Genomic DNA, 110029 nt, shown 5'->3' on the forward strand with positions numbered 1-110029 from the left:
TAGGCAAAAATGTGCTGAATTTTGCTCCAAGGTTGTCACGCCCTCGTCCTGTCATGTCTGTTTCCCGGTCATGTGCTCTATCAGCACATGGCTCTGTTTGTAGTTGCCCTAGTCCTGCCTTTGTTCCGCCTCCTCGTCTGTGTCTCATTTGTTACCCTGCCCTCTTATTATCTGTTCCAGGTGTTTCTTGTCTGTGGTGAGCATTTAAGTTCCCTGGTCTCTGTGTCTGTTTGTTGGACATTCCATGTTTGCATGTCTGTCTTGGTTCTTTGATTGTTTCACCTCCATGTGTATCTGTCTGGTCTATCTGTTTCTCTGATGTACTTTGTGTTTCCATTAGATTTGTCTGTTTTAGCTTTCTGTCTAGGTTTGTCTGTTTAGCTCTGTCCAGTTTTTGTCTGTTTAGCTCTCTCTGTTCAGGTCTCTGTATAAGCTCTCATTATCAAGGTTTGTCTCTTTAGCTGTCTGTCTAGTTCCCTCTGTTTAGGTTTAGTCTGTATCTGTCTGCCTGTCTAAGTCACCCTGTCTAGGTCCTTCTTTGTCTAAGTACGCTGTTGTGTCATCCAAGTCTCTGTCTCTGTTTTGGTATCTTTTGTTTAAATAAACATCACTGTGTTTTAGCAAGTGCGTCCTCCCTGATTCCTGACAAAGGTTGGTAAATGCGATATTCTGTTTTGATCTTTTCCAATTATTCAGTGAAAGTTGCTGAAGGAAACTGTATTATCCTATATATTAACAATGTACATACTCATGTCAATGTATTACAGTACAGCCTCTAACTCCAGCATCTTTAATCAGGTCAAGTTGCTTGGCCTAAACAACAGGAACATGGAACAGAGCTTTGGCATAAATACATGATGATGAATGGAGCTCAGGGTTTTGGAGAGGAGTCCAGGTCCAGCTGACCCTAGCAACACAGATTAGTGAAAGACAGTGGCTAGAAGTCAGGGAATGAAAAGTGGGGATAGGTTCCAGATGTCTGGTGTTTGGATGCTTTTGCCAGCTGGAGTTAACATAAATATTTAATCAGGTTCTTAAGAACACACAAGTAAAGTATTATTTAAAACGAGAGCAGAAAAATAAATAAATAAAAAATAATCAAAACAAGCATAAGTTTCAGTCTGAGGGAGGGAATAAATGTAGTGTCAGAGGAGTTACAAACAGCAACTTGGAAGACGGGTGGGTGACCCAGGTCACAGAGAAAGTTGATACATTTTCAAAACTACAAAAATAGCTGTATTTAATCCCAAATGATTACCAAAGTTGATTAAAGAAAACATGATATAACACAATGATAACACAATGATTACATTTTTACATGCTAAAGGTATCAAACTTGTAATGAGCATTTGAGCATTTAGTTACAAAAAAATAAAAAACAAACCAAAAAGAAGTTCATGAGGAAAAGAAAGATCAAATGTCATGTGTTTGTAGTGAAAAAAATAATTGTTTTTAACTAAAAAGCCAAAAATTCTGCAGCGCAGTGAGATTATGACTGAATTTGGCCATCAGGACATCAGTGAGGACGGGAACTGGTTGGAAGATTAGTTCTGAATATTAAATATGCTTGATGGATAATTATGGAAATTCCTGAGGAAACAGTTCCACAACCAAATTGTGAAGGCATTATACCCTTTTAAATAATGAACGGCACTGCTCATTGAGTCTTACAGCTCACAGGCGGCTCCTCAAGAGAGTAACACTGGCAGTGCACTTTCCACAGAGATTACACAAGCTCTGTGTGAGCAACTAGAAACCGGTTTTAGCATTAGATTCATTTAAAGTAGCAAATTCACTAATTAGAAGAAGTGTCTTTAAACTGGTATAAACAGTATTTAATAAAATTGAAAGAACAAAACTATTAAAAAAAACTTCAAGCATCAAATATTCCTTTCAAGATAAAATATACAAGTTCTCACGGTTCACCTAGACATGTCCTGACAATGTTGTTCTTTGGCAACGCTGTGCTCACTCATGCCAATAAGGCTACTTTGAACTGAACTGAAATTAAAATGAGCAGACCCATGTTTTCACCTGTAATCATGTGCCATGCTGAAACTGTGCCCTATTCACTAAATAGTGTATTCGCCATATTGTAGTGGCGTCTGCAAGCAGTGCCAACTAATGCACTGCAAAAACCTATGTGGCCTAACAGCAAATACCCAAAATACAAGGCCTGTTCAAGATTAAGTGCACCTTGCATTGCAAGGTCATTTCAAAGACAGCTCCAGAGTAGGATTATATCTTTCTTACACATGAACTTATCAGCCACAAGATTAAAACCACTGACAGGCAACATGAATTACATTGATTATCTCAGTACCTGGTCAAAGGTCAATAAGTGGGCTATAGGTATAAATGTCCCCTAAATATTCACTTTTGCCTAAATTACTCATTATACAGTGCATAATTATAGGGAAATTAATTCAGGAGAGTAGTGAACAATTTCAGACCCTATACCTTGTGTGTTTCCTCCGTACTGTATAGCCTATGTATCCTAGCTGATAGCATAAAACCATAATAAACTACAATGTTTGGTAAAAACTCACAAGGTAGTGTCCAAAATGGCTCACGACCCTCCTGATTTCAGTTCCATATAATACTGCACTATACAGTCCCTGTGTCTGAAATGGCTCTCCATTCACTATTCCCTATATCATTCATTAAATAGTGCACTATAATAGGGAACTGAATCCAGGAGGGTCGTGAATGATTTCGGACACTACCTCATGCGGGTTTTTTACCAAACAACGCAGTGGATTATGGATTATGTGATATTTGTTAGTGTGCATGGGTTGTACACTACTCTTTGCAGTGCATTGTGGGATTGTTTGAGTGCAATGAAAATTGTCCACTATGTTTTGCGGACACTACTTCAAGATGGCGGAACCCCAAAGTAGTGCACTATATAGTGAATAGGGCACAGTTTTAGACACAGTCCAAGTGAAAGGTCGGCTTCTGAAGTTCATGATGGAGCAGGAAAGTTTGACAAGGATTATGTTTAAGGTATTTACAATATACAATATATCAGAGGATCGCCAGAACAGGTGTTGTGGGGTTATCCCAGTGAGCAGTGATTAATATCTACCCAAAGTTGTCGAAGGAATGACAGCCTGCAAACTGGCAACAAGGCTGCGGTGTACAGCGTGTGTTTTAACAACTTTTTTTTGCCAGCATTAATTATTTCCACCATGTTTCGTGTACTTGTTCAGCGTAACACATATGTAGCTACAGATATCTGTGTGTAATTTAAAGCTGTGTTTGATTCACATACTCCGAGTGTATTCTCCTTTTCTAGGCTGCTACTCGAATGATTGGAGATGGCTGCTGTGACGTAAGGTAAGTAATTATTTTTTATTTTATTTTATTTTATTTTATTTTATTTTTTGTGATTGGAAAAAAGTATATTAGGGAGTTTGACCCCCCATTTTCTGCAGTAGCAGACTACTTTTGATTACATCAACACTACTGCCAGGTTGTTTATGTGGTGACACTGTGAGGGCATGTCGTGAGATGTGGGAGCATTTAATCATAATAATAATAATAATAATAATAATGTTGCATTTATATAGTGCCTGTCTTATATCCAAGGTCACTTTACACTATAAAAAAAGAGAGAAAGAGGGACGAAATACCTGTGGAAAAGTGCAGAAGCACCGAGAGAAGAGGTAGGTATAGCTGAGATTTAAAAGAAGAAAATGAAGAGGAGAGGCAAAGACTTTTCGGTAAAGAATTCCAGAGCTTGGGTGCCATAACGCTGAATGATCTACCACCAGCGGTAACTAATCTGAATTTAGCTACTGACAGAAGACCGCTCTCGGAGGACCTCAGTGATCTTGCAGGACAGTAGGGGTGTAAAGTTCAGAAAGGTAGGCTGGCTGGAGATTTATATGTGTGCAGAACTTTAAACTGAATATGTTCAAGGGCATTATAACTGGTGATAGCTTAAATTATATTTTTATATTAAAGTCTTGGTAAATGTTTGCTTGCTGGATTCTCTGGATTCTTGTTGTGGCATTTAGTTTTTTTTGTCTTGATGCTTACAGATACAATAAGTTAATGGTAAGAGCACTGTGTAATGTACATTTCTGTAAATAAATAAATAAATAAAATACTTTAGGGTCACATGTTAAAAATAATCTATTGACATTGTCATTCATTGCTTATTTCATAAACACTTGTGTTTACCTTTCCAGTCCTGGTATGATGGAACAACCCGCATAGCCTGCAAATGGAGGCTGGGGAAGGGCTATTGTTGCAAATGCTGTGGGCTTTGAAAACTTTACTGTTGTGTATGTATGTTTAACCATTTATAAGGTCACTTTTTACCCAAGATTGTATGTTAAACATCCAACTAACATAGTTTGTTCATCATACATTAAATGAGCTAACGGTAAAGCCAGCTCCAGATGTTTCTTACTAGAAAAAGTGTGGAGGTTCACTGTCCCAAAGAAGGGAGAAGGGAGGCCAGAGGTAGCTCCAAAGCGGCAGGGGGACTGTGGAGTACAGTTTCAAGTGGGAGGTACACCCAACCTAAACTTATTCCTAGCCCTAACATCCCACTTACTCTAAATAAATGTTGCTTGTATGTTGCAGTACTGGCTCTGTCTAGTTACCCCACCTCTGGTGACATCACAATATTTCAAAAAAGTTGATTGCCATTTTTTAGAATGATCTCTTGAGTGCTTACTTGGTTCTACATTCTCCAGTTTATTAATTTATCCAGTATGTTGGCTTGCGATCTTGTTTAGTTTATACTAGCAGCTGGGGATAGTTCCTGTTTCACATTTTATCATAACAATGAAAAAGGAAGGCAGTATTTTGTTTTCAAAACAGAATAATAATCTGAGGAGAAACGGGAATCACTAGGCTCCAGGCAGAGTTGATGAGCATGTTGATGTGCATTTTGTAAGAGCTGTGTTAGAGGAAAGTAAGAAGGGAGCATATGATGCAAGCTCAAAAACAGTGATGTTAGAAAATGTTTACTTCACCACAATGTTAAGTACACTCACAGGGTGAAAGGTTTATTTACAGTAACTGTACTCTGTGTTTTGAATTGTACTGTTTGTGTGCTCCCTGACAATAACGCTTGGTTTTGCCGTTCAAAAGTATGTACATTCTGCTTTTTATTTCTAAAATTGAGCAGCAGTAGTAGCACTGCTTTGTCTGAATTCCCCCTTCAGCGCTTGTAGTTGATGTAAGATGCACTGAGAATGATGCTCTGTCACAATCTGTCACTCTGCCTTGCTCCCATCCTCCCTCGCTTCCTCAAGTATTTACTTGCTTTTATTTACACTTGCGTTATGCTCTCTTCTCCCCCCAAATCCACACACAGACACAAGTCCCGACATTTCCCATAGGGCCAGTTTACAACAACTAACAGTGTTTTAGTGCAGACTGTGACCTGTTTGCATTCTAGATTTTCTCATATTGTTTCAGAGCTTTGTGGCAAACAGATAAGAATATAATAATTATATGAAATTATAATTAGAGCACAGTAGCCAGGGGCACTAGACTTACTGGAGAAAAGTAAGTGCACTGCAGGAGAATTACAAATATGGAAATACACTGCAGCAGAGGCAGTGAGCACAGGCCAGACTCAGCAAAAACAACACATTAATCAAACAGGCACAGTGTTTTAAGACTAGTTTAGAAGCATAGACTTCTAAATAATCAGGTTGTGTTTGTACATTCTTAATGTGTGACTACCCAAACACTTCTTATGGACTGCAATTCACGCATTAGTTTCAGAATGGCTGGGAAGTCAATGAGAGCTGTATTTAAGAGTGTGTTTTAAGGCACCTGGGTAGACTCTGATTGAGTACAGAGCGTCAATTTGTAGTGCTTACTAAAGTGCCCACAGTCCTGCTCTTCAGCCCCAGTGACTCAGCAGACGCTTCCCGCTGAGGCAGCAGGCGGTCAGAACAGACACTGTGACGGCAAAATTAAGGGCTGCCATAAATCTGGGCTGAGCCGGCCGCTGCATGATTTACCGACCGCAGCGAGAGGCGAATGAAACCGCGGGTTAGAACTTTCCCTCTGACACGTACTCTGTCAGTGTGTTTATCCCCAGTGGACAACCACAGCACTGTGTTTGTTCATTCATTTGAGATTAGGAGAAGAGGATGAAAGAGAAGCTCCTCTGGACAAAATCACATCGCATACTGTGAAAAGCTAGACATCTGTTAAAATGGCCGTAGTGTAAAATATATACATTTTTAAACATTAGGAAAGGGGTAGCATGGTGATGCAACTGATATACTGACTGTCACACAGCTCAAGACAGTGAGGAGTTTAGTGGATCCTCCCTGTGTCTACATGGGTTACCTCCTACAGTCACATCCTGGTATTTTAGCTGGCCATGTAAAGTAGTCAATAGGTTTGAGTGAGTGATGGATTAGTGTCCCGTTCAGGGTGTGCTCCTATTTTGCATTCATTATTTCCAGGTAAGCTCCAGTCCCACCTCGACCCTGAACTGAATGAAGTGGATATAGAAGATGAATGAATGAAAGAACACTAGAAAAAAGAGGATAAACATCGGTCATAATATTACACAGACGCTTCAGTGATGTTTCAGTGATCAGTGCATACAACATATGTTTAATTTTAGTGGTGTATTGTATTTCCTGCTTCTCACAATGAATTTTAATCTTATTTACTAACAGGTTCTTGAGAGACACACACCCTTTCAGAAACAGATTTGCTGTCTTTTCACATTGGAAAAATGGACAAACACATAGCAAGTGTGGAACACCCCCACCACACACACAAACACACACACCTATAGCTCTCTGTAGCTTTATTCATTGGTGTATATTGTATTGTCTCAGAAAAAAAAATCAGAAAAGTGTGATTTCTGGTGTTTTACACATCACAGTATGATTGAACACATAATTTAGCACAGGATTTTTTTTTCTCTTTCTTCTCTTCAGGCTTAATAATATAGAAAGTATACAGTCTAGTGCCCTGTAGCAGAATAGCTGTTATTGGTATTTGCAAATATCATTCATTCGTTCATCTTCTATAACTGCTTCAATGTATTCAGGGTCACTGCAGGTCAAAATCACTGGGCGCAAGGCAGGAACACACCCAGCCACTTACAGATGTGTTTGGAATATGGGAGGAAACAGAAGCACCCAGAGGAAACACAGGACCCCGGTCCCCTGCAGCTGTGTGGCAGTGACATTACCTGTAGCCCCACTGTGCTGCCCAGGTCTGTTTACTGCATGGTTAATAACTGCCTTTGAGACTTGCTGTGGCACCTAATCCTTACAGTAGTTCTGTTCTCCCACATAGGCCTTCTGTGATGGGTTGAACAGATGGATTTTTCATTAAACTTGAATCATCTGTGTGGTTTATTTATATTTTTATTTAGTTAGTTTTTAAATAAACTACTTTTTTTCGTTTGAATGTGATTAGACATTTTTAAAGTGTTTAAACTTTATTAAAAATTATTGAAAAATCAAATCACCCCAATCGGGGTCTGCTGTCATAGAGGATGATGGTGTTGGGGCTGTGGAGGTACTAGATGCAGGTGATGCAGTCTAGTTATTTTTGAGGCACCAAATATGGGGTAGATATTTTGTATCAACAACAACTCTTTTATCTCACTTCTGCAGGTGACTGGCCTGGTTTTGAGGGAGGCTGGGGACTTCAGGTGCAGTTCCCTTTTATATGCCAGCTGTGTAACATTCAGAAACCCCATCCTCTGTCTGTGTTGCTATTTAAAGTCCAAAACAGAGGCATGAGCTCTAAAAAGCTATTTATTTCAGCAGTACGTGTTTATTTGCTAAAAAAAACAAATAAACTCACTCACATCTACTACTTTATAGATAAAAAACTTCTTATATTTCTTATTTATTTATGTTGTATTTACTGTGATTATATATAACATTATACAAATACCACACTTACTGGGAAGGCATTCATTTATATATATATATATATATATATATATGATTATCTTAGGTGCCTACCCCTTCTGCACTGTACTGTATATGCAATATGTGTTCTCAAAATATGTTCTATACAGGACATCTGCATCAGTTAGTATTGCTGTACTCACTGAGAAGTCACAACAGGTTCCAGACCAAGGGATTTAGATGTCCCTGGTGATTTCTTTATAAATTTAATCTACTTTTGTAGCGTTAAAGCAATATTACATTCTTATTCAGTAATGAGTTTAATAAATTGTCTTGGCATTTCAATACTGCCATCTGCTCTAATCAACTCCCTACACAAATATGGTCACAGAACAAACCAAATGAAGGCTAGTGCCCAAATGTCATATTAAACAAATATCACAACTGATACATAATTCTGCAAATGAGTGTCAGATTTGCTGTGGGGCTTGTAGAAACGCAATGTAAGAGCTTAATGTGTAAGATGGGAGCACTTTTCTGTGAGACATGTACATAGGATAGGACATGTACATAAGGGTTGTTTTTGCTACAAAAATAGTACATTTTTACAACTGTTAAAAATCTATTAACAGCCATAATGGCTCACTGTGGCTTAGTGTTTGCCCAGCTAGAAGGGCTACCCTGGGTTACACTTATTCTGTATTGTTCTGATTATCTAACACTGTGCTTTACTATGACGTTGTGGTTGTATTAAGCATGTGCTGAAGAAAAAAAGTCCAGGATGCATTAGTACAAGAAAACAGCTGAAGATGAGCAGGACTAAGTCATTCACGCAGCACATAAACAAATCAGGAATTCGGCTTTTATTATGAAGGTTTCAATTTTTTTTTCATAATTTATAAAATAATTCAACAAGAAATAGTCCTGTAATGATTCCTTTCGCCATGTATCCACAGTGTGCTCTTTCATTCTGTGACTCAACAGCGCCCCGTTCAGTAAATCTGCATCAATATAATCATGTAAAGTTTTATAAACTATTGGGACGCTCTGGCGTGATTTAAACCCTAAATAAATGAACAAGGCATTTCTTTGAGGCGATGGACACACCCTCTGCTACTCCCGTGCCTCACTTGCTCCTGACCAACACATGATATAATTTTTTTTATCGATTATAGAGTATGAAGTAAATAACAGTGGATTAAAATGAACTCAGCCATTGCTGCCGTACGTCTTTGTGACGTAAATATAAATCACAATGAATACGACTGACTGACTGCTGTAAGGTGGGTGAATATTTTTTCAATAATTCTATCATTTTGGGGCTTCTTTCTTCATGCGGTGATGAACTATGGAACCACCTGAGTGACTGAGAGGTCACGAGGAAAATTAAATAATGAAACTTACTTAACAACACTTAACACTTACTAAATAATACATTAAAAGAGCAGCAGCAGGCAAATTATGCTGGAGTTTAAATATGTTTTGGGATTTGTAAAATATATGAAATATGGACGTGGGCTGTTTAAAAAAATACAGTAGAAGACCTAAAAAATAATGAATATTTATTTACAGTTTTATTTTTGTTTATTTTGATATTTGTAACGCGAAACATCATCAATAACATTGAGTAAAGTGGGAGAGTTACCAGGAAAATAATGGTTGAGTGAGTATTGATTTGATGTGTTTATTTACAAGAAGGCCATACAGTTTTGATTTGAAAACGCCTTCCACAGACTGCCATATCATTCAAAAATATAGCTTTTATGCACATTAAAAATGCCATATTGAAAATACTGGTTCAGGCAAAAACTTATTTATATATGTATTTATTTATTTAAAACGATTTAAACTATTTGAAGCTACTGTGTTTTAACCTTTTAATCTTTCCTGTGGTTCACGGTTAATGATATAAAAATCATTATACAGAAATCAACCAATCAATAAAACAATCAATCTGACCCTGTCCTGCTTCAGTGCACCGTTGTGATGTTTTATCTGCTCTGCTGCTGGTCCTCGCGCTGTGTCGCTGTTGCGCATGAGCGCAAAGCGGCAGGCGGTTGCTAGGAAACGGGCAGAGCAGCCGGAGCCCAGCTGAACTCTTCCTTTAGGACAAGTACCAAAACAACCGTGTTTATGCTTTGTGAAATCGTTTTATTTGTAATTATTGCTATAGTTTGGACAAGGAAATGGGTTGGTGTTCACCAGCAGTGTTTCTGAAAGCTGAAAAGTGCTATTATTAGTTCATTAGTGCTCACTAGAGCATGTCCGTACTGTTTTATTTGTGCGGTGTTGGCCTGTAGTGACGGTTGGCCACTCTCTCTGAAGCGGGTTTGTAATTTATTAACTATATTAGGATTTGTTCAATTTTATTAAAATTATAACATATCACAGAAAATTACCTTCTGTTGTACTCAAGCCGCTCAGTTCGTGTTTGCTTATTTATTTATTTATGTATTTATTTGCCTTTTCACACAGTTTTACCCCAGCAGCAGCAGAGTGAGAGACATCACAGATTGTGTTTCTGAACGCTGCATAAACCTCCAATTCTGCCGTTTCCCGCTTTTTTTCGTTTATTATTATGGCCTTCACTAAAAAAGAAAAAAAAAATCGGTCAGTTGTTGATAAATTCAGGCGAACGTAATTGTGGCATTATTTTATTTTAACTGCAGTTTTTTTTTTAAGTTCATTTCATTAATTTCATAAATCAATATAACCTCCGTTTATTTTATTTATTCTTTTTTTTATTTAAGTACTTTAAAATTATTTAATGAAGAAAATGGTTCTATAAAGAACCCTGAAGAACACTTGAAGAACTTTTTGCAAAATCAAAGGTTTCTTTGCAACGTGAAAGAGTTCTTCAGATTGATGGAGAATGTAGGTGGTTCTATATATCACCTTTAAAAAAAGTTCTGTATGGCACCAAAAAGGGTTCTACTATTGTTACAAGGTCAAGCTTAAAATAGAAGTACAGTTTTATTGTGCCATATACAATTATTTTAATGAAGGTACTACATAGAACCATTTAGAGTACATTCTTCATCAGTCTAAAGAACCCATTTACAATGCATTAAACACTTAAATCATTCAAAGGGTTCTTCGATTTTTTCAGGGTTCTTTATAGAACAAATTTCTTTACTAAAAGAAATCCCTTGCAGAACCATCATTTTGAAGTGTGTATATAAGAATACTTGAAAATATACATTTTTGTCTATAAAACACAATGTAATGTGCCATGTGATGTAAGATTGACCACTGTTGTACATTTAAAGCTGCAAATACTCTGTCTCTACCTTCTGTCATCTAAACTAAACCTTTTTTTCTTTTTGGACAGTGTAGACAAAGACAAAGACACCGTTTTTGGGTGTGTCTCCATGGTAACTACAATCCAGTGTTCAGTGTGAAAGAAGGTACGAAATGCTACAGTATAAGTACAAAACACTTTCTTTTATTCAGCAGCCTTCAACACTGTCTTTGAGGAATGAATGTCATTGTTGGTATATATATATATATATATATATATATATATATATATATTGATATATTAGGGATGAACGTGATTGGTAAACACCCACTGAAGAAATTCAAACACATATATAGCGCACTATTGTGGAGTTTTGTCATCCTGTAGTGGTGTCTAAAACTATAGTGAACAACTTTCTGTAAAATAGCATATAGAGGACACCCATATTACCCATGTTGGGTAAAAACTTTACCCCAAAATTGTTCCCTGCTCTACTGAATTCTGTTCCCTAGTGAACTATACAGTGAGTGGGAATAGTGAGGGTATTTTAATTAAAGCTCAAAACTGTGTCTGAGTCAGATCCCAGAATGTTCAACAATACCATTTCCATGGCAACTTACACTCTAAAAAATGCTGGGTTGAGTGAGTTGGGTAGTTTTGTTGGGTTATTTATTTATCTCTGAATATATATATATAAACCCGTGTTTGGGTTAAAGTGACCCAGATGCTGGATCACTGTGTGTTCAACCCAGCATTGGGTCGGTCCGTGATTCCCGCCCTTTTCTCAGTTTGACTGTGAGCACCGGAGGACTACAGACAGAGCGGCTGTGTTACATTTTTAAGGTGAGTGCTTCTAAGTAACTATCATACATGATCGTTTATTGAGGTATGTTCGACTAAAAACACTACTTTTGGGTTTGTCTTGGCGCTGTAACGTAGCCGAACCGTTAGTTAAATTACAGTTTAAGTGCTAACAAGTGTTAGCTCGCTAACAGAACCAAAGTTTTAACTGAAATAAATAGGGCGAGGGGAGTAAACAAAAGCATTTATAGAGATAACAATACATATAGCGTTGTTCTCTGCAAATTCATATATGTTTAAAGTGTTTAAAGCACTTTGTTGGAGTATATTGTTGAAGAATTAGCCGTTACCTCACAGCCAACAGACAGCGAGTGCGTCCCAATTCACTCTATGTTCCCTCCGAAGTGCACTGTTTCAGAGCAAAAATGTTGGGGTTTACACGCAAACAGTGCAGTTTATATCAATAATGTGCGCTATGAGCATGTGTTTGAGTCCCAAACCGAAATATTTTACACAGTTTGAGCGAGTAATGCGTGTTTCAAACCGTAGGGGACTAGTGTAGGGAGAAGTGAGCGGTTTGATATTCAGCCACATGTGCGCACGAGCGAGCGAGAGAAACGGAGCCCAAACCAGTGCACACGTTTTTGTAACAAAGAATTATATTAATAAATAATCACAATTTATGTGATGTTATTTGTATCTATTTATTATAAATAGCTGATACATTTTGAGAGTAGAGTTCACAGCTCGAAAAATGTTATACACACATATATATAGATTTTTTTTTTTTTTTTAAATCATCCCCTAATTATTATTTGCTCTTAAGGTTATCACTGGACTGAAGACACTGCTGCAGCTTCACACACCCTGTGCTTATCCATCAGCTGTGGAAACATATTGAACTGTTTTTTCTGGTGTAAACTGGTGAGTAAAATAATAAACTAACTCTAACGTTAGCCATATCAGTTTCTAATTTCAGAAGTAAAGTCTTTATAGAGATTAACTGCACAGTAGCCATAACACAACTGCTATTCTCTGATCTCTGATCTTTTTTTTTTCTTGAAGCAGTGTCTGAGTCCATAAGGAAACAGAAGAAGCTCTTCATCTTGGTACAGGAGCGTGGCACAGTGAACTGAAGGAGTTTTCTTGCTGTGAATCAGCCTGTTTTGGGGAAAGCCAACTAAGCTTACTAAATGTAATTCCTCCAAATTATTGTTTTAAAAACTGAACTGGTCACACTTTGCAAATTGAAGTGCAGAAATATATTTTGTTTGCTAATTGATCATTCCATGTAAAAATGGACTGCCAAACTTTTTAACGGAATAGTTATTTTTCTTCCATCATGTTAAATTGAGTAGATTAACAACAATAATTCTGCACTAAAAATATGCAGACCTGTAGATTTGTAGAGGATATTATTGTTATTATTATTTAATGTTGTTATACATTTTCTCTTGTTTTAATAAAGGTTGTAAGCTACTTTAAAGGAAATAAAATTAATGTCATTTATATTTCTATAGTTGAGTTTGTTTTTGTGTGTGTGTGTGTGTGGGGGGGGGGGGGGGGGGGGCATTACATGAACAAGAGTAGTACATTTATAATATATATAACCCAACTTGGGATGTTGTAACCCAACCATGGAGTTGCTTTTACTCAGCAGTTGGGTAAAGGCCCAACAACCCAGTTCCCTGGGTCAAGCCCCTTAACCCAATACACTTGGCTTAAAACAACTAATGCTGGGTTTGTCCCTATTGGACCCAGTGTTGGGTTGCCAGATTGACCCAACTTGGGTTATTTAACCCCAGTCATTTTTTAGAGTGTAGGTGTTTGTTATATTTTTCTAACAAAAGGTTAGACAACGGAAAGTCGAGATGAATAACGATAAGTATTTATTTTATATTAGACTGCAAACTATATCTGATGTTTTCTAGTATGCTTAAGTTGATTTTTGAGAAGTTTATGAAGAATTTGTACTACAGGGCAGGAGACAACATGTATTGCTTTAAACTGAAAGCAACTATTATTTCACTCAAAATTATTTTACGTAAATCAAGCTACGCTTGTAGATGTAAAAATTTTCTCCAAGGTTTCATTCCAGCTGCCTGACCTTGTGTGCGAGGGCAGTAAACGCACAATGATGGGAAGGATCTTTATTTTCTCAACCTGAATTCCGTCTATGATGTCTGAATGACAGATACCACGTGAGGTTTGCATTATTGAACACATTTGATTTTCAGTTCAGTGACTTTTTCTCACAGCGACTCTTGTGCGTTAGGAGAGTGCAGTTCCTATTCAGAACACACTGTGACGCTCTTAATCAGCTTTAGGAGTCTGAGTGCACGAGTTCCTCCCATCTTTGTAGGGGGACGAACATTACGTGTGTGCTGATTCCTTTTATTTGGTGGACTGGAGAACACAGAGAACCCTCTTCAGTATTAATTGATTTACCCTGTTCTTTGCCGAGAACCTCGGAGGTCCTTTTGTCGCTCTCATTAGACGTGCGATGGGCTGGAAAGAGACGTACTGGTTCTTAAAACCGACTGCAGTATGCTTTGGTTTCGTGTGCATTATCAGCGTCCGTCTTTGTTCCGGAGACCTCCGTTATTCCATTCCGGAGGAGATGCGTCGAGGAGCGGTGGTCGGAAAAATCACTCAGGATTTAGGAATCGACTCCAAATCCCTCTCTGCGCGAAAACCTCGTTTGGATTTTGAGGGAAGTAAGCGGTATTGCGACGTTAACCCGCAGAGCGGAGAGCTCACTGTTAACGAGAGGATTGACCGAGAGGCTTTATGCGGACAAAAACTGTCCTGCGCCATTCACTTCGATTTCTTTCTCGAGAGTCCTTTGGAATTACTCCGCATTACGCTGGAAATACAGGACATAAACGACAACGCCCCGAAATTCAGGAATGAGGCTATTAACTTGGAGATTCAGGAGTCAGCACATAAAGGTTCTCGCTTTTCCATAGACGAAGCGCATGATCCTGACGTTGGAATCAATGCTGTACAAAGTTACACTCTCTCATCCAGTGAGAATTTTGTTTTGGCTGTGCACACCAGCGCTGACCAGGGCAAATATGCAGAAATCGTATTGGAAAATGAGCTGGATCGTGAGAAACAGGATCGTTTATCTTTGGTCTTGTCTGCCTATGATGGTGGCTCTCCACGGAGAACTGGTACCGTTGTAATTAATGTTCGGGTATTGGATACTAACGACAATATGCCTATTTTTACGCATGCGCTTTATGAGGTGAGTGTACCTGAAAACACAGCCTTGCATTCCGTGCTTGTTCAAGTCAGCGCAAACGATGCTGACGAAGGTGCGAACGGGGAGGTGGCATATGAGTTCAGTTACATCCCCCCTGACGCTGAAAGCCTGTTCAGTATAGATCAGAAAACAGGGGAGATTAAGGTACAGGGGGAAATAGATTTTGAAGAATCGTCTTCATACGAGCTCAGAGTTAAAGCCAAAGACGGCGCAGGACAAGCAGCTACTTGTAAAGTTATCATTAAAATTTTGGATATGAACGACAACAGTCCAGTGATTATAATCAAATCTCTGAACACACCTGTCCCAGAAGATCTGCCTCCAGGCTCTGAAGTAGGAATCATATATGTACAAGATAAAGACTCCACTGCTAATGGCAAGATCAGATGCTCCACAGGACAAAACTCACCTTTAAAACTAGTACCATCTGTGAAGAATCATTTCACTCTAGTTACTGTGACCCACCTGGATAGGGAAAGCCAGTCAGAATACAACATCACAATCACTGCTAGCGATGAAGGCTCTCCACCTTTGTCCTCCTCTAAAACTCTTCACCTGTCAGTAGCTGATGTGAACGACAACCCACCTGTGTTTGAGGAGCAGTCCTACAGCGCTCATGTGAAAGAAAATAACAAAGCAGGCTCCTCTGTTTGTAGAGTAGCAGCAAGAGACCCGGACTGGAGACAGAACGGTACTGTAGTTTATTCTCTTTCTCCTTCTGATGTGAGCGGCGCCCCGGTGTCGTCCTTTGTGTCCATTAATGGAGACACGGGGGTCCTCCATGCAGTGAGGTCTTTTGATTACGAGCAGCTGAAGAGTTTCAAAGTGCTGGTCTTAGCCAGAGACAACGGCTCTCCTCCACTCAGCAGTAACGTGAGCGTGAGCGTGTGGATCAGTGACGAGAACGATAACAGCCCCCAGATATTATACCCCTCTCCGGAAGGACACTCCTTCATGACCGAGATGGTGCCCAAAGCCGCCCAGTCCGGCTCTCTGGTGTCCAAGGTGATCGCGGTGGACGCGGACTCTGGTCAGAACGCGTGGCTCTCTTATCACATGGTGAAGGCCACCGAGCCAGGACTTTTCACTATTGGTGAACACAGTGGAGAGATCAGGACGCAGCGGGACATTTCTGAATCTGACCACATGAAGCAGAACCTTGTGCTTTCTGTGAGAGATAACGGTCAGCCCTCTCTGTCTGTGACCTGCACGGTGTATTTACTCATTTCTGATAACTTGGCTGAGCTTCCAGAACTGAAGGACATGTCTTATGAGGAGAGCAGCTCCAAACTGACTTTTTATTTGATCATCGCGCTGGTGTCCGTGTCCACTTTCTTCCTCACCTTCATCATCATCGTCCTGGCCGTGAGGTTCTGTCACAGGAGGAAGTCCAGACTGTTGTTTGATGGAGCTGTGGCCATTCCCAGCGCGTACCTCCCTCCAAATTACGCAGAGGTGGAGGGAGCGGGAACTCTGCGCAGCTCCTACAATTACGATGCCTATCTGACCACAGGGTCAAGAACCAGTGATTTCAAGTTCATCACGTCTTACAGTGACAGAACTCTGCCTGCTGACCTCACCCTGAAGAAGACTCACGCTTCTGTGGAGGATATGGAGGGGTTTGATGGTGCAGGAAATGACTCTCAGGTATGGCATTTTACTTCATAAATAAATACATTCATTATTAGTAGTGGTAGTAGTTGTAGTAGAAATAGTATGTGGCAGTAGTATCAATATATTTCACTTATGCCACGACACACACACAAACATACACCAAAATAAAAGTAAATGTAATATTCATCAAGATGTTATAATTTAGTCTCTCATTCTCTGTGTTGTGTATTCTTTATTTATTTATGTATTTAACATTCATGTGTTATCTTGGTTTTCTAAATATGTAAACTTCTGGTGTTAGACACATTTTAAATCTTACATTCTTACTACTTTCTTTAACAATGCTTTAGTTTCATAAAACATTATTTTAGAATTCATAGTCCTGAGATCATGTGGCATATGTTTTTGGAAATACAGATTAAAACAGTTTCATGCTTCGAATCTCAGCAAGTGATTTATTCAATTTTAATGGAATACAAGTATTTATTTTCCAACTGTTAGGGTTAAAATAAGCCTATTAACCGATATAGCAATGGAATGGTGCTTGTGTGTGAGAAGACATACTGTTGGGCTTCCGTGAGTTTGAAGATTTGCTGATGTCTGCTAAGTGGCGCTGTCCATGGTCCTGCTCCATGTTATACTGGTTATAATCAGAACAGTTCTGATGCTTGTGTAAGGACTTAATGTGTTTTATTCCTATTATATGATGAAGTGTACTGTTCGACCTTTGCTTAGTTTCTGCTTTTGATATTGACAACATCTGCATTAAATCCATCCAATACATTTATTACAATAAGAAGTAATCTCCAAAAAATCACGAATTTTAAATACAAAATGATGATTTGAGAGGGGAATTTTCGTACAAATAAATAAATAAATAAATCTTATGATTGATCAGACTTTTCACCTTATCATTTTAATTAAACTCATTTACTGATTAAAAAAACTTTAAAATGAGCAACGTCTTTTACATTTTAAACGATTTCGGTTTAATAAACTTAAGCCAAACCAATTTAGAAATTTCAGGGTTTTTATTTTAATATGCATCTTATCATGAAGTTTTGCAGTTCCTTCTTGAGACTCGTGGAGTCGCTGTCTACCTATAAAGCTTTAATAGCGACACGGTCTCTCCACCCTCTGCTTGTAATACGACATTCAACGCCCCTGGACTCTTTTGTGATAACCATCGACGATCCTGCATATATCTCTTATTATTCTTCAGGATTAAATCTGCTTCTTCTGGATCACACACTGTGGAATATTGTGTTGTGTGGATGAGGAGATCATCATCAGTGGACTGCTGTGTGTAATTGTAGAGAATGGAGGACAAACGCTTCTCTGCTGCTGCTCTGACTCTGGGCTTTTGTTTGTTCGTCGTTGCGGCTCGTAGCGCATTTGGAGATGTGAGCTACTCTTTTCCGGAGGAGATGAAACGCGGATCTGTGATTGGAAATGTAGCCAAAGATCTGGGCCTGGATGTGAACAGACTGTCAGCTCGTAAAGCTCGTATTGATACTGAAGGGAACCGAAAACGCTACTGCGACATTAATGTGAACACTGGAGAACTGACCGTAGCGGAGAGGATCGACAGAGAGGCGCTGTGTGGGAAGAAAACCGTTTGCGTTTTAAAACAGGAATTAGTGCTGGAGAATCCACTGGAGTCTCACAGAATTAATATAAACATACAGGATGTGAACGACAACACTCCCGCATTCAAAAAGGATGTTATTAAATTTGAAATTAATGAAATCGCTATTAAAGGCACTCGTTTTCTATTGGAGGAGGCTCACGACGCAGACATAGGAACCAACGCAGTTCAGAGCTACTCAATCGATCAGAACGAGCATTTTACATTAGCTGTCAGCTCTAAAGCAGGTGGGAGGATTTACTGTGAGCTGGTGTTGGATAAAGAACTGGACCGTGAGCAGCAGCAGGAGCTCACCCTGACTCTGACTGCAGTGGATGGAGGGACTCCACCTAGATCAGGGACTGTAGTCATACACGTCACTGTACTGGATGCTAATGATAACGCTCCAGTGTTTAGTCAGTCTGTTTATAAAGTCAGTCTGCCTGAAAACTCTCCTCTAAACACTGTAGTGCTCACTGTCAGCGCCACTGACGCAGATGAGGGAGTGAATGGAGAGGTGCTGTTTGAGTTTAGTCATGTTTCAGAAAGCGACTCATCAACTTTCTCTCTGAATCCTAATTCCGGACAGATAGGTTTAACAGGACCACTTGATTATGAAGAGGAGTCCACTTATGAATTACAGATTCAAGCTACTGATGGTTTAGGGCTGGTGTCCTTTGCTACTGTAATTATAGAGATTTTAGACATTAATGACAATGCTCCTGTTATAGTCATTAAAACCCTTCACAGCCCAGTCCCTGAGAACGCTGCACCTGGCACAGAGGTGGGCATCATTAATGTACAGGACAGAGACTCTGAGAATAACCAGAAAGTTCACTGCTCCATTCAGCAGAGCGTTCCCTTTAAACTGGTTCCCTCCATCAAGAATTATTATTCTCTGGTGACAACAGGTGAATTAGACCGTGAGCTGGTGTCTGATTATAACATCACAATCACTGCTAGCGATGAAGGCTCTCCACCTTTGTCCTCCTCTAAAACTCTTCACCTGTCAGTAGCTGATGTGAACGACAACCCACCTGTATTTGAGGAGCAGTCCTACAGCGCTCATGTGAAAGAAAATAACAAAGCAGGCTCCTCTGTTTGTAGAGTAGCAGCAAGAGACCCGGACTGGAGACAGAACGGTACTGTAGTTTATTTTCTTTCTCCTTCTGATGTGAGCGGCGCCCCGGTGTCGTCCTTTGTGTCCATTAATGGAGACACGGGGGTCCTCCATGCAGTGAGGTCTTTTGATTACGAGCAGCTGAAGAGTTTCAAAGTGCTGGTCTTAGCCAGAGACAACGGCTCTCCTCCACTCAGCAGTAACGTGAGCGTGAGCGTGTGGATCAGTGACGAGAACGATAACAGCCCCCAGATATTATACCCCTCTCCGGAAGGACACTCCTTCATGACCGAGATGGTGCCCAAAGCCGCCCAGTCCGGCTCTCTGGTGTCCAAGGTGATCGCGGTGGACGCGGACTCTGGTCAGAACGCGTGGCTCTCTTATCACATGGTGAAGGCCACCGAGCCAGGACTTTTCACTATTGGTGAACACAGTGGAGAGATCAGGATGCAGCGGGACATTTCTGAATCTGACCACATGAAGCAGAACCTTGTGCTTTCTGTGAGAGATAACGGTCAGCCCTCTCTGTCTGTGACCTGCACGGTGTATTTACTCATTTCTGATAACTTGGCTGAGCTTCCAGAACTGAAGGACATGTCTTATGAGGAGAGCAGCTCCAAACTGACTTTTTATTTGATCATCGCGCTGGTGTCCGTGTCCACTTTCTTCCTCACCTTCATCATCATCGTCCTGGCCGTGAGGTTCTGTCACAGGAGGAAGTCCAGACTGTTGTTTGATGGAGCTGTGGCCATTCCCAGCGCGTACCTCCCTCCAAATTACGCAGAGGTGGAGGGAGCGGGAACTCTGCGCAGCTCCTACAATTACGATGCCTATCTGACCACAGGGTCAAGAACCAGTGATTTCAATTTCATCACGTCTTACAGTGACAGAACTCTGCCTGCTGACCTCACCCTGAAGAAGACTCACGCCTCTGTGGAGGATCTGGAGGGGTTTGACGGTGCAGGAAATGACTCTCAGGTATGGCCTTTAGGTTTTTTCAGTTGATATGTCTGCTATATGCGGGTGGTTTTTACTGAGATCACAGAGATGGACTTCATTTTTTAAATTAGCATCAACTTGACACACACCACTGATTATTATCGCTACTCACTTTGCTTTTTAACTTCATCTGACCAGAGAACATTCCTTTTTTAAAGTCCACAGCTTTATACCTTTAATGGTGACTGTAGACATTTCGTCATCAGTTGTGTCCAGTTCCTTCAACAATTCCCTTGTTGTTGTGTTTGGTCTCATTTGAACCTTTTGAAGAAAAATGTATTCGCCATTGGACTTACTCTACATGTGTTTCCTGAAGAATGTAGTATGGCACCTGTATCAGTTTTTAAATTGTTCATAAGGAGTAGCCAGGATTTTGTTGGTTCATGATATTGTTTGTGAGGTCTTGACTGAGTTACTTGGATACTGTCATTGCATCAGTAATGAAAATGTTACTGGGTGTACACACACTGATTTACAAGTAAACAGATCACAGGTGAGAAGGGTTACCTTCAGTAGCCACATAAACCAGTGTGTGTAAACTTTTTTCAGTGTGTATGTTATGTCATGCCAAAACTTCCACGGTATGTAAACTTTTGAGCAGGGTCATTTGGGTACTTTCTGTTGTCATTACAATTTTAAAAGAACAGACACAATAGTTTAATAATAAATGGCTTCACTCAACCACTAATCATAAATAAAAGAAACATTGTTTGAATTATCATTCATCTTCTCTGAAAAACAAAGGCCAGAAAATCACAAATTCTGCCAGTGTTTGTAAAATTATGAGCAGAACTGCAGCTTGTTTTCTTCTGTAAAATACAGTAACATTTTTCATTAGTATTTTTCTTTGTCATGTACCCTCAAGCATGGCCATCACTAGAGATGAATGATCAGGTGAGCTAAGGTTCAACCAGGGGAATCTGTGGTAATTGCCTCATAGCAGCACATTTCTTTGATGAGGTATAAAATACACAAAGCAAGGAGCTGCTGTATTTACTAAAAAAAAAGAAAGAAAATACCCATCTAAAGTAGAAAAGCAAAACTGAGTTATGAACAACTATTAACTTGTTATATACAGGTATCTGTAAAATATACAGTCATGAGTTCAGGAAAGAACACAAACATCAGATCAGTCTGCCCTAAATACTTCTACTATTTTGAAGAATTCCCTAAATATGATAGAACTGGAATAAACTCCCCACCATTTGTTAAATATTGCAGTAATCGTATTATTCAATTAGTGGAAGTTTTGAGAAGTGAAAAGTTAATAATAAGAATGTGTGAAGTGCCATGATTCTCTTTAGCATTCTTCGCTTTCAATTAGTTAAACTTCATGTGAATTTTATTGTCATTTCTGCCATATACAGTGTGAACAGTAAACAGTGAAACAAAACAGTGTTCCTCCAGGACTGATGTAATACACAAAGCACTCACAAAAGATCTACATAGTGCACAACTGCAAACATGTTCAACAAGTATAATAACATACACAATGCACAATAAACACTAGAGAGGGCAGACAGTGCAGTTTTGACCAGTCACAGTGTAATTAATGTGAGTAAAATAAAATGCAGTATAATGTAGTGATATTGTTAAAGAGAACAGAAATGTAAACACTGTACATTAGTGTATTAGATTAAGATATTTAAAATGATTATTGAGCTGCAATAGCATTGCATCGCGGGCGCTGTCCACGGTGCTGCAGACATCTCCCGGTAAGTAAGGTTTGGATAGAATACTGAATACTGAACAATCTGTCGATCTTAAGACATGGTTTATCTTAAACCAAGCAATGATCAGAGCTTTTACTCCACGGTGGACAAAGCCTCAGTTCTTCACTAATGTATTTTGGTGAGTCTTACTTTAAACGGAATTAAATTAATAAACTGATGGACTAAATGTTATTAACTTTTTTAAGAATATTTAAATTCAACATTAATTCTGCTCTGTGCAGTTCCTGGTTGTGACTCGTGGGGTCGCTGTTCACCTGTAAAGCCTTTGCAGAGACAAAGATATAGCTTTCTCCACCCTCCGCTGATTACGTCTGTCTCTCCTCTGTCTGTCCGCCTTGTTGTAAAAAGCGGCGACGCTCCTGGATCAGTCTCTTCGTGTTCTTCTGTTTAGTTTTTCCTACACTGTGGAATATTGTGTTGTGTGGATGAGGAGATCATCATCAGTGGACTGCTGTGTGTAATTGTAGAGAATGGAGGACAAACGCTTCTCTGCTGCTGCTCTGACTCTGGGCTTTTGTTTGTTCGTCGTTGCGGCTCGTAGCGCATTTGGAGATGTGAGCTACTCTTTTCCGGAGGAGATGAAACGCGGATCTGTGATTGGAAATGTAGCCAAAGATCTGGGCCTGGATGTGAACAGACTGTCAGCTCGTAAAGCTCGTATTGATACTGAAGGGAACCGAAAACGCTACTGCGACATTAATGTGAACACTGGAGAACTGACCGTAGCGGAGAGGATCGACAGAGAGGCGCTGTGTGGAAGCAAGGCTTCGTGCGTTTTAAAACAGGAGCTGGTGCTGGAAAATCCAATGGAGTTACACCGTGTTATTCTGAATATTCAAGACATCAACGATAACTCGCCTGTATTTACAAATGAGATCATTACATTAGAGATAAGAGAGTCTGCGTACAAAGGGGCTTCGTTTCCGTTAGATCCGGCTCACGACGCAGACATTGCGCAAAATGCAGTTCAGAGCTACGCGCTTCAGAGGAACGAACATTTTGTTCTGAATGTTGATTCTAATTCCTACGGACTGAAGTACAGCGAGTTAGTTCTAGACAAAGAGTTAGATCGAGAGCAGCAGCAGGAGCTCACCCTGACTCTGACTGCAGTGGATGGAGGGACTCCACCTAGATCAGGGACTGTAGTCATACACGTCACTGTACTGGATGCTAATGATAACGCTCCAGTGTTTAGTCAGTCTGTTTATAAAGTCAGTCTGCCTGAAAACTCTCCTCTAAACACTGTAGTGCTCACTGTCAGCGCCACTGACGCAGATATTGGTGTTAATTGTGAAGTGATATATGCTTTCGATCACATTTCACAGATAAATAAAGAGCTATTCTCCCTAGATTCTAAGTCTGGAGAGATCCGTTTGACTGGTCCGATCGATTTTGAAGATGAAACGTCATATGAGCTTCAGATACAGGCTAAAGACGGCCCAGGATTAGCAACATATTCTAAAGTGATTATAGACATTACTGATGTTAATGACAACGCTCCTGTTATTGTCATTAAAACCCTTCACAGCCCAGTCCCTGAGAACGCTGCACCTGGCACAGAGGTGGGCATCATTAATGTACAGGACAGAGACTCTGAGAATAACCAGAAAGTTCACTGCTCCATTCAGCAGAGCGTTCCCTTTAAACTGGTGCCCTCCATCAAGAATTATTATTCTCTGGTGACAACAGGTGAATTAGACCGTGAGCTGGTGTCTGATTATAACATCACAATCACTGCTAGCGATGAAGGCTCTCCACCTTTGTCCTCCTCTAAAACTCTTCACCTGTCAGTAGCTGATGTGAACGACAACCCACCTGTGTTTGAGGAGCAGTCCTACAGCGCTCATGTGAAAGAAAATAACAAAGCAGGCTCCTCTGTTTGTAGAGTAGCAGCAAGAGACCCGGACTGGAGACAGAACGGTACTGTAGTTTATTCTCTTTCTCCTTCTGATGTGAGCGGCGCCCCGGTGTCGTCCTTTGTGTCCATTAATGGAGACACGGGGGTCCTCCATGCAGTGAGGTCTTTTGATTACGAGCAGCTGAAGAGTTTCAAAGTGCTGGTCTTAGCCAGAGACAACGGCTCTCCTCCACTCAGCAGTAACGTGAGCGTGAGCGTGTGGATCAGTGACGAGAACGATAACAGCCCCCAGATATTATACCCCTCTCCGGAAGGACACTCCTTCATGACCGAGATGGTGCCCAAAGCCGCCCAGTCCGGCTCTCTGGTGTCCAAGGTGATCGCGGTGGACGCGGACTCTGGTCAGAACGCGTGGCTCTCTTATCACATGGTGAAGGCCACCGAGCCAGGACTTTTCACTATTGGTGAACACAGTGGAGAGATCAGGACGCAGCGGGACATTTCTGAATCTGACCACATGAAGCAGAACCTTGTGCTTTCTGTGAGAGATAACGGTCAGCCCTCTCTGTCTGTGACCTGCACGGTGTATTTACTCATTTCTGATAACTTGGCTGAGCTTCCAGAACTGAAGGACATGTCTTATGAGGAGAGCAGCTCCAAACTGACTTTTTATTTGATCATCGCGCTGGTGTCCGTGTCCACTTTCTTCCTCACCTTCATCATCATCGTCCTGGCCGTGAGGTTCTGTCACAGGAGGAAGTCCAGACTGTTGTTTGATGGAGCTGTGGCCATTCCCAGCGCGTACCTCCCTCCAAATTACGCAGAGGTGGAGGGAGCGGGAACTCTGCGCAGCTCCTACAATTACGATGCCTATCTGACCACAGGGTCAAGAACCAGTGATTTCAAGTTCATCACGTCTTACAGTGACAGAACTCTGCCTGCTGACCTCACCCTGAAGAAGACTCACGCCTCTGTGGAGGATCTGGAGGGGTTTGACGGTGCAGGAAATGACTCTCAGGTATGATCTCTTCTCATGAATTGCATTTTCTTTTTCTTCTTCGCTGTTACGTTTTGAGGGAAGGTAAAAGGCACCTTGTTTGTTTTTGTTTACTAATGTTTTTGAAATTTGTACATGTTTTTCGTCATTAAACCAAGGTTGGAATCATTGGGTACAAGGCACGAACCCACACACTAACATTCAATAACACAGCCTCTCTAATGTACACGTTTGTTGAGCTAATTGTCTTATCAACATGTATTTATGGATTTTGTGAGGAAACCCACACAGACACTGTGAGAACACAGTAAACTCCTCACAATCAGTGACACAAGTGGATTTTGAACTCAGAACCCCACCAGCTGTGTGGCAGTGTTTCTACCTGCTGCAACACTGTGCTGCTCCTACAGTTTTCAGCTGCAGTTCATTTCCACTTTTAGGTAAATTTACTTTTCTGTTCCAACTTTAAGAGCTCATCATTTCAAAATGAAACAAAGAAGAGAAAAGGCCTCTCTGTGCTTCAACTTTGAAGTTGTATATTTTGCCAAAATATAATTTGTAGATTTGAAATAATGATGTTTGAATGTTTCTGAACCTTTTATAATCGTTTGTTTCTGTATGAATTACAGTATCATCAGAGTGTCACACAGGTCCTAAAAGTAAAGAGAATTAATGAAATAAGTCCAAGACACTTGGTCCTTCATTTATTACAGGTTTAGAAGCTGAGAATTTATGTGAAGCTTTGCTTTTAGTATCTGATGTGACCCATAGTTCAGCAACAGCTGCATCTACACATTTCCAGTAATGGTTGATTTGTTCTTCTCATTGGGAGGATGTCTTTCCCTCATCTTCTGTATAGAACAACTTCAACTCTGGGATGATGTGTGTCCACGTGAATTACTCGGTCCAGGTCCTTCTACAATATTTCTGTAGGATTGGATTGGGTTTACTATTGTATATACATTCAGCATTGCCTTGGCTTTTCCAGGACATTACATTTATTCTTTAATCCTTCTCTGGTAGTGAATTGTGTGCTTATTGTGTGGTTGTTGTCTCACTCGGTATGTCTCTTATACCGAGAATATTCCGTAACATTCATGCAATGGACAACACTGTGACTTTTACATTTGTTTATTGTGAAAAATGCCTATTGTCACTGTTAAAAACATATCACTATGAACGGTAGAGGACTGGGTGGAGCTGGGGATTATAGGGGAACTCCCAGCATGCCTAGCAGCTCCACATTATCAGTGTTATTTAAAGTTTTTTTTTAATTATTATGTGCTGGGAGCTTTTAGAGTTCAGGTTGCCTTTGGTTATTGAGTGTATTTGTGTGTGATTATGTTTATGTTTGGTGTTGTTGCTGTGTGACTGTGAATTGGTGGGACTCTAAACTCTCCTGAGATAGTTTTGTAAACTTTTCCAGCTGCATCAACAACCTTTACTCAACTCCTCACAAATCGTCCTTGTCCAAGCCACGATACACTTCCACAAACATGCCTTGTGTAAATCCAACTTTGATACATCTTTATGTTTAAATAAGTGTTGACTTTCATTGTTTGTTAGGATTTTTTCTGTTTTATTATTATTATTATTACTATTTTATCTGCGAACAGTTTTAATATTCTTTTTTATATTCATAAAATATCTCGGCTGATTTTTCTTTTTCTCAGAGTTCCCTGAATTATATTTTCTCTGTGCATTTGACAGTTGTGTTATGCTAGATCACAAAAGAGGGTCAGAGGGAGGTGTATATTCTCAGTGTAAGTTGAATCATAGATATGAAATATGTAGTAATCTGTAAATAAAATGCTAATTAACTTACAAAGCTTGAGGAAAGTAGATAGCAGTAAGCATAACATTCTCTGACATTCTCTGTAGTGAAGGATATTTAAGGATTATCATTAACGTTTAGAAATAACATTTTCATCGCTGTTTTTAACCCAGTGCAAAGATGTGAAATAATATCCAAATTCAACAAGAAACATTTTAAATGATTCAAATTTTGCAGTGAAGCCAACACTTTTTATGTAAGAAATTCTGAGAATCGGAGCGCCTGCTATGAACGTGTACTATTTTTAGGAATTCCTGAAATATAATGAGACCGACGTACGCACTCTTCCACTGACTAAACGGGGTCGTCAGTCGTGCACAGTGTAAATCTAAGACGCCATTTTGCATCAACAGTTTGGAAATCTTTATTCTACAAGTATTATTATAGAAGAGTATTTTAAATGATCATCTTTCTTTGAAAATTCCTAATGAATGTTTGTTGATGGTAGCGCGGTGTTTATATTTCTGAGCCGATCTGCTGTTTTTCTGACGCGGTTAGAAAACTGATGAAAACACCAGACACAACCTCCCCACTCCATCCATCCTTTAATACACCATCAGGACAGTGTCAGAACTGACCCCGACCACTGCTCTTTAAACAAATGCCGTGTATGACCTCTCTGTGTGTGCTGATGTGTTAACTCTGTTCATGCCATAGTCGTGTTGTATGACTTTGGATTAACTCGTGAACACTTAATTTTCGGTGATGTAAAGGTTTGTGGTGTTTCTACGGCATTCACTGCGCTCTGTGGTGGTGAGTGGATGCTTGCGTTTTCTCTAATGACAAAATAACTTCTGTCTTTAATCTGATGAATGGATGTACAGCGCGTTAACGGTGGCGCTGTCCGTGGTGCTGCAACGCTTTTTCCTTAAGAACCTGTGGTTTAATGCATTGAAAAATAAACAGTGTGTTCTAAGCAAGTGGAAATATATTTTTTGACAAGAAACAGTCAGAGCTTTTACTCTGCGGTGTGTAATCTCCGAGTTTCTTCATTGATTCCGCTATGTGTTGTTTTGTTGAATAAAATTTTAAATTAACTGCAGTCCGTTGGTTTGATACTTTGATTAATATCAATTATTTAAGAAAAATTATTTTCAATATCATTCTGCTCTGTGCAGTTCCTGGTTGTGACTCGTGGGGTCGCTGTTCACCTGTAAAGCCTTTGCAGAGACAAAGATATAGCTTTCTCCACCCTCAGCTGATTACGTCTGTCTCTCCTCTGTCTGTCCGCCTTGTTGTAAAAAGCGTCGACGCTCCTGGATCAGTCTCTTCGTGTTCTTCTGTTTAGTTTTTCCTACACTGTGGAATATTGTGTTGTGTGGATGAGGAGATCATCAGCAGTGGACTGCTGTGTGTAATTGTAGAGAATGGAGGACAAACGCTACTCTGCTGCTGCTCTGACTCTGGGCTTTTGTTTGTTCGTCGTTGCGGCTCGTAGCGCATTTGGAGATGTGAGCTACTCTTTTCCGGAGGAGATGAAACGCGGATCTGTGATTGGAAATGTAGCCAAAGATCTGGGCCTGGATGTGAACAGACTGTCAGCTCGTAAAGCTCGTATTGATACTGAAGGGAACCGAAAACGCTACTGCGACATTAATGTGAACACTGGAGAACTGACCGTAGCGGAGAGGATCGACAGAGAGGAAATATGCAGCGACGCGGTTTCGTGCGTGCTCCATTGTGAGTTGGTGCTTGAAGGTCCTTTAGTGCTCCACAGGATCACGCTAAATATTGACGACGTTAACGACAACTTTCCCAGTTTCCAACGGGATGTGATTAAGATTGAATTGAGTGAATCGGTGGTTAAAGGTACCCGGTTTCGTTTGGATGAAGCACATGATGCAGATATCGGAATAAATACTGTTCAAAACTACCATTTACAGCGAAATGAGTATTTTATTGTGTCTGTCCACTCAAATACTGACGGAGGAGTTTACTGTGAGTTGGTGTTGGATAAAGAACTGGATCGTGAACAGCAGCAGGAGCTCACCCTGACTCTGACTGCAGTGGATGGAGGGACTCCACCTAGATCAGGGACTGTAGTCATACACGTCACTGTACTGGATGCTAATGATAACGCTCCAGTGTTTAGTCAGTCTGTTTATAAAGTCAGTCTGCCTGAAAACTCTCCTCTAAACACTGTAGTGCTCACTGTCAGCGCCACTGACGCAGACGAAGGTGCAAACGGAGAAATAACATATGATTTTAGTCGTATTTCAGACAAGGCCAGAAGTATTTTCTCATTGGATCATAAAACAGGACGAGTGAAGATAATAAAATCTCTTGATTATGAGGAGGACTCTAAATTTGAAATACGTATACAGGCAATGGATTCATTCGGTCTTAAATCTGATACAAAACTTTCTGTGAGCGTTACCGATGTCAACGACAATGCACCCGTTATAATTATGAAATCTATACATAGTCCCATCCCTGAAGATGCTTTAATCGGTGCAGAGGTGGGCATCATTAATGTACAGGACAGAGATTCAGAGAAAAATGGCCAGGTTCATTGTTCAGTTCAGCAGAGCGTTCCCTTTAAACTGGTGCCCTCCATCAAGAATTATTATTCTCTGGTGACAACAGGTGAATTAGACCGTGAGCTGGTGTCTGATTATAACATCACAATCACTGCTAGCGATGAAGGCTCTCCACCTTTGTCCTCCTCTAAAACTCTCCACCTGTCAGTAGCTGATGTGAACGACAACCCACCTGTATTTGAGGAGCAGTCCTACAGCGCTCATGTGAAAGAAAATAACAAAGCAGGCTCCTCTGTTTGTAGAGTAGCAGCAAGAGACCCGGACTGGAGACAGAACGGTACTGTAGTTTATTCTCTTTCTCCTTCTGATGTGAGCGGCGCCCCGGTGTCGTCCTTTGTGTCCATTAATGGAGACACGGGGGTCCTCCATGCAGTGAGGTCTTTTGATTACGAGCAGCTGAAGAGTTTCAAAGTGCTGGTCTTAGCCAGAGACAACGGCTCTCCTCCACTCAGCAGTAACGTGAGCGTGAGCGTGTGGATCGGTGACGAGAACGATAACAGCCCCCAGATATTATACCCCTCTCCGGAAGGACACTCCTTCATGACCGAGATGGTGCCCAAAGCCGCCCAGTCCGGCTCTCTGGTGTCCAAGGTGATCGCGGTGGACGCGGACTCTGGTCAGAACGCGTGGCTCTCTTATCACATGGTGAAGGCCACCGAGCCAGGACTTTTCACTATTGGTGAACACAGTGGAGAGATCAGGACGCAGCGGGACATTTCTGAATCTGACCACATGAAGCAGAACCTTGTGCTTTCTGTGAGAGATAACGGTCAGCCCTCTCTGTCTGTGACCTGCACGGTGTATTTACTCATTTCTGATAACTTGGCTGAGCTTCCAGAACTGAAGGACATGTCTTATGAGGAGAGCAGCTCCAAACTGACTTTTTATTTGATCATCGCGCTGGTGTCCGTGTCCACTTTCTTCCTCACCTTCATCATCATCGTCCTGGCCGTGAGGTTCTGTCACAGGAGGAAGTCCAGACTGTTGTTTGATGGAGCTGTGGCCATTCCCAGCGCGTACCTCCCTCCAAATTACGCAGAGGTGGAGGGAGCGGGAACTCTGCGCAGCTCCTACAATTACGATGCCTATCTGACCACAGGGTCAAGAACCAGTGATTTCAAGTTCATCACGTCTTACAGTGACAGAACTCTGCCTGCTGACCCCACCCTGAAGAAGACTCACGCCTCTGTGGAGGATCTGGAGGGGTTTGACGGTGCAGGAAATGACTCTCAGGTATGGTCTTTAGGTTTTTTCAGTTGATATGTCTGCTATATGTGGGTGGTTTTTACTGAGATCACAGAGATGGACTTCATTTTTTAAATTAGCATCAACTTGACACACAGCACTAATTATTATCGCTAATCAGTTCACTTTTTAACTTCATCTGACCAGGAACATTCCTGTTTTAAAGCCCACAGCTTTATACCTTTAATAATGACTGTAGACACTTTGTCATCAGTTGCGTCCAGTTCCTTCACCAATTCCTTTGTTGTTGGGTTTGGTCTCATTTGAACCTTTTGGACAAAAATGTATTCGCCATTGGACTTACTCTACACGTGTTTCCTGAAGAATGTAGTATGGCCCCTGTATCGGTTTTGAAATTGTTCATAAGGAGTAGCCAGGATTTTGTTGGTTCATGATATTGTTTGTGAGGTCTTGACAGAGTTACTTGGATTCTGTCATTGCATCAGTAGTGAAAATGTTACTGGGTGTACAGGCAGACCTTTAAAGGAGCAATCTGTAGGATATTTACTGTACTTAGTCACAAAATGTCCAGGGTGAGTGATCATAGATTAAAGAAACAGTCAAAGCTAAAACACTGCTGCCTCTCACAGCATTGCTAAAGTAGTATATTCTCCTTGAGAACTGCTCAGTCTCATGTGGAGCTCCTATAATCCTGCCCTCTGAGGTCCTGCCTGTGATCCCACCCTCTGTCCAATCACTTTACAGTAAATTTGTGGCCAGGTCTACAGTGTCTCACAGCCATGAAATAACCAAATGACCAGAGTTAATGTCATATTTTTCTGGACCCAAAAAGCCCCATTGCCGTTATAAAAATCTCTATGACCAGAGACGAAGTAAAATGAGAGTAAATATTGGCCTTGAGTTCAAAAACTGGAGGCAGCAACAGAGGCAGAGCTGGCTAATGTCCTCCTGAACTCGTAGCAGAAAATAATTTCTGAAAATACATTGAAGTACAGATTTCTATACATAGAATAAAATGAATAAAAGCCATAGGTTTTGTGTTTTATATAAAGAAAGTGAGGCATAGCGATGCTTGAATGGCGTCAGGACAGGGTTTTGTGTGTTTTATACGAAGAAGGTTAATAGCAACACGATTTAAAGGTGTAAATACCATTGTTTGTTTGTTTTAAAGATTTTGATGCAGATCCATGTGTGTTGGTAGTACACAGCAAATATAAACATTTCACTAGTAGTTAGATATTTTAGTGACATGATGTACACTTGGTCGTGTGTTTTAAATGGATAAGGTGGGAAATAAGAGGTGTTTCAAAATGAGTTTTGTTTATAAACCTAGCACTAGCTTTAGCTTCACATAGCTTTTTAAGGTGGAAATGAGTATTCAATAAGTAGCTGGAGACTCTTGAACTGACCCAATTAAGGTGGAACCAGATGCTTGAATAGAGAATTGTGAATAGGAAGCAAGGACATTTTTGGTTGAAGGGACAATAACACCACCCTTATCTAGTCTAAATTCGAATGTGGTTTAGAAATTACATTCTTCTAAGTGCAGGGAAAACGGCGGTGGCTCTTTATATCTTTGCCCTCTACTTAAGTAGGTAAATGTTTAGTGACATCACATACAATTAGTTAGATAAAGTGGAATAACTGTTGCTTCAAAAAGCTTCAAAAGCTATAGCTCTAGCCTCAGCTCTTAAGGTGGAACAGGGAATTCAAGAACCTGGTGAATATCGCCATTAGGACTCGTAATAGAGTCATTCATTCATTCATTGTCTGTAAGCGCTTATCAGGGTCAGGATCGTGGTGGGTCCAGGGCCTACCCAAAATCCCTGGGTGCAAGGCAGGAACACACCCTGGAGGGGGCACCAGTCCTTTACAGGGTAACACACACATACACACACACAGTCACGACTATGGACACCTTTGAATCACAAATCCACCTACCAACTTGTGTTTTATGACTGTCGGAGGAAACCCATGCAGACACAGGGAGAACACACCAAACTGCTCACAGACAATCACATGGAGCGTGACTTGAACCCACAACCACCAGGTCCCTGGAGCTGTGTGACTGCGACACCACCTGCTGCAACATTGTGCCGCCCTAAATACAGTCACTGATCTAATAATTTACTCCTAATTTGGCCAATCAGAAGCTTGGAGTTCTTCCAGAATTTCAGGGATGGTTTCCCAGGGATTAAGCCTAGTCCTGGACTACACAGCATTTTGAACTGTGATCTTCTATTGACAGGAGTTTATAGTCCTGGACTAGGCTTAATCCCTGTATGTGAAACCCCTCAGAGTCAGAAAAGAGTATGTAATCTTTTCACTGACTGAAACTCTGATGTAGTGAATCAAAGCCACACAGTGAGGTGCTTTAATGTTTTGCTGAATCCAATGTCTTTTCAATAAAACAGGAATTCAGATCATGGAGGGTCTTATAACATCAGTGATTTCAATAATGACTGGTTTATTTAACAAAGAAAAATAAACCACTCCTAATTATTGAAACTCAGGCTTTACCAAGCCAAGCATTTTAAGAGGTACATACAATGTTTAAGATCTTTACCTACTGTCCATATTTCCTACAGCTACTTAAATAATAATAATAATGAATTAATAAATAAATTAAGACAATTCATCTTTCTCCTAATTTCAATAACCTCTGCATTATTTCCTGTGTCATACATGTGATATTTTCATACATTACATATGTGAAACATTCACAAGATTAGATTCCACTGCGCTTGCTGAGATCAAAAATATTGTGGAGAAAATTGTTAAAATAAAAGGATGTGTAGAAATTAATTTTATTTCAGTGTTCTAACGTAAAAATCAATCAAATCTTTGAGAGATCTGTTAATAAACAAAGTGTGAAAAGCCTTGATGCTATTTACCTTCCCTTTGAAAGCATTAGACGAAGTTATTTAAACTCCTTTAAATCAGAAAGTTTTTTAAATTAATTAGGACACTAATAGGACAATTTCTCCCCACCGCATCCGCCCTGAATCTCGTTACAGCTTTTCAGAAGCATAATCGTAACTAACAGAATGTTTTGATAAGTGTGTGATTTAGTTGTGTGTGTTTGCAGTTTGCGGGGGTTCATGGTTTTACCACTTTATTCATCCCTCCATGTCTTCTGCCTTTGATCTACCCATTCATTCAGATAATCAATGAAGTAATTCCTGAAAAAGAGTGAATATTGTTCGGATTTGGACAGAATTACTGTGCGTTTTTTTTGTTTGTTTGTTTTTGCCTGTTTATTCTGCAGTGTGCGCGCGCTGCTCTTATGGTGAATGGATGAATCGATGCGTGCGTTAATGTAAGCAAATGACTGTTGGACAAAAGGCACGGCAGTACATTATCACTGGCGCTGTCCACGGTGCTACAGTTGTGTCGCGGTTATTAAGTTGTGGGCGGGTTCATGCGGCCAATAATAAACAGCCTGTGGATGATAAGAGTTTCTCTTCAAGGAGCAGAGCTTTTACTCGATTGTGGCCAACGTCTCGTGTCTTCATTAATGCATTCACTATTTCGTTTGTTTGTCTTATTTTAACTGTAGTTTACTGAGTGAACTGATGTATTAAGTCGTACTCAGGAATATTTAAACTCAGCATTAATTCTGTTCTGTGCAGTTCCTGGTTGTGACTCGTGGGGTCGCTGTTCACTTGTAAAGCCTTTGCAGAGACAAAGATATAGCTTTCTCCACCCTCAGCTGATTACGTCTGTCTCTCCTCTGTCTGTCCGCCTTGTTGTAAAAAGCGTCGACGCTCCTGGATCAGTCTCTTCGTGTTCTTCTGTTTAGTTTTTCCTACACTGTGGAATATTGTGTTGTGTGGATGAGGAGATCATCATCAGTGGACTGCTGTGTGTAATTGTAGAGAATGGAGGACAGACGCTTCTCTGCTGCTGCTCTGACTCTGGGCTTTTGTTTGTTCGTCGTTGCGGCTCGTAGCGCATTTGGAGATGTGAGCTACTCTTTTCCGGAGGAGATGAAACGCGGATCTGTGATTGGAAATGTGGCCAAAGATCTGGGCCTGGATGTGAACAGACTGTCAGCTCGTAAAGCTCGTATTGATACTGAAGGGAACCGAAAACGCTACTGCGACATTAATGTGAACACTGGAGAACTGACCGTAGCGGAGAGGATCGACAGAGAGGAAATATGTGGGGACGAGCTCCAGTGTGTTTTGAAATTTGATGTAATGTTAGAGCAGCCTTTAGAGCTCCATCGTGTTTCGCTTCAGATCGAGGACATCAACGACAACGCCCCTGTGTTTTCCAAGGATTTGATCACGTTTGAAATTCATGAATCGGCTGTTAAAGGCGCTCGATATCGTTTAAACGAGGCTCACGACGCTGACATAAGGCAGAATTCCGTGCACGGGTATGTGCTGCAGAGGAACGAGCATTTTTCTCTAGCTGTGAACTCCAACACCTACGGAAGGAAGTACGTTGAGTTAGTGTTGGACACAGAGCTGGACCGAGAACAAGAGCAAGAGGTTAAATTAATTCTGACTGCGGTGGACGGTGGGACTCCTCCAAAGTCAGGTACTGTACAGATACTCATCACTGTGCTGGACGCTAATGATAATGCTCCAGTGTTCAGTCAGTCGGTTTATGAGGTCAGTCTGCCTGAGAATTCACCACTAGGCTCTGCACTGCTCACTGTGAGCGCCGCTGATGCAGATGAGGGAGCAAATGGAAAAGTGACGTATGAATTTGGCCGCATATCTGTTAAAGCCAAGAAATTGTTTTCACTGGATGAAGGTAACGGCCAGATGACGGTGACTGGACACATAGACTTTGAGGAGGCATCGGTTCATGAAATGACTGTTGAAGGGAAGGACGAGTTTGGACTTTCTTCTGAAGCAAAGGTGATTATTAAAATCATTGACGTCAATGACAACGAACCTGAAATATTTTTAAAGTCCCTGCATTCACCCATCCCTGAGAATGTGTCTCCGGGCACAGAGGTGGGCATCGTTAACGTGAAGGACAGAGACTCTGAGAATAACCAGAAAGTTCACTGCTCCATTCAGCAGAGTGTTCCCTTTAAACTGGTGCCCTCCATCAAGAATTATTATTCTCTGGTGACAACAGGTGAATTAGACCGTGAGCTGGTGTCTGATTATAACATCACAATCACTGCTAGCGATGAAGGCTCTCCACCTTTGTCCTCCTCTAAAACTCTTCACCTGTCAGTAGCTGATGTGAACGACAACCCACCTGTGTTTGAGGAGCAGTCCTACAGCGCTCATGTGAAAGAAAATAACAAAGCAGGCTCCTCTGTCTGTAGAGTAGCAGCAAGAGACCCGGACTGGAGACAGAACGGTACTGTAGTTTATTCTCTTTCTCCTTCTGATGTGAGCGGCGCCCCGGTGTCGTCCTTTGTGTCCATTAATGGAGACACGGGGGTCCTCCATGCAGTGAGGTCTTTTGATTACGAGCAGCTGAAGAGTTTCAAAGTGCTGGTCTTAGCCAGAGACAACGGCTCTCCTCCACTCAGCAGTAACGTGAGCGTGAGCGTGTGGATCAGTGACGAGAACGATAACAGCCCCCAGATATTATACCCCTCTCTGGAAGGACACTCCTTCATGACCGAGATGGTGCTCAAAGCCGCCCAGTCCGGCTCTCTGGTGTCCAAGGTGATCGCGGTGGACGCGGACTCTGGTCAGAACGCGTGGCTCTCTTATCACATGGTGAAGGCCACTGAGCCAGGACTTTTCACTATTGGTGAACACAGTGGAGAGATCAGGATGCAGCTGGACATTTCTGAATCTGACCACATGAAGCAGAACCTTGTGCTTTCTGTGAGAGATAACGGTCAGCCCTCTCTGTCTGTGACCTGCACGGTGTATTTACTCATTTCTGATAACTTGGCTGAGCTTCCAGAACTGAAGGACATGTCTTATGAGGAGAGCAGCTCCAAACTGACTTTTTATTTGATCATCGCGCTGGTGTCCGTGTCCACTTTCTTCCTCACCTTCATCATCATCGTCCTGGCCGTGAGGTTCTGTCACAGGAGGAAGTCCAGACTGTTGTTTGATGGAGCTGTGGCCATTCCCAGCGCGTACCTCCCTCCAAATTACGCAGAGGTGGAGGGAGCGGGAACTCTGCGCAGCTCCTACAATTACGATGCCTATCTGACCACAGGGTCAAGAACCAGTGATTTCAAGTTCATCACGTCTTACAGTGACAGAACTCTGCCTGCTGACCTCACCCTGAAGAAGACTCACGCCTCTGTGGAGGATCTGAAGGGGTTTGATAGTGGTAGTGTCTCTCAGGTATGTTCCTTCAATCGTACCTCTTTTTATTGTTGATGGCACAGATAAGGCCTGGTTGATCAGCTTTGGCTTTTATTGTGGTTAGGTGAACAACACCATTTGTGGGTGCTAGTAAAAGAATGAAGTGGCCCTTTGTGAAGCTCTAATGGACTGGCGTAGGATATTTACATTTTATCCTGAATATATCAAGTTGATTTGTTGAAATCTATTCAGGTTTTTAAGAAGAAATGCTATGGAATTATCTCATGGAATTTTTATATACAGTTGTGGTCATATGTTTACAGGATTTGTGATCTTCTGTCCTTTTTCCAGAGAATATGAATGACAATACAATAACTTTTTTTTTATTTATGGTTGGGTGAAGCCATTTATTATTAAAATATTGTGTGTGTCCTTTAATAATAATAATAATAATAATAATAGTAAATAATAATAATGACAACAGAAACTAATGCTAATGAAGTCTGGAGGCTACTCCAGAACCTTCAGTTTTTCCTGCTGTAGCCAAGGACAGGTTGACTTGGCCTAGTTTTTTGGATCATTGTTATGTTGGAACATCCAAGTGTGTCCCATGTGTAGCTTCCGGGTCTATGAGTGCCAATTTTCCTCCAGTGTCTGATAAAATGCTGCATTCATCCTGCCATTAATTTTGACCAAGTTTCCTGTACCTGTGTAGCTCACACATCCCTAAAACATCAGTGACTCACCTCTGTGTTTCACAGTAGGGTTGGTGTACTTTTCATTATAGGCCTTGATGACTCCTCTCCAAAAGTAAAAGTTCAGTTTTGGTCTCATCACTCCAAATAACTTAGTTCTAGAAATTCTAAGGCTGGTCTCTGTGGTGTTTGGCCTATTGTACGCGAGCTGCTTTCTGACATTAGCATAGTAAGGGCTTTCTTCTGGTAACTCAACAATGCAGCTCATTTTTTCAAGTGTATCCTTATTGTGCATCTTGAAACAGCCACACTGCTTTTTTCCAAGTCTCGTACATTAATTGTGAGTTTTTCCTTGTACCCAAAACTATTTTCCTGGTGGCTGTAGCTATAATTATTTTTGGTCTACCTGACCTTGGCTTGCTTTCTACAGAATCCCTCATTTTCCACTTCTTAATTAGAGTTTAAACACTGCTGATTGGCATTCTCAATCCCTTGGATATCTTTTTATATTATTTTCCTGTTTTATAAAGTTCAACTATCTTCTCCTGAAGATCCTTTGATAATCATTTTGCTTTCCCCATGGCTCATAATCCATCATGGATGAAATATGCAGTCTGTCAGGAGCCCTGTTACTTACTGACTCTTAATGCACACACTGATTTACAAGCAAACAGATCCCAGGTGAGAAGGGTTACCTTCAGTGGCCATGTAAACCAGTGTGTGTAAACTTTTTTCAGTGTGTGTTATCATGCCAAAACTTCCACAGTAAACTTTTGAGCAGGGTCATGTGGGTAGTTTCTGCTGTCATTATGGTTTAAAAAGGGCAAACACAATAGTTTGATAATAAATGGCTTCACTGAAGGACTAACCATAAATAAAAAAAAAACATTGTTTGAATTATCGTTCATTTTCTCTGAAAAATAAAAAAAACCAAAATCACAAAAAACCGAAAATCACAAATTCTGCCAGTGTTTGTAAAATTATGAGCACAACTGCAGCTTGTTCTTCTTGTGTAAAAGACAGTAATATTTTTTCATTAGTATTTTTCTTTGTCATGTACCCTCAAGCATGGCCATCACTAGAGATGAATGATTAGGTGAGCTAAGGTTCAACCAGGGGAATCTAATTGCCTCATAGCAGAGCAGCAAATTTCTTTGATGAAGCATAAAATATGCAAAGCAAGGAGCTGCTGTATTTACTAAAAAGACTTTATGTAGTTTGAAATCAAATTGAGCTAAATTCAACAAATTTGAACAAAATATCAATTGCAATTTACACAATTTTGGCTGAACAAAATTAGCTGGGAAATGTTGAATAGAATTTATTCATATTTTATGAGTAACACCAAAGATTAAATGTAAAAAAATGTAATGTAAAAAATGTAAAAATGTAATAGATTTTACTCATTGGGAGGTCTTTAATTTTAATCACACACTTCCGCCCAACGCATTTTAAAACTCGTGAACACCAGCATTGTTGGGTTCTGAACGTCCTCGAACTTCCCAAAGTGAACATCTTTTAAATTATTAATAAGGAAAGAACAATTTTTAATCTAAATATGTGTATTTTGTTTGAGGCGCTGTTAAATGTGGATAAACACAGTTCTAAGCTCCGCATTTTTAATGTGGATCGGTGTGTTTGAGGGGGGGAAACGACAGTTGTTTGTGGATGAAGTTTAACTTGTCTGTAAGTTTTTAATTCACTGCTTGAATTACCAGAGACACTCATTTGTAACTCGAGATGTTTAGTTTTGTATTACTTTCAGTATCGTAGTTAGCCGTCTCCGGAGTTTGGAGGCATTTCCACCTTAAGTGATCCAAACCATTGAACAGGAATAGAGTGATCCTCATTTCTGTTCGTGGTTTTTAACGTTTGGAGTTCTTTTCTCTGTCTAAAAAACACTCGATGCCGCTGCTATGAGCAGGGAGAAAGAGACCTAGGTAACGACTGAGGCGGTTTATTTACTAACACTGGTGCTTCGTAAACACCGTTAAGACCGGTTTCGAGCACAGACTGGAGAGTTAGCAGATGGTGAGGAACAACGTTTGATCAAACAACAAAGTGTTTTTGTGATTACAATCCTGAATTACGGTTTTAAGAAGCTGATGTTGTGCTTTCTGTAGTTTGCATGTCGTTTCATGTGTCTGTTCAGGGTATAATGAAGCTCTCTGTCAGAGTATAGTGCAGCACTAGCTCACTCTCACTTAATACACCGAGTTGCGTTTGAATACAGCAAATTAGAGGACAGTAGCTACACGAAATCAGAGGCAATGATTCGTCTGTTTACTAAACATTTAACATTTTACGTATTATTTCAGCATTCCATACTCAGTATATCAGAATGCATTTTTTCCTAATATCGTGTAGGAACACCTAGCTACATTTGTTTTTATTTTTAATCTCTTTGGTTCCCTGCGAAGTTTAAAAAAATATATTTCCCAATCTCATTTTCTCTTTTCGCGCCATATACCCGATGGTTTCTGTTAAAGTAGACCATTCAGATCACTCTGAATTTTTACTGCGGATGTTATTTCTGTGTCAGAAACGGTGTTATATTCACTGTTTAATTGCACTAATTTGTGTTTCGGACATTTTGTAGCGTTCGAAAACAGGCTGTAGCTGTATGGCTCCCAGTTTACTTTTTTACTGTGAATCTGAATCGTAAAACCAAATTCGAGCGTGACTTGAGGGCACTACTATAAACAATATAATTAGTACTTCTTAAAAGCAAGAAAGTTCCAATTCCAGTCATTTCTATAAAATGTTATGACCCGTGTTTGCTCACTGTCTACAGTCAGGTTTAAATGACTTGACTGTACAGCAAGGTTATGTCTGTTTATATTTTATGTACATAATGTATTTCAAATACAAGATATCATATTTTGTTAACAATTATACCCAGTCAATCTAATTAGGACTCAGGATGCACCTGCAAATAGATGAATAGAAAAGACCAACACTAAAACATTACACTTGCTTATGAAGTTAAAACTAATATTCATCTACGTGCAGGTGCCGGCTGAATCCTAATTAAATTGATCTGGTATAAGATGAGTGCAGTCTCAAAACATTGTTGAGATTTAAGTGCACCAACACGTTTTGACCTTGCATCACATCCCCAAAATATATTCTGCCTGTGATCCGTGATGTAGTTGAATCAACTTTCAATTTTTGTGTGAATAAATGTTGCGAGAGTTGAATAAATGTTTACCTGGTATTATTTTTATGCATATTGACCTGTTGACTCGAACATGGCACAAAAAGGACAAATTAAGTAGATTTAAAATAAAAAAAAAAATTATGGCAACAAAGTGACACGTGATATTATTGAATAGATATGAAGTTGCTATAATTAGTAAATAGAAACAAGCTTTCTCCAAATATTTAGTACATGCTACTCAATTTTATTGCCCAGTGAAGGACTGGCGCCCCCTCCAGGGTGTATTCCCGCCTTGCGCCCAATGATTCCAGGTAGGCTCTGGACCCACCTCGACCCTGAACTGGATAAGGGTTACAGATAATGAATGAATGAATGAATACTCAATTTTTGCCAGATATTTAGTAAATGTAAATCAATACTTGCAAGATATTTAGTAAATATTAAGTTTACTCAGATAAATAGTCCTTTCCTTGTGAAATTATTTTTGAGCTATATTAATTCATATTTAGGCATGTTATTACTAAATCCAACACATTGTAACTGTGCATTTTATTAACATTTACATAATCTTCTTGCTTAAATTTAGTTAATTTATTCAATGAATGTTACTTAAAAGTTGGAAAATTAGAATCTATTCATTAATATTGTGTCACTTTGTTGCGATAATTTTTTAAAGTAACTAATGGGTCACAGTGTACAGGTATCTGTAAAATATACAGTCATGAGTTCAGGAAAGAACACAAACATCAGATCAGTTTGCCCTAAATACTAATACTATTTTGAAGAATTCCCTAAATATGATAGAACTGGAATAAACTCCCCACCATTTGTTAAATATTGCAGTAATAGTATTATTCAATTAATGGAAGTTTTGAGAAGTGAAAAGTTAATAATAAGAATGTGTGAAGTGCCATGATTCTCTTTAGCATTCTTCGCTTTCAATTAGTTAAACTTCATGTGAATTTTATTGTCATTTCATCCATATACAGTGTGAACAGTAAACAGTGAAACAAAACAGTGTTCCTCCAGGACTGACATAATACACAAACCACTCACACAAGATCTACATAGTGCACAACTACAAACATGTTCAACAAGTATAATAACATAAACAATGCACAGTAAACACTAGAGAGGCAGACAGTGCTGTTTTGACCAGTCATAGTGTAATTAATGTGAGTAAAATAAAATGCAGTATAATGTAGTGATATTGTTAAAGAGAATAGAAATGTAAACACTGTACATTAGTGTATTAGATTAAGATATTTAAAATGTTCATAGAGCTGCAATTGCGTTGCATCGCGGGCGCTGTCCACGGTGCTGCAGACATCTCCCGGTAAGTAAGGTTTAGATTGAAACAACGAATATTAAACAATCTGTCGATCTTCGGACATGGTTTATCTTAATCCAAGCAATGATCAGAGCTTTTACTCTACGGTGGACAAAGCCTCCGTCCTTTGCTAATGTATTTTGGTGAGTCTTGCTTTAAATGGAATTAAATTAATAAACTGATACATTAAGTGTTATTCATAAATTAAGAATATTTCAATTCAGCATTAATTCTGCTCTGTGCAGTTCCTAGTTGTGACTCGTGGGGTCGCTGTTCACCTGTAAAGCCTTTGCAGAGACAAAGATATAGCTTTCTCCACCCTCAGCTGATTACGTCTGTCTCTCCTCTGTCTGTCCGCCTTGTTGTAAAAAGCGTCGACGCTCCTGGATCAGTCTCTTCGTGTTCTTCTGTTTAGTTTTTCCTACACTGTGGAATATTGTGTTGTGTGGATGAGGAGGTCATCATCAGTGGACTGCTGTGTGTAATTGTAGAGAATGGAGGACAAACGCTTCTCTGCTGCTGCTCTGACTCTGGGCTTTTGTTTGTTCGTCGTTGCGGCTCGTAGCGCATTTGGAGATGTGAGCTACTCTTTTCCGGAGGAGATGGAACGCGGATCTGTGATTGGAAATGTAGCCAAAGATCTGGGCCTGGATGTGAACAGACTGTCAGCTCGTAAAGCTCGTATTGATACTGAAGGGAACCGAAAACGCTACTGCGACATTAATGTGAACACTGGAGAACTGACCGTAGCGGAGAGGATCGACAGAGAGGCGCTGTGTGGAAGCAAGGCTTCGTGCGTTTTAAAACAGGAGCTGGTGCTGGAAAATCCAATGGAGTTACATCGTGTTATTCTGAATATTCAAGACATCAACGATAACTCGCCTGTGTTTACAAATGAGATTATTAAATTAGAGATAAGAGAGTCTGCGTACAAAGGGGCTTCATTTCCGTTAGATCCGGCTGACGACGCAGACATTGCGCAAAATGCAGTCCAGAGCTACGCGCTTCAGAGGAACGAGCATTTTGTTCTGAATGTTGATTCTAATTCCTACGGACTGAAGTACAGCGAGTTAGTTCTAGACAAAGAGTTAGATCGAGAGCAGCAGCAGGAGCTCACCCTGACTCTGACTGCAGTGGATGGAGGGACTCCACCTAGATCAGGGACTGTAGTCATACACGTCACTGTACTGGATGCTAATGATAACGCTCCAGTGTTTAGTCAGTCTGTTTATAAAGTCAGTCTGCCTGAAAACTCTCCTCTAAACACTGTAGTGCTCACTGTCAGCGCCACTGACGCAGATGAGGGAGTGAATGGAGAAATAATCTTTGGCTTTGGTCACACTTCACGCAAAAATAAAGAGCTATTCTCCTTAGATTCTAAGTCTGGAGAGATCCGTTTGACTGGTCCGATCGATTTTGAAGATGAAACGTCATATGAGCTTCAGATACAGGCTAAAGACGGCCCAGGATTAGCAACATATTCTAAAGTGATTATAGACATTACTGATGTTAATGACAACGCTCCTGTTATAGTCATTAAAACCCTTCACAGCCCAGTCCCTGAGAACGCTGCACCTGGCACAGAGGTGGGCATCATTAATGTACAGGACAGAGACTCTGAGAATAACCAGAAAGTTCACTGCTCCATTCAGCAGAGCGTTCCCTTTAAACTGGTGCCCTCCATCAAGAATTATTATTCTCTGGTGACAACAGGTGAATTAGACCGTGAGCTGGTGTCTGATTATAACATCACAATCACTGCTAGCGATGAAGGCTCTCCACCTTTGTCCTCCTCTAAAACTCTCCACCTGTCAGTAGCTGATGTGAACGACAACCCACCTGTGTTTGAGGAGCAGTCCTACAGCGCTCATGTGAAAGAAAATAACAAAGCAGGCTCCTCTGTTTGTAGAGTAGCAGCAAGAGACCCGGACTGGAGACAGAACGGTACTGTAGTTTATTCTCTTTCTCCTTCTGATGTGAGCGGCGCCCCGGTGTCGTCCTTTGTGTCCATTAATGGAGACACGGGGGTCCTCCATGCAGTGAGGTCTTTTGATTACGAGCAGCTGAAGAGTTTCAAAGTGCTGGTCTTAGCCAGAGACAACGGCTCTCCTCCACTCAGCAGTAACGTGAGCGTGAGCGTGTGGATCGGTGACGAGAACGATAACAGCCCCCAGATATTATACCCCTCTCCGGAAGGACACTCCTTCATGACCGAGATGGTGCCCAAAGCCGCCCAGGCCGGCTCTCTGATGTCCAAGGTGATCGCGGTGGACGCGGACTCTGGTCAGAACGCGTGGCTCTCTTATCACATGGTGAAGGCCACCGAGCCAGGACTTTTCACTATTGGTGAACACAGTGGAGAGATCAGGACGCAGCGGGACATTACTGAATCTGACCACATGAAGCAGAACCTTGTGCTTTCTGTGAGAGATAACGGTCAGCCCTCTCTGTCTGTGACCTGCACGGTGTATTTACTCATTTCTGATAACTTGGCTGAGCTTCCAGAACTGAAGGACATGTCTTATGAGGAGAGCAGCTCCAAACTGACTTTTTATTTGATCATCGCGCTGGTGTCCGTGTCCACTTTCTTCCTCACCTTCATCATCATCGTCCTGGCCGTGAGGTTCTGTCACAGGAGGAAGTCCAGACTGTTGTTTGATGGAGCTGTGGCCATTCCCAGCGCGTACCTCCCTCCAAATTACGCAGAGGTGGAGGGAGCGGGAACTCTGCGCAGCTCCTACAATTACGATGCCTATCTGACCACAGGGTCAAGAACCAGTGATTTCAAGTTCATCACGTCTTACAGTGACAGAACTCTGCCTGCTGACCTCACCCTGAAGAAGACTCACGCCTCTGTGGAGGATCTGGAGGGGTTTGAGGGTGCAGGAAATGACTCTCAGGTATGGTCTTTAGGTTTTTTCAGTTGATATGTCTGCTATATGTGGGTGGTTTTTACTGAGATCACAGTGATGGACTTCATTTTTTAAATTAGCATCAACTTAACACACACCACTGATTATTATCGCTAATCAGTTCACTTTTTAACTTCATCTGACCAGGAACATTCCTGTTTTAAAGCCCACAGCTTTATACCTTTAATAATGACTGTAGACACTTCGTCATCAGTTGCGTCCAGTTCCTTCACCAATTCCTTTGTTGTTGGGGTTGGTCTCATTTGAACCTTTTGGACAAAAAGGTATTCGCCATTGGACTTACTCTACATGTGTTTCCAGAAGAATGTAGTATGGCCCCTGTATCGGTTTTGAAATTGTTCATAAGGAGTAGCCAGGATTTTGTTGGTTAATGATATTGTTTGTGAGGTCTTGACAGAGTTACTTGGATTCTGTCATTGCATCAGAAGTGAAAATGTTACTGGGTGTACAGGCAGACCTTTAAAGGAGCAATCTGTAGGATATTTACTGTACTTAGTCACAAAATGTCCAGGGTGAGTGATCATAGATTAAAGAAACAGTCAAAGCTAAAACACTGCTGCCTCTCACAGCATTGCTAAAGTAGTATATTCTCCTTGAGAACTGCTCAGTCTCATGTGGAGCTCCTATAATCCTGCCCTCTGAGGTCCTGCCTGTGATCCCACCCTCTGTCCAATCACTTTACAGTAAATTTGTGGCCAGGTCTACAGTGTCTCACAGCCATGAAATAACCAAATGACCAGAGTTAATGTCATATTTTTCTGGACCCAAAAAGCCCCATTGCCGTTATAAAAATCTCTATGACCAGAGACGAAGTAAAATGAGAGTAAATATTGGCCTTGAGTTCAAAAACTGGAGGCAGCAACAGAGGCAGAGCTGGCTAATGTCCTCCTGAACTCGTAGCAGAAAATAATTTCTGAAAATACATTGAAGTACAGATTTCTATACATAGAATAAAATGAATAAAAGCCATAGGTTTTGTGTTTTATATAAAGAAAGTGAGGCATAGCGATGCTTGAATGGCGTCAGGACAGGGTTTTGTGTGTTTTATACGAAGAAGGTTAATAGCAACACGATTTAAAGGTGTAAATACCATTGTTTGTTTGTTTTAAAGATTTTGATGCAGATCCATGTGTGTTGGTAGTACACAGCAAATATAAACATTTCACTAGTAGTTAGATATTTTAGTGACATGATGTACACTTGGTCGTGTGTTTTAAATGGATAAGAAGGGAAATAAGAGGTGTTTCAAAATGAGTTTTGTTTATAAACCTAGCACTAGCTTTAGCTTCACATAGCTTTTTAAGGTGGAAATGAGTATTCAATAAGTAGCTGGAGACTCTTGAACTGACCCAATTAAGGTGGAACCAAATGCTTGAATAGAGAATTGTGAATAGGAAGCAACGACATTTTTGGTTGAAGGGACAATAACACCACCCTTATCTAGTCTAAATTCGAATGTGGTTTAGAAATTACATTCTTCTAAGTGCAGGGAAAACGGCGGTGGCTCTTTATATCTTTGCCCTCTACTTAAGTAGGTAAATGTTTAGTGACATCACATACAATTAGTTAGATAAAGTGGAATAACTGTTGCTTCAAAAAGCTTCAAAAGCTATAGCTCTAGCCTCAGCTCTTAAGGTGGAACAGGGAATTCAAGAACCTGGTGAATATCGCCATTAGGACTCGTAATAGAGTCATTCATTCATTCATTGTCTGTAAGCGCTTATCAGGGTCAGGATCGTGGTGGGTCCAGGGCCTACCCAAAATCCCTGGGTGCAAGGAAGGAACACACGCTGGAGGGGGCACCAGTCCTTTACAGGGTAACACACACATACACACACACACAGTCACGACTATGGACACCTTTGAATCACAAATCCACCTACCAACTTGTGTTTTATGACTGTCGGAGGAAACCCATGCAGACACAGGGAGAACACACCAAACTGCTCACAGACAATCACATGGAGCGTGACTTGAACCCACAACCACCAGGTCCCTGGAGCTGTGTGACTGTGACACTACCTGCTGCAACATTGTGCCGCCCTAAATACAGTCACTGATCTAATAATTTACTCCTAATTTGGCCAATCAGAAGCTTGGAGTTCTTCCAGAATTTCAGGGATGGTTTCCCAGGGATTAAGCCTAGTCCTGGACTACACAGCATTTTGAACTGTGATCTTCTATTGACAGGAGTTTATAGTCCTGGACTAGGCTTAATCCCTGTATGTGAAACCCCTCAGAGTCAGAAAAGAGTATGTAATCTTTTCACTGACTGAAACTCTGATGTAGTGAATCAAAGCCACACAGTGAGGTGCTTTAATGTTTTGCTGAATCCAATGTCTTTTCAATAAAACAGGAATTCAGATCATGGAGGGTCTTATAACATCAGTGATTTCAATAATGACTGGTTTATTTAACAAAGAAAAATAAACCACTCCTAATTATTGAAACTCAGGCTTTACCAAGCCAAGCATTTTAAGAGGTACATACAGTGTTTAAGATCTTTACCTACTGTCCATATTTCCTACAGCTACTTAAATAATAATAATAATGAATTAATAAATAAATTAAGACAATTCATCTTTCTCCTAATTTCAATAACCTCTGCATTATTTCCTGTGTCATACATGTGATATTTTCATACATTACACATGTGAAACTCTCACAAGATTAGATTCCACTGCGCTTGCTAAGATCAAAAATATTGTGGAGAAAATTGTTAAAATAAAAGGATGTGTAGAAATTAATTTTATTTCAGTGTTCTAACGTAAAAATCAATCAAATCTTTATGAGAGATCTGTTAATAAACAAAGTGTGAAAAGCCTTGATGCTATTTACCTTCCCTTTGAAAGCATTAGACGAAGTTATTTAAACTCCTTTAAATCAGAAAGTTTTTGAAATTAATTAATGTGTATTATTTGTCGTAATCAGATCAATGCTTATATTTGAGGTGTTTTTTAAATACTGAAATACAATGAGTATAACGTTGATAAATAGGACAGTTTCTCCCCACCGCATCCGCCCTGAATCTCGTTACAGCTTTTCAGAAGCATAATCGTAACTAACAGAATGTTTTGATAAGTGTGTGATTCAGTTGTGTGTGTTTCCAGTTTGCGGGGGTTCATGGTTTTACCACTTTATTCATCCCTTCATGTCTTCTGCCTTTGATCTACTTATTCATTCAGATAATCAATGAAGTAATTCCTGAAAAAGAGTGAATATTGTTCGGATTTGGACAGAAATACTGTGGCGGTTTTTTTGTTTGTTTGTTTGTTTTGCCTGTTTATTCTGCAGTGTGCGCGCGCTGCTCTTATGGTGAATGGATGAATCGATGCGTGCGTTAATGTAAGCAAATGACTGTTTGACAAAAGGCACGGCAGTACATTATCACTGGCGCTGTCCACGGTGCTACAGTTGTGTCGCGGTTATTAAGTTGTGGGCGGGTTCATGCGGCCAATAATAAACAGCCTGTGGTTGATAAGAGTTTCTCTTCAAGGAGCAGAGCTTTTACTCGATTGTGGCCAACGTCTCGTGTCTTCATTAATGAATTCACTATTTCGTTTGTTTGTCTTATTTTAACTGTAGTTTACTGAGTGAACTGATGTATTAAGTCGTATTCAGGAATATTTAAATTCAGCATTAATTCTGTTCTGTGCAGTTCCTGGTTGTGACTCGTGGGGTCGCTGTTCACCTGTAAAGCCTTTGCAGAGACAAAGATATAGCTTTCTCCACCCTCAGCTGATTACGTCTGTCTCTCCTCTGTCTGTCCGCCTTGTTGTAAAAAGCGTCGACGCTCCTGGATCAGTCTCTTCGTGTTCTTCTGTTTAGTTTTTCCTACACTGTGGAATATTGTGTTGTGTGGATGAGGAGATCATCATCAGTGGACTGCTGTGTGTAATTGTAGAGAATGGAGGACAAACGCTTCTCTGCTGCTGCTCTGACTCTGGGCTTTTGTTTGTTCGTCGTTGCGGCTCGTAGCGCATTTGGAGATGTGAGCTACTCTTTTCCGGAGGAGATGAAACGCGGATCTGTGATTGGAAATGTGGCCAAAGATCTGGGCCTGGATGTGAACAGACTGTCAGCTCGTAAAGCTCGTATTGATACTGAAGGGAACCGAAAACGCTACTGCGACATTAATGTGAACACTGGAGAACTGACCGTAGCGGAGAGGATCGACAGAGAGGCGCTGTGTGGGAAGAAAACCGTTTGCGTTTTAAAACAGGAATTAGTGCTGGAGAATCCACTGGAGTCTCACAGAATTAATATAAACATACAGGATGTGAACGACAATACACCCGCATTTAAAAAGGATGTTATTAAATTGGAGATAAGGGAATCAGCAGACAGAGGAGCTCGTTTTCTATTGGAGGAGGCTCACGACGCAGACATCGGAACCAACGCAGTTCAGAGCTACTCAATCGATCAGAACCAGCATTTTACATTAGCTGTCAGCTCTAAAGCAGGTGGGAGGATTTACTGTGAGCTGGTGTTGGATAAAGAACTGGACCGTGAGCAGCAGCAGGAGCTCACCCTGACTCTGACTGCAGTGGATGGAGGGACTCCACCTAGATCAGGGACTGTAGTCATACACGTCACTGTACTGGATGCTAATGATAACGCTCCAGTGTTTAGTCAGTCTGTTTATAAAGTCAGTCTGCCTGAAAACTCTCCTCTAAACACTGTAGTGCTCACTGTCAGCGCCACTGACGCAGATGAGGGAGTGAATGGAGAGGTGCTGTTTGAGTTTAGTCATGTTTCAGAAAGCGACTCATCAACTTTCTCTCTGAATCCTAATTCCGGACAGATAGGTTTAATAGGATCACTTGATTATGAAGAGGAGTCCACTTATGAATTACAGATTCAAGCTACTGATGGTTTAGGGCTGGTGTCCTTTGCTACTGTAATTATAGAGATTTTAGACATTAATGACAATGCTCCTGTTATTGTCATTAAAACCCTTCACAGCCCAGTCCCTGAGAACGCTGCACCTGGCACAGAGGTGGGCATCATTAATGTACAGGACAGAGACTCTGAGAATAACCAGAAAGTTCACTGCTCCATTCAGCAGAGCGTTCCCTTTAAACTGGTGCCCTCCATCAATAATTATTATTCTCTGGTGACAACAGGTGAATTAGACCGTGAGCTGGTGTCTGATTATAACATCACAATCACTGCTAGCGATGAAGGCTCTCCACCTTTGTCCTCCTCTAAAACTCTCCACCTGTCAGTAGCTGATGTGAACGACAACCCACCTGTGTTTGAGGAGCAGTCCTACAGCGCTCATGTGAAAGAAAATAACAAAGCAGGCTCCTCTGTTTGTAGAGTAGCAGCAAGAGACCCGGACTGGAGACAGAACGGTACTGTAGTTTATTCTCTTTCTCCTACTGATGTGAGCGGCGCCCCGGTGTCGTCCTTTGTGTCCATTAATGGAGACACGGGGGTCCTCCATGCAGTGAGGTCTTTTGATTACGAGCAGCTGAAGAGTTTCAAAGTGCTGGTCTTAGCCAGAGACAACGGCTCTCCTCCACTCAGCAGTAACGTGAGCGTGAGCGTGTGGATCAGTGACGAGAACGATAACAGCCCCCAGATATTATACCCCTCTCCGGAAGGACACTCCTTCATGACCGAGATGGTGCTCAAAGCCGCCCAGTCCGGCTCTCTGGTGTCCAAGGTGATCGCGGTGGACGCGGACTCTGGTCAGAACGCGTGGCTCTCTTATCACATGGTGAAGGCCACCGAGCCAGGACTTTTCACTATTGGTGAACACAGTGGAGAGATCAGGACGCAGCGGGACATTTCTGAATCTGACCACATGAAGCAGAACCTTGTGCTTTCTGTGAGAGATAACGGTCAGCCCTCTCTGTCTGTGACCTGCACGGTGTATTTACTCATTTCTGATAACTTGGCTGAGCTTCCAGAACTGAAGGACATGTCTTATGAGGAGAGCAGCTCCAAACTGACTTTTTATTTGATCATCGCGCTGGTGTCCGTGTCCACTTTCTTCCTCACCTTCATCATCATCGTCCTGGCCGTGAGGTTCTGTCACAGGAGGAAGTCCAGACTGTTGTTTGATGGAGCTGTGGCCATTCCCAGCGCGTACCTCCCTCCAAATTACGCAGAGGTGGAGGGAGCGGGAACTCTGCGCAGCTCCTACAATTACGATGCCTATCTGACCACAGGGTCAAGAACCAGTGATTTCAAGTTCATCACGTCTTACAGTGACAGAACTCTGCCTGCTGACCTCACCCTGAAGAAGACTCACGCCTCTGTGGAGGATCTGGAGGGGTTTGACGGTGCAGGAAATGACTCTCAGGTACGATGTCTTCTCATGAATTGAGTTGTGTTTTTCTTCTTCGCTGTTAAGTTCTGAGGGAAGGTAAAAGGCACATTACCAGGAGTTTATTAAGATCTCTGCTTTTGCTTGTTTTTATTTACTATGGTTTATGAAAGTTTCACTGGATCTTTGTTCTTTGATTTGTACATCTCAGGTACTGACTGCTGAAATAATATCAAATACTGAAACTGAATATAATAATAATAATAATAATAATAATAATAATAATAATAATAATAATAGTAATAATAGGGTCAATTCATATAGCAACATTCTAGTGCGCCAGGTTTGTTTAAAATACAGAAAATACAAAACCAACAAACAAGAACATAGTCCCCAAAGAGAAACAAACCACACAGACACTGAATAATATCACACTCAGCACTGATAGGAAAAGTCACGCCAACCAGAGGAAGCAGCGATACACAGGACCAAACACACTCTCACAAATACAGACACTGTCAATACAATGAGCATTAGCACTCACTGACATCAGCGCGGGACATAGACACAGTCGGTGTTGGGGTAGTTACTCAGAAAACTAATCCATTACTGATTACTCACTTCTTAACTACAGTTGTAATGGAGTTGTAATTACCCATTCCATCCTGGAACATTTCATCTCAGACCTCATTACTTTACTTTTAAGTTACATTTTAAACCTCAAACAAACACATTTGAATCTGGAAAGTACAAAAATGATAGGCCATAGTTCTTTCCATAGTTTATTTAGGAACATATAGCATTAGCATCAGCATTAAACTGTATACAATTACTTTCACTATATTTCATGTTACTGTTCTCTCTGAAAATACCTACTGCATATTTCTGTAAACAATATACAATAGTCAAATAAAACTTAAGTGGTCAAAAACACATCGAACTCATGTTCCTGAGCATTACAACTGAATGAACAAACGCAAAGTCTTCATTAATTAAAAGGTACAGAATCCTCAGGGTGCTCTTTTTAAACTGACGTGGAGCTGCCTGAATACAGCTCAGAATCCACTGCTGAAGAACAAGCTATTTGCTCCCTCACCTCTGTAATAGTGGTTCTATATATTTGGTATCACACACACACACACACACACACACAGATATATTTGTGGAAACATGTTCTCCTCCTTCGCCGCTGTATATTAAATGCGTTTGCGCTGCGCTCGTCACATTCTCAGTCACATGATACGCTGTGGACTTAGGAAATGATAATAATGTCATTAAAATTAGATTTTATAGAAAAATGTGAGAAACGAAAGTAACGCAGTCTTTATTTACATATTAACTCTAATGTTATTACAACATATTTAACAGTAATTTGATACATTACTTCATTACGGAAAACTGTAATCACATGACTGTAACACGTTTCTTTGTACCGCGTTACCCCCAACGCTGGAAACAGGAGCAGTGTGGATAATTACAGAAGAAACAAAGAGCACAGGTTTAGACACGGAGTCTTACAGCGGGATGTCTGCATACTCTCGCTCCGTACTGACGCCAGAAAAACCAGGAACGTGTGTCATATTGTCATTGATGAGCAGCAGTGTTCTTTCCTGAGAGCAGTACTTTTCTCTTTTTGGATATTGCCACGCACACCGCTGTGGTTCAGTCTTCTCTACCAACATTGTGGACTTCTACACGCCTTGTTCTTAACATGATCTCTGTGGTCTTTAATGTCCTCTGTGGCACACACTCTTTGACTGTGGATTGGTAGGAATCTAAACTCTTTAGAGAGGGTTTTATACCTTTTTCCAGTCAGATGAGCATCAAATCAAATCAAATTTATTTATACAGCGCCTTTTACAACTGACGTTGTCACAAAGCAGCTTCACAGTTTCAGAACAAAACATTTGAATCAAAGCCCAAAGTGAGCAAGCCGAAAGTGACAGTGGCAAGGAATAACTCCCTCGAGGCTGGAGGAAGAAACCAAGACTCACAAAGGGGACCCATCCTCCTCTGATCAAACTATAGATTGAATTTTAAATGATCACCAATGAAGTGTCATTACGCTACATAATAATAATAATAATAATAATAATAATAATAATAATAATAATAGTGACATCAATTATGGGCCATAATAATAGTGCATCATAATGTAAGAATCAGTCCGAGTGTTGCTAATCTGAGTCCATTTCTACTTCAGTGTAGTTGACCATGGTGAGTGGTCAGAGGCTGGCAGCAATAGATGGAGGTGAGCAGCTGGTCTGGTCTGGTGTAGACTGCAGGAGAATCCAGCAAACAATCTTCCATCAGTGGGCCACCATTTTCTCAGAAAACAGTAAAAGGAAGCAGTTAGTTTAGTTGAGTGCAGCAGAGAATAGGAGTATGTGAATATTTTCTTTAGTGTAGTGACGGATCTGACTGTAACAGACTGGGAGGAGGGAAACCAGAAGGAGCTCAGGCAAAGACATCCTTTCGTTCCAAACAAGAGAAATTGTTCTCAAAACAAGAGAAATTCCCCATGTCCATGAGTTCCTGAAACCACAACCTTAAACTAGACAGAGGTTAGTTGCCAAAGGCTAAACTGAACAAGTGTGTTTTGAGCCTAGACTTAAACATAGTGACTGTGTCTGCGTCCCGAACACTAGCTGGAAGATTGTTCCAGAGCTGAGGGGCTTTGCAGGAGAAGGCTTTCCCCCCGCTGAAGTCTTATGAATTCTGGGTACTAGTAAGAGGCCGGCACCCCCAAGAGTAGTCTTGGTGGTTCATATTGTGTGATGAGGTCTTGCAGGTATTCAGGGGCGAGACCATATAAGGATTTATACGTGAGTAAAAGAATTTTGTAATCAATACGGAATTTAACTGGAAGCCAGTGAAGGGCCGATAATACTGGGCTGATATGATCAAATTTTCTAGTTTTAGTGAGGACCCTGGCTGCAGCATTTTGAATTAACTGGAGTTTACTCAAGTTTCTGCTGGAGCATTCTGATAAAAGTGCATTGCTATGATCTAATCTTGATGTAATAAAAGCGTGAACTAATTTTTCCGCATCTGGGAGGGATAAGGAGTTTCTGAACTTAGTGAGGTTTCGAAGATGTAGGAAAGCTGTTTTTGTGATGTTACCTATATGTTGATCAAATGATAGATCTGAATCAATTATAACACCCAGATTTTTAGCTGATGAGCTCGGGAGAACAGGGAAGTCAAAATTATGTATTAAGTCTGATACCTTATTTATAGCAGGTTTTGGACCTAGAAGGAGAACCTCGGTTTTGTCGCTGTTTAGCAGAAGGAAATTGTATGACATCCAATGCTTCACTTCTTTAACACAGTCCTCCATTTTCTTTAGTGTAGGTTTGTCGTCTGGTTTGGCTGATATGTATAACTGTGTGTCATCTGCGTAACTGTGGAAGGTAATGCCATGCCTGCTAATAACTCTGCCCAGCGCAGCATGTATAATATGAATTGTAAAGGTCCTAAAATGGAGCCTTGGAGAACTCCAAATCTCATTTTTGTATGAACAGAAGAAACATTATTTACGTTTACAAACTGATAGCGATCTGTGAGGTAAGACTTAAACCATGATAGGGCTGTTCCTGTTATTCCAACCATGTTTTTTAATCTTTCTAGCAGAATAGTATGATCAATTGTATCAAAAGCTGCACTGAGGTCTAGTAGAACTAGCATGGATACGCAGCCTCGATCAGAGGCGAGAAGAAGGTCGTTTGTTATCTTAACTAAAGCCGTTTCGGTGCTATGGTGTGGCCTAGAACCAGATTGAAATTTTTCATATATGTTATTCTTATGCAAGTATGACCTAAGTTGTTGGGCCACAACTTTTTCTAAGATCTTAGATATGAAGGGAAGGTTAGAGATGGGTCAGTAATTGGATAGTACACTAGGATCAAGATTCGGTTTCTTGATCAGGGGTTTAATAACTGTTAGTTTAAATGCTTTGGGTATGTGACCCAGTCTAAGGGACGAATTTATGATTGTTGAGATGGGATTGATTATGACTGGTAATACTTCTTTAAATAGTTTTGTTGGTATTGCATCAAGTGTGCAGGTCGTACAATTTGACGAGTAGATGATTTTCTCCAGTTCTAGCTGTGGTAGTGGGTCAAAGTCCTTTAGTCTTTCTTCTATGTTTTGTTCTATATCATCCACACCAGATGACAGACAGGCTGGGTTTAGTAATATGGTATTTATTGTTTGTCTAATATTTTCAATCTTGTTGTTAAAAAAGTCCATAAAAGCATTGCTGGTGTGAACGGCTGGGATCTGTGGATCAGTAGCTGCCCGATTGTTTGTAAGTTTAGAGATTACATTAAAGAGTGCTCTAGGACTGTCTTTATTATTTTCAATCAGTGAGGACAGATGTGCTGAACGTGCATTGACGAGTGCCCTTCTATATTCGATAAGGCTGTCTTTCCAGGCACAGTGAAATACTTCCAGTTTAGTCGACCGCCATTTCCGCTCTAATTTCCTTACGGTTTGTTTTAAGGTGAGTGTTTCTTCATTATACCAAGGAGCGAGTTTTTTCTGTCGTAGCTTTTTACGCTTAAGTGGTGCTACACTATCTAAAGTTGATCGAAGTGTGTTATCTAAATCCGTTAGTCTGTCAACAACTCTTCCTGAGCTTCTTACAAATCTCCATTGTTCATGTCACGATACACTTCCACAAACATCTTTTTATAAAGCACTAACTTCGATAGATCCCTGATCTTGAAATAAATTGTAAATCTAAAATGTTTTTGTTAGATTTTGTTCATAAACAATTTCAATACTCATTTTTTTATGTCATAAACAATCTTCACAGGTTTTCCTCTCTCAGAGTTCCCTGCATTGCATTTACTATTAGTTTTGTGAGAGCAGATGATCAAGGAGGTGTATGTTTTTCTAAGTTGAATCACAGTTATGAAATTTAAAGCTGTCTGTAGTGTTTATATTTCTGAGCCGTTCTGCTGTGTTTCTGACGCGGTAAATAAATGACGATGACATAAGACACACAGTCCTTACTCCATCCATCCTGTAATACATCATCACAAGTAAAGTTTCAGAACTGACCTCCACCACTGCTCTATGAACAAATGCCATATAGTGTTGGACCTCTCTGTGTGTGCTGATGTGTTAACTCTGTTCATGCCATAGTCGTGTTGTATGACTTGGTATTAACTCGTGAACACTTAATTTTCGGTGATGTAAAGGTTTGTGGTGTTTCTACGGCATTCACTGCGCTCTGTGGTGGTGAGTGGATGCTTGTGTTTTCCCTAATGACAAAATAACTTCTGTCTTTAATCTGATGAATAGATGTACAGCGCGTTAACGGTGGCGCTGTCCGTGGTGCTGCAACGCTTTTTTCTTAAGAAACTGTGGTTTAATGCATTCAAAAGTAAACAGTGTGTTCTAAGCAAGTGAAAATATATCAGACAAGAAACAGTCAGAGCTTTTACTCTGCGGTGTGTAATCTCCGAGTTTCTTCATTGATTCCTTTATGTGTTGTTTTGTTGAATAAAATCTTAAATTAACTGCAATCCGTTGGTTTGATACTTTGATTAATATCAATTATTTAAAACATTAATTCTGCTCTGTGCAGTTCCTGGTTGTGACTCGTGGGGTCGCTGTTCACCTGTAAAGCCTTTGCAGAGACAAAGATATAGCTTTCTCCACCCTCAGCTGATTACGTCTGTCTCTCCTCTGTCTGTCCGCCTTGTTGTAAAAAGCGTCGACGCTCCTGGATCAGTCTCTTCGTGTTCTTCTGTTTAGTTTTTTCCTACATTGTGGAATATTGTGTTGTGTGGATGAGGAGATCATCATCAGTGGACTGCTGTGTGTAATTGTAGAGAATGGAGGGCAAACGCTTCTCTGCTGCTGCTCTGACTCTGGGCTTTTGTTTGTTCGTCGTTGCGGCTCGTAGCGCATTTGGAGATGTGAGCTACTCTTTTCCGGAGGAGATGAAACGCGGATCTGTGATTGGAAATGTAGCCAAAGATCTGGGCCTGGATGTGAACAGACTGTCAGCTCGTAAAGCTCGTATTGATACTGAAGGGAACCGAAAACGCTACTGCGACATTAATGTGAACACTGGAGAACTGACCGTAGCGGAGAGGATCGACAGAGAGGCGCTGTGTGAAAAAAAGGCTTCGTGTATTTTAACGCAGGAATTAGTGCTGGAGAATCCATTAGAATTACACAAAGTTCTCTTTATCATTGGGGATGTAAATGACAATTCACCGCGTTTTGAAACGGACCTGATTGATTTAGAAATACTTGAGTCTACAGCTAAAGGAGCAGTTTTTCTATTGGATGAAGCTGTCGATGCTGATATTGGACAGAACTCGGTTCAGTCATACTCACTACAGACAAATCAGCATTTTATTTTGAATGTGAAATCAAACATGGATGGCGGCAAATATGGTGAGCTGGTGTTGGATAAAGAACTGGACCGTGAACAGCAGCAGGAGCTCACCCTGACTCTGACTGCAGTGGATGGAGGGACTCCACCTAGATCAGGGACTGTAGTCATACACGTCACTGTACTGGATGCTAATGATAACGCTCCAGTGTTTAGTCAGTCTGTTTATAAAGTCAGTCTGCCTGAAAACTCTCCTCTAAACACTGTAGTGCTCACTGTCAGCGCCACTGACGCAGATGAGGGAGTGAATGGGAAAGTAACTTATGCACTGGGTCATGTTTCCAAAAGAGTGGACGAATTGTTTTCTATTGATGCTCATAGTGGAGAAGTTACTGTGAGAAGTTCTATTGACTTTGAAGAAGACACAAAAATTGAGCTAAAGATTTTGGCAAAGGATGCGTCTGGTTTAAAATCTTACTGTAAAGTAATAATAGAAATTATTGATGTTAATGACAATGCTCCTGTTATAGTCATTAAAACCCTTCACAGCCCAGTCCCTGAGAACGCTGCACCTGGCACAGAGGTGGGCATCATTAATGTACAGGACAGAGACTCTGAGAATAACCAGAAAGTTCACTGCTCCATTCAGCAGAGCGTTCCCTTTAAACTGGTGCCCTCCATCAAGAATTATTATTCTCTGGTGACAACAGGTGAATTAGACCGTGAGCTGGTGTCTGATTATAACATCACAATCACTGCTAGCGATGAAGGCTCTCCACCTTTGTCCTCCTCTAAAACTCTTCACCTGTCAGTAGCTGATGTGAACGACAACCCACCTGTATTTGAGGAGCAGTCCTACAGCGCTCATGTGAAAGAAAATAACAAAGCAGGCTCCTCTGTTTGTAGAGTAGCAGCAAGAGACCCGGACTGGAGACAGAACGGTACTGTAGTTTATTCTCTTTCTCCTTCTGATGTGAGCGGCGCCCCGGTGTCGTCCTTTGTGTCCATTAATGGAGACACGGGGGTCCTCCATGCAGTGAGGTCTTTTGATTACGAGCAGCTGAAGAGTTTCAAAGTGCTGGTCTTAGCCAGAGACAACGGCTCTCCTCCACTCAGCAGTAACGTGAGCGTGAGCGTGTGGATCAGTGACGAGAACGATAACAGCCCCCAGATATTATACCCCTCTCCGGAAGGACACTCCTTCATGACCGAGATGGTGCCCAAAGCCGCCCAGTCCGGCTCTCTGGTGTCCAAGGTGATCGCGGTGGACGCGGACTCTGGTCAGAACGCGTGGCTCTCTTATCACATGGTGAAGGCCACCGAGCCAGGACTTTTCACTATTGGTGAACACAGTGGAGAGATCAGGACGCAGCGGGACATTTCTGAATCTGACCACATGAAGCAGAACCTTGTGCTTTCTGTGAGAGATAACGGTCAGCCCTCTCTGTCTGTGACCTGCACGGTGTATTTACTCATTTCTGATAACTTGGCTGAGCTTCCAGAACTGAAGGACATGTCTTATGAGGAGAGCAGCTCCAAACTGACTTTTTATTTGATCATCGCGCTGGTGTCCGTGTCCACTTTCTTCCTCACCTTCATCATCATCGTCCTGGCCGTGAGGTTCTGTCACAGGAGGAAGTCCAGACTGTTGTTTGATGGAGCTGTGGCCATTCCCAGCGCGTACCTCCCTCCAAATTACGCAGAGGTGGAGGGAGCGGGAACTCTGCGCAGCTCCTACAATTACGATGCCTATCTGACCACAGGGTCAAGAACCAGTGATTTCAAGTTCATCACGTCTTACAGTGACAGAACTCTGCCTGCTGACCTCACCCTGAAGAAGACTCACGCCTCTGTGGAGGATCTGGAGGGGTTTGACGGTGCAGGACATGACTCTCAGGTACGATGTCTTCTCATGAATTGCGTTGTTATTTTCTCCTTCTCTGTTAAGTTCTGAGGGAAGGTAAAAGGCACATTACCAGGAGTTTATTAAGATCTCTGCTTTTGCTTGTTTTTATTTACTACGGTTTATAAAAGTGTCACTGGATCTTTGTTCTTTGATTTGTACATCTCAGGTACTGACTGCTGAAATAATATCAAATACTGAAACTGAATATAATAATAATAATAATAATAATAGTAATAATAGGGTCAATTCATATAGCAACATTCTAGTGCGCCAGGTTGGTTTAAAATACAGAAAATACAAAACAAACAAACAAGAACATAGACCCCAAAGAGAAACAAACCACACAGACACTGAGTAATATCACACTCAGCACTGATAGGAAAAATCACGCCAACCAGAGGAAGCAGCGATACACAGGACCAAAACACACTCTCACAAATACAGACACTATCAATACAATGAGCATTAACGCTCACTCTCACTGACATCAGAGCGGGACATAGACACAGTCGGTGTTGGGGTAGTTACTCAGAAAACTAATCCATTACTGATTACTCACTACTTAACTACAGTTGTAATGGGATCACTTTACCCATTCCATCCTGGAACATTCCATCTCAGACCTCATTACTTTACTTTTAAGTTACATTTTAAACCTCAAACAAACTCATTTGAATCTGGAAAGTACAAAAATGATAGGCCATAGTTCTTTCCATAGTTTATTTAGGAACATATAGCATTAGCATCAGCATTAAACTGTATACAATTACTTTCACTATATTTGATGTTACTGTTCTCTCTGAAAATACCTACTGCATATTTCTGTAAACAATATACAATAGTCAAATAAAACTTAAGTGGTCAAAGACACATCGAACTCATGTTCCTGAGCATTACAACTGAATGAACAAACGCAAAGTCTTCATTAATTAAAAGGTACAGAATCCTAAGGGGGCTCTTTTTAAACTGCCGTGGAGCTGCCTGAATACAGCTCAGAATCCACTGCTGAAGAACAAGCTATTTGCTCCCTCACCTCTGTAATAGTGGTTCTATATATTTGGTACACACACACACACACACACACACACACACACACACACAGATATATTTGTGGAAACATGTTCTCCTCCTTCCCCGCTGTATATTAAATGCGTTTGCGCTGCGCTCGTCACATTCTCAGTCACATGATACGCTGTGAACTTAGGAAATGATAATAATGTCATTAAAATTATATTTTATAGAAAAACGTGAGAAACGAAAGTAACGCAGTTTTTATTTAGATATTAACTCTAATGTTATTACAACATATTTAACAGTAATTTGATACACTACTTCGTTACAGAAGATTGTAATCACATGACTGTAACACGTTCCTTTGTACCGCGTTACCCCCAACGTTGGAAAAAGACTTAACAAACCGTAGGTCAGGAGGAGTGTGGATAATTACAGAAGAAACAAAGAGCACAGGTTTAGACACGGAGTCTTACAGCGGGATGTCTACATACTCTCGCTCCGTACTGACGCCAGAAAAACCAGGAACGTGTGTCATGTTGTCATTGATGAGCAGCAGTGTTCTTTCCTGAGAGCAGTACTTTTCTCTTTTTGGATCTTGCCTCGTACACCGCTGTGGTTCAGTCTTCTCTACCAACATTGTGGACTTCTACACGCCTTGTTCTTAACATGATCTCTGTGGTCTTTAATGTCCTCTGTGGCACACACTCTTTGACTGTGGATTGGTAGGAATTAAGGATGTATATCTTCACCACTAAGGTCAATTCGATACACATCTCGATACACTGCCACCGATACGATATAATTGCGATACACTGAAACCCCTTGTCGATACGATGCGATACAAATCACTCCTGTTCATGATATGATGCCATTCAAAAATGATTTGATAACGATATGACTTAATTATATGAGGATTCGGTTTGATAAGTGATCATTCGATACAGTTAGTTGTGGTTTGAGGATGTATTGGCCTAACCCATCAGTTATCTTAACTCAATAGCACAATTCTACTTTCCTCTATAACAATTTAAGGGATGTATGCATCTGGTTGTTTTCAATGGAGCTTTTAATTTATTCAACTGAATTATTCAGTTATATTCTCCATCTATATTTATACAAAACATATAAAACATAAGATGAACAGTTTTTAAAGTACTGTATTAACAATGTGCATAGTGAAAATTATGATCTGCAACACAGTCTGCTAGACTTAACTTACACAAGGTTTCAGATAGTTGACTGACTGAGTAGTAAACATAAATGGCTCTAATTCCATTTTCCATCCCATCCATCCATTATCTGTAAGCGCTTATCCAATTTAGGGTCGCGGGGGGTCCAGAGCCTACCTGGAATCATCGGGCGCAAGGCGGGAATACACCCTGGAGGGGACGCCAGTCCTTCACAGGGCAACACAGACACACACACATTCACTCACACACTCGGACACTTTCGAGTCGCCAATCCACCTGCAACGTGTGTTTTTGGACTGTGGGAGGAAACCGGAGCACCCGGAGGAAACCCACGCGGACACGGGGAGAGCACACCAACTCCTCACAGACAGTCACCCGGAGCTGGAATCGAACCCACAACCTCCAGGTCCCTGGAGCTGTGTGACTGCGACACTACCTGCTGCGCCACCGTGCCGCCTAATTCCATTTTATAAATAAGAATTAAATAACAACGTAAAAATAAAACTATTATTGCAGCAAGTAGCAGCTGCTGTAAACAATACTTTCAGTAATGTGCTCAAATAGAAGTATTGCTTTTCAAATTGCAATGTCCATAGTACTCCTGTGTACTTAGGGAAAAAAAATGATTGAGTGATTTATATTAGAAATGGAACATGTAAACAAAAAACATCAACTGGCAATCAAACAATGCTAAAAGTGCCAACACCTTTCTTCACTTCATGATTTATCTCACATGGCTTAGTGTAAGGTTTTTCTTTAGAAATATTAACTGGTCAACATGTTCTGGGAGTAGCAGACTACGCTGAGCAGTCACGATGTCACCGGCTGTACTGAATACACGTTCAGATGGAACACTTGTTGCAGGGATAGATAAGTAGCTTTTGGCCAATTTGGACAAAAGAGGGAGATCCACCTGCTCTTTCCACCACTGCAACACATCACCATGCAGATCTAAACAATCCCTCCCCCTGTACTTGGCAGTTTCCTCCTTAGCTCTTTCTCTTGAACTCTTCTTCTGTGCTCTTGGAGAGGAGAAACTTCCAAACATCAGGTCCAGTGCTGACTTCTTCATGGGAGGCTCTGGGTCATCATCTAGAAAAGAAAATAGAAATTTAATACAATTTTATATCCAAATACATTTGAATAAAAACAAACATTTACCCTCGTCTTCCTCCTCTCTGTGGGAGCTCTGTTCATTCTCTGGGTTGGTTGCCTGTTTTTCATTCAGCCTGCCATCCTCTTCTGCCTGAGAATAATGAGCAGATATAAACAATTACATTTATTTTACTAAATCATATAAAACACATCAGTTTGACATGGCAGAATGAATTAAGGAATAAGAATAAACGTAATGAGCATATTACCATGTTCTCCACTTCAGCTGTTATTCCCAGGTATACGGTGTCCCTGGTGTGGTCATCATCCAGAAATTCCAGTGCCTTGAAGCGGGGGTCAAGTGCTGAGGCTTTCCAGAGAAAGTCTTGAATGTATGTGTAACGAGTGCTGAAGTCTTGTCAAAACTTATCTTTCATCTCAGAGATGACTGGCAGGTCACTGTCATCAGGATTAAAATGCTCCAGCAGTTTGGCCAGTGTTGGGGCGATGATGGAAATAGTGGGGGTCTTTTCTTCACTGAGACACTTGGTTGCTGTTTTCAGTGGTGTCAGCAGCTTAATGATCTCAGGAATCAAGGTAATGTCCTCCTCAGTGAGATCAGGTAGGTTCTCTCCTCGAGTCCTTGACTTCATCTTCCGCGTTGTCAAAGTCACAGCAGCCTGCTGCTCCCACAAACGCTCCATCGTGTCCAAGGAACTGTTCCACCTTGTGGTGACATCATGAATCAACTTGTGGTCTTTTAGTTTTAACTGGGCTTGCATTTCATGCAAAGCTCCACAGGCTTTGGGGCTTTTGTGAAAGAATGTTACAAGTTTCCTTATCTTAACCAGCAGTGCTGAAACAGTTTCAACCTTGAGAGCTTTTTGGGAGGACAGATTAAGAGTGTGAGCAATGCATCTGATGTGTGGCTCCATGTCTGCACCTGCTCCAGCCAGTAGCATGTGCATTGTCAGTTACTAAATCAGGCTTCTTGTCTTCAAGTTTCCATTCACTGCAAACATCACACAGAAAAACTGACAGATTCTGTCCAGTGTGGGCTTCATCATATATTCTTGTTTGTAGAACATAGTTTTTCATATTCCACTCATTATCAATATGATGTGATGTGACTGTGATATATGAATGAGTGGCACATGATGTCCAGCCATCCACAGTGATAGCAACTCGTTTGGCATTACTGAGGGATTCCATCACCTCTTTTTTCACTTTTATGTACAGAACAGGAATTTGTGTGTCAGTAAAAAAATGCCCTTTGTGGTATTTTATACCTTGGGTCTAAGATGTGGACCAGTTGTTTAAATCCCTCATTCTCTACGACGCTGTAGGGCTGAATATCTTTGCAAATAAAGTAGGCTATGGCATCAGTTATGGCTTGGGAGCGAGCAGAGTTAGCTGCCAGGGGCGTGTTTTGCCTAAATAAACTTGCGATAGACCTGTCACCGCCTTTGCTACTGCTCAGTGTGGCTCGTGTTTCAGCAGGATCCGAAGAAAACGAGGGGGTAGCAGCCGCAGAGATGTCCACACCGTGCCGTCTTTTCATGTGTGTCGCCAAGTTCGTTGTGCTACTAACGTATTTGATAGCCCCACGGCATTGTTTGCAGATTGCGTGCGTCTTGTCAAGTTGACCACCTCGCTTAAAAAACCCGAAATATTGCCACACGTTTGATTTGTGTGTCTTTTTTGGTGCATTAAATATCTCTTTGTCGTTGCTAATGTTCTCGTTTCCCTCCATATTTGTTGTGTACGTCTGCGTGCTTGCGTCAGTACCTGAGGACACGATGGTGCATTTATGTTGCCTCGAAAAAAAAAAGAAATCAATAAAAATAAAAAATATGTTGCCTCTGAAAATACGTTAGAATAAGGAAGAGATACTGGAAAACAAAACACCCGATTTAACCATGGTATTTGCCGATGCAAAAAGGCTAGAGGAGATGCACCGTAAATTTTCGCCCACAAATTAAACCCGATGCACGTTGAATCTACCGGTGCAGTCGAATCGCAGACATGTGCTGAACCACCGATGTGAATCTCCCCATCCCTAGTAGGAATCTAAACTCTTTAGAGAGGGTTGTATACCTTTTTCCAGTCAGATGAGCGTCAACAACTCTTTCTGCGCTTCTCACAAATCTCCATTGTTCATGTCACGATGCACTTCCACAAACATTCTTTTATAAAGCTCTAACTTTGATAGATCCCTGATCTTAAAATAAATTGTAAATCTAAAATGTTTTTGTTAGATTCTTGTTCACGAAGAATTTCAATACTCTCTTTTTTATGTTATAAACAATCTTCACAGATGTTCCTCTCTCAGAGTTCCCTGCATTGCACTTACTATTAGTTTTGTGCGAGCAGATGTTTCGTTAGAGAAGTTTATTTTAATTGCGCCTTTTTTTTCTTCTATTTCCTAAACTCTAATGGATATTTGGTGATGGCAGCTTGGTGTTTATATTTCTGAGCCGTTCTGCTGTGTTTCTGACGCGGTAAATGAATGACGATGACATAAGACACAACCTCTCCACTCCATCCATCCTGTAATACATCATCACAAGTAAAGTTTCAGAACTGACCTCCACCACTGCTCTATGAATAAAAGCCGTGTAGTGTATGACCGCTCTGTGTATGCTGATGTGTTAACTCTGTTCATGCCATAGTCGTGTTGTATGACTTGGTATTAACTCGTGAACACTTAATTTTCGGTGATGTAAAGGTTTGTGGTGTTTCTACGGCGTTCACTGCGCTCTGTGGTGGTGAGTGGATGCTTGCGTTTTCCCTAATGACAAAATATCTTCTGTCTTTAACCTGATGAATGGATGTACAGCGCGTTAACGGTGGCGCTGTCCGTGGTGCTGCAACGCTTTTTCTTAAGAACCTGTGGTTTAATGCATTCAACAGTAAACAGTGTGTTCTAAGCAAGTGGAAATATATTTTCTGACAAGAAACAGTCAGAGCTTTTACTCTGCGGTGTGTAATCTCTGAGTTTCTTCATTGATTCCTCTATGTGTTGCTTGTTGAATAAAATCTTAAATTAACTGCAGTCCGTTGGTTTGATACTTTGATTAATATCAATTATTTAAGAACAATTATTTTCGACATTAATTCTGCTCTGTGCAGTTCCTGGTTGTGACTCGTGGGGTCGCTGTTCACCTGTAAAGCCTTTGCAGAGACAAAGATATAGCTTTCTCCACCCTCAGCTGATTACGTCTGTCTCTCCTCTGTCTGTCCGCCTTGTTGTAAAAAGCGTCGACGCTCCTGGATCAGTCTCTTCGTGTTCTTCTGTTTAGTTTTTCCTACATTGTGGAATATTGTGTTGTGTGGATGAGGAGATCATCATCAGTGGACTGCTGTGTGTAATTGTAGAGAATGGAGGACAAACGCTTCTCTGCTGCTGCTCTGACTCTGGGCTTTTGTTTGTTCGTCGTTGCGGCTCGTAGCGCATTTGGAGATGTGAGCTACTCTTTTCCGGAGGAGATGAAACGCGGATCTGTGATTGGAAATGTAGCCAAAGATCTGGGCCTGGATGTGAACAGACTGTCAGCTCGTAAAGCTCGTATTGATACTGAAGGGAACCGAAAACGCTACTGCGACATTAATGTGAACACTGGAGAACTGACCGTAGCGGAGAGGATCGACAGAGAGGCGCTGTGTGGAAGCAAGGCTTCGTGCGTTTTAAAACAGGAGCTGGTGCTGGAAAATCCAATGGAGTTACACCGTGTTATTCTGAATATTCAAGACATCAACGATAACTCGCCTCTTTTTATAAATGAGATCATTAAATTAGAGATAAGAGAATCAGCCGATAGAGGGGCTTCATTTCCGTTAGATCCGGCTCACGACGCAGACATTGCGCAAAATGCAGTCCAGAGCTACGCGCTTCAGAGGAACGAGCATTTTGTTCTGAATGTTGATTCTAATTCCTACGGACTGAAGTACAGCGAGTTAGTTCTAGACAAAGAGTTAGATCGAGAGCAGCAGCAGGAGCTCACCCTGACTCTGACTGCAGTGGATGGAGGGACTCCACCTAGATCAGGGACTGTAGTCATACACGTCACTGTACTGGATGCTAATGATAACGCTCCAGTGTTTAGTCAGTCTGTTTATGAAGTCAGTCTGCCTGAAAACTCTCCTCTAAACACTGTAGTGCTCACTGTCAGCGCCACTGACGCAGATGAGGGACAGAATGGAGAAATAATCTTTGGCTTTGGTCACACTTCACAGATAAATAAAGAGCTATTCTCCCTAGATTCTAAGTCTGGAGAGATCCGTTTGACTGGTCCGATTGATTTTGAAGATGAAACGTCATATGAGCTTCAGATACAGGCTAAAGACGGCCCAGGATTAGCAACGTATTCTAAAGTGATTATAGTCATTACTGATGTTAATGACAACGCCCCCGTCATAGTCATTAAAACCCTTCACAGCCCAGTCCCTGAGAACGCTGCACCTGGCACAGAGGTGGGCATCATTAATGTACAGGACAGAGACTCTGAGAATAACCAGAAAGTTCACTGCTCCATTCAGCAGAGCGTTCCCTTTAAACTGGTGCCCTCCATCAAGAATTATTATTCTCTGGTGACAACAGGTAAATTAGACCGTGAGCTGGTGTCTGATTATAACATCACAATCACTGCTAGCGATGAAGGCTCTCCACCTTTGTCCTCCTCTAAAACTCTCCACCTGTCAGTAGCTGATGTGAACGACAACCCACCTGTATTTGAGGAGCAGTCCTACAGCGCTCATGTGAAAGAAAATAACAAAGCAGGCTCCTCTGTTTGTAGAGTAGCAGCAAGAGACCCGGACTGGAGACAGAACGGTACTGTAGTTTATTCTCTTTCTCCTTCTGATGTGAGCGGCGCCCCGGTGTCGTCCTTTGTGTCCATTAATGGAGACACGGGGGTCCTCCATGCAGTGAGGTCTTTTGATTACGAGCAGCTGAAGAGTTTCAAAGTGCTGGTCTTAGCCAGAGACAACGGCTCTCCTCCACTCAGCAGTAACGTGAGCGTGAGCGTGTGGATCAGTGACGAGAACGATAACAGCCCCCAGATATTATACCCCTCTCCGGAAGGACACTCCTTCATGACCGAGATGGTGCCCAAAGCCGCCCAGTCCGGCTCTCTGGTGTCCAAGGTGATCGCGGTGGACGCGGACTCTGGTCAGAACGCGTGGCTCTCTTATCACATGGTGAAGGCCACCGAGCCAGGACTTTTCACTATTGGTGAACACAGTGGAGAGATCAGGACGCAGCGGGACATTTCTGAATCTGACCACATGAAGCAGAACCTTGTGCTTTCTGTGAGAGATAACGGTCAGCCCTCTCTGTCTGTGACCTGCACGGTGTATTTACTCATTTCTGATAACTTGGCTGAGCTTCCAGAACTGAAGGACATGTCTTATGAGGAGAGCAGCTCCAAACTGACTTTTTATTTGATCATCGCGCTGGTGTCCGTGTCCACTTTCTTCCTCACCTTCATCATCATCGTCCTGGCCGTGAGGTTCTGTCACAGGAGGAAGTCCAGACTGTTGTTTGATGGAGCTGTGGCCATTCCCAGCGCGTACCTCCCTCCAAATTACGCAGAGGTGGAGGGAGCGGGAACTCTGCGCAGCTCCTACAATTACGATGCCTATCTGACCACAGGGTCAAGAACCAGTGATTTCAAGTTCATCACGTCTTACAGTGACAGAACTCTGCCTGCTGACCTCACCCTGAAGAAGACTCACGCCTCTGTGGAGGATCTGGAGGGGTTTGACGGTGCAGGAAATGACTCTCAGGTATGGTCTCTTCTCATGAATTGCGTTGCCTTTTTCTTGTTCGCTGATATGTTTTGAGGGAAGGTTAAAGGCACATTACACAGAGTTTATTAAGATCTCTTCTTTTGCTTGTTTTTGTTTACTAATGTTTTTGAAATTTGTACATGTTTTTCGTCATTAAACCAAGGTTGGAATCATTGGGTACAAGGCACGAACCCACACACTAACATTCAATAACACAGCCTCTCTAATGTACACGTTTGTTGAGCTAATTGTCTTATCAACATGTATTTATGGATTTTGTGAGGAAACCCACACAGACACTGTGAGAACACAGTAAACTCCTCACAATCAGTGACACAAGTGGATTTTGAACTCAGAACCCCACCAGCTGTGTGGCAGTGTTTCTACCTGCTGCAACACTGTGCTGCTCCTACAGTTTTCAGCTGCAGTTCATTTCCACTTTTAGGTAAAATTACTTTTCTGTTCCAACTTTAAGAGCTCATCATTTCAAAATGAAACAAAGAAGAGAAAATGTTTCTCTGTGCTTCAACTTTGAAGTTGTATATTATGCCAAAATATAATTTGTAGATTTGAAATAATGATGTTTGAATGTTTGTGAACCCTTTAGATTTGTCTGTTTGTGTATGAATTACAGTATCATTAGAGTGTCACACAGGTCCTAAATGTAGAATTAGAGAATTAATTAAATAAATCCAAGACACTTGGTCCTTCATTTATTACAGGTTTAGAAATGGAGAAATTATGTGAAGCTTTGCTTTTACAATCTGATGTGACTCATTGTTCAGCAACAGCTGCATCTACACATTTCTAGTCGTGGTTGATTAGTTCTGCTTATTGGGAGGACGTCTTTCCCTCATCCTCTGTATAGAACAACTTCAACTCTGGGATGTCCACGTGAATTACTTGGTCCAGGTCCTTCCAAAATATTTCTGTAGGATTGGAGTGGGTTTACTATTGTATATACTTTGAGCATTGCCTTGGCTTTTCCAGGACATTACATTTATTCTTTAATCCTTCTGTGTGCTTATTGTGTGGTTGTTGTCTCACTCTGTATGTCTCTCATACCAAGAATTCCATAACATTTTGTGTAGCGGACAACTGTGATATTTACATTTGATTCCTGTGAAAAATACCTATTGTCACTGTTAAAGACACAAGTCATTATGGACGGTACAGGACTGGGTGGAACTGGGGATTATGGGGGACCTCCCAGCATGCTTAGCAGCTCCACATTATCAGTGTTATTTAAAGTTTGTTTAATTATTATGTGCTGGGAGCTTTTAGAGTTCAGGTTGCCTTTGGTTATTGAGTGTATTTGTGTGTGATTCTGTTTGTGTTTGGTGTTGTTGCTGTTTGACTGTGAATTGGTGGGACTCTAAACTCTCCTGAAATAGTTTTGTAAACTTTTCCAGCTGCATCAACAACCTTTACTCAACTCCTCACAAATCTTCCTTGTCCAAGCCACGATACACTTCCACAAACATGCCTTGTGTAAATCCAACTTTGATACATCTTTATGTTTAAATAAGTGTTGACTTTCATTGTTTGTTAGGATTTTTTCTGTTTTATTATTATTATTATTACTATTTTATCTGCGAACAGTTTTAATATTCTTTTTTATATTCATAAAATATCTCGGCTGATTTTTCTTTTTCTCAGAGTTCCCTGAATTATATTTTCTCTGTGCATTTGACAGTTGTGTTATGCTAGATCACAAAAGAGGGTCAGAGGGAGGTGTATATTCTCAGTGTAAGTTGAATCATAGATATGAAATATGTAGTAATCTGTAAATAAAATGCTAATTAACTTACAAAGCTTGAGGAAAGTAGATAGCAGTAAGCATAACATTCTCTGACATTCTCTGTAGTGAAGGATATTTAAGGATTATCATTAACGTTTAGAAATAACATTTTCATCGCTGTTTTTAACCCAGTGCAAAGATGTGAAATAATATCCAAATTCAACAAGAAACATTTTAAATGATTCAAATTTTGCAGTGAAGCCAACACTTTTTATGTAAGAAATTCTGAGAATCGGAGCGCCTGCTATGAACGTGTACTATTTTTAGGAATTCCTGAAATATAATGAGACCGACGTACGCACTCTTCCACTGACTAAACGGGGTCGTCAGTCGTGCACAGTGTAAATCTAAGACGCCATTTTGCATCAACAGTTTGGAAATCTTTATTCTACAAGTATTATTATAGAAGAGTATTTTAAATGATCATCTTTCTTTGAAAATTCCTAATGAATGTTTGTTGATGGTAGCGCGGTGTTTATATTTCTGAGCCGATCTGCTGTTTTTCTGACGCGGTTAGAAAACTGATGAAAACACCAGACACAACCTCCCCACTCCATCCATCCTTTAATACACCATCAGGACAGTGTCAGAACTGACCCCGACCACTGCTCTTTAAACAAATGCCGTGTATGACCTCTCTGTGTGTGCTGATGTGTTAACTCTGTTCATGCCATAGTCGTGTTGTATGACTTTGGATTAACTCGTGAACACTTAATTTTCGGTGATGTAAAGGTTTGTGGTGTTTCTACGGCATTCACTGCGCTCTGTGGTGGTGAGTGGATGCTTGCGTTTTCTCTAATGACAAAATAACTTCTGTCTTTAATCTGATGAATGGATGTACAGCGCGTTAACGGTGGCGCTGTCCGTGGTGCTGCAACGCTTTTTCTCAAGAACCTGTGGTTTAATGCATTCAAAAGTAAACAGTGTGTTCTAAGCAAGTGGAAATATATTTTCTGACAAGAAACAGTCAGAGCTTTTACTCTGCGGTGTGTAATCTCCGAGTTTCTTCATTGATTCCTCTATGTGTTGTTTTGTTGAATAAAATCTTAAATTAACTGCAGTCCGTTGGTTTGATAGTTTGATTAATATCAATTATTTAAGAACAATTATTTTCGACATTAATTCTGCTCTGTGCAGTTGCTGGTTGTGACTCGTGGGGTCGCTGTTCACCTGTAAAGCCTTTGCAGAGACAAAGATATAGCTTTCTCCACCCTCAGCTGATTACGTCTGTCTCTCCTCTGTCTGTCCGCCTTGTTGTAAAAAGCGTCGACGCTCCTGGATCAGTCTCTTCGTGTTCTTCTGTTTAGTTTTTCCTACACTGTGGAATATTGTGTTGTGTGGATGAGGAGATCATCATCAGTGGACTGCTGTGTGTAATTGTAGAGAATGGAGGACAAACGCTTCTCTGCTGCTGCTCTGACTCTGGGCTTTTGTTTGTTCGTCGTTGCGGCTCGTAGCGCATTTGGAGATGTGAGCTACTCTTTTCCGGAGGAGATGAAACGCGGATCTGTGATTGGAAATGTAGCCAAAGATCTGGGCCTGGATGTGAACAGACTGTCAGCTCGTAAAGCTCGTATTGATACTGAAGGGAACCGAAAACGCTACTGCGACATTAATGTGAACACTGGAGAACTGACCGTAGCGGAGAGGATCGACAGAGAGGAAATATGCAGCGACGCGGTTTCGTGCGTGCTCCATTGTGAGTTGGTGCTTGAAGGTCCTTTAGTGCTCCACAGGATCACGCTAAATATTGACGACGTTAACGACAACATTCCCAGTTTCCAACGCGATGTGATTAAGATTGAAATTAGTGAATCTGTAGACAAAGGTGCTCGGTTTCGTTTGGATGAAGCACACGATTCAGATATCGGAATAAATACTGTTCAAAACTACCATTTACAGCGAAATGAGTATTTTATTTTGTCTGTCCACTCAAATACTGACGGAGGAGTTTACTGTGAGTTGGTGTTGGATAAAGAACTGGATCGTGAACAGCAGCAGGAGCTCACCCTGACTCTGACTGCAGTGGATGGAGGGACTCCACCTAGATCAGGGACTGTAGTCATACACGTCACTGTACTGGATGCTAATGATAACGCTCCAGTGTTTAGTCAGTCTGTTTATAAAGTCAGTCTGCCTGAAAACTCTCCTCTAAACACTGTAGTGCTCACTGTCAGCGCCACTGACGCAGACGAAGGTGCAAACGGAGAAATAACATATGATTTTAGTCGTATTTCAGACAAGGCCAGAAGTATTTTCTCATTGGATCATAAAACAGGACGAGTGAAGATAATAAAATCTCTTGATTATGAGGAGGACTCTAAATTTGAAATACGTATACAGGCAATGGATTCATTCGGTCTTAAATCTGATACAAAACTTTCTGTGAGCGTTACCGATGTCAACGACAATGCACCCGTTATAATTATGAAATCTATACATAGTCCCATCCCTGAAGATGCTTTAATCGGTGCAGAGGTGGGCATCATTAATGTACAGGACAGAGATTCAGAGAAAAATGGCCAGGTTCATTGTTCAGTTCAGCAGAGCGTTCCCTTTAAACTGGTGCCCTCCATCAAGAATTATTATTCTCTGGTGACAACAGGTGAATTAGACCGTGAGCTGGTGTCTGATTATAACATCACAATCACTGCTAGCGATGAAGGCTCTCCACCTTTGTCCTCCTCTAAAACTCTCCACCTGTCAGTAGCTGATGTGAACGACAACCCACCTGTGTTTGAGGAGCAGTCCTACAGCGCTCATGTGAAAGAAAATAACAAAGCAGGCTCCTCTGTTTGTAGAGTAGCAGCAAGAGACCCGGACTGGAGACAGAACGGTACTGTAGTTTATTCTCTTTCTCCTTCTGATGTGAGCGGCGCCCCGGTGTCGTCCTTTGTGTCCATTAATGGAGACACGGGGGTCCTCCATGCAGTGAGGTCTTTTGATTACGAGCAGCTGAAGAGTTTCAAAGTGCTGGTCTTAGCCAGAGACAACGGCTCTCCTCCACTCAGCAGTAACGTGAGCGTGAGCGTGTGGATCAGTGACGAGAACGATAACAGCCCCCAGATATTATACCCCTCTCCGGAAGGACACTCCTTCATGACCGAGATGGTGCCCAAAGCCGCCCAGGCCGGCTCTCTGGTGTCCAAGGTGATCGCGGTGGACGCGGACTCTGGTCAGAACGCGTGGCTCTCTTATCACATGGTGAAGGCCGCCGAGCCAGGACTTTTCACTATTGGTGAACACAGTGGAGAGATCAGGACGCAGCGGGACATTTCTGAATCTGACCACATGAAGCAGAACCTTGTCCTTTCTGTGAGAGATAACGGTCAGCCCTCTCTGTCTGTGACCTGCACGGTGTATTTACTCATTTCTGATAACTTGGCTGAGCTTCCAGAACTGAAGGACATGTCTTATGAGGAGAGCAGCTCCAAACTGACTTTTTATTTGATCATCGCGCTGGTGTCCGTGTCCACTTTCTTCCTCACCTTCATCATCATCGTCCTGGCCGTGAGGTTCTGTCACAGGAGGAAGTCCAGACTGTTGTTTGATGGAGCTGTGGCCATTCCCAGCGCGTACCTCCCTCCAAATTACGCAGAGGTGGAGGGAGCGGGAACTCTGCGCAGCTCCTACAATTACGATGCCTATCTGACCACAGGGTCAAGAACCAGTGATTTCAAGTTCATCACGTCTTACAGTGACAGAACTCTGCCTGCTGACCTCACCCTGAAGAAGACTCACGCTTCTGTGGAGGATCTGGAGGGGTTTGGCGGTGCAGGAAATGTCACTGAGGTATGGTCTTTAATTTTACTGAAGTGCTGTACCTCTTTTAATCGTTGGCGGCACAGGGAAAGCCTGGTGGTTCAGCTTTGAGTTTCTGGTTTTATGTTTGTTGATATTTGTGTTTTTTATTGTTGTCAGGTGAAGGATACTATTTGTTGTTGCTGGTAAAAGAGTGAACTGGGCCCTATGTGAAGCTCTAGTGGACTGGCGTAGGATATTTACATCTTATTCTGTATTTTTACAGTTGATTTATTGACAGCTGTTTCAGTTTTTATTAAGAAATGCTTGGGTTGAGTTTATTTCCTTTTGTAAAAGCCACTGGCATTTTTCATGAGTTTTCTTCCTGCCGTGTACATCAGTGTAAGACCTGTTGAGGAGTCGGTACAAACTAGAGATATTCTGCTATCAAGAAAATGCTTTGAGTTGTTCTTGAGTAATTCATCCTTTACTTTCTGTTTTATTATAAACTGCCATTTAGAAATAAGGACAGAATCAGTCAAAACATGCCATTGTTTGTTGGCCGTCCTCAAACCTGAGTTCTTTAAACATGGACTTAGTGAAAATTCATAATCTACATAATCACAAACATCCTGAAAGATGACGTCCCATCATCAAACCTGTTTCTATCAGTGAAAAGAGAAAAGTGTGTAAAGTCCCAGTTCCCTCCTGGGCACAGAGTGTTGAGGTAGAGACTTTCAATTAACACCTGCATCACTTTCTGTATCAGTATCTGACTGCAGTAATAGTTTACCTGTGTGAGTCACATCAAGAGGAGACACCATGGTGAGGTAAACACTCCATGTGTAAATAAATGTGGGGAAAATTATTTAAATATTTTATAGTAGTTTAATAGCTCACAAGGGGTGACCTATCCTCCTCTGGTCAGTCTACTGGTAATTATAGTTACACTGTCAGAAAATGTGTCACTGTGGTGTGGTACCTTTTGGTGTCTCTGTGGTGGTACCCTCATAGGTACATTTCAGACACTTTAATTAGGGAGAATATTTTGTCCCTTATTCTATTAGAATTGTAGATTTAAATGTTGTGCTAATTACACATGCCCCATTTTATCTCCAGGACCTTTATTACATGTTTATATGACATATTTCTATAATGAAAGATTACAAACATGTATCTATTCTTCTGGAGAAGAGAATGTAACATACCTTTTAAGGAACAAAACTGGACTTTTAAACACTGTTGTACCTTTTAAAGGTGCATTTACCCAGTTTGTACCTGTAGTGACCAAAATTGTACCTGTACCATACCTTTTTTTCTGAGAGTGTAGGAATCCATGAGAACTTCAGTGTAGGGGCAGCTTTAAGGCACTTGGTGGTTGCTGCAGCTGGTCTGAAGCATGGAGGAGGATCTCGACAGTCATCCATCAGTGTCCAGACAGACAGGTGGGCAGTCGTTTACTCGGAAAGATGTAAAGAGATGGAATTAGTTTTGAACTGTTTGTTGTTTGTAAAGTAGAAAATATGAACATTTCCAGTGTGGCTAATGACTCCAGCAGATCTGACTATGACAGCTTTAACTAAAAGGAGAGAACCAGAAGGACACACAGACACGGGAGCATCCTGAAACACTGGCATCTCTCCGCTCCACCACCAACAAACCTGAGTGATCGTGTGAAGCGGCGGGATGACACCAGTGTCTCAGTTTACTATAATTCCCTGTGTCCATACACCCCCCGGATCTGCCGCCTTTATCTATGGGGGAGCATTAGCTACCAAAAGATAAACTAAACAAATTAGTTTTTAGCCTACATTTGAAGATTGTGACTGTGTCTGAGTCCCGAACATTTTCTGGAAGATCATTCCAGAGTTTGGGGGCTTTATAAGAAAAGTCTCTTCCCCCAGCTGAGGCCTTCTGAATTCTGGGAACAATTAGAAAAACAGTATTCTGTGATCTGAGTAAATACGGAGTCTCATAATAGGAAATTGTATTAATAGGAAATTCACCACTCAGATCACCACCCATTCACCACCCAGTCACCACTCAGATCACCACCCAGTCACCACTCAGATCACCACCCAGTCACCACTCAGATCACCACCCATTCCCCACACAGATGACCACCCAGTCACCACTCAGATCACCACCCATTCACCACTCAGATCACCACCCATTCACCACTCAGATCACCACCCATTCACCACCCATTCACCACCCAGTCACCACTCAGATCACCACCCAGTCACCACTCAGATCACCACCCAGTCACCACTCAGATCACCACCCATTCACCACCCAGATCACCACCCATTCACCACCCAGTCACCACTCAGATCACCACCCAGTCACCACTCAGATCACCACCCATTCCCCACACAGATGACCACCCAGTCACCACTCAGATCACCACCCATTCACCACTCAGATCACCACCCATTCACCACTCAGATCACCACCCATTCACCACCCATTCACCACCCAGTCACCACTCAGATCACCACCCATTCCCCACACAGATCACCACCCATTCCCCACTCAGATCACCACTCAGATCACCACCCAGTCACCACTCAGATCACCACCCAGTCACCACTCAGATCACCACCCATTCCCCACTCAGATTACCACCCATTCCCCACACAGATCACCACCCATTCCCCACTCAGATCACCACCCAGTCACCACTCAGATCACCACCCATTCCCCACTCAGATCACCACCCAGTCATCACTCAGATCACCACCCATTCCCCACTCAGATCACCACCCAGTCACCACTCAGATCACCACCCAGTCACCACTCAGATCACCACCCAGTCACCACTCAGATCACCACCCAGTCACCACTCAGATCACCACCCATTCCCCACTCAGATTACCACCCATTCCCCACACATATCACCACCCATTCCCCACTCAGATCACCACCCAGTCACCACTCAGATCACCACCCATTCCCCACTCAGATCACCACCCATTCCCCACTCAGATCACCACCCATTCCCCACTCAGATCACCACCCAGTCACCACTCAGATCACCACCCAGTCACCACTCAGATCACCACCCAGTCACCACTCAGATCACCACCCATTCCCCACTCAGATTACCACCCATTCCCCACACAGATCACCACCCATTCCACACTCAGATCACCACCCAGTCACCACTCAGATCACCACCCATTTCCCACTCAGATCACCACTCAGATTACCACTCAGATCACCACCCATTCCCCACTCAGATCACCACTCAGTCACCACTCAGATCACCACCCAGTCACCACCCAGTCACCACTCAGATCACCACCCAGTCACCACTCAGATCACCACCCATTCACCACTCAGATCACCACCCATTCACCACTCAGATCACCACCCATTCACCACTCAGATCACCACCCATTCACCACTCAGATCACCACCCAGTCACCACTCAGATCTCCACTCAGTCACCACCCAGATCACCACCCAGTCACCACTCAGATCACCACTCAGTCACCACTCAGATCACCACTCAGATCACCACCCAGTCACCACTCAGATCACCACCCAGTCACCACTCAGATCACCACCCAGTCACCACTCAGATCTCCACTCAGTCACCACCCAGATCACCACCCAGTCACCACCCAGTCACCACTCAGATCACCACTCAGATCACCACTCAGATCACCACTCAGATCACCACCCAGTCACCACTCAGATCACCACCCAGTCACCACTCAGATCACCACCCAGTCACCACTCAGATCACCACCCATTTCCCACTCAGATCACCACTCAGATTACCACTCAGATCACCACCCATTCCCCACTCAGATCACCACTCAGTCACCACTCAGATCACCACCCAGTCACCACCCAGTCACCACTCAGATCACCACCCAGTCACCACTCAGATCACCACCCATTCACCACTCAGATCACCACCCATTCACCACTCAGATCACCACCCATTCACCACTCAGATCACCACCCATTCACCACTCAGATCACCACCCAGTCACCACTCAGATCTCCACTCAGTCACCACCCAGATCACCACCCAGTCACCACTCAGATCACCACTCAGTCACCACTCAGATCACCACTCAGATCACCACCCAGTCACCACTCAGATCACCACCCAGTCACCACTCAGATCACCACCCAGTCACCACTCAGATCTCCACTCAGTCACCACCCAGATCACCACCCAGTCACCACCCAGTCACCACTCAGATCACCACTCAGTCACCACTCAGATCACCACTCAGATCACCACCCAGTCACCACTCAGATCACCACCCAGTCACCACTCAGATCACCACCCAGTCACCACTCAGTCACCACTTAGATCACCACCCATTCACTACTCAGACACCACCCAGTCACCATTCAGATCACCACCCAGTCACCACTCAGATCACCACCGATTCACCACCCTTTCACCACCAAGTCACCACTCAGTCACTACTCAGTCACCACTCAGTCACAACTACCACTCAGTCCAGCCCAGCTAAATTCATACATTTAGCTTTTCTGTGTTCTCTGAGTCTATGTTTCACTGCACTTACTGATCTGTTCATGGCTCTTGAATCTCATCCAGTTATACATTAAGTGAACTGATATGAATTTGTTTTTAATACAGATCAAAACTATTCAATTTTTCACAGAAACATAATTTTCTTGTCATATACTGTATCATCGTTGGTTGTACATTGCTCTTTTGCTGAATATATGCGTCCATTGATTTAAGTAAATTAATATTTTGACCAATAGCATTGCATCGCGGGTGCTGTCCATGGTGCTGCAGACATCTCCCGTTAAGGTTTAGATTGAAACAACAAATATTAAACAATCTGTCGATATTAGGACATGGTTTATCTTAAACCAAGCAATGATCAGAGCTTATACTCTACGCTGGACAAAGCCTGCGTTCTTCACTAATGTATTTTTGTGAGTCTTACTTTAAATGGAATTAAATTAATAAACTGATGCATTAAGTGTTATTCATTATTTAAGAATATTTAGATTCAACATTAATTCTGCTCTGTGCAGTTCCTGGTTGTGACTCGTGGGGTCGCTGTTCACCTGTAAAGCCTTTGCAGAGACAAATATATAGCTTTCTCCACCCTCAGCTGATTACGTCTATCTCTCCTCTGTCTGTCCGCCTTGTTGTAAAAAGCGTCGACGCTCCTGGATCAGTCTCTTCGTGTTCTTCTGTTTAGTTTTTCCTACATTGTGGAATATTGTGTTGTGTGGATGAGGAGATCATCATCAGTGGACTGCTGTGTGTAATTGTAGAGAATGGAGGACAGACGCTTCTCTGCTGCTGCTCTGACTCTGGGCTTTTGTTTGTTCGTCGTTGCGGCTCGTAGCGCATTTGGAGATGTGAGCTACTCTTTTCCGGAGGAGATGAAACGCGGATCTGTGATTGGAAATGTAGCCAAAGATCTGGGCCTGGATGTGAACAGACTGTCAGCTCGTAAAGCTCGTATTGATACTGAAGGGAACCGAAAACGCTACTGCGACATTAATGTGAACACTGGAGAACTGACCGTAGCGGAGAGGATCGACAGAGAGGCGCTGTGTGGGAAGAAAACCGTTTGCGTTTTAAAACAGGAATTAGTGCTGGAGAATCCACTGGAGTCTCACAGAATTAATATAAACATACAGGATGTGAACGACAACACTCCCGCATTTAAAAAGGATGTTATTAAATTAGAGATAAGGGAATCAGCAGTAAGAGGAGCTCGTTTTCTATTGGAGGAGGCTCACGACGCAGACATAGGAACCAACGCAGTTCAGAGCTACTCAATCGATCAGAACGAGCATTTTACATTAGCTGTCAGCTCTAAAGCAGGTGGGAGGATTTACTGTGAGCTGGTGTTGGATAAAGAACTGGACCGTGAGCAGCAGCAGGAGCTCACCCTGACTCTGACTGCAGTGGATGGAGGGACTCCACCTAGATCAGGGACTGTAGTCATACACGTCACTGTACTGGATGCTAATGATAACGCTCCAGTGTTTAGTCAGTCTGTTTATAAAGTCAGTCTGCCTGAAAACTCTCCTCTAAACACTGTAGTGCTCACTGTCAGCGCCACTGACGCAGATGAGGGAGTGAATGGAGAGGTGCTGTTTGAGTTTAGTCATGTTTCAGAAAGCGACTCATCAACTTTCTCTCTGAATCCTAATTCCGGACAGATAGGTTTAACAGGACCACTTGATTATGAAGAGGAGTCCACTTATGAATTACAGATTCAAGCTACTGATGGTTTAGGGCTGGTGTCCTTTGCTACTGTAATTATAGAGATTTTAGACATTAATGACAATGCTCCTGTTATTGTCATTAAAACCCTTCACAGCCCAGTCCCTGAGAACGCTGCACCTGGCACAGAGGTGGGCATCATTAATGTACAGGACAGAGACTCTGAGAATAACCAGAAAGTTCACTGCTCCATTCAGCAGAGCGTTCCCTTTAAACTGGTGCCCTCCATCAAGAATTATTATTCTCTGGTGACAACAGGTGAATTAGACCGTGAGCTGGTGTCTGATTATAACATCACAATCACTGCTAGCGATGAAGGCTCTCCACCTTTGTCCTCCTCTAAAACTCTCCACCTGTCAGTAGCTGATGTGAACGACAACCCACCTGTGTTTGAGGAGCAGTCCTACAGCGCTCATGTGAAAGAAAATAACAAAGCAGGCTCCTCTGTTTGTAGAGTAGCAGCAAGAGACCCGGACTGGAGACAGAACGGTACTGTAGTTTATTCTCTTTCTCCTTCTGATGTGAGTGGCGCCCCGGTGTCGTCCTTTGTGTCCATTAATGGAGACACGGGGGTCCTCCATGCAGTGAGGTCTTTTGATTACGAGCAGCTGAAGAGTTTCAAAGTGCTGGTCTTAGCCCGAGACAACGGCTCTCCTCCACTCAGCAGTAACGTGAGCGTGAGCGTGTGGATCAGTGACGAGAACGATAACAGCCCCCAGATATTATACCCCTCTCCGGAAGGACACTCCTTCATGACCGAGATGGTGCCCAAAGCCGCCCAGTCCGGCTCTCTGGTGTCCAAGGTGATCGCGGTGGACGCGGACTCTGGTCAGAACGCGTGGCTCTCTTATCACATGGTGAAGGCCACCGAGCCAGGACTTTTCACTATTGGTGAACACAGTGGAGAGATCAGGACGCAGCGGGACATTTCTGAATCTGACCACATGAAGCAGAACCTTGTGCTTTCTGTGAGAGATAACGGTCAGCCCTCTCTGTCTGTGACCTGCACGGTGTATTTACTCATTTCTGATAACTTGGCTGAGCTTCCAGAACTGAAGGACATGTCTTATGAGGAGAGCAGCTCCAAACTGACTTTTTATTTGATCATCGCGCTGGTGTCCGTGTCCACTTTCTTCCTCACCTTCATCATCATCGTCCTGGCCGTGAGGTTCTGTCACAGGAGGAAGTCCAGACTGTTGTTTGATGGAGCTGTGGCCATTCCCAGCGCGTACCTCCCTCCAAATTACGCAGAGGTGGAGGGAGCGGGAACTCTGCGCAGCTCCTACAATTACGATGCCTATCTGACCACAGGGTCAAGAACCAGTGATTTCAAGTTCATCACGTCTTACAGTGACAGAACTCTGCCTGCTGACCTCACCCTGAAGAAGACTCACGCCTCTGTGGAGGATCTGGAGGGGTTTGATAGTGGTAGTGACTCTCAGGTACAGTGATTTTCATGATTTTTCCATAGTAATTTTATATAATTCATGCTACAGCTGTGTCACAACACACAGAGAGCAACAATACTAATGAACATTTGCACATTTCGTTCCTCCTAAACTAGTTGGTTGTTTAATTTTTGGATCTGGTGCGAAGTTTGTTCTTTTGCAGTTCCCAGTCTTGGCTTTGATATATTTTTTCTTATTCATGGCCTTTCCTGATTGTTACTGTAGACTGAACTGTGCCTCCATAGTGTGTTGTCATGACTGAACATGGAAGTCAATCCATGTCCAATGAGAGTATATTTCCACACCTACAGCAGCACGAAGGACATTTTCAGTAGGAGAATTTTCCTATAAGATTGGATTTATTTCACATGGAAATATTTCATTTTCCTAAAGTTCTACTTATTGTTTTCTTGTTTTAACAGAGAAACTGACATTGATAACAGAAACAAAGTAATTTCATCTCTACACAATATTTATCTCTGCCCCCAGCACCCTTCCATTGCCTCTATGTGTCCCAAACCATCCAAATGAATACATTTCTGCATTACACATCACATAATCTCCAGGAGCATGGTTTTAACCCACAGAGACGTTTTAAGAATTAATATTTCATGACTGATGGCTTTTATATCATGCGTGTTGTGTCTCAGTTAGAAAATTAAATATAATGCTGCATTCATCATTAATTATGTGCTTGCCATCAGTGTACACCATCCATTCAGTGTTTTTGAAGATATGTTTTTAGATGATGGGACTCTTTTAGATTAGACTTGAAGTACATTGCCTTCTGATGAACTAATACTTGGCAGATTCCACTATACACTTTCAGTGGGATTGAGAGGTGGTCTGTTTGCTGGATGTCATTGACTTGTTCTGACATCATTGAAGACAACATTTTAACACTCTTCGCTCTGTGGTAATTCACCTAAATCCTGATAAAATTACCTTATCATTAGCAAAGCCCTCTATTGATGTAGGGTTGGGTGCCGTTAACATTGGAACTAATTAAAGTAATAACAAATTGTATCATTTCAGTTGTAAAAATGTCCACACTTTTCTATTTCAACATACTTTTCTTTATTTAGAACATAAATGAATAAATAAAAATCACATTTATATGTATTTAGTGTTTCCCCAGATGTGTCAGAGCCAAAGTGTTTTAGTAATTTGTGGTAACTATATTTGGCATTACGTTTATTTTGTGTCTAAGACTCTTGGGGAGCAGTGGCATTGAAATAGACATTAATATTGCATATGTTTAATGTTAATTTAGGTGAAGCAGGTAAAGCCGTATTGTTAACCTTCAAACTATAGACTTATGTCTGTCAAGTTTAATTTTTTATTTTTTTTTTGTAGTATATTGGGTGTACTATCACTTTAAGACTGTTCAACTTCCTTTCACTTAACTTTAAGGAGTCAGTGAGGAGCTTGGAGAACACACCCTGTGTCTGAAATGGCTACCTATTCACTTAACTCTATATTACTCAGTATACAGTGCACTATTATAGTGAACTGTGTTCAGGAGGGTAGTGACCGATTTTGGACACTACCTCAAGCGGGTTTATACCAAATAATGCTCCATCCAAAACTGTGCCCTTTTCCCTGGGTCCAACAGGGACAAACCCAGCATTAGTTGTTTTATCCCAAATGTGTTGGGTTAAGGGGTTTGACCCAGGGAACTGAGTTGCTGGGCCTTTACCAACTGCTGAGTAAAAGCAAATACATGGTTGGGTTACAGCAACCCAAATTAGGTTTTATATATATAAATTATAAATATTCTACTCTTGTTCATGTAATGCATAATATATATATAACAACACTAAATACTACTACTATTACTACTACTACTACTAATAATAATAATATAATCTACAAAAAACACAGGTCTGCATATTTTTAGTGCAGAAGTATTGTTGTTAATCTGCTAAATTTAACATGATGGAAGAAAAGTACTATTCTGTTTAAAAGTCTTGGCAGTGCTTATTTTACATGTAAAGATCAATTAGAAAACAAAAATATATTTGTGCAGTTAAATTTACAAAGTGTGACCAGTTCAGTTTTTAAAACAATTTGGAAGAAGTACATTTAGTAAGCTTTAGGGAAAGTTGGCGTTTCCAAAACAGGCTGATTCACAGCAGGAAAACACCTCCAGTTCACAGTGCCACGCTCCTGTACCAAGATGAAGAGCTTCTTCTGTTTCCTCGTGGACTCAGACACTGCTTCAAGAAAAAAAAGATCAGAGATCAGAGAAAATACTACCAATGGCAGTTGTGTTATGGCTACTGTGCAGTTAATCTCTATAAAAACTTTACTTCTGAAATTAGAAACTGATATGGCTAACGTTAGAGTTAGTTTATTATTTTACTCACCAGTTTACACCAGAAAAAGCAATCTTTTTCCACAGCTGATGGATAAGCACAGGGTGTGTGAAGCTGCTGCAGTGTCTTCAGTCCAGTGATAACCTAAAGAGCAAATAACAATTAGTGGAAGATTTTTAATATTTGAACTATATTCTCAAAATGCATCAGCTATTAATAATAAATAGATACAAATACCATTATATACATTGTAATTATTTATTAATATAATAATTTAACTGTCTTATTTGTTACACAAAACCCCAAAACACACACGTGTGCACTGGTTTGGGCTCCGTTTCTCTCGCTCGCTCGTGCGCACAGTGGCTGAATATCAAACCGCTCCCTCCTCCTTACACTAGTCCCCTACGGACTTGAAACACACATTACTCGCTCAAACCGTGCATAATATTTCGCTTTGGGACTCAGACACATTCTCATAGCGCACATTATTGATATAAACAGCACTGTTTGCGTGTAAACGCCAACATTGTTGGTCTGAAATAGTGCACTACGGAGGGAGCGTATGGTGAATTGGAACGCACCCGCTGTCTGTCGCCGTGAGGTAACGGTTGAATCTTCGACAATATACTCGAACAAAGTGCTTTAAACACATTAAACATATATGACTTTACAGAGAAACAACGTTATATGCCTTTTAGCTCTATAAATGCTATTATTTTCTCCCCCTCACCCTAATTATTTGTTAAAACTTTGGTTTTGTTAGCGAGCTAACACTTGCTAGCACTTAGCACTTGCTAAACTGTAATTTAGTTAATGGTTTGGCTACGTTACAGCGCCAAGACAAGCCCGAAGTAGTGTTTTTATCAGAACATTCCCCAATAAACGGTAATTTATGATAGTTACTCCGAAGCATTTACTTTAAATTTGTACCACAGCCGCTCTGTCTGTTGTCCTCCAGTGCTCACAGTCAAAATGAGAAAAAGGGCGGGAATCAATGCTGGGTTGAACACAGTGATCCAGCTTCTGGGTTACTTTAACTCAAACAAGGGTTTCAAATATATTCAGAGAAAAATAAATAACCCTAAAAAAACTACCCAACTCACTATGCACTATTCTGGGGTCCCGCCATTTTGTACTAGTGTCCGAAAACATAGTGGACAATTTTCAGTGCACTCAAGCAATCCCACAATGCACCCCCATAGTAGTGTATATGTACATTAGCTGACATTAGTGGGTAGCACATACCCATAATACACTGCACTGTTTGGTAATAAACCTGCATGATGTAGTGTCTGAAATCAATCACTATCCTCTGGAATTCAGTTCACTATAATAGTGCACTGCATAGTGAGTATTATAGAGATCAGTGAGTAAGGAGCTATTTCAGACACATGGGTTGTACTCTATCTTTTGCAGTTAAAAACAGTTAACACACACATGGTCTTATTGCTCAGGTTCGAATTGTTGCCATTGCCAGCTTTGGATTTCACATTACAGATGCTATACAGAGAGCTGAGTGATTGATTTGCTGTGGTGCAGCAGGTGGTGTCACAGTCACATAGCTCCAGGAACCTTTGGTGTGTTCTCCCCGTGTCCTCGTGCATGGGTTTCCTCCGGGTGCTCCAGTTTCCTCCCTTGGCTACTCAAAAATGTCCATAGTTGTGAGTGTGTGTGAGTGAATATATGAGTGTGTGTTGCCCTGTGAAAGACTGGCGCCCCCTCTAGAGTGTGATCCTATGTGTTCCAGTGATTCCAGGTAGGCTCTGGACCCACTGTGACCCTGAAATGGATAAGTGGTTACAGATAATGAATGAATGATTTGCTGTGAATCAGAACTCTGTAGTTACCAACATAATCCGCTCAGTACCTTTAACCACTTCAGTACCCAACTCTATTGAATCAGAAATAAATAATGATCACCACCTCCCGTGGTATTGTTTCCTTCAGACAGTCATCTTTATATGTTTCATTAGAACAACAACAGACGAAAGTTTTCTTGACAAGTGCAGATTCAGGATTCATCATTGTCACTTTCACCCAATCACACACACTCTATGACTGCCTCATTAGCCCACTGTCGTACCCTTTGTACCCTTTGTATTTAAACATGGCCTAATGTGAACAACCATGATTTTTGCCACAGTCATTGTTGGAGGTACTTGAAGGACTTTAAGAAGCCTGTATTGTTGGGGCTGTGTTTTCATTAAATTATTCAAATCTAACAGCTTATTAAGATCTGAATGCCGTCCCTTTTAATGGCAGACTAAAGTGCATTTGTACATTTTTGCTGGTATTTTCATCACAAGGGGAATTTACAGTGCAATATTTTCTTCAATGGTGTATAAGTCAGATATTATTTTTTATCTCTACTTGATGTGGGAAATAAGAATGTAAATGAATTTGTTTGAGGAGAGTTTCCTAAAGCCATTTTCTCAGCTGTTAAAACAGAAACAGATTTGTGTCTTATCTGTGATTTGTTTATTTATTAATAAGTGGAAATCCTGTCATTTTGGTGACTTTGGTCCAGAGGTTATAGGACTGTGTACGTACATTTAGTGGCGCTGTCCCTGGTGCTTCTCCACTTCTATGTCGTGAGATGTGGCTGTCGCGTGTGAAGGGATTTAGTATTCAGCGTTTTATTTAGTGTTAGAAATGATGATAATACTTGTTTACTTGGTTTTATTGTGGCACACTGTTACAACTGTAACTACTAAAATGAATGAATCATGCATTCATTCCTTTATCAGCCCCTAAACATTCGGTTCTCCTCAGTATTTTTGAAGCTCTATGTAGTGCTTCGTTGTGACTCATGGTGTCGCTGTCCACCTGTAAAGCTTTTTTAGAAACGCATGCAGTGCTCTCTCCACCTCCTACATGTATGTTTTTTGCGTCATTTTCAACGCCTCTGATCGCCTTGTCGACGTCCGGACGCAGGTCTCTTATTATTCTTCCGTGTTAAAGGGGTTTTCTTCTGCTTCTGGATCACACACTGTGGAATATTGTGTTGTGTGGATGAGGAGATCATCATCAGTGGACTGCTGTGTGTAATTGTAGAGAATGGAGGACAAACGCTTCTCTGCTGCTGCTCTGACTCTGGGCTTTTGTTTGTTCGTCGTTGCGGCTCGTAGCGCATTTGGAGATGTGAGCTACTCTTTTCCGGAGGAGATGAAACGCGGATCTGTGATTGGAAATGTAGCCAAAGATCTGGGCCTGGATGTGAACAGACTGTCAGCTCGTAAAGCTCGTATTGATACTGAAGGGAACCGAAAACGCTACTGCGACATTAATGTGAACACTGGAGAACTGACCGTAGCGGAGAGGATCGACAGAGAGGCGCTGTGTAAGGAAAAGGTGTCTTGTCCTCTCAGTTTTGATCTGGTTCTGGAAAATCCGTTGGAAATGCACCGCGTTACGGTTCATATCACAGACATCAACGATAATTCACCTGTTTTCCCAAAGGACATAATCAAACTCGAAATAACAGAATCTGCTGACAAAGGCTCTCGCTATCGCATTAATGAAGCTCATGATTCGGACATAGGGCTAAACGCAGTTCAAAAATACCACTTACGACCAAATGCTTACTTTAAATTAAATATAAATTCAGACAGCAACGAAGTTAAAAATGTTAATTTAGTGTTGGACCAGGAGTTAGATCGTGAACAGCAGAAAGAGGTGACTTTATCTCTGACTGCAGTGGATGGAGGGACTCCACCTAGATCAGGGACTGTAGTCATACACGTCACTGTACTGGATGCTAATGATAACGCTCCAGTGTTTAGTCAGTCTGTTTATAAAGTCAGTCTGCCTGAAAACTCTCCTCTAAACACTGTAGTGCTCACTGTCAGCGCCACTGACGCAGATGAGGGAGTGAACGGTGAAGTAAGTTATGAATTCAGCACAGTTTCGAATATGGCCAAGGAATTATTTTTATTAGATCAGAAAAGTGGGGAAATTAAATTAAATGGTGAAGTAGATTTTGAAGAAGAGGAAACATATGAAATGCAGATTGAGGCAAAAGATGGATATGGACTTTCCTCTTTTTCAAAAGTTATTGTAGATATTGTAGATGTTAATGACAATGCTCCTGTAATATATCCTAAATCCCTAAATGACCCAGTCCCTGAGAACGCTGCACCTGGCACAGAGGTGGGCATCATTAATGTACAGGACAGAGACTCTGGTAAAAATCGCCAGGTTCACTGCTCCATTCAGCAGAGCGTTCCCTTTAAACTGGTGCCCTCCATCAAGAATTATTATTCTCTGGTGACAACAGGTGAATTAGACCGTGAGCTGGTGTCTGATTATAACATCACAATCACTGCTAGCGATGAAGGCTCTCCACCTTTGTCCTCCTCTAAAACTCTTCACCTGTCAGTAGCTGATGTGAACGACAACCCACCTGTGTTTGAGGAGCAGTCCTACAGCGCTCATGTGAAAGAAAATAACAAAGCAGGCTCCTCTGTTTGTAGAGTAGCAGCAAGAGACCCGGACTGGAGACAGAACGGTACTGTAGTTTATTCTCTTTCTCCTTCTGATGTGAGCGGCGCCCCGGTGTCGTCCTTTGTGTCCATTAATGGAGACACGGGGGTCCTCCATGCAGTGAGGTCTTTTGATTACGAGCAGCTGAAGAGTTTCAAAGTGCTGGTCTTAGCCAGAGACAACGGCTCTCCTCCACTCAGCAGTAACGTGAGCGTGAGCGTGTGGATCGGTGACGAGAACGATAACAGCCCCCAGATATTATACCCCTCTCCGGAAGGACACTCCTTCATGACCGAGATGGTGCCCAAAGCCGCCCAGTCCGGCTCTCTGGTGTCCAAGGTGATCGCGGTGGACGCGGACTCTGGTCAGAACGCGTGGCTCTCTTATCACATGGTGAAGGCCACCGAGCCAGGACTTTTCACTATTGGTGAACACAGTGGAGAGATCAGGACGCAGCGGGACATTTCTGAATCTGACCACATGAAGCAGAACCTTGTGCTTTCTGTGAGAGATAACGGTCAGCCCTCTCTGTCTGTGACCTGCACGGTGTATTTACTCATTTCTGATAACTTGGCTGAGCTTCCAGAACTGAAGGACATGTCTTATGAGGAGAGCAGCTCCAAACTGACTTTTTATTTGATCATCGCGCTGGTGTCCGTGTCCACTTTCTTCCTCACCTTCATCATCATCGTCCTGGCCGTGAGGTTCTGTCACAGGAGAAAGTCCAGACTGTTGTTTGATGGAGCTGTGGCCATTCCCAGCGCGTACCTCCCTCCAAATTACGCAGAGGTGGAGGGAGCGGGAACTCTGCGCAGCTCCTACAATTACGATGCCTATCTGACCACAGGGTCAAGAACCAGTGATTTCAAGTTCATCACGTCTTACAGTGACAGAACTCTGCCTGCTGACCTCACCCTGAAAAAAGTCCAGTCCTCAGTGAATGACCTTGATGGACTTGGGGATGCTTCAGAGGTATGATATGTTCATACATAATAACTTCCTCTTTGTGTCTTTCATTCAAAAACATCCTTTAAAAACTCTTTATTCATTTCTCTATGGTTCTGAATAAAGATTGTTCTTCTATTGTAACACGTTTGACATCATAACAATAGAGGAACCACTTTTGTTCCATATAGAGCCCTTTTATATGAGGTACTATATACGACCATCTATAGCACATTCTCCATCTGAATAACTCTTTTATGTTGCAAAGAACCTTTTTAATCATACAAATAAGTCTTCTTACGCTCAGGGTTTTATATACAACCGTTTCCTTTAATAAAGAACCCTTGTAAAACCATCATTTTTAAGTTTGTAGTTTTCGCTGGAGGTCTTATTGTAGATCTCGTTGCCAACATTTCCAACATATATTTGAAATTCAATGGGTGGAGGGTCACCAAGTCAGACATCCTCACACACCACCAAAGGCCTGAACATGTCACAGTGGATCCTTATTTTCAACAAATAGTTTTAATTTATATAGTTTTTCACACTGCATTCATTGTGTGCAGAGCCACAAATCAGGTTTAAATGAGTCCTTGTTCCCTCTGACATTGTTGATAATGTTTTCAGCAGATTTCACCACCTAAACACTTGCCCCTACAGCTGTAGTGCCTGGTTATATACATCAAACACATCTTACATGTACTCGGGCACCCACACATTCTCTGATATAGATGTTTAATTATGGAGCAAACCCAAGCAGCTTGGACACTTGCATCAAACAAAGCTGCATGTGTGATATCTCATAAATAATGAGAGAAAAAACATAGAGCACCTGAAGACCATATCCTGAGTTTAGAGTTCATTCTGGATGCTTTGCATGTCTTCAGTGCAGTGGTCATCTTTAAGTGCGTCAGAAATGGACTAATTTAGTCCCTAGTATCACTAACTCACTAATAATGTAAGTGAAAATGATATAATCACCAACAGTAACACTGTGATGAAGCAGTTAATGAGTGGTGTTTTCTGTCCAGTGAGAGATTAGTCTACAGCTGATTTGATATTTGTTTTATATTGATACTGTGCCCTGTATGATCCATGTGGACGTACCCTGACTCCTTGTAGCTATATTTACTGTGTAACATCACACATCAGTGCTGGAGTAGAGTTTACACTCAGCAGTGTCCTTACTTTAGAAAAAGAGTGCTGCCTTAAACTTCCAGTCAAATCAAAACATTCTATAATTAATGAAGTGAAATAAATGAAATGTTGGGAAACACATTCATAGATAAAGGTAGGTGCTTCTGGAAGGGGGCATTGTGTGCTATATTTGCTGACTTTACTCTTTCACAGAGTTCTTGTAAATGACATGTTACAGTAGTGTTAGTTTATTACACTAATATTTGCTCTGTCTTTCGTAAGTGCACTGATCATTAAACAGTACAATACCACATAAGAATGTTTAAATAAGCAGCTTCTGTTTAGGTGTACGAGGTATTTTCTCAATCCTTTTATGAATGTTAATTGATCAAACAATTTAATCACATCCCTGAGTTCTTATACTTCATGTATCTAACAATAATTACTCTGATGGTAGGATTGCTTTCCACAGTAAAGAGGGTCCTGAAAGGCAGTTCATTTGTTTAGGAACTGGGCATGTCAGGGACTTGTCATTAAACAGATTAAATGTAATCACCAAATACAGTATGTTGCCAATGAATTTGTTTTAGTACACAATCCAAATAATGAAATTTAAACAAATACTTGTTCTTTTAGGGGAGAGAGTTTGTTCTGAGTGGCTGAGGTCAAAAGGTGAACATACTCTATAACTTTCTATTTGAACAGTGATGATCTGTCAGTGATGATCTGCTCCAGGAACCTGGAGGTTGTGGGTTCTAGTCCCACTCCGGGTGAGTGATTGTGAGGAGTTTGGTGTGTTCTCCCTGTGTCTGTGTGGGTTTCCGCCCATGGTCCAAAAACACACATTGGTAGGTGGATTGGCGACTCAAATGTGTCTGTTGGTGTGAGTGAGTGTGTGTCACCCTGTGAAGGACTGGCGCCCCCTCCAGGGTGTGTTCCTTCCTTGCACCTAATGATTCCGGGTAGGCTTCAGGCCCACCGTGACCCTGAACTTCAAGTGGTTACAGCCACAATGCCACCCCATTACTGGAAATGAAATTTTATACATAATAGAATAATGTACAATTCATTTATTGTCTGGAGCCTACCCAGAATCAAAAGGCGCAAGGCGGGAACACACCCTGGAGGGGGCGCCAGTCCTTCACAGGGTGACAATTTATATTCCCTAATTAATGATAAGACTATGTAGGGAACGATGAATGACTCTTGCAGTGTTCAGTAAATATTTGTGGCACATTTTAAAAGAGTAAAATGTGCTATCATCTGATTGGCTCTTCAGACTGTGTGATGTGGCTTGCTCATCATTCATCTGATTTGACATATTTATCTTACTGATCATTGTCTTCTTAAACTACTTTTTTACCCTCCATTAAACTGGTGCTTTCTTCATGTCTGGAGGAGGAGCTCTTTTGTTTCCTGATGCAGTTTCCTGATACTTACAAGCATCTTCACCAGCAGCAAATTCAAAGGGCATCAATAATTTGATTCATTCTTCTGCTTATTTGTCCACGTATCAGAGCAATAAAGCTACACTCACCTCATAGACTGGACAGTTCTGATCATTGTTTGTAGAGTCATTACAGCTGTTCTTTTCAATCTCTTTCGTGAAGTTAGAATTGAGCAGGTAAAGCTGCAACTTGTTTCTGTTCAGTTACTTTAACATTAGTCATGTTCTTATGAAGTGCGGTTTTTCATGGCGCCTCATGAGGTCGCTGTTCAACCGTGAAGAGATTAAAAAAAATATTCGTACACCTCTCCTCCTTTCTCGTGATGTCACTCTCCAGGCTCTGGATTCAGCGTTGTACGTGGATTTGTTCATATTCGTCTTTCTTCTGCTTCTGCAACGTTCAGCTACATCCGTGTTCGTTTTACACGCTGTAATTAGACTTAGAATTAAATCACATTTCACGATGCATTTTCGAGGCGTCTCCTTCACTCTGCTGTGGGGCTTTTGTTTGTTCGTCGCTGCGGCTCGTAGCGCATTTGGAGATGTGAGCTACTCTTTTCCGGAGGAGATGAAACGCGGATCTGTGATTGGAAATGTAGCCAAAGATCTGGGCCTGGATGTGAACAGACTGTCAGCTCGTAAAGCTCGTATTGATACTGAAGGGAACCGAAAACGCTACTGCGACATTAATGTGAACACTGGAGAACTGACCGTAGCGGAGAGGATCGACAGAGAGGCGCTGTGTGGGAAAAAGGCTTCGTGCGTTTTAAAACAGGAATTAATGCTGGAGAATCCACTGGAATTACATCGCGTTAATTTACATCTTCAAGACGTTAACGACAACTCGCCAACGTTTCAGAAGGATGTGATTAAAATAGAAATAAGGGAATCTGCAGTTAAAGGAGCTCGCTTTCTTCTGGAGGAGGCGCATGACGCTGATATCGGGGACAATGCAGTTCAGACTTACACCTTACGACACAACGAACACTTTGTTTTATCTGTGAATACAAATGAAATCGGTGGAAAATACAGTGAGTTGGTGTTGGATAAAGAACTGGACCGTGAGCAGCAGCAGGAGCTCACCCTGACTCTGACTGCAGTGGATGGAGGGACTCCACCTAGATCAGGGACTGTAGTCATACACGTCACTGTACTGGATGCTAATGATAACGCTCCAGTGTTTAGTCAGTCTGTTTATAAAGTCAGTCTGCCTGAAAACTCTCCTCTAAACACTGTAGTGCTCACTGTCAGCGCCACTGACGCAGATGAGGGAGTGAATGGAGAGGTTACGTATGAATTTGGTCACATTTCAGAAGAAGACAAAAGGCTGTTCTCACTGGACCGGAGAACTGGAGCAATTACAGTCATTGGACCAATAGATTACGAGGAGGAATCTGCCTTTGAACTGCGAGTGCTAGCAAAAGATGCACCTGGTTTGACTTCATATTCTACAGTAGTGATTGACATTACTGATGTAAATGACAATGAGCCAATTATAGTCATAAAGTCTCTCAACAGCCCAGTCCCTGAGAACGCTGCACCTGGCACAGAGGTGGGCATCATTAATGTACAGGACAGAGACTCTGGTAAAAATCGCCAGATTCACTGCTCCATTCACCAGAACGTCCCCTTTAAACTCATCCCCTCGATCAAAAACTTCTATTCTCTGGTGACAACAGGTGAATTAGACCGTGAGCTGGTGTCTGATTATAACATCACAATCACTGCTAGCGATGAAGGCTCTCCACCTTTGTCCTCCTCTAAAACTCTCCACCTGTCAGTAGCTGATGTGAACGACAACCCACCTGTGTTTGAGGAGCAGTCCTACAGCGCTCATGTGAAAGAAAATAACAAAGCAGGCTCCTCTGTTTGTAGAGTAGCAGCAAGAGACCCGGACTGGAGACAGAACGGTACTGTAGTTTATTCTCTTTCTCCTTCTGATGTGAGCGGCGCCCCGGTGTCGTCCTTTGTGTCCATTAATGGAGACACGGGGGTCCTCCATGCAGTGAGGTCTTTTGATTACGAGCAGCTGAAGAGTTTCAAAGTGCTGGTCTTAGCCAGAGACAACGGCTCTCCTCCACTCAGCAGTAACGTGAGCGTGAGCGTGTGGATCAGTGACGAGAACGATAACAGCCCCCAGATATTATACCCCTCTCCGGAAGGACACTCCTTCATGACCGAGATAGTGCCCAAAGCCGCCCAGTCCGGCTCTCTGGTGTCCAAGGTGATCGCGGTGGACGCGGACTCTGGTCAGAACGCGTGGCTCTCTTATCACATGGTGAAGGCCACCGAGCCAGGACTTTTCACTATTGGTGAACACAGTGGAGAGATCAGGACGCAGCGGGACATTTCTGAATCTGACCACATGAAGCAGAACCTTGTGCTTTCTGTGAGAGATAACGGTCAGCCCTCTCTGTCTGTGACCTGCACGGTGTATTTACTCATTTCTGATAACTTGGCTGAGCTTCCAGAACTGAAGGACATGTCTTATGAGGAGAGCAGCTCCAAACTGACTTTTTATTTGATCATCGCGCTGGTGTCCGTGTCCACTTTCTTCCTCACCTTCATCATCATCGTCCTGGCCGTGAGGTTCTGTCACAGGAGGAAGTCCAGACTGTTGTTTGACGGAGCTGTGGCCATTCCCAGCGCGTACCTCCCTCCAAATTATGCAGAGGTGGAGGGAGCGGGAACTCTGCGCAGCTCCTACAATTACGATGCCTATCTGACCACAGGGTCAAGAACCAGTGATTTCAAGTTCATCACGTCTTACAGTGACAGAACTCTGCCTGCTACCATGACCTTGGGGAAAAATGGTTCTCTTACTGAGGACTTTGATGAACAAGCAGATAAGCCTCAGGTATGACCTCACTTCATTTTTCATTGCCGATGTAACTTTTCTATGTTATTTTATGTCATTTTCATCTTCATGTTACCTAACAACAGCTGTTAATTTATATGGCAAGGAAATGTCTCTTCACTTTGGCTTTGGTTTGATAAAAATTTAAAGCAGTTTTGTATTAAGTGAATTTTCAACATATCTGATATCAGTTAGAATCAGCTTCAATTATTTCCATTTGCTGAGAAGCCTGTAAACTCTTTCCTCCATCAGCAAGCTTTTTTAAAATTATTTCTTTCACTATAGAGGATTATATCTCTGTCCATGGCTATGTAGGATGTAAGTTTAGCACTGGTGTGTTTTTTCTTTTCTTTTTTTTTTATTGATCAAAAAGTGTGTAAGTTAGTTGTAGCGTGTGTGTGTGTGTGTGGTCCGTGCTGTAGTGTGTGACAGTAATTGGTGTGTGTGTGTCAGGTCGGTGCTGTAGTGTGTGACAGTGATTGTTGTGTGTGTATGGCTAGCGTTGTAGTGTGTAAGAGATTGTTCTTTATCCTTATTTAGACTCTTTTCTAAGTGATGTTGTTGTATTTGTATTTATTGATTCATTGTAATCCCAGGATTTAAGACACGTTTGACGAAAGTGTTGTGTGCACGTTAAGGGCTGGCTGCACTCTGTTTTGTTCATGAGCTTATATGGGTTTACAAAATGTTTATTCATGTTATATTTTTACATTTACAGTGCTTGCAAAACAAGTAGCCGTTTATCTGGTTGATTTACCTGCTTTTTCTTTATTATTACTTTTTCTATGATCAACAACAAAAAACACTTAACATAGAAACTTCATTTAAACTTTGTTGTGTAGGTCTTGTAAATGGCACAGTGACTTTTCTAGTTTCTACACCTTATTCTTTTCTAAAATATTAAAGGAAATCTAGTGAACTTTTTTCCATGAACTTATGAGCCATTGTGACATCATCAGCTTTAAACTGGCTTTAACAGGCTTGTAACGTTTCTTCCTTCTCTCCGCTCCTCTCACCTCTTTCACTCGGCCTATCTATCTACAACTCTCTTTCTATGTATCTATCTTACACTTCTCCATCTATAATGACATCTTAGCTATCACCTTGGATATGACTGCAACACCTTAACATCTACCTAGGATACCACAGAAATAGTCTAGCTACAATTTGGGATACTGTAGCAACTACCTCACAACACCTAAACAACAAGTATCCAATGCTTAGCAGCCACACGGGGGTTATCATATCAAGCAACCACTTAGCAACACCAAAGCTAACATACACACACTGGGCATAGACTTGGAGACAGATTTCATACTCGTAATAATGATAATAACATAAAAAATTCAGCTAGACTTAATGTTTTTGATGGCTGGAAATAGTGTGATCCCTAAAGGAAGTAATGACTAATGTGAGTGTATGGAACACCTTAGCAACCACCAGGGATAACTTGAATAGAATTGCAACCGCCTGAGACACCTTAGCCACCATCTGGCATACCATAGCAACAGCCTCGTGTCACTAAATCAACCCCTTAGTAACCACTTGTCAACACCTTAGCAACCTTTTGTCTGTCCTATCTGTCTGTCTATCTCTCTGTCTATCAGTATATATGTTTGTTACTAGCTTTCTATGTAAACTATCATATTCTTTCATCCTTTGCAAGCTCTGCTATTTCCTTCAGGAAATGTATATCTCTAGTTTATTATTATATTATTATGTTGCAAACTTGAATGGCCACATAATAGAATTACCTTATAGTTGCTCTGAGTGCCTCAATGCTCCACCTCAAATATAACAGAAACTGTAGTGCTGTCTGTATATATTTTCAAACAGTTTTTAACCACAGATTCTGTTCTGGATGCTTTAAAATACATATTGTGAAACATAGAAAAATAAAGATTAGCAAGGAATGCGATCTTCCACGGCTTGTCGTTGTCTTGACCTGCACTTTGTCCTCTGCATTCTCATCAGTGCCCAATTTCCATTGGAATAGCAAGGCTTATTTCCGGGGTGAACGCTGCCACCAATCTACTCACCCGCACCCATCTTTCTTATACTTTGTTATTTCATTTGACGCTGGTAGCGACTGGTAACTAGAAATACTGTTCTATTGATGAGACCCTCTCTGTTCATTATTTTACTACACCTCGTGGTGTCGCTGTGCACCTTTGAAGTGAGTTAGTTTTCTTTTCTCCACCCATTGATTACAAACGGACCGTCTCGTTTTGGTCGTGCCATTTTTCTTATGCCAGTGGCGTCTGAAAGCCTTCGTTCTGTAATCAATGAGCTCTGACATCCGGACGTCGCTTCGCCGCAGTGGAGGTCGCATCGTCATGTTTTTTAAAACTGCGTTTGAAGGATCCTTGGGGATCAGACTCGTTCTTTGTTTCTCGGTGGTTTTAATGGTGGGCTCCGCTGGTGCAGAGCTGAGCTACTCTTTTCCGGAGGAGCTGAAACGCGGATCTGTGATCGGAAATATAGCCGAAGATCTCAGTCTGGATTTGAGCGCTCTGAGAGCTCGGAATGCGCGCACTGACTCCGCGGGGAAAGGAAAACGCTACTGCGACATTAATGTGAATACCGGAGAACTGACTGTGGCGGAGAGGATTGACAGAGAGGGGCTGTGTGGGAAGAAGGCTTCGTGCGTGATAAAACAAGAAGTCGTTCTGGAAAATCCGCTGGAGCTCCATCCTGTCTCTCTTCACGTTCAGGATATTAATGACAACTCTCCTATATATTCTAAAAACGTCATCAATTTAGAGATTGGAGAGTCTGTTGCTAAAGGCACTCGTTTCTTATTGGAGGAAGCCACTGACGATGACATTGGTCCGAATTCTGTTCAGACCTACACTCTGCAGAGCAACCAGCATTTTACATTATCAATCCAAAACAACGCTGTGGGTCAGAAATATGCAGAGTTGGTTCTAGACAAAGAGTTAGATCGAGAGCAGCAGCAGGAGCTCACCCTGACTCTGACTGCAGTGGATGGAGGGACTCCACCTAGATCAGGGACTGTAGTCATACACGTCACTGTGCTGGATGCTAATGATAACGCTCCAGTGTTTAGTCAGTCTGTTTATAAAGTCAGTCTGCCTGAAAACTCTCCTCTAAACACTGTAGTGCTCACTGTCAGCGCCACTGACGCAGATGAGGGACAGAATGGAGAGGTGACGTATGCATTTGGTCGTTTATTAGAGAAGGATAAAAGTATGTTTTCCATAGATCACAGAAGTGGTGTAGTTACAGTCATTGGTGCAGTAGACTATGAAGAAGAGACAACACATGAGCTGAGGATTGTAGCTAAAGATGGAGCTGGATTAACATCTTACTCTGATCTAATTGTGGATGTAATTGACGTTAATGATAACATCCCTGTTATAGCTGTTAAATCTTTGAAAATTCCTGTTCCTGAGAATGCAGTTCCTGGCACAGAGGTGGGCATCATTAATGTACAGGACAGAGACTCTGAGAATAACCAGAAAGTTCACTGCTCCATTCAGCAGAGCGTTCCCTTTAAACTGGTGCCCTCCATCAAGAATTATTATTCTCTGGTGACAACAGGTGAATTAGACCGTGAGCTGGTGTCTGATTATAACATCACAATCACTGCTAGCGATGAAGGCTCTCCACCTTTGTCCTCCTCTAAAACTCTCCACCTGTCAGTAGCTGATGTGAACGACAACCCACCTGTGTTTGAGGAGCAGTCCTACAGCGCTCATGTGAAAGAAAATAACAAAGCAGGCTCCTCTGTTTGTAGAGTAGCAGCAAGAGACCCGGACTGGAGACAGAACGGTACTGTAGTTTATTCTCTTTCTCCTTCTGATGTGAGCGGCGCCACGGTGTCGTCCTTTGTGTCCATTAATGGAGACACGGGGGTCCTCCATGCAGTGAGGTCTTTTGATTACGAGCAGCTGAAGAGTTTCAAAGTGCTGGTCTTAGCCAGAGACAACGGCTCTCCTCCACTCAGCAGTAACGTGAGCGTGAGCGTGTGGATCGGTGACGAGAACGATAACAGCCCCCAGATATTATACCCCTCTCCGGAAGGACACTCCTTCATGACCGAGATGGTGCCCAAAGCCGCCCAGTCCGGCTCTCTGGTGTCCAAGGTGATCGCGGTGGACGCGGACTCTGGTCAGAACGCGTGGCTCTCTTATCACATGGTGAAGGCCACCGAGCCAGGACTTTTCACTATTGGTGAACACAGTGGAGAGATCAGGACGCAGCGGGACATTTCTGAATCTGACCACATGAAGCAGAACCTTGTGCTTTCTGTGAGAGATAACGGTCAGCCCTCTCTGTCTGTGACCTGCACGGTGTATTTACTCATTTCTGATAACTTGGCTGAGCTTCCAGAACTGAAGGACATGTCTTATGAGGAGAGCAGCTCCAAACTGACTTTTTATTTGATCATCGCGCTGGTGTCCGTGTCCACTTTCTTCCTCACCTTCATCATCATCGTCCTGGCCGTGAGGTTCTGTCACAGGAGGAAGTCCAGACTGTTGTTTGATGGAGCTGTGGCCATTCCCAGCGCGTACCTCCCTCCAAATTACGCAGAGGTGGAGGGAGCGGGAACTCTGCGCAGCTCCTACAATTATGATGCCTATCTGACCACAGGGTCAAGAACCAGTGATTTCAAGTTCATCACGTCTTACAGTGACAGAACTCTGCCTGCTGACCTCACCCTGAAGAAAGTCCAGTCCTCTATGAATGACCTTGATGGACTTGGGGATTCTTCAGAGGTATGACATATTCATTTTGTGTAATTTTCCAAATGCGTCATTTTACAGTTTTGATCTATGCTTCATCACTACATTTGTACATGTGATATATGAGACATGTAGTAAATTGTTTTAATATTAGACAACATTATGTTCAATACATGATGAACATATCCTGGTGGTATTTATAGCTTGTTTATATCTGTTTGTTGTATTATTATTATTCACATTGATATACTGAACATTAGTTTTTTGTAGTTTTGTTGGAGGTCTAATTGTAGACATTGGTGCCTAAACTGTTTGTGTTATGGAGTAAAAATGCAATGTTTGTCGGTGACGTTGAGCTAAGAGCTGTGCTGCAAGAAAACAGAGTCATTCCCATTAAAAAATATATGTTTTACTTTCCATCTCCACAGCTGATAATTAACAACCTGATAACATGAGTCTTTATTTAAACTGTAACATTCCTGTTATAGTTATTAAATAGTCTTACAAATATATATTTACTTACCCTGGTTTTCTGTTACGGATATTTTAATACTGTGCATTGCCACAACTGAACTTTACTAAACATTGTTTACTCATTAAAACGTTGTTACAGTGTGTCTAGTATATAATCACAGGGACTCTAATAATCTCACGTTGCCATTTCCATGGTATTTGTCAGTGTATTTTAGGGCTGAATTGTCCATGATGTGTAATTTTGGGTTAAATGTTAGTGTTACTGTATTCAAAACTTAATTAAGTATGAAGTTACATTTAAAGGGAGACAGAATTTAAAACCTTATTTTGACTGAGAAATCTGGAAACATTTTTTTAAATGAGATCCTCTTACCATATGGGTTCATACCATGTTTTGTCTGGGTACAGATTGCAGTCTTTCTGTTTCTTTGCAAAATGTTACCCTTCTCTCTTCTTTAGATCATTTGGTAGTGAGGACTCCTCCACTCCACCCCCGGGTGACTGATGAGCAACGCAGCAATGACTTAGACATGGTAGTGGCATGATTGTGTGTGCTGCACTGATACAGTTTCCTGACAAGACAAAGAACATAGCAACATATTCGATTTGGCAGGATAGGGCCTAGCGTACATGAATGGACTACATTAAAACACACAAGCAGACCTTGGTACGTCCGTCCAACAGCGGTATTTGAAATGATCCAAAATCGAATGTGTGCTCGGCAGTGCTCCTATCAGATGATAAAGTGGGGCTGATTAATGCTGCAAAGAACTATGCTCACAGTGTGTCATTTTCAAACTTTAGTATGCACCTGTGATGAATGAAGCTGATGTGTACATTACATTACAGTCGCACACAGGGCATATGCAGGGCCTAACGGTGGCAAAACAAGAACTAGCGCTCCATGCTTTTTTTAAGTTTGTGAGTTGAAATCCCACCTCAGGTGACTGTCTGTGAGGAGTTTTATTTGTGTGTTCTCTCTGTGCCTGAGTGGGTCTATGCCAGCTGCTTGGGTTTTCTCCCACAGGCCACATGTGGGTAGGTGGAGGTGTGTCTGTGTGAGAGACTGCATGTGTGTGTGTGTGTGGGGAGACGGTTGGATGGAGTGATTAAAGAAAGTGAATAAATGAACAGCTTTATGGACAAATGTTTTATTTGCATAATTTAATGTGCAGTGTGCGAAGGTTTGGTCTGATTTCTGGTTTTATTTAATTATTATTTATCTGTTTTTTTTTCTTAAATGTGGACTAAAACATGCAGAAAAAAAACCCATGTTTATGTGAACTCACTGCGGAAGTGTACATCTTTTTCCATCAACAAAAACGTCTTATAAGAATAAGGATTCGTGTCTGTACCATTGACTATAATGCTTGTGAAAAAGAGCACTGAATGTTTAGTGTGGTGCTGAGGGCTTTACATTTCTCATCATTTTGTAAAATTAAGTGTGTAACAAGCAAATAAAGAGTTGCAGTTACATTCAAAACTAACTGGTAACACGGCAGAGGGTGAGGATGGTAAGATGTAATATCTGTTCATTTAGTTGTAATTCATATGTATGTGTTTGTTTACTTAACATTTATCACTTATATATTTATGTAGTTGTCTGTCCACTTCATGCGTCATCAATTAATAATTATCTTTAAAACACTGGGTTCAAAGGGACTGCTTTAGACCCAACACAAGGCCTTAAAAAGAAACCTAAGGCAGCGTAGGCCTTCTAAAATATCTCTTCAGAAATGTGAAACGACCTCTTTATATTTTATAAAATTACTTACATTAAATTAATTTAAAGGTTCTACATGAAGCTCAAGTTAGTTTCGTATTTTCTCCATTCTGTTGTAGATGAGGCAGCTGTATGTTTGGTATTTGGTCTCTGGGTGACGCTCTTCTTGTATATTTCCAGATCAGCCAGCTGCCCTCATTTCCAGCTTCCATCAGTGTTACACAGAGAGCACGAAGGGCGGGGTGTGTGTGTGTGTGTGTGTGTGTTACTGCTGTGGGCACAGTGCAGTGCAGAGAGAGAGAGAGAGAGATGAAGAGAAAAATCTAAGCCGACAGTATCAGGCTCCCGAGCACAGGATCAGCTCTATTTTTGATCAGGAAGCTCGACCCAGAATGTGCCCACATCTTTATTTTTACACAGTAGGAATTAAATGTAACTTAATATTTGTATAAAATGTCTTTTCTCTCTAGACACGTTTTTGGTTTAAGAGTGCGGTGTGTAAACACCTTTGTGGTGCTGCAGGTCGCCGTCTGTGCCGTGCTGTTTGATGGCACATTCGGTGAAGTGCGCTACTCTGTTCCAGAGGAAATGCAGCGGGGGTCTGTGATCGGGAACCTGGCCAGAGATTTGGGACTTAACGTGGATGAGCTGATCCGACGCAACGCGCGAGTTGTGGCGGAGGGGAGCCGACAGTTCTGTGAGTTAAATACAGAGACGGGCTCCCTCTTGGTCAGCGAGCGGATGGACAGAGAGGAGCTTTGTGCGCAGACGGAGATATGCATCCTGCAGTTTCAGCTGCTACTGGAGAACCCTCTCAAAGTGTACAGTCTGGTGCTGGACGTTCAGGACATAAACGATAACAGCCCCTTCTTTGATAACGGACAGATCGAGCTGGAGCTTTTGGAGTCGACAGTTTTGGGAAGACGTTTTCCACTCGAGAGCGCGCGAGATCCGGACATGGGAGCTAATTCAGTTCATCACTACCAGCTCAGTGACAATGAATATTTTGCTTTGGAAATGAACACCCAGATGAATGCAAACGCGTACCCGGAACTGGTTCTCAAAAAGCCGCTTGACCGGGAAAGCCAGGCGGATCACTTCTTAACAATCAGTGGGGTGGACGGTGGCCATCCACCTCGGTCTGGTACGGCTTCAATTCACATTCACGTGCTGGACGCCAACGACAATGTCCCCGTTTTTGGTCAGAGAGTTTACAAAGTCTATGTGAGCGAGAACTCGGAGCCAGGCACTGTACTGGCAAAGCTGAACGCAACAGACATGGACAGTGGCGTTTACGGTGAAATCAGCTACTCCTTTAGTCACATGCCTGATAAGACCCGAGGGGTTATTGAGATCGACCCTGTATCGGGCGAGGTGAGGGTGGCGGGGTTAATCGATTATGAAGAGGCAAGCACACACGAACTGGACGTTCAAGCCAAAGACGGAGGAGGACAGTCATCACACTGTAAACTTATTATAGAAGTGACCGACCTCAACGATAATCCACCAGTGATAGCAATCAAGTCTGCATCCTCCTCAGTGTCTGAGGATGCCTCACCTGGGACCATGGTCGCTTTGCTCAACGTTTACGATCTGGACACTGGTGCTAGCGGACGGGTCACGTGCGATATTTCTGATGATGCACCGTTCAGACTTGTATCTGAAGTCAAGAATTACTTCATGCTTGTGACGGATGGAGTTTTAGACCGTGAAAAGCAATCCTACTACAATGTAACAGTGACTGCAGTGGATGCAGGGACACCCCCTATGTTCAGCAGTAAATCAGTGCCCATAACTGTTGCAGATGTTAACGATAACCCTCCTGTTTTTACTCAAAGTGAGTACACCACGGTGGTGCCCGAAAACCGTGCTCAGGGCTCTCATGTGATAAGGGTGAAGGCTGTGGACGCAGATGCTGGTCAAAACGCTCAGATCCAGTACTCGTTAGCAGAGGATGTAGTTTCTTACTTCTCTGTGAACGCAGTGACAGGAGAAATCTTCACCTTGCACCCTTTTGATTACGAGGTGTCGAGCCACTTTTGGATACGGGTGACGGCGCGAGATGGAGGGAGCCCTCCGTTCACCAGCACTTGCGCGGTCAGGGTCTTCATTGGAGATGAAAACGACAACGTGCCTGTAGTCCTTTACCCAGTTCAGTCTAGTGCATACGTTGCAGATGACATAGTGCCCTTGGCCGCGCCGAAAGGTTACCTGGTCACCAAAGTGGTGGCCGTGGATGGAGACGCTGGCCACAATGCGTGGTTATCTTTTCACATCGTCAAGGCTACCCAGCCTAATTTATTCACCATTGGGTTGCACTGTGGAGAAATCAGGACACTAAGGCCGTTTGGAGATGAGGATGAGCCGAAACAATCTCTGGTGATTGTCGTAAGAGATAACGGACCTGAGTCGCTGTCTGCCACTGCCACTGTGAATATCGCCATCGGCGAGGGCCTGCCTGTTGTAGACGAGCTCTCTGCCTTTGGCCTGGAGGAGTCACGGGTGAGAGACGATTTCACGCTGTATTTAATCATCGCTCTGGCCGGAGTGTCCGTTCTTTTCCTCGTCCTCATCAGCACTGTGGTGTACGTGAGGTGCTGTAAGCGCAGATACATGCACCGCTCCTCCACAAAGCTGCCCGTATTCCCTTCGACGTACGGACCGCCGGGCTACTTTGACGTTAGCCGATGCGGCACGCTGCAGAACGACGATAGGTACAGTTCATTTTTAACAACAGGGTCTTGGAGAGGTGACTTCAGGTTTGGCCCAGAGGTCTTTGATTACGATACACTGAAGAAGACTGGTATGACGGTGCACTTGGGTGGAGAAAAACCGGCCAATGTAAAAGTGGGCCCACGTGCACATCTCTCAGTGACACGGTGAATTCAGACCAGATGATCGGAGTAAATATCTAACCAGCAATAGCATTATAATAGATCATTATGATGAATTCATTTGAATATTTTCAGAACAAATGTCTGCACTAATGTTAGAACAATTTCTGTTGTAACTGTGTATTGACCCTTTAAACTCTGTTATAGTGCCGCATGTGACATGACCTTCTGTTTTCAGAATTCATTTGAAATTGACTGTGTACGCACTCTGTTTTAACTGAAGTTTACCAAGGAGTTTTTAGAACTTCACACTGTGAACATATGGACGTTTGTACTGCTTAAATATTTAAAAATATATAAAAATATTTATCTTTCTGAGTTTTTATCCTGTTCTACCTCTCTTTTGCTTTGTTCTCTTTCTCTCTTAATACCTCTCTCTCGCTCTCTCTGTCTCTGTGCCAGACTGAGGGATTAGACAGAAGGATGATCAATCTGTAAATCACATGCAGCCCCATTAATGAAATAACACAGCTGTATTCTCACGACACACTTCTCAAACCGCTCACATGGACCTCAGTGTTCTGTTTCTTTCTGTGTGTACTGCGTTATCCTGGACAGTACTCGGTTTTGTATGTGTGCAGTTCTTCATTTGTAATTGAAAGTAAAATAAATATATTATAAACATTAAATAAACAAAATAAAGCACTTTTTTCTCTCTGTTTCCTCTTTTACTTCATCTTCATACATAAGAAGTCCTGCTTTACTCATGAATATTTTCATTATGTCTTATGGTGATGCAGCAATATATATATCATTTTTATTTATTTATTTATTTATTTATTTATTTATTTACCATGGTATGTTTTTATTTGTTGGACCACTACTTCAAATCATAGTCTTTAAGCAGGACACTCTCCAGTTTTCATGGGAGACTGTGATTAGTCAGTGTCTGCCTTCAGATGGTGGGAAAATAAGCTTAAGTGAAGTGTTGACAAACATTAATCATAGACTCTCTCACATATAGCAGCTGTGCGTGCCCTATCTGCTGGAGGAAAACATGGATTGAATTAGGCTGCAGTAAGTCACGTGTAAATGCTCCTACTTCGTTTATTACTGAATCCATGCACCCAATACACATCCAACTTGTCCAGTGTATGACTCGAGCTCACTTCAGCCGTCTGAGTTGACTTCACCTAAGAGGAACAAAATGGAGGGAGCTGGGTTTGAGCTTGTCCTTGCCAAAAGTCATTTCCAGTAATCTGCTAGACGCTCCCCACTATAAGCCGGTTAGGGGGCTTTCATAGTCTGTGAAAGCTTGGTACTAGTAATGCATATTTAAAACTCTGTGTAGTCACACACAGGGCTCGCCAGTGGTATTACTGTCCATCATCCTCCACATCCTGCTCTGCACATAAAGGCTAAATCCTAAAATCTCATAGAACTAAGACTGGATGTTTGCTTGTTTTCCTGCTTTGTCCTCTCTAACATATCTCTTTTGTTTTGGCCTGCGATGTCAACAGCATGTGCCATATGGAATGTGTTAGCAAATGCTGGAGGTGGGAGAGACCTACAAATGTCGAAGGAAAGGAGGCAATTCCTTAAACGTGTTTATACATATTTAAATGTATAGTATCCCTTTTGATATAAAATGCTTGTATTTTGTCTGTGAAGCAACAAGCTTAAAATGCATTTTCTGAATATTACAGTGCAATTCGTATTCATTTGGGAGGGTGCTTTACATACTGGGCAACACACACACACACACTTTACCCCTCAGTATGTTCACATTGGCTGCTAATTGGTAATTGCACAATAAAACATAAAAAAATAGAAAGGCCCTCTCTCTGCCCTGTCACTCAACACAGTGCTTGTTAATGGATGCCATTGTTAGCTAACATTAGAGAACAGGGCATTTAAGCTTAAGACTGTCATATTGAACAAATCCATTTGAAGAACCTGTCATGTAAAAATGATCTGAGATTTCACCTCATGTGTGTGTTACGGAGTTCTCAGTCTCTAGCAGCTCTGTGGTGTGTCGCAGTGCTGCACAGAGCTGGGATACTCGGGCCAGCCAGTCAGTGTGTGCTAATTCTCATGTTTACCCATGTATGCATAAATGATGGCTGTAGGCAGACCTAGTTTTCACTCCATAGCAGCCATGTGAGAAGGAGGAGGAAGAAGAGATTCTATGACAATGGGCTGCATTTGACCAAAAAAAATGGCATGTGCATAAATTGAACATAGAATGAAATAATTCTGCTGTATACTTTGAAATATATGTTGTAATATGAAGCATTGGAGAAGGTTTTTACAGTGTAAAAAAAAGATAATGATGAAAGGGCTTGACAGCAGCAAGGTTGTGTTTGTGCTCTCATCTTCTCCCCGAGACACTGATGAGACGTTACTCTGCTGTCATTTATTTGTGAAATCACACAAAATTGGAGCCTCTGGTGCTCGGAGGCTGCTGTTTCTGCTGGAGATGGCCGTTAGTGTTTGTAATGTAATTGTGTATTTGCGGCTTTTCTAATTCTTCCCTCTTTTCTCCTCTCTCTTTGTCCTATGTTGTGGCTGGTGTGTGAATACGGATCTCTTCTCTAACAGGTAAGAGACCAAAGCTTTCTTTACAATCACATTTGCACACATGGTTATTCCAAGAATGAAGTGTCTATATGTAAGGGATATAATCATTTTCTCTGGAAAACAGAATAACATAAAAATCCCAGGTTAATACAACTGCAACTACAACTATTTTCTTTTTTTTTCTTATTTTTGTGGGAAATGAGTACAAGATCATTTGTTAATTGAGTAATCCCCTAAATAAAGAACTCAACAGCTTACCTTTAGTGCTGTGAACATGTTTAATTGTGATATATTAACAGTAGTGATATTGCTCATGCTGGTTTTCACGGCATATTCTTGTTTATACTCAGAATATAACGTTATATCACACACAACTAACTCACCTGACCTTCACCTCTCAAATACATTCATACCCTGTGCACTCTTTTAAACACTCACTGACAAACAGACAGACGTTCACAAAGGTAAGTCAAACACAAATATACCACGGTGAGTGCAAACCTAGATTTACGAAGGTAAGTCCCTCCCTCATCTGGACATCAGTGGACAGCAGTGACATTAGAGGTACACATTTGTTCAGAACTTCACCCACAGACATATTTGGAAAAACAGCAGAATAAAAGTTTGAAAAAATATATTACATTTTACAAGCTCTTGATGTCATTTCATTATTTTGTAAACAACAAATAATAAGAATCATAGTATATCATCGCTGCCCAATTAAAAACATGTATCTCCATTTTTGTCACTCATTGGAACACAGCACCTGTCCTTCGCACTCTGAAAATGTCCTCTTTCTACATTGACTTCCATTGAAATTAAAGAAGGTTTTTTTTTTTTTTTAATTCCATGTCCTGTAAAGTTGTTGTTTTAGGAGATACGTGTTTTTAATTGGAAAACTATGATATGTTAAATATATAAATGTATATTGTCCATGATTTTAATATGTTAAGTCAAAAGAATGAAGTTGAATGAACATTATTATTGTTATTATTACTACACTTTGATTCCTCAAAGCTGAAATATTGGTAAACAGCCACTAATATTACCCAGTTAGTTCTAGTATCTGTAACAGACCATGTGTTCAAATATAAATGCAGTGAGGTTTTATTTTTCACTGTAAACTTTTCCCCACTGAGTCAGATAAAGTATGTAAACTAATACATATCAGCGAGGGATGGACCTAGAAACACACATCTGAGTGAGTGAGTGTGAAAACATCTGGCACGTGAGACAGTAAAAACACACGTGATTTTATTCACATCTCTGACTGAAGCACTCAGAGCACTGGTACTGTTCCTAGACCTGTGATAAGACTGGTTGGACTTTATGGATCTGATATGTTTGACTAATATGTACAACAATATCAACATTCTGTTCTACTCTATCAACTACCACTACCATCTACAAAGCTGTTAAGAGTGAGATTCATCATTACTACGTGGAGTTAATTCCAGGTTATGACCATTGTTAATGGTGAATTTCACATAAACGTCAGTGTGAGGTCAGAGGTCATTCTAAGTCTGCACCTCAAATTGTAAAATTCAAGTTTAAAAATAGTCTAAAAATAATCTAAAGACACGTTTATCTAACTTTCATTTGTTTCCGTTCAAAATATTACACTCCTTTTTAAGAAGACCCAAGTGGTCTTTTTTAATGGTATCTTTATTTATTATGTACACTGTCAGAAAATGTGTCACTGTGGTGGTACCTTTTGGTGTCTCTGTGGTGGTTCCCTCAATGGTACATTTCAGTCACTTTAATTAGGGAGCATATTTTGTCCCTTATTCTATTAGAATTGTAGATTTAAATGTTGTGCTAATTACACATGCCCCATTTTATCTCCAGGACCTTTATTACATGTTTATATGACATATTTCTATAATGAAAGATTACAGACATGTATCTATCTTTCTGGAGAAGAGAATGTAACATACCTTTTAAAGAACAAAACCTGACTTTTAAACACTGTTGTACCTTTTAAAAGTACATTTACCCAGTTTGTACCTGTAGTGACCAAAATTGTACCTGTACCATACCTTTTTTTCTGAGAGTGTAGGAAACCCACCCATGTTATGATTCTCTACAAACAGCTAATAGATCTACCGGACTGTGCGGCTTTTAACCTCCAGTTAAAGCCCAGCTTGTACCTGTCCTTATCACATTCACCTCTCCGTGCTCCATCCTATGAGTCCTCATCAGAAGTGTTGTGCTGTGTATTTGTGTAAGGGATGTGTTATGTACAGCAGCTGAACTGTGATTAGACTGTTTAGTTACTCCATCTTGTGGTGGCTATGTGAAGCCAGGAAAGTGGGGGTTGTGTGTGTGTGTGTGTGTGTGTGTGTGTGTGTGTGTGTGTGTGCTGGTCCCTGCGGTATCTGCCTCCTCTTCTGCTGCAGTATGTCAGTATGCTTTTATGTCTTGGCTTCCTAGCCCACTTTCTCAAGCATTAAAATGCATTAGATCTCACACACACATGCAGATGCTGAATAATGCATATACCCAGCACTGTGTGCACGCTGATTTCAGCACCTGGTAATGCAAAGTCTGATTTGGTTTGATTGCTGTAAACAGCACACTACAAACTTAA

The 110029-nt window shown here is 41.7% G+C and overlaps 9 protein-coding genes and 1 long non-coding RNA gene across 10 annotated transcripts; all 10 read left to right on the plus strand.

Moving 5' to 3' along the window:
• Window positions 1-11875: 11875 nt before the first annotated feature.
• Window positions 11876-13311, plus strand: LOC136693891 (uncharacterized). The gene is made up of 3 exons (XR_010802124.1): window positions 11876-11946; window positions 12731-12828; window positions 12973-13311. It is a non-coding gene; the product is annotated as an uncharacterized lncRNA (long non-coding RNA).
• A 1096-nt stretch (window positions 13312-14407) lies between these two features.
• On the plus strand, window positions 14408-16840 carry LOC136694981 (protocadherin gamma-A10-like). The gene has a single exon (XM_066668793.1). It carries the CDS (start codon window positions 14408-14410, stop codon window positions 16838-16840), a length of 2433 nt encoding a protein of 810 aa, XP_066524890.1.
• A 1222-nt stretch (window positions 16841-18062) lies between these two features.
• On the plus strand, window positions 18063-20538 carry LOC136694983 (protocadherin beta-16-like). Its single transcript, XM_066668795.1, has one exon. The coding sequence runs from the start codon at window positions 18106-18108 to the stop codon at window positions 20536-20538; it is 2433 nt and encodes an 810-aa protein (XP_066524892.1). The 5' UTR covers window positions 18063-18105.
• Window positions 20539-22690: 2152 nt separating this feature from the next.
• Window positions 22691-25147, plus strand: LOC136694984 (protocadherin beta-15-like). Its single transcript, XM_066668796.1, has one exon. It carries the CDS (start codon window positions 22736-22738, stop codon window positions 25145-25147), a length of 2412 nt encoding a protein of 803 aa, XP_066524893.1. The 5' UTR covers window positions 22691-22735.
• Window positions 25148-28321: 3174 nt separating this feature from the next.
• LOC136694986 (protocadherin beta-15-like) lies at window positions 28322-33896 on the plus strand. The gene is made up of 2 exons (XM_066668797.1): window positions 28322-30727; window positions 33789-33896. Exons 1-2 carry the CDS (start codon window positions 28322-28324, stop codon window positions 33894-33896), a joined length of 2514 nt encoding a protein of 837 aa, XP_066524894.1.
• A 685-nt stretch (window positions 33897-34581) lies between these two features.
• Window positions 34582-107684, plus strand: LOC136694987 (protocadherin beta-15-like). The gene is made up of 2 exons (XM_066668798.1): window positions 34582-36984; window positions 107461-107684. The coding sequence occupies exons 1-2, from the start codon at window positions 34582-34584 to the stop codon at window positions 107566-107568; spliced, it is 2511 nt and encodes an 836-aa protein (XP_066524895.1). The 3' UTR covers window positions 107569-107684.
• On the plus strand, window positions 48807-51428 carry LOC136695488 (protocadherin beta-15-like). The gene has a single exon (XM_066669602.1). It carries the CDS (start codon window positions 48971-48973, stop codon window positions 51398-51400), a length of 2430 nt encoding a protein of 809 aa, XP_066525699.1. The 5' UTR covers window positions 48807-48970; the 3' UTR covers window positions 51401-51428.
• On the plus strand, window positions 57148-59649 carry LOC136694023 (protocadherin beta-16-like). The gene has a single exon (XM_066667361.1). The coding sequence runs from the start codon at window positions 57187-57189 to the stop codon at window positions 59647-59649; it is 2463 nt and encodes an 820-aa protein (XP_066523458.1). The 5' UTR covers window positions 57148-57186.
• LOC136694024 (protocadherin gamma-A11-like) lies at window positions 71742-74442 on the plus strand. The gene is made up of 2 exons (XM_066667362.1): window positions 71742-74283; window positions 74413-74442. Exons 1-2 carry the CDS (start codon window positions 71878-71880, stop codon window positions 74440-74442), a joined length of 2436 nt encoding a protein of 811 aa, XP_066523459.1. The 5' UTR covers window positions 71742-71877.
• On the plus strand, window positions 97405-100899 carry LOC136694025 (protocadherin beta-16-like). The gene is made up of 2 exons (XM_066667363.1): window positions 97405-99861; window positions 100762-100899. The coding sequence occupies exons 1-2, from the start codon at window positions 97405-97407 to the stop codon at window positions 100771-100773; spliced, it is 2469 nt and encodes an 822-aa protein (XP_066523460.1). The 3' UTR covers window positions 100774-100899.
• Window positions 107685-110029: the final 2345 nt, after the last annotated feature.

This window comes from Hoplias malabaricus, chromosome 4 (assembly GCF_029633855.1).
Source record: "Hoplias malabaricus isolate fHopMal1 chromosome 4, fHopMal1.hap1, whole genome shotgun sequence".
NCBI lineage: Eukaryota > Metazoa > Chordata > Actinopteri > Characiformes > Erythrinidae > Hoplias > Hoplias malabaricus.

Bases quoted from the DNA above. Each gene is read 5' to 3' on its own strand.
- LOC136694984 (XM_066668796.1), top strand. From the start codon at position 22,736: ATGGAGGACAAACGCTTCTCTGCTGCTGCTCTGACTCTGGGCTTTTGT.
- LOC136695488 (XM_066669602.1), top strand. From the start codon at position 48,971: ATGGAGGACAAACGCTTCTCTGCTGCTGCTCTGACTCTGGGCTTTTGT.
- LOC136694024 (XM_066667362.1), top strand. From the start codon at position 71,878: ATGGAGGACAAACGCTTCTCTGCTGCTGCTCTGACTCTGGGCTTTTGT. The intron at 74,284-74,412 runs GTATGGTCTTTA...TATTGTTGTCAG, and splicing joins GTGCAGGAAATGTCACTGAG to GTGAAGGATACTATTTGTTG.
- LOC136694983 (XM_066668795.1), top strand. From the start codon at position 18,106: ATGGAGGACAAACGCTTCTCTGCTGCTGCTCTGACTCTGGGCTTTTGT.
- LOC136694987 (XM_066668798.1), top strand. From the start codon at position 34,582: ATGGAGGACAGACGCTTCTCTGCTGCTGCTCTGACTCTGGGCTTTTGT. The intron at 36,985-107,460 runs GTATGTTCCTTC...CTTCTCTAACAG, and splicing joins ATAGTGGTAGTGTCTCTCAG to GTAAGAGACCAAAGCTTTCT.
- LOC136694023 (XM_066667361.1), top strand. From the start codon at position 57,187: ATGGAGGGCAAACGCTTCTCTGCTGCTGCTCTGACTCTGGGCTTTTGT.
- LOC136694981 (XM_066668793.1), top strand. From the start codon at position 14,408: ATGGGCTGGAAAGAGACGTACTGGTTCTTAAAACCGACTGCAGTATGC.
- LOC136694986 (XM_066668797.1), top strand. From the start codon at position 28,322: ATGGAGGACAAACGCTACTCTGCTGCTGCTCTGACTCTGGGCTTTTGT. The intron at 30,728-33,788 runs GTATGGTCTTTA...GTGTGTTTGCAG, and splicing joins GTGCAGGAAATGACTCTCAG to TTTGCGGGGGTTCATGGTTT.
- LOC136694025 (XM_066667363.1), top strand. From the start codon at position 97,405: ATGAGCTCTGACATCCGGACGTCGCTTCGCCGCAGTGGAGGTCGCATC.